This window comes from Sturnira hondurensis, unplaced genomic scaffold (genome assembly GCF_014824575.4).
Source record: "Sturnira hondurensis isolate 20B ecotype Veracruz unplaced genomic scaffold, ASM1482457v3 Scaffold0021214, whole genome shotgun sequence".
NCBI lineage: Eukaryota > Metazoa > Chordata > Mammalia > Chiroptera > Phyllostomidae > Sturnira > Sturnira hondurensis.
The window spans coordinates 8,545,440-8,689,618 of record NW_028093845.1 but is presented as its reverse complement, the minus strand read 5'-3'; the positions used below and the strand labels follow the sequence as shown (position 1 = coordinate 8,689,618).

At 38.2% G+C, this 144,179-nt stretch overlaps 1 protein-coding gene and 2 long non-coding RNA genes across 3 annotated transcripts in view; 2 read left to right on the top strand and 1 right to left on the bottom strand.

The window, feature by feature from the left end:
- Positions 1–37,174: 37,174 nt before the first annotated feature.
- On the bottom strand, positions 37,175–127,839 carry DKK2 (dickkopf Wnt signaling pathway inhibitor 2). Its single transcript, XM_037031931.1, has 4 exons — positions 126,927–127,839; positions 43,339–43,489; positions 41,761–41,916; positions 37,175–39,297 (listed from the first exon to the last, which is right to left on the bottom strand). The coding sequence occupies exons 1-4, from the start codon at positions 127,146–127,148 to the stop codon at positions 39,047–39,049; spliced, it is 780 nt and encodes a 259-aa protein (XP_036887826.1). The 5' UTR covers positions 127,149–127,839; the 3' UTR covers positions 37,175–39,046.
- LOC118977156 (uncharacterized) lies at positions 92,817–96,176 on the top strand. Its single transcript, XR_005064463.1, has 3 exons — positions 92,817–92,875; positions 93,955–94,069; positions 95,969–96,176. It is a non-coding gene; the product is annotated as an uncharacterized LOC118977156 (long non-coding RNA).
- A 3,247-nt stretch (positions 127,840–131,086) lies between the features above and the next one.
- The window catches only part of LOC118977160 (uncharacterized), a 14,746-nt gene continuing 1,653 nt past the window's right edge, over positions 131,087–144,179 (top strand). Inside the window, exons 1-2 of the long non-coding RNA XR_005064465.1 lie at positions 131,087–131,097; positions 135,781–135,784. This is a non-coding gene — a long non-coding RNA (uncharacterized LOC118977160). The remainder of the gene's footprint in view (positions 131,098–135,780; positions 135,785–144,179) is intronic.

The following is a 144,179-nucleotide window of genomic DNA, read 5'->3' as shown; positions in this document are numbered from 1 at the left end:
ATCTAAACCACCACGACTCATTCCATCTCCCTACTGCAGACACCTACCTGACTCAGCCTCACACAATGGCATTGAACTTAATTATTCAGAGAGAAGAAGGGAAGAAAAGAAAAGACAAAATAAGGGAGAATATAATAGGAATAAGAAAAGGAAGAGGAATACCTACATGTACCTTGGATTCTATTGAAATAAAATCTCAGAACAAACATTGAATGTCAATATGTGGAGTGATGCTACATATTTACAAGTCTTACAAGCTTGCTCAATTAAAATACGTGGATACAATTTTTTTTAATTTAGTTTAGTATAGAATTTAATCATAATATAGATTTTTATCTTAAATTTTTTTCTGTCAAATCAGCTGTGCTTAACACAAATGAGATACTCAAAAGAGGTTAATGTATGTTTATTTTTAAAGAAACATGAATTTGGCATTAAATTATCATCATAAAATATTAATAAATATCTGTTTATTTATTATATCTGTGATATATTTTAAGCTATGTATACCTTTAGCTAATAAAATGTACCTATAATTGAATGCTCTTTGTATATAATTTTATAAGGTTTTTATTCAATGTTATAAATTTACATACGTACATATAAACTTTAACCAAAACAATGTATTTTATCACTTCCACAACATGAGAAAATGTTTAATCTTCTTGAATTTTTCCAATCCATCTGAAATCTTTTCCATATTCCAAAGTCAAGGCAAAGTTCATATAACTGTTGAATGGTCAAAATGGCAGCAATAAACAGAAGTTCAGAAGTGTACGTACAGGGAATAAATCTGCCTTTTACTCCTCGCCTCCAACTCACAAGAGAAAATCACTATTACCAGTTTCTTGGGTCACGAACATTAAATATGCACAAAAATTGATAAAACATGTCAATGAATAGATTCGATTACTCAAATTTTGTGAACACAAACCCTGCCTATCTGTAACTCTTGGACCAGAAAAAAATATGTCCAGGAATCAGGCAATATCAGCATTAAAGGGCAAAAACTTGGGGCAGAAAACAACACTCAGGCATAGAAAAATGCCTCTTCTTAATCACGCTCTTCTAGTCTAGAAGTATAAGTCTAGAGAGTTTTAGCTAGCCTTCTGACTTGCAAGTGACATAGTTTAGCTGAGATAGGAATTTATTGGTGCAGTAAAACCAAGAGAAGTCCAAGGAACAAAGATGTAGCTGGGAACTCAAGAACAATAGAATGTGGAACTTGACCATTTCCAGGACATTTTTTGCTTTATTCTTCCACACTGTCCAGTGGAGTGGCTCTTGCTACAAGGCTGGTCACATGGCCCCCAGGAGCTCCCCAGGTTCACATTCCACAGAAAGTTATTTTCATGTCTCACACCTGCAGGACCAAATCTCTTCAACTTCATCTCCGTGGTCCCAAGAAAGACACATTTATTGTTTTGCCTAGCTAGCAAAATATGATCATCAGACACCCTTGTTTTACTGGAGAACTGCTGTTTTCCAAGTCTAGAATAATTCTTGTGGGAATGAGAACTTGTGGCCACACTTTCTCACAGCAGAGATAGGTATGCAATCCAGACTGTCTCATCTGTGTGCTACATTCCTCTAGAAACTGTGATTAGTCCTAGTAAATACACAACCTAATCAGTACAAGTTAGAATCAGTTGAGGAAGGATTGAAATGGATGATAGGTGAGAGCATTTCATGCTATCCCCAACTGGGAATGTGAGTAAAGAAGATTTTAAGCTTGTGAATGCTGGAACTCATCACAGCTGCCACTTGGAAAACGCCTGCTTGAAAATACTGTACAAACATCGGTTTTCAAATGTCTCCTATATAATGGATCTGGCTTGGATTGGAGTTCCAGGTCCCAATATGGCCAGGCAAAAGTAATATAAAAATCATTCAACCCTGGCCAGGCAGCTGAGTTGGCTGGAGAATTGTCCCACACACCAAAGGTTTGTTGCAGGTTCCATCACTTGCAGAGGGCACATGCCTAGGTTGTAGGGTCCATCCTTGCTCCGGAAATGTATGGCAGGCAAGTAATGGATGTTTCTCTCTCACATTCATGATTCTCTCTTTCCCTTCCTCTCTCTCTCTCTAAAATTAAAATATTTTAATTTTAATCTTTAGAGAGATTAAAGATCTCTCTAAAGATTAAAGATCTCTCTGGGTAAAGATTAAAAATAAAAAATATATAGACCAGTTCTAGTAATGATGCAATGGTTTGTTTTGTATTGAATTAGGCCTCCTACACATGATCACTATTAATGTTAGCCAAAGCACACAAAGCAACAGTGTGAAGGCACTGAAAAGCAACTGATTCGGGAGCACTTGAGGGTGGAAATTATTGAGAAAAGGGAAGCACACAGGTAAGCTCCACAATAGTGTCACTTATTCTCTGAGTGTAATTTCCACATTGTGGAACAAGGTTAAAGAACTCAGGCAGAACGAGGTCATTCCCCCAGCTGAAGACACAGAAGTTGAAGTTTGGTGCAAAGTGACTGAAACTTGAGAAACAACCTTGAGGAGAAGTGGAAAAAGCAGAGAAAGAGAATAAGAATTTTTACAGATATTCTTCATTTGTCTTTTACTGCTTTCTAAGATTAACATGTTCAAGGCAAAACTCAGGTAGAAAAAATCAACTGGGAGAATAAAGAATGGATAAGAATTCACCTGTGTAGTATTAGTAAAAAATATTGTAATTCAAGCCCCTCTCTCATTTATTAGTGTTATGAAGCTTCATATACACTGCATTTCAACTGGGACATCAGAAATGCTGTACCCGAGAAGTTAGGGGGCAAAACCTGGGAGTTAGAATCATGTTATAGGACAAAGCGCTATGTCCTAATGTTAGGGGCACAACGGGTACACACTGCTGAAATTTAAGGAAAGGAGGCCATTCTAAAAACTTTTTAAAAAATGAAAGCAGAGCATTCAAAAGAAAATAAGAATTTAAAAAGTTCATCAAAGTAATTAGGGGCATACTTAAAAAATTAAGTGGAAAACTTAAATAAAATATTCAAAGTACTAAAAGAAAAGAATAGCAAATCTAGAATTTTATAATTAGCTGTTATCTTTTTAGTTAGAGATCAATATAAAAATATTTCCAGGAACATTACCTTGCAAAGACCCACTTGAAAAAAGAAGAAAAAACCTCTGGTGAGAGCATTCTCCAGTAAAAAGAAAAATAAATCCAGCAGGTCTACTATGACATGTATGAGAAGTTGTGGTGAGCACTAACCACACACACACACACACACACACACACACACACATGATCTAAAGAAATAAGGAAGAAAGATAATCCATATAGCACAGAATAGTAATAAAAAGCAGATAGTACTTTCAAAAAAAGAAAGTCAATTTGTTCAGATGTAAGATATAGGACTAGAAAAGTTTCATAACTGACCAAGTAAAACATGAACTTACTCTTATAGGCTTTACCCAACTGTACATTATTTCTTTGCCAAAGCATTTGTCTCTACCTAACTTTCCATTTGTCTATTAGCAATGGTTAATTATCTTTGTCCTTCTGGTAAAATACAAGCTCTATGAGAAAAGAGGTCTTATCTGTTTTATTCATTAACTTTTCCCCAGTGTTGAAACAGAGCCGGACACAAAGTATTTATAAAATGTTTGTTGCATGACTCATCATGAAGCAATCAAAAATTAAATTTTGTCATGGCCATATGGAAACTTCAGTGTAGTCAAAACAACAAATATTATATTAAAGGTGTCATCTGATCACAAAACAATAAAATTAGAAATTACTACTTATAAGGAACTTTTAAAAAGCCTTTAATGACTGGAAGAAAACTAAATGTTGTACCATAAAAAAAATATTGAGTTAAAGAAAAAATCTTGAGTTAGAAATAAAATCTTCAGAGAAATTATAAAATAGTAAAACCAAACAAAACCAAAAATACTGCAGTTTAAATTTATTGTGTATAGCTAAACCAGAATTTGGAAAAAAAACCTTACAGCCTTAGGTACATTCATAATAAAAATATTGAAATAATGCTAATTTCATTTTGAAAAAGAGCAACAGAACAAAGCCAATGAAACAAGAAAAATGCAATAAATGTAATGATAAAATCATTTAAATGAAGAAGTAATGAAAGATGAATAATGTTGAAGTGAAAGGTTGATAAAAAAGTAAAAGTGTTGTCAAAGTTTATTAAGACAAAAAAGTAATACAGAAATGTATCAGAAAAAAGAAGTGTAATCTTTAGATACTACAGAGATTTAAAAAGACAGTATTAGAATACCTTGAACAATATATGCTCATAAATTTGATAGCCTATAGCAATTGCATGCAAACAAAGGCTGGGTCAGTGCATGGCTGGCACTTAGAAATCTGTGGCAGCCCTTAGGATTCTCAGAACGCTAAGATGCAGTTGGTATGTTTAATGTTCACAGTCCAGGATGGAAAACTTGAATTACTGAAAGAAATTGAAAAATCAATTAAAGATATACCATTTTTCTTCTTTCCTACCCCTGTTCTCTTACTAAAAAGGAGAGTAGTTCTACACGGTTTTATAGCTAAATACTGCCAAACTTTCAATATACAGAAATTTCTACCTCATGTATTTTGTTTTAAGAAATAAAAAGAAGGAACGTTCATGAATAAATTTTATGAGGCTAGCACAAGTTATTCTCAAATCAGCTAAGAACAATATAAACATATGTGACAGAGCATTTTTTTTTAAATCAAGAAGTAAATGTCTTAAGTAAATTTTGTTTAGTGTAAGAGTACAAAGTACAGTAGGGAACTAGGGACAGTTCAAAATTATGAACTATTATTTTAAAGCAACCTAATTTTTTACCTCATACTATTTGAATATTACAACAATGTATATAAAGCCCTTTATAAAATTAACTACCTATGCAACTGACCCCTAAACAACGCAGGGGTTAGAGGGACCAACCCCTGACTCAGTCAAAAGTCCATGTATAATTTTCGACTCTCCCAGATCTTAACTCCCAATATCCTAGTGTTGACCAGAAGCCCTACCAAGAACATAAACAAGTCATTAACATATTTTATGTTATAAATATTATATGCTGTATTTTTACAATAAATTAAGCTAGAAAAAGAAGAAACATCTCAAGAAAATCATTAGCAAGAAAAAAATGCATTCACAACACTGTCCTGGATTTATGAATACAGTAAGTTTATAAGTGTGTTCACAAGATGAATCATGTCACTACCTACATAGACGTAGTCTTATATGATACAAAACACGGTAGTATTATATATATTACTAACACTACATATAAAAAATAAAAAGATAATGTAAAGAAGAAATGTATATTTATTTACAGGTATAACGATTCACATGTTGATAGTGAAGAAGCAATGATATGATTGTTTCACAGTAGCCTAGTGCGGTCCCTGTGGTTGCTGCACAATTGCCTGGCCCAGGGGTCCCCGGCCTCCCTCCTCCCGGTGCCCACGGTGCCGCTGGCATTACCGCCTGAGCTCTGCCTCCTTTCTCCCCCTGCCCACCCAGTCCCTGGAAAAATTGTCTTCCAGAAACTGGTCCCCAGTGCCAAAAACGTTAGGTACCACTGGCCTAACCTATATGCTAGTGAGTAAATCATTATAAAAGTTCTATGGTATATAATACTGGTGCCAAAAACGTTAGGTACCACTGGCCTAACCTATATGCTAGTGAGTAAATCATTATAAAAGTTCTATGATATATAATACTACAGTCTTATTCATAATACAGTATTGGAAACATTAGTGTTTTTTTTTAAGCACTTACATGTCATGATAGACTGATACACAGTTCCTACAATTGAGAGAGAGAGAGAGAGAGAGAGAGAGAGAGAGCAAGCATACTGTGTACTAATGTAATTCTTTGAAGGCAAGTTATAAAACAGTAAGCAAACACATTATTAATTTTACACTAAAAATAACTCAGGCAGGCAAACTTGGTGTACCTTTGTGGAAATATGTCATAATTTCTGTCTGACTTCTTTGCTTATTTCTCTAAAAATGTTTCTGTAAAGTTCCAATCCTCTCTTCCACTGTTTGCTTTAGAGTCAGTGCCCATCCCACAGGGGAGTCCGTGTAGGGTAAGAAGTTAAAAGCACTCTGGAACAGTTGGAACACTTCTGCCGGGTTATCTACTGTCAGTCAGCCTGTTTTCTGGCTCTGCTTCTTCTGCGTCTTCATCCTCCTCACCCGGCACTGGTTCAGTAGCGCTGGTCTCCGTCAGGTTGTCTTCTGTCAGCTCCACTGCATGGTGTCTATTATTCGCCCTTGAATTTCTCCAAGACCTATACCTTGAAACCCTACACTCCCCAGCACTACTTTGTTGCCATATCCAAAATCTTTTTCATGATTCCCTGGATCATGCTGGGGGGTGTAGGGTTTCACGGTATAGGTCTTGGAGAAAGTAAACTGGATTAACTGTTATAAATCCTGGGAAGAAGGCACGCACAACATCCAGACAACAGAAAAAAACAATGGTTTTCTCCTGCAAGAATTTATTGTTTGGGGTAGGATGGCTTTTATGGCTTTTTCTATAACAACAATGGCATTTTCAGTGATGTAATCCTTCCAGACTTTCATGGTGTTCTCTGTATTAGGGTTCTATTCCATAGTAGTGATAATGCTTTTCACAGAGTATGGCATGTAATGAAACTTTGAGGTTCTTATCTAGATGCTGAATTAGGGACATTGTGTTTAGGGGCAAGTAGACCATATTGATGCCTTTGAACTCATGGGGTATTGAACTCATGGGGTTCTAAGCGGCTGGGACATTGTCTATCATTAAGAAAAAAACTTTAAAAGGCAGTCCCTTACTGAGAAGGTAATTCCTGACTCCAGAGACAAAGTATTGATGAACTCAATCCAGAAAAAACGTTCTCATTGTCCAGGCCTACTTGCTGGGCAGCCAAAGGCTGGCCGCTGGTGTTTATCTTTCCCCACTGAGGCTGGAGGGGTGAAGGGAGGTGGCAGCTTTATAGATAAAGCTTCCCTTTGTGGGGGAGACTTGATTAGAAACCTAACTGCATTTGCACGAAACAGTAGAGTTAGTCAACCCTTTCCTGCCTCACATCCCGGCCTTGCTTTCTTTCTTACTGACAGATGTCCTTTGTGGTACTTTTTCCAGAATAGGACACTTTCATCGGCATTAACACCTATTCAGGCAGGTATCTTTTCTCCTAAACAATTTTCTTAACGGCATCTGGGAGTTTGCGACCCCTTGGTCAGTGGGAGCTGCTTCTCCTGTTATCCTGACATTTTGAAAACCAAACCTTTTCCTAAAATTATCAGACCATCCTACACTGGCATGAACTTCTCCAGCTTTAGATCCTTCACCTCTCCTTTGCTTTGAGTTGTCATACAATGGCTCTCTTTTTCTTGAATCATAACAAAGTCTACAAATATACCTTTCTTATAGAAATCCTGTATCCACATAAAAGTTGAATTTGCAATACATTTTGCAAAAAAAAAAGTAGATTTTTATGCCTGCTGGCATAGCTGCAGCAATGACTTCATGAATTTCCTTTTTTTTCTGTCTTTCTTTTTTTTTTTTTTTTTTATAATGGTCCTTACACTGAATTCATTTCTCTTGACACAGTGGGCAACTGCAGCTGCAGACCTCTGTCTATAGTATATATTAAGTGAATTCAACTTTTCTTGTAACGCCGTGACTTTTTTTTCTTCTGCTTCTTGGGGCATCTCCATTATCACTAGTGGCACTTCATGCGGGTCCCACGGTGTTATTCAGAACTTACAGTATTGCACTAAGCACAATGAAAAACATGCAAGAACTGTGAGAGACCACTTTTTATGGTGGTACACAATTTGCTGAAGAGACAAACTGCTCACAAGGGGATAGTCAACATCACATGACAGTTTAAGCGGATGTTCGAGACACTTGAGCTCAACACAGTAACAACGGGAGGTGGCTACAAAATTATTACAGTTTTAGAGTTATGTGTGTTACTGTTATGCAGTTGTAATTCACTGTACCTTAAAACTGTTGACATTTCTACTGAGAATGTCACCATATGTCGTCTGTTTGTGTAAGTTTTGGTAAATTTTATCTTTTTATAATAGATTTGTGTCTATTTTATGGTAGCAAATGATAAAAAGGACTGGTATCTACATACATTTTATGCCTTTGTCATACCTTTTTAATTTTTTCAATATTTCTAAGCTACGTCACTCCTCTGAGTTTTGTAAATTGTCACTAATTTCAAAAAATCCCCCTTGTATTATTTTTTTAAAATCTGGGTATAAGTAGAATTGTGCAGTTCCAACGTAGGTTGTTCAAGGGTCAACTGTTTATGATTTTCAAATCTCAGAAAACAAGAACTACATCAGACTTTCCTATGAATAAAACCTGTATAACTTAAACCTACAGAAAGCATTCTTCTTAATGGAGGAAATTTAAATGAATTGAGATGCATAAGATCAAGAATAGGATATCAATGTTCATTATCACAATCACTTTTTAGAATAATATAGAAGTTTTTGCCAACTGCTATGCTCTGAAAGTTTTCATCTCTAAATTCCTCACTGAAATCCAAATACCAGAAGTAATTAATGATGATATCAGTAGGTGGGACTTTGGGAGGTGATTAGATCATGGTGACAAAGTTTTCCAGAAATGCCATTAATTCCTTCATGAAAGAGACCCCAGGGCTTCTGATCAAGATGGCCAAGTAGATAAACACTGTACTCACCTCCTCCCAGGACCACACTAAAATCACAACTGAATTACAGAGCAAGCGTCAGTGAGAAATACAGCCGAGCAGAAGTCCCACAACTAATGATATACAGAGAAGCCAGGCTGAACTGGAAGGAGGGTCATAGACAGAACTGGCTGGTCCCACACCCCCATATATGGTGGTTAAAAATTGGAAGGGGAATCTCAGCTGTGGAGGTCACCCCTTAAAAGTGAGGGTTCCCAGCCCCACACCAGGCTTCCCCCAACCCAGAGTTTTAGTGCTGGCAAGAGAAGTCCCCATAACTGTCTGTGAAAACCATCAGCGATTATGGCTGCATCAGAGACTGAGATGAAGAGCTGCTGGGTTCTGAGGGGTTCCTCAGAGTCTGCCAAGGGACTCACTTTCTCTGAGCTCCAGCACTGGGGCAACGGCTCAAAAGGTGCTGGGGACATACAGGGAAGAATGAATTCTCTGGCTTCAAGGGGAACACTAGAGGGGAAGCTTTCTCCCGGACAAGAGTGCTGGCAGAAGCCGTTGTTCTTTTTCTGAGCCCTCCCCCTGCAGGTGTAGGTGGGCACAATATCCGACTCTACATTATCCTGGCTAACAGTCTTCACTTCACTCTGGTGATTCCCTGAGACCACACCCCACGCAACTTTTGGGCCCAACCAAGCACTTACACTGGCTTTTCTATACAAATGGCCTGATTTGGCTCATGCTGTGAACTTTCCTAAAATCTCTCAAAGGCTCACAAACCCCAAACAAGCAGCATCTGGCCTAAGCATACCCAACATCTCTTGCTAAGCAGCCCCAAGGCCATTATTAGGGGCAGCCAGCTTCAGTTCATAGCTTAGTCTCTCCCTGGCGCTTCAAGCCCAGCACAAGTGGCAACTATCTGAAGATCGCTTTGTAGCTCATACCAATGGCCCCAGCCAGGGCACAGGCAGCAGCTGACCTTGGCCTACACCAGAACACCTCCCAAGATGCTTTGGATACAATATACCCAATGGCAGCTTCAGACCAAATCAAAGAATAACCTGTTATCGAATAGCAGTTGGGCTCCTAATGCCCTCCTCCACCCTCTAGGCAAAATTCCAGAGGCAAAGGTTTGGTGATGAAGGAAGCAGTCTTTATTTTAAAGCTTCACAATTTTGGAATAACAGCTTTCCACATGCATTAGTCACTTAAGCCTACCAATTAAAGCTAAACTCTTTAACACCTGAGTTCTCCTATCTTTCCCCTTGTTACTTTCTAATTATCTTGTTTGTAGGGTTAGTTTACAAACTAAAACAACATAAGATACAAAAGCTACATAATTTTGAAAGAACGGCAGGCTTCTGCCTCAGAGGTCATCCCCTCTAGATCACCCAAAGAATAACCCTGCCACCCTCTGCCAGGCCAGGCTGATCCTGAGTTGTGCCTGGAGTTCCTTCTCATCCAAAATACCATCTGTTGGGAAATGCAGGCAGCTGCAGCACAATCATCCAGGCATCCGCCAGGAGGAGAGAGCCAGCAAGCCAGAAGAGAGCCAACCGAGCCAGCTGGCTAGCCCTCTTTTTATTTTCCAGCACTCTGGAGACATTCCGCTTCTCGGCCAGTCCTCTCCTCAACTGTTTACCATTGCCTCAAGCAAACTCCTCCCATGGCCACTTCCTACTTCTCCCCAGTGACCTGAGGAGATCTCTCTGTATCACTACCACCTCCACAAACACAGCCAAAGGGCAGACTCAACAGGTACAAGAGACCTGCTAGAATGAATCCTGTTTTTCAGAGTCACACCCTGCTTAACATCTCGACATTGTAGTTGAGGCCAGGCCTCACTACCAACCTGCCTGAGGGTCAATCCCTCCTACAGAAGTGTTAACAGCAATCAAGGCTCAAATACTATGAGAGGGCATAACCCACGCAAGGGACACACCTGGTACTCCTAGCTCAGGTGACTAAGAAGATTTCGCCACTCAGCCCCACAGGGCACCTACTGCATGAGGCAGTTCTACAGAGAGCAGGAGATGTAGCAGCTCTACTCATGTACCTAACACATAAAAACAAACACAGGGAGGCAGCCGAAAGAAGACAAAGAAACATCCCAAATGAGAAAACAGAACAAAACTTCAGAGAAGGAACTCAACAAGAAGGAGACATGCAATCTACCAGATGCAAAGTTCAAAACACTGGTTATAAGGATGTTCAACGATCTCAGTGACAACTTTGACAAAGAGATAGGAAACATTAAAATGAAGATTAAAAAAAACGTAAAAAGGAACCAATCAGAAATGAAGAGTACAATAACAAAAATAAAAAGCCAGGATGGAATCAACAGTGGATTAGATAAAACAGTGGACTGAATCAGTGATGGAGAAGATAAAGTTAGTAGAAGAGCTTCCCAGATAAGTAACAGGGAAAGGAGTTCATCACTACAAAACCGGTATTACAAGTAACGTTAAAGGGATTTTTTTAAAAATATTTTATTTATTTATCTTTAGAGGGGAAGGGAAGGAGAGAGGAAGGAAACATCAATGTATGGTTGCTTCTGGTGCATCCCCTGCAGGGAACTGACCCCTGCTGGAAACTGGCCTGCAACCCAAGCATGTGCCCTGACTGGGAATCGAACCGCGATTGTCTGGTTTGCAGGCCCGCGCTCAATCCACTGAGCTACACCAGCCAGGGCACGTTAAAGGGATTTTTAGAAAGAAAAAAATTTAATTATGAATAATAAAATGGCAATAACTACATATCTATCAACAATTACTTTACTTAATTGATTTATTTATTTAATCACCTGAGAATATCTTCATTGTTTTTAGAGAGGGAGGAAGGGAGAGAGAGAGATCCATCGATTAATTGTCTCCTGTATGTGCTCCTACCAGGGATGACACCCATAACATAGGCATGTGCCCTGACCAGAAATTGAACCCACGGCCTTTTGGTGTATAGGATGACACTCCAACCACCTGAGCAACCCTGTCCAGTCTATCAACACTTACTTTAAATGCTCCAGAGAAATGACATAGGATAGGACGGGTGAATGAATTAAAAAAACAGGAAAGACCCTTACCTATGCCATCTATAAGAGACTCATTTCAGATCAAAAGACACACACAGGGTGAAATTTAAAAAGGATGAAAAGAAAGGCATTTTATTAAAATAAAAAATTTTAAAGTTGTGTAGAAATACTTTGACCAGACAAAATAGAGTTTACAACAAAGGTTCTAAAAAGAGACAAGGGGAGACCCAGCAACTCCAATTCTGGGTACTTAACAGAAGAAACCCAAAACACAAATTTGAAAAGATATAAGTGTTTATATGTTTGCTGCAGTATTATTTGCAATATCCAAGATATGGAAGCAACCTAAATGTCCATCAATAGACATTGAAGTGACCCATATAGAGAATGGAATATGACACAGCCCTGAAAAGGCATACAATCTTGCCTCCTGCAAAACATGGATATACCTTAGAGGGTATTGTACTGAGTGAAATGAGTCAGATAAAGACAAATGCCATATGACTTCACTTATATGTAGGATCTCAAAAACAGAAACAAACTCATAGCTGAAGAGAACATTTTAATGGTCACCAGGTTGGGATGGGGGCCTTGAGGGACTGGGTAAAACAGGGAAAAGGGTTAAGATACACACATTGGTAGTTACAGGATGTAAAGTACAGCATAGGGAATATACTCAATAATATTGTAATAACTATGTATGATGTCAGATGGGCACTAGATTTATCAGTGATCATCTTGTAAGTTGTATAAATGTCTAGTCATCATGTTGTACACCTGAAACTAATATAATATTGTATGTCAATTAAAATAAAAAATAAACATTATTTTGAAGTAAAATAAAAATAGATCCCAAAGAGTTTCCTTGCCCCCTTGTATCATGTGAAGATATACAGAGAATTCTGCAACACAGCAGACGGCTCTTACCTGGTCCTGATCTCCTACTTCCAGCCTCCAGTTCCATAAGCAATAAATGTCTGTTATTCACAACCCAGCCAGTCTGTAGTAATTTGTTAGAGCAACTCAAATGACTAAGACACTGACCATTTAGGAAACAGACAAAAAGGGTATAACAACTATAAAAGAAGAGGAAAAAATCTACATAAACAACTCAACAAAAATAATTTTTAATAATAGTAACAGAGTTTATCCGGATAAAATTTAAATAACATATTGATGACACTATCAGCAATAAACACCTAGAATATAAGTAAAAATGCAATTCTATACCTGGCTGGTGTAGCTCAGCGGATTGAGCGCAGGCCTGCGAACCAGAGGACTGGGGTTTGATTCCCAGTCAGGGCACATGCCTGGGTTGCAGGACAGTTCCCAGCAGGGAATGCACAAGAGGCAACCAAATATTGATATTTCTCTCCTTCTCTTCTTCCTTTCCCCTATAAAGATAAATAAGTAAAATCTTTTTAAAAAATGCAATTATATTTTAAGAGAAATAAATTATAAAGTATCTTTTTCATAAAATAATAAAATTATAAGATATCTTTAATACAATACACAAACTACCTCACAGAAAAACATTAAAAATTTGTTAAAGGAGAAAAATAAAAGATGCGTAATATAAGACGTGCGTAATATTACATGCGTAATATTAGGGAAATACAAATCAAAACCACAGTGAGATACCTCTTCACATACATTAAGAAAATATAAAATAACAAGTGTTGGAGAGGATGTGGAAAAATTAGAACTCTCAGACATTGCTAGTGGGAATGTAAAATGATATAGCCACAGTGGAGAGCAATTTGGAGATTTCTTAGAGAGTTAAACATAGAATTACCATATGACTCAGCAGTTCTTCGAGGCACAAAATAAAAGAATTGAAAGCAGATACTCAAATATTTGTATAAAGATATTCATAGCAGCAGTATGCACAGCAGCTAAAATATGGGGGGAAAGGTCCACCCACAAATAAGAGGATAGACAAAATGTAATTTATGTATACAGTGGAATATTATTCATCTATAAAAAACATGGTATTGCTCTACTGCAACATGCATGATTTATAAAAACATTATGCTAAGTGAAAGAGAGCAGACATAAAATTCACATTTGTCTGAGAATATCCAATAACTGATTTCATGACAGACTTTGAAGCTACAGGAATCACGGCAGCGTGGTAGTGGCAGGTGAGTCACGTAAAACGCAAGATCAGAATGAAGAGCTCAGAAACAGGCCCGCACAGCCCTGACCAGCTGGCTCAGTTGGCCAGGCATCCTCCTGCAGAATGAAAGGCCACCAGTTCCATTCCCGGTCAGGACACATGCCCTGAATCGTGGATTTGGTCCCCAGACACCTGGTTTCTTTCACACGCCAGGTCTCTGTTCCTCTCTTTCTCTCTCTCTCTCTAAAAATACAGAAGTTAAATTTTAAAAAAAGGAATAAATCCCTACCTATGACCAATTGTTTTCAACAAAGGCGCAATGAAAATGTAATGGAGGCTACAGGTTATTCAATTCCATTTGTATGACGTTCTGGAAGAGACAGATCTAGAGGAACAAGAAACAGACCAGTGATTTCCCGAAGCCGGGTCTCACATTGACTCACGTGTCACAAACCATAGAACTCTCCCTAGAGGGTGAGTTACACTGCTTGTAAATGCTACCCTAAGGTATCTGACAAAATGACAATAAAGCCACAATAATAAAAATGTTATGAAACTATCATAAAAACAGAGAAGTAGACCAGTACAACACCATTGAGAGTCTAGAAAGATATGTATTATATATGGGAGAAAGTTGATAAATTGTTACCACAAAACAGCTGGTAAAACTGTCCACCTTATGGGAAAAAAATGCAGCTCAATGTTCATTATACTACACCATATGCAAAAGTGGATTTCATGTGAATTATAACCTAAATGTGAAAGGTAATGTCACACACAGGCTAATAGAAGAAAATACTACATTATATACTTGTGATCCTCTCTGAGAAGTCTTGTTGAAAAATACCTCAAAAAAGAAAACGTTGAAAATTTAACCACATGAAATTATTTGGGAATGCTATGTGGGAAATCTGAATGGCCAACAAGTTTATTAAAGAAATGGCATAACTCATGAACAACGGGCAAAATGCAAATCAATAAACACATTTAAAAGGTACATATTAACATATAATTCATGAGAATGTGGCAAGTCAGTTATCCCCTCTGTTACCAGTGGCAGTTACCAGTGAAATTAAGTACTGATATACCTTTACACCAAGTGATTATACGTGCTTCACAGTCTGGATGGAAGGGATATTTGATCGGATACCCTGCAGTAGGGTTTGCCATAGTGGGGAGTTGCCTAATCTATGCCTCCGCACCGAAATAAAATACAAGTAGAACGCAGTGTAGGAAATACTCTGTAATACAGTTCACCAGTGAGGGGCAACAAGTTAAATGTACAAAAGTTACTTAAGATTGTTCACCTTTAAAAAGGAAATAATAAAAATACATATACAATAGAGTTACTGTGAATATAAATGAATTGATACAGTGTCTTAGCCCTTTAGGGCTGCTATAGCAAAATAGGACAGACTGGATGGCTTGTAAACATTACTTTCTCACCGTTTCGGAGGCTGGAAGTCCAAGATCAGGTTGCTAACGCGGTCAGGTTCTGATGAGGGCGTCCTTTTGGGTTTTATACTGCCACTTGTCCTATCCTCAAGAGATCACAGAGAGACGAAACGTACTCTTTCCCTACTGTTGTGAGGGCTCTAACCCCACTCATGGGGGCTCCACCCTCGTGACTTCGTCTAGTCCCAGTCTCCTCCCAAAGGCCCCACCTCCTTATACCATCACTCTGGGGATGGATAGGAAGGTGATTAAAGCTAACGTGAATTTTGGAGGAACATAAGCGTTCAGTCTGTAACATATAGTATGAGTGGAGACATTAAGACAGTGTCTGACAAAATTATAAATACCCAATAAATATTATTACCACTATTTTATTGTTGCAAATAATAATATGCAAGGTAATTTTTAAAAGTATTAAGTGAGAGTGAGAGACGCATAATTCCCATTGCTATTTAACTGGCTGGGTCTGTGATTCGAGACAGAGCATTTCAGGAGCTGATTTTCCCCTTTTTTTTACTTTCTCTACCAACATCTCAATAAAACTTAAAGATCTGGAATGCCTTATGTCGCTTTAGTAGCAAACCCTGAAGCTGTTTGTGATAAGATCTCACTATACCATCCTTCTGCGTTTTCCCCGGGAGTCTTCCTGCTCCCTGTTCAGACGGGAACTGTAAGCATGCACCATTGCCCTCTGCTGGAAGAAGGCTTAGTGTCCTGTGCAGGGCGGAGTCTCATTTTCCTGAGCTCTGAGTTACACTGCACGTGTTCTGGTTAGCTCATGAAATACTGTTGGTGTTACTTTATAGAGAATTTGGGTGCTGGATTACATATTGACATCTTTTGTCTTTTATTTTAATTCAAAAAATGTTGAAGTATTTCAATGGAATCTGTTCATGGGCTTAGTCCAGTTTCTGTCTGTTTCAGTTGTCTGTGCATATTCCCAGTGAGTTTAACTTTGTTTGATGATTGCTTGGTACGTTGATTTTTTTCTTTGGTTTAGTAGAAAGGTTAATCTCCACATGAGATTGCTCTTTCAAAATAGTAGTAGTGCATTGATTCCAATTTTGAAATCTGAATTTTTATGCATCCCATCACATGTGGATTAATTTATTAGAGTAGTATGCTCTAAATTTATCCTTTTAAAAAACCTGTTTCTGACAATGAGACTTGTCTAGGGAGCGCGATTGGTTTCTTAAACAAAAAATAGAAAGTGAATTTCATGGAATGACATCTTCATTACTCTCTACAACTACCAAAATCTGAAAATTTTTTTGGTTTATGTCAGCTACTCAGCTGTGGAAGCCAAATTCTCTCTTAATCTGGTCACTATGATATCTAGTAACAGTTAATAAGCTATTTGAAAGATAAAGAAGTTTGATTTTTAAAATAATAAATATAATTAATCTCATTACGTTTATTTTCTTTTTCACTGAACATTTTAAAGTTTTTTTCTTGACTAACTTTAAGATTTTAACTCTCTAAAAATGGTTAGATATGAAAGTTTTCTTAAAGTTTGTTAGCCTGTTAATCTATTTTGTTGTATCTTTAAGAACCACGTGACATGAGATTTTCTAGTGTCTGCATTGTATTAAAGGCAAGCACCCCTCTCCCACATTACTGAAATGTCCTGTACTAAACACATTCCTCACTACATTCATTTTAGTTCTATTAAAAATTAATAGTAATTACATAAACAGTTCTGAACTTCCAGCCTTGTTGAGGAGTCAGAAGACGAGCAATGATCTGTAGTTGGGAAGGTTTCTTCTCCACTTAGTCTTCTGCTCTGTCTGAGACTCCAAAGTGCCCAGGAGGAGTATCTTACCAAATAAAGGCAAATGCAGAAAAGACAAGAAGGGCCTGTAAAGGGAAGCAAATGGTGGTAAATGAGAATATCTATGTGAAAGAATATAGCACGGGCAGAGAAGGATCCTCTCCTAGGGTGAGATATGAGGGAATGGGCAGGGTAATGAGCTGGAAAACACAAAACGTCTGGCTCTGGTTTGGAAAAGAAGCAGCCAAGGCAGCCTTCAAATCTATCGGAAGTTACCCCCCTGTGGCCATTTACATGCAAAAGAGGGGTGATTTGGGGAAACCCATATTAAATGCCACTACAGGAAAACATTTCAAGTTTGCCATTTACCTGTTTGAGTGTTCTGAGCCTGCACTCAGTTTCTCTGAATTTTATTGACTAAGTGCCAGGGCTTAATGACTATACTAGAATTGCCAGAAATTGAATTTGTAAAGCTTTAAAGAGGTGCAGTAGAATTTGTATTTGATAGGATCTTTTTGTTGATTCGGTGAGCTTTTTTGCCAACCGGCTCGATACTGCTTTTGTTTTGGAGGCCAGGACATTGAGGGCAGCACCTGAACGCAAATGTTTCAGGCAGGCACATTAGGTTCTCTATTTAATCACTGAAGAGGCTGTAGCACTGATGAAGGTATCCATCTCTGCAGAGAAAGTATTTTGTGGTCAACTATTTTCTCAGTCTCCTTTGGCAAGAAGCTCTGAGGCTAGAGAACAGATTTTTTGGGAAGGAGAAACCAAGATCTTATTAGAAATCAGGCAAATGGATTAAGGAGGAAAATGGCCGCATAGAATTAAATTTTACAGAGAATATCTTCAAGTATACAGAGTATATTAACAATGATATCCCTAATATTAAAATTTACTAGTTCATGGCCCACCTTCTATTGGATATTTAATTTGCTTTGCTTCCCAAATCCACAAGCTAAATACAAAGTTTTTATATTTTCTAATCGTAACTGAAACCCAGTCTAAACAATTTTGTACTTTATTTTGGGGCAGCATGTTTCCAAAAGTGTTATAATTAAGACTAGGGTCATTCTTTCTCTCCTATGCCATGAATTTATTTGTCAAGATGATTTGTCATCCATCCTCCGGCTTCTTGGCATTTCCACCCATTTCTTTCCACTACGGGTCTTCACTGTGAAGTCGCAGTCGAAGTCACCGGCTCTAGGTGACAATGCAACACCTAAATCTCCATCCACTTTTTCCAGGTACAGATTAGGTGGGAATGTAAAACCACAGGTGTCTCTAGCACTTACAAAAAGCCTCTAGCATTCAGGGGTTGATGCCCGTGGTGTCTGTCAAGCTAGAAATTGTGTTTCCCAGAATCTGCTCCCATGTATGGGTCCAGGTTAGAATTCAAACAAAACCTAGGAAGGAGAGATGAAACATGTCTTTTTTGCAGAGAGACGTCTGCAAGGACAGGCTCAGAGATGCCTGTCAGGTACGGTTTATCTTCTTCGTCCTCTGCCTCAGGACTACCACTAGGCACTTGACCATGACCCCACAGAGGAGGTAGCTACTCAGACAGAACAGCTTCCCATAAACCTCACCACAAGATCCCAGTGCGTGGACTCACTTTAGCAGCAGATATACTTGGCTTTTATAGTAACTGGCTGGCAGCTCCCTCTTTTATCCTCAAAATCTATTTTCAGACCTTCATTTCCCAACTTCTCTTATAATTAAAAAGTATATAATTACTACAAAACATTTTCCATAACACTCATTATGTGTCTGCTATCACCACGGAGCCCAAACCCATAAAATGGGAACTTCCCTATCTTGATTTTTTGAAAAACTGGTCCATGCACTCGTAACTCTTTTTCTCATCCTCTCTTCCCTTTCTCCAGCATTTCAGATTAGTCTTTGTGGTGGCTCCTGTGTAATAAATGTCTGTAATGATTAATTCCATGATACTAAAACACAGCAACATCTTTTGTAACATTTATGCCTATTGAAATTTTCTTTACAAAAGGTTTAAAGTCAAAACTTTTCTATTCATTGAGTATGATGATCATTTGACTGACTAGTGTAAACAAATTTTTAATAGAGAAAATAGTGACCAAGACAGACATGGTCATGATATTTAAAATGTAGTTATTCATTACTGGCAAATAGTAAAAAAATGCAGTATAAAAACTGTTTTGATGGGGAAGGCACAGAGGAACAGTAGCATCCCAGACCGGTGGAAAGAAGGGTCAATAATATTGCCTAGAAGTAATGAGATCTATCTTGAAATACATATTTTAAGATATGTATATATATCTCCCACCCCGGGAAAAGGAACAGACTAATCGGCAGCCCGAGACAAGAGGGAAATGGTGAATTCCTTAGGGGAACTGAATGTGATTAGTGCAGCGAGAATACTGAGTGGCAATAAGGAACAAAGCAGAAGACTGGAAAGTTAAAAAAGGACTTTTAAGCTGCATTATTCTAAGAGTAATAAGGGCTGTTTATAGGACATTAGTCAAGGTAATCATAGAATTGTACTTTGTTGTAAAAATATCTCCATCTGCAGCATAAACATATGAATTAGAAGAAAGGATGGATTAACTGGGGATGAGAACTTTTGAAGACAAAGCAATCAGTCAGGGAACTGCATGAATAATGCTGTGGCTGGTGGCCCCCAAGTGATAGATAATCAGAATAAAGATTATCTTTATGATTAACTGTATGTAGGGGAAAGTGGAAATGAATGATGATTTCCAGATTTCTTGCTTTGGCAAATAGAGGGATGGTGGTGGTGAACTACCTTTAATTCTTCAGTAAATTCTCTGGGCATTAGTTTCAAAATAGAAAGAATCCAATGGCCTATTTTAAAGACTATGGTCACTGGACTCCCAGCACACCTTTTGCAACATGATTGTGCTGCTTTTTCCATAAACTGATAGAATTACTTCCCTCCCCCTTGGATCTTGACTGACCTTGTGACTTTCTCTGGCCAACAGAATGTGGCAAAAGTGACTGTGCCAGTTCTGTGGTCAGGTTACAAAGGTTTTGCATGCTCTTGCTCTGTCTCTTGAAAGCCTGCCACTGCCACATGAACGAACCCGGGCCAGCCTGCTGGAGGATGAGACAACACAAAGAGGAGATGCCAGACATCCCAGCTGATATTATCTGAGGCCAGCCTATACTCAGCCAACCTTCCAAAATGTGGGACTGGCAAGATTCACAGAGCTCCTCTGCAGCCAACCACAGATGTGTGCGTAGGCTCAGTGGAGACCAAAGAAAACTTCCAAACTACCTAAAGATGTATGAGTGATAATTAATGTTTATAGTTTTGGGTGATGGATCCATCAACTGGTTTCATTTCCCTTATTTTGGCCCCTAGAATAAAGTCATCAAAACGTAAATTAGATCGTGACATTCTCCTCAAAATATAGCAATGGTTCAGATTTCAATCACAGTGAAGAGCTACGGTCCTCACAAAAAGCCTGTCATGGTCTGCCCACTGTCTTCCTCGGCTTCCATCTATGACTACCTCCTTCAATCACTTTTCTGCAGTGGCCCTGGACTCCTGGCACTGTGCACACTCCCTGCTCTCTGGCATTTGCACGTGCTGTGTCCTCTTCCCAGAAGGCTCTTTCTCTCGCTATCCATGTGGTTTACTCCTCCAGCTCCTTCAGCCCTTGACTCAACTGTTAGTTTCTCCCTGAGGTTCCCCTATTTGAAATAGCAGCCCCACTCTCGCCCAGCCTCTCTATCTACCTGCCATGGCTTGTTTTTCTCCCTATGGCTTAACAGGACCTAGCATACAATGTATTTTATTCATGTGCTTTTCAAGTTATTAATTTATATTCTTATTGTAAACTACATGGCATTAGAGATTGTTGTCTACTTAACTCACTCTTCTATCCCAGATCTTTAAGTAGAACTTGGTTTATAGTAACTTTCAATTTAAAAGTTGTTCAATGGATGAATACGTTGAGCAACTTTATAATAACTATGCCTTGATTTTCAGTTGTGCAAATCAATAAATGCCTTATTTTGACATTCATTTGGTTTAATTTGAATTTCTGCCACTGGCTTCTGCATGAGCCCTGGACTAAATTAGGATTTCAAGTAAATGAAATCCAAAGCAGAAAAATAAGATTGAATATCCCTGGAGAGTCTACTGAATATGAAGAAATGAGAATCTAGGTCCCTGAAAATTATCTAATTTTCCAGGCAGAAAGATAACAGAGTAGGAGCCTGGGTAGCAGATTTGTATTATGAGAGTCTAGAGAAGAGAATGTTTCAAGACAGAGGACATGAAAAAGAATATTATATTTTATAAAGAAGTCAAATAAAGTATAAGTTGGAGGACATTACCAAATTTTTATCATACATTGTCTTGCTTAAATTGTGAATATTGTTTAAGGGCTCCTTCTCCTCTGTGTTACAGAATTAATTTTGTCTTGTTTCTGGTTGACCATATTTTTTCTTTCACACTAGGACTGAACTCCTCCAAGGAGCTTCTGGACTTTGCATCATTTTCTTGTAGATAACCCATTTGGATAAAATTTTACAAATATAGAGACTAGAAATACTTCACCATAACCTAACTTGCATATTTTTTGTAGAGTTTCAGAGCTTTTTTCATAAATAAGAATCATTCACCTTAGCCACTCATTTAGGAAGAGTTTCTTCCTTTAGTAATTTTAGAAACCATAGGGACCATGTAAGGCCTCTATTAGATGAATACCATGAATTAAAAGAAGGGAAAACCAGCACAAAATAAACACTTTATAATAGAAAGTGTTAGTGTTTAAAGATTAGCAGCTGGGATTTCTATATCAGGCAATCAGAGCTAACCTCCTGTGTATTAATGCACTAATGCATTCTAAAGATTTTTTAAAGTGTTTGTGTAGGGTTGTGCATGTTCTCTCATTCTGTCTGGGAGCCTTCAGGTGCAAAATTTCCAATAAAGATGACCTCTGCTCATTCTTCACCATCCCCCAAAGAATGGTTCTGCTGAATAAAATTTTCCAGATTATTCATCATTTTTCCTTGAGGACTCTGATATGAAGGCTGCACATGAAATCATTCTATCTTTTAAATGATAAATTTTATGTTCCTTTATGTTCCCTAAAGATAGCATTAAGCTCTGAGAAGGACTCCTTCAGAGACTGAGTCCACTGCATTCCAAGGTCAGACTTGTGACGTGGCCACTACTTTTGCAGAGGTGACCACCAGAGTTCCTCCCACTCATTCAGAGATGAAGCCTGTCAGTAGAAAGGAATGAGTGTGTCCCCGTGGTCCATTTCCACTCTGAATCTTTTTTGACAGAACAAAAACTGCCAGTTGGGCCAAAGTTGAGGTCCTTTAGTTATTTGCTGGGAACGTGAGTTCTCTGGGAATAGTGCCAAGACCACCAGACTCATTGAACTCACAACTTTTTACCATCACATCATCAGAATGAACTCAAGTCCCCCTGGTCAGTATTGGATTTCAACCAGTGTGAGTCAAGTGAAAGGTTACTAACTTTAAAGCAACTTTGATTTTTTCCCTCTCCCTCTGACCACTCCCCATTGTCCTGGTAATTAACCTGTGTTTAATACTTATTCAGACAAGTTTTTATGTCACCATATACTACATTACAGGCTACTGTCTGACAAATGTCTAGTTATCTCTATATAGTTATAATTATTTAAATTGAAAAAAAATTTAAACCTTATTTAAAAGGAATTAGTTTATAGAAAAAGTTTACAAATAAGAATAAAAAATAATTTTAAAATCTGACTCTATGTTGCGTTAATGTAAGGAAATATTTCTACTCTTACTTTGGGTCTTGTCTTTCTAAAATATTAAACCTTGAATGGACATAGCAGCTTTCCTGCCTTGTCTAATTAGAATAATAACAAAAAAATAATTATGTAGGACCAGGCAGTAAAATCAAGTTCAATTCAATGTATTACACCCTTGCCTACATGAATAATAACATATCTCAAAATTATTTTTGCAGTAGATGTCAAATTTTTCTTTAGTATCCTGTAACTACCAGCTTCTCCTTTGAAATGTATTTGTTTCCATAAAATGAGAATGGGAAATGGCCCCTCTTTATAGGCATGAGTTTTGATAACAATTTTTATCATTACAGTCAATAAATACTTACTGAGAACCTGTTTTGAGCTGCAAATACAGAAAAAAACAAATTATGTTTTTATTTTAACATGGTATTTTCTCCCTAGTGGGGCTGAGCTAGCCGCTGCTGGTGGATTGAAGTTCACAGAGGTATGTGGGGCCGTGGGGGTGGGGGTGGGGACAGATGAGGGGGTGGTGGTGTTCTGAAGCTTTCAGATTTTCAGGTCTGACTTTGTTCAAAATTTTCAAATTTTAACCGTATTAAAGTAGTTACCCAAAATGACTAATTCAACTCACAGCAACAATAATTTATTAATTTTAAAAAAGAAAATCGAATATATATTTTTGCTGGTGTTTAGAGAGGTTCAAAATGTTTTTTTTTGTTTTTTGTAGGGTTTTTTTTGTTGTTGTTTTTGTTTTTGTTCACTTGCTTATTTGCTTGTTTTGTAGGTCAGGGAATCTATTTGAGATTTTCCAGACAAAGGGTCATTTCTTCGACCTTTGATTCTCTGTTTTGAGGTAAGAAAATTGCCTCCATAACATTATCAAACATGAATCATCTTTTTGTTGTTAGACATAGTTACGTAGCAAAGTCAACCCACCTCAGAACCACTGTGAAAATATCTGGAAGGGTGCGGTCTCGGGGCTGAAGAAGCCTTGACCCGTCCTCCTCTGGGCAGACCTCCATCCTGCTCCCACAGTGCTCCCTTCCCTGGAGAAACAGGCTGAGTGCTTTCTAAATGCAACACTTCACAGGGAGCCAGGACTTCTGGCTTCTTTCCCCAGCTGCACCCTCAGATCAGGGAGTGACCTTCTCCGATCATATGGAGATGGTTACCCATGTGCGGGGAAGAAGTAGGACGCATGTTTAATGTTAGCTCTGAGCATCTTGCCTGAAAGGTGTTGCATGCTCTTTCAGAGAGGAAGGTTAGCACATGATGTCATTGCTTCTACCATATGCTCAGATGGAGAGAGAGAGAGTTAGAGAGAGAGAATACAACCAAAGCAATACTGTTTTCGTGGAGGATGTGATCAGGGATTTAAGGAGGGGTGCACAGATAAGTAGGTGGAAGATTGTTTCATGTCACTCTGACCAGTGGAATCTGAAAGGTATTTCCAGCAAGGTGTGATGTGCACTGGAAATGTTTGATGAAAGAACATGGGGAAATGATCAGGGATCTGGAAATATGGACTTGATTTGAACCCTTGGATGAAAATCCTCATTTCTGGGTTGTTTCCATGACTTGTAATATTACAGTGATGACATTTGCATTTTCCAGCCCAGGATTAGCTAGAGAGGAAGTAAGGGCTCAGTTCAGTCGCTTTACTGAGCACATAAACCGTGACATCTCCAGGAAGATAATTCTAATTAAAGGATAGTAAACCCTCTCAACATGGCTAGCAGAATTATACACAATTGTGACATTTGCCTGAACAGAAAGAGGAAATTTTTTTCTGTCGTTATTTGCATCCTGGTTTGGGGTTGAAAAAAACTCGTAATTTTCAAATGGTGATGTCAGATCCATTTCCACAACAGATTAGACAATACCACAAACAAAGATTTATGACTCCATAAGAGGAATTTTCTGTTTTCAAACATTTATCTTTAACTATGAGCTACCGGCGGGGGTGGGAGAAGTCACCTGTTGTACATGAAAGATACGGTACTTTGCTGTCAATGGTGAACATTGCGCAGACGCAGACGCTGTTGCTTCTCTTTTACCTGCTCCCACTCAGACCTTCGCTTCCCTGCCACGTTGGGCGATGTGCCCTGAGTGCACAGACAGCTCATCTGTGCAAAAAGATGATAAAATGTCCTCACTGGTAATAAAAGTATGGTACAATGCCTTGTATTTCTATCAAGGTAATTTCTGTATTCAAGAATTTTTTGCATCTATTTTCAATAGCTGAGGACAAATTGAAACAAAGTCATTATTTCACATTTCTTCTCTTGTAGAAAGATGAAATTTGACTAAAATACCAACATCTCTTCTAACTTTAAAACTATTCTCTTAAACAGTTTTTAACTCACTAAAAATTACAAATTTTCTTATAATATCATGGCATTGCACTTAGTAATCACAGAACGAATTACTTTAAAAAAACTATTGTTTCTATTTCATCATTTTATGATGATTTCGTGTTTACCTTCTGTGTTTGTTTGTTTCTTTAAATACATTTTGTTCCAAAAAAGAACTTAAGGGGACTTGTGATGTGTACACAGTGGAGTAAAATGAAATAAAATGTGATAAAAGTAAGGGGAGGAGAAAATAAGGGTGAAATTAAAGTGCGGATAGCATTAAGACTTACATAAAGTTCATTCTGTTTCCCAAAGATGAGTCTCACATTTGGATCTCATGTTTCCAAAAGCCAAAATGAAATGGGGAAAGAGTACCTACGAGAAGATTTTTAGTTTCTCTAAAGCAGCAATTCTCAAAATGTCATCTTGAGAATTCCCTAGGGTCCCTGAGACCCTTTAAGGGGCCGCAAAGTGAAACCATTTTCATAATAAGACAAAAACATGATTTGCCTTTTCAATCTCATTCTCTCATAACCACACTGGTGCAGTTTCACAGAGGGTTGTGATGGTGCCGGCTAGAGGAATGTGTGCTTGCATACAATGTGGGGCAAAATAAGTTTACTGTTGCGAGTACATGAAACACAGAGTTTATTCCTGTATTACTATTCAGTAATTACTGCATTATTTTCCATATGAACAACTGTAAACCTACTTTTGCCTCATCCTGTATGCTCACATTTTAAAACTTTTTGCTTCAATTCCTAACGTAGTAACTATTCATAGATATAGCTCACACAAACAACAGCACGTTGAGGGTCCTTGATCATTTTTAAGAGTGCAAAAGTGCCCTGACAATGGCTGTTCTAAAATAGGAACAGTTCTGTTTGCTTTCTCTTTCCTTGTAGTACGACCTGAAATTTTTCTTTCACACAAGTTTCATGTTAGTTATTCTATTAGACTATGGGCAAGTGAACAACTTTCAGGTTATTTATGATATATTATAATCATCAGGAGAGCAGTAGATATTATTGTTCTCTTATTTGGAGGCTTTTGGCTAAAGCTCCTTTGAGGAATTGATAAAGAACCCTTTCAAGGAAACAGCATAAGCAGACAGAATTTTTCAAAAAAATTTGTAATGTTCATGAATATATCAAAGTCTGTTTGTTAACACTATAGGCTTCTAAGAACTCATGAACCAGATGCAGAAAGAAATCCAGATATCCTGGTCCTTTATAATGGACTCAGTTGCTTTAATAAACAGTTTTAAGGTAAATTTGTGAATTAAGATAAAAAGAAATTTAAGCAATGGTGGTTCTTATTTCTTCTCTCTGTTTCTTGTCGTCTCTGTTTCTCCCCACATCACTGATGAAGGGAACGTATAGTTATACCATAACTCATTCCACACCAAAAAGAAATATTGTTTTTGGTTATGTTGGTGTATGGAAGGTTTTGCAGCCTTAACTTCTCTTCCTTGGATCATAAAAACAACCACCTCGGTTACACAGCATAAATCCATTTCCTTGGAATATTCTGATGATCTAATCCCAAAAATAAAAACTCTAAAGTCTCATCCATCTTAAAAACTTGGCTACATGCAGCTAGGTGAGCGGATGTGGGACTGTAGAGGCATTCATGAAGACTGTTTAGTTCAAAATAAAGCTTCTGAATTCACTCAAATGAATTGAGTGCCTCCCATAATACAGATCAGGGCATGTTAGGAGCTCTTTCACTCAGTACAGTATGACATTTGGCTATATAATTTATAAGGCATAACTTACAGGACATTATTTGTAGGACATAAATAAATAGACATTATATATGTGGGCAGTAGAGCTAACACAATCAAGCAGAATGGTTAAAAAGAATGTTCCTACATTTAGAAAACTTGGTGGATGATAACATTTACTGGCTGTATGGTTTGAGCAAATATTTTAATGTGGTCTATTGAACTGCCATGAGAACATTACCTGATGCATAGGGTTACTGTGAGAATTAAATTTAGTACTGCATATACAGTATAGAGAAAGGTGTGTGTTATATAACAAGTGCTCACTAAATGTTATTAAAACCAAGTGCTATTGGATGTGATACAATGAGAAATACAATATAAATTAGGAGGGAAAAAAGATCACCCAGGGTCAGAAGGGTCTAAAAGAGAGTTCATGAAGGAGGTAAGACTTCAGCTGTGGGGCTACGAAGTGGAGTGGGGAATTATAAAGTTCTCGGTGCACCATAAATTTACAATCTAACGGAGGAGAGAGGATCAGCCCCAATATGTATGAGCACAAGTGTCAGAAACATGGAGAGAATGCTCAGGTCCCTAGAGAAAGACAGAGAAGTGCTAAAACACAGGCAAGTGAAAAGGATAAAGAGTGGGTGTGAGTTATTAAAATGATCGGAATGGAGCTAAGTATATTGCACTACTTACGGGACCAGACTGTTCCATTCATCTCTCCCAAATTAAATCTCACTTTTCTCTTAGGAGTCTTTTGTGGTAAATGGTTCCAAAGGGAGGATTTGTCTTTTGTTTTATTTATTTCTGAGGAAAACACACCTTATGCACACAGAAAGTACACACACATGCACACTCACATCCCCAAACTGAAGCACCAGAAAACTCTATCTTCATGTGCCTTTTATGACACTTAGTGTTTTTTGTCTCTTCATTGAAAGAACTTTAAAAAATAAAAGATTAGGAAAGAAATTTTGAGAAAGGCTCACAAGTACATATTAATGGAGAGAGATTTCTACGGGAAAATTTCAAGGATGTTCTAACGTGATGGCTTTGCGATTCCTTGTTGATTTTTTTAATGATCATAATGATATATCCTGGCTTTGTTGTATGCTTTCTCTGATTAAGAACCCCATTACTCTAATTAAAATAACACCATCTGGTTTTAATACTGCACAATAACTCTCCTACCCCTTAATCCCAGGGCTGAAGCAGCATTCATAGTCTGGACCATGCAGAGGTCATATGGTATTTGTTCACATGCTGCTACAATTTATGAATTTGCAATTTATGGTGGAAGAGGCTGAGAAGTAATGGTGCTAGAGATAAAAATAAAATAGGTGGAGGATCCAGAAAAAACAATACTAGAAGTCTGTGCACACATGCTAACTCCTCTTCTTAAATACAGGCCTTCTAAGTCCAGAGAGAAGACTGTTTTGAAGTGATAGTCTTGATGGACCTCTATCAATTAAGGAAGCCAGCCTTGAGAAGTTCAGATGGGGGCATGTATATGGAAACTATGCTAGGCAAATGGCCTGAAGAAAAGATGAGTTTGAGGAGAACAAACTTGGTGGGTTCAAGGAACAGATAGAAAATAAGCTTAGCTGGGTTGGAGCAACAGAGCGGGAGAGAGACAGGAGACAAGGTTGAAGGTGAGCAGAGGCCATGTCAAGGGCAACTGATACTCAGAAACCTCAGGTCGTGCTGGGAACTGAAAAGAGTGGAAAACCCCAGCCGTCCTTGGCTCTAGTCAAATGATAGGCAGAAAGGCAGGCCCAGAATTTTCCTGTAGTTTTGAGTGCTTTATTTGTTTTTTTTTTTTAATCAGAGAATCTAGAAACCCAGATTTTTATTTAAGAACTTTCAATTTTCTAATTATTAATAAATAATATAAATTTTCCAAAAAGCACTATACAAGCCAGCACTCTATTGAAAACAGTAAACAGAGTTTTAGCTAAGATGGAGGCATAGGTAGAAACGCTTCACTTCCTTGCACAACCAAAAGAAGAATAACCAATTTAAAAATAATAAACAATGAGAACTACCAAAAAATCAAACTACATGGAACTCTGACAACCAAGTCATTAAAGAAATATTCATTCAGACCAACAGGAGGGACGGAGACAGGCAGCTGCAGAGAGAATGCACAGCTAGACCACACCGGCAACTCGGCTGACTGACCAGGAAACTAAAGACTCAAAACACCCACTAAATTGTAGGGGGAGTTCTTTGTGGGGAGTTTGAAGGCAGGAGATACTCTAAGTCTCATAGGACAGTTTGCTGGGATCCTAGAATGTTCACAAACCCACCCACCTGGGAATCAGCACCTGAAAGGTAATCCATTCATAATCCATTTGTGGGCAGTGAGGGAAGTGACAGAAAGTGGGGTTAGAGCAGAGCAAGCAGCATTGTGCCCTCTCTCACCCCTCCCACAAAGAGGGTCCCAATGCAGCAATGTAAGTTGCCCTGCCCTGGTGAATGCCTAAGACTCTTCTGTACATCATCTGTATATCCCAAAGTCTAGTCTCCATCCATCACCATGTATCTGCCTCTCTTTACCCTTCTAATCCTCCTCCCTATGTTCATTACAACATTATTGATAAGAGCCAAGACGTGGAAACAGACTAAGTGTTCTTCACTGATGATTAGATAAAGATGTGGCACACGCATGTAGTGGAATACTACCGAACCATGAAAAGATGAAATATTGCTACTTACAACATGGATGGATCTTGAGAGTATTGTGCTAAGTGAAATAAATCAGACAGAAAAAAATGCAAGAGCCATAGGATTTAACAGTCTTTTCTTATTCAACTCTGACTCTTCAGGTTGTGGCTTTTCTTCAAGGACAGAAATACTCCCAAAGAGTGCCTTTCATAATCTGATGAAAATTATTCCTCAAACCCAGAGTTTCTGAGAAAACAAAATTTGAACTTACAATCAGCCTAACTTTTTTTCTGTAAGGAGCCACACGTAATGGATGGGTGGATGGATGGATGGTTGGATGAATTGGTGGATGCATAGATGTCATCAGTGAAGCACTGATTATAACATTAAAAAGTACCATTTTTCTAGAACCTGATAAATTCTGTATGCCTCAGAAGACAACTAAACAAGAAATATAGTAATATTTTAAAAGAATATATAAAGTACTTGACAGATAAGTAAAGCATGGGTATAAAAAATCAAAGCATATTTCTCATAGTTTGGGCAAATCTCCACTTCTACTCCTTCTGGTCCCCAACTTAGTGACATTGGCCAGTCATTTTGTTCAGTCTATGTTTCGATTTCTCTGGCAGAATGATTGGACAGGTTTTTAAATGTACATAGTTGAAGAAAGATTTACACATTTCCATCATGTCCAGTAATTCTGTATATTATCTAAATAGATACTGATATTTGCTAAGGGGCACTGAACAGACTGCAAGTTCAAAGGAATCTAAACTGACTTTTCAAAAAATAGTATTTTGCAAAGAAATGATGATTAATTTTCTCCTTTGAGCTATGTCATCACAGCAGAATGTGAGATGGGGTGGGATGGAAATTTAATTGCTATTTTAGTACGTTAGTCATAGCAAAACTAATTCCAGCCATATACTCCTCAAATCCTGCTTTGAAAACTCTGTGCCTGCTTTTTGGTCTTGTAAAATTTTGAGCTTTTAAATTACATTTCAATCGTCCACATATCAAATGATACAGTGTTTATTTGTAAGCTTTGTAAACTGTAGAACGTTAAATACCCCAAAGCTGTTTCTGTTAACATTGTCTACTCAGGGGGCAAGTTTGTCTCCTCAAAAGAAATCAGCGGGGAGGAATAATATATTTGTAAGCCCTAATTCCAGCACTAAATATTATGATTTCAGGGAAAATAAGGACACTGCTTTAGAAAGCACTTGGAGTGAAGATATGGTTATGAAAAACAGCCTTGAGCCTCAGCCCTGGTACTAAGGAACTCCGTGACAGTAAGCAGGCCAGTCTTTCCCATAATCCTCAAAGGGGTGGTTCTTTCCAACGGAGCCCACGTAAGCTAACATACGGATGAGTGGAAACTCTGGCCTTGGAGACTCAGGGTCTCAAATCCTGACACCACCCCTCTTGGCTGTTGAGGCGTTGGGGGACTGACGAATGACGTGAGACACAGAGACACCCCTAAGCCAGCCCATGGTCCATAGTAAACATTCCAAGACCAGTTACAAGCATGTTGTAAGGGACAGTGTAGCGATACACTTGATGGTATTCTGAGGCAAAGTAAAAGTGCTGTATAAATAGTAACAGCTATTATCGTTACTCTGATGTCTGCATCCCGTGAGAGTGTCCTTATGAACCATCTCATTTGCCATTTAATGATGAGGTAAGATCTGGATTCTCAGTAAGATGACCTGAAAGAGTCGGAGAATATTGGACTTGCACAGTGTTTGGACAGTCCCTAAATCACTGGTTTTTCTGTGAAGCCCCCACTCCGAACAGCCAGTTTACACCCAATCAATCCTTCCCTTGAAGTGCTCCCTTTGACTTATTTCGAGGCTACCAAAACCAACGTTTTTCAAAAAAACCTTCATGTAGCCGCTGCTCCCCAAACATTTTCTTGAATTGCCTCTGCCTGTCCCTTTCTTCCAGATGGTCAATCTCTTCAGCCTTTTCCACTCTTAACACTGAGTAGGTTTTTCCTGAAATGTTTTTCTCTGTTAAATAACAGATAGTTATTCTCTTCTGTAACCTTACAGCAGAGTTTTAAGCAATGTTATACTCATTCGAGAAAAAAAAATCCTGCTGTTAAGTTGTCTCTAACTCCTTTATTGTAAGGAAAGTTTGCATAGCATCCCTATATTTCTCCACAGCTGACATTGATTTTTAACAGCCCCAAACCCAAACCAAAGCCCAGAGTGGACTGGAGAGTTTACTCCCCACAGAGAATTTGAGGTCCCTCGAAACATGTGAAATAGTTTTGCTGTGTATTCCTCTCAGGCATTGTAAAAGGTAGCATCATTATATTTAGATCTTGGGAATTTATAAGACATGGACCTCTGTCAAATAGGTTGAATGTCGTTACTTTAAATTTCCATACACAATGCCCAGTTTTAATGTTATCTAAATAAGCTTTCAATCATACAATTGGGCACAAAATAAATGGCTATTGGAACAGAGAAGAACATAGCTGTAAGGAGCGATGGGCCAGGTAGGAAAATACATGGAAAATTAAATGATCTTCATTTCAAAGTCTCCTTGAAAAGCTTAAGTGGGACTTAGAATATTTTACATGCACTGGCTGATCTGATGTTCTCCATCTGTTACTAGGCCCTGGAGGCTGACCGGCCATTAAACACAGAATGATGACTGGTGTAGCAGGTGCAGTGAAGTGGGAAGGTGTGGAGCAAATAAAACAAGTCCATGGCATCTATAAGAATTGTTGACCCCTAGGAAATTTTAAAAGGTTGTGCACTGTGGTATTCATGACGTATGTGTGAGAGGTATGATGGCAAGTGCATTTCTCGTGAAACTACTTCAATTACTTGCATGTTGTTATTTCTTCAGAATTCCCAGGTCCTACACTATACAGTTACTTAAAACTGAAAGAGAACTATGACTTGCTTTGACAAATTGCCCTTTAATGCAATCCATTGGCCCAATATCAATGGGAGTGTTGCCTGAGCTACACCCTTTGTAAAAATAATTATCTAAACCTACTGCTGTGAGTCAGCTATTCTCCTCCCATGAGTTTTTCTTGACACCCCTTGACATCTGTATCAAATTGAAGTGTCTTATTAGCACCTTTTAGGATTTCCAGCGTTCCACCTGAGGCATCTTTTTCTTATACACTCACTTGAATCTCTGCTCCATCCCTGTGCCCTGGTCCTTGTTTGTCTCCTTTTCTAGACCTCCTGCACTTCCTCCTCCTTCCATTTGTCTGCAACTGCTTCTCTCCGTGCATCCAACATATTTTCTCTTTTTGTTGATGCAATCCCTCTTCACAGAGTTTTTTTTTTTCTTTTTCTTGAGCCCTCAAGCTGGATGATGAGAAACTTAGCAAGGGGTGATTTTCTGAAGAATTGCCAGGATTCTGTTGAAGATGATTCTTTCTTTAGGTATCCAATTCAAGGCCACCATACAAGAAAAAAATTCTAAGTCTTTTTTAATGAATAATTTCTCTGTCTTTGTTTCTGATCTTCATGCTAGGCTAAAGAGATCCAACTCTTTTTCTCCGATTCTTCATCCAGTCCAATAGCAAATCCAGTTGACTCTATCTCATACAGTCATGAAATGCAATGATTGCTCAAGACTTTCACTTTATCTTGATAATCTAAGCCCCCTGCAGTTCATTCCTGGTGCACTAGATAGAATCTTCTCCACACAGTAGCCAGGTTGATCCTTTCAAAACATGTTAGCTCATGCTACTCCCATGCTCAAAAGCTCTTACCAGGTCCAAATCTCTTTCAAAATACACTGGCCAATAACATTCTACACAATCTGACCCAAATCCTTCTCTGACTTCATCTCCTACCTCTCTCCTTTTCCATCCGAGTCCACTTTTCTCATTTTTCCCATTGTCGATTGCTTGCCTTTCTCTTCTTCTTCCTATGCTACTGTTTCTCCAGACCTTTCTATTGTCAACCCCTCACTTCACTCTGGTTTCCTTTCATGTTTTTTTTTCCTCCAAGAGATCTTTCCTGACTATAGAATTGAAAATAGCACTACTCATTTCTTCTGTTCCTTTACCATGTTGCAATTTTCTTTGAAGGGCTCCTCTCTGTCTTTTATAGTATTTATCAATTATTTGGTTATTTTTATGCCTCCTAGCTATTTCTCTAAAAAGTAACTGGAATGGAAAAACAATGAGAAAATGAACTGTATGGGTTTGGTTCTTTGCTTCTACCCACTGTACCTACAGCTTCCTTCCTTAAAAGGTGCTTTTGGTGTGCATGTCCCTGAGTGAAAGAAAGGTGGGAGTTTCTTCTGTGCACTGGATACCCCTTGCTAAAATAAATTTTGTAAGTATCAATAGTAATTTTATTTCAGGAATCCACTGATGTGTTTCTAGAACAAAAGCAAGGATGAGGGAGTCGTTTCACAGCATGAAGCAGTGGAAGCTGTCACTGAGGCACACCTCTAAAAATAGTTCATCTTGAAAAATACTGTGAAGGTCACATCACCAAACCAAACCTATTCTCAGGTAATCACTGATGATGCTTTTGATAGGCTACGTCCATGAGAAAGAAGCTTCAGTTAGGCTAATACTATGATGAACTTTTGAATTTGACCAGTTTTACATGAAGGCAGCAATTCCTCAAATCCTGTACACTCTCTAAAAATCAGTGGAACGCAGGTAGAGTGAGATTCTCCCCCCACTCTACCATATGGTAAAATATAGTGCTATAGCTAAAACCTTGGTGGGACATTTTTCTCCGGTAAGTTTAAGTAGATAGGTCATGGGTTCCAGACAGCTTATTGGGATTGATTGAAATTTTTAGCAATGCACAAACTAGTATTTTCTCCATCTATCTTCCTTCACTCAGGTGTCAAGTATCTCTGCTTCGGTTTTTGACAACACCACATCCTAGCACATTTTTTGAAATATCTGCTCTAAGAGTTAGAGATTGGCTTGTTTTCTAAATGTGGTGAAATCTTTGGCTTACTCTTGTGTATGCTAAAAATTCATTGGGCATTTTTAAAATGAAGTTTGCCATCCCAGCAGGACCCTGTTGAGGTCATAGCAGCTGAAGAAGTCTGACTTCTTCCAGATCCCAGGAACCCCTCTGGTGGACACAGAGCCAAATGTGGAATGAGGGCAGACAACTCTGACCATTAATTTGAGGATTTTGAATTTCAGTTTCTTTGGCTTCCTTATTCTAAAGAGAAAGATAGCAAATAAAGACTTTAACTTTATTTGACTTCAACTTATTTTGACTTTAATATGTAAGTGAATTTAAAATTTTATACTCGACTTTTTTTCTCAGGATTTTTAAACTAAATTTTGGGGGGTGACATTGGTTAGTAAAAGTATATAGGTTTCAGGTGTGCAATTCTATGGTACATCATCTGCATATTGTATTGTGTGTTCACTACCCTAAGGTAAGTCTCCTTCCATTGCCATTTGTCTCCCCTTCTACCTTCTTCTGTTCCTCCCCACGTCCCTTTCCCCCTGGTGATCACCGTACTGTTGTCTGTGTCTCCGAGTTTTGTTTTGTTCTGATTTTTCTCTTTAATCTTCTAGGGATTTTTAATGGAAGATAACATATTTAAAAGTGAGGCATCTCTGTATTGTTGAAATGTTATGATTGAAGTGCTTTTATACATTTCATTATCTGATGCTCAAGGTGCCCTTTAATCTCATTGCAAAACATCTGATAGACTGTGATAATATGATAAACATAATTTAGGATGGTAAAGAGAAAGAAGAGTTATTTTCCAGTTCTGAGTATTGTGTGGTCTTGGAGTAAATTGAATTGATTAACTATTTTCATCCACTTTGCTGTTTTGGAAGGATAAAATCTGCATTGCCCACCACTGGTCCTGAGAGGGTCCGTATAGAAAGAGTGACTGGCCTTGGGCGAATGACCTCATTAGGGACTGTCCTAGTAGATGGCTGATCAGATTTGGGGTAAAACCCATATCTTCACCATAGACAAGTGGTTATTACATACAATGGGTTAAAATATAAAGATCTGGGGAATGATATCAATAGGGGGCATTTCTAATTCTTAATGTTAGTTTAATACATAATGTATAGTTATCTTTGTCTCACTTATCCCCTGCTTACTTCTCTCACGTGGTATGAATTATTTAATTTTAGAGAATTTCAAATGAAATTCTTTAATGAGAAAAACATAGTTCCATCTTTTCTCTATGCTTCTTCTCTGGCACTAACCACCAGAAGAAAGGGTGTCTTCCTGTTCTGCCCATCTAGGTTGTACATTTTATGGGGGCAGCTCCCACAGGTAGAATGTATGTTGTCTGGTCTTGCGTGAGAATGGGCACAGAATCTGTCTCTTTCTAGTGTCCTTTTCCCCACAGACACAAGCCACATTCTCCGTTATTAGTTGCATCTGGATAATCTGTCAGCATCTGCCTTGCTGTCTTAACCTTTTTCTCCAATGGCCTGAATTTGGGGAAGGAAAAAGTATAATGGATTGTTTCCTCAAATCCTAAGGCTACAACAGGCATTTCATTTATTGGCTAAAAAAGAGTCAGGACAATTTGTCACATCTCAGAATATCTCACTGAACTCAATGGAAAAGAAAAAGAAAAAAATAACACCCACATGATTTAATAGTATAAAAATACACTGCAGCTAGAAAACACAAATGTTCTGAATCTGAGGAAATGGATAACTATTGATGTTTACGCTTAAGTGACTAATTAGAAATGTGGATTATTTCAGCAGTGCTCAAGGTACCTTTAACTGACCTCTAGCTACGGGGCTGTTTCAGCTTCCTTAAGCTGCCGTCACTATACTTAACCCTTTCCACTATGTTACAGAGTGTTTATTTTTCCACACTTCCAGCCATTAACATCGCCAATATAACATGGGCTCTCGCAACCATGCCCAGTCTCATGGCCGGTGAATACCATCTGTCAAACACTCCCGACATCTCGGTGTTCAGGAAGCATTCTTCTTTGTACCATAAGGGAATGAACCAGTACCCTAAGCATGCTGGCATTTCCATTTTGAAAAAATTTAACCTGGAGAGATTATAAGAAATGTGGTAGGTGGCTTCAAGGGATTTGAAGAAGTTTGTAGAGAATCCTTGCTCCGAGATGTTCCAGAAGGCAAAATAAGAATAAATGAGTGGAAAAAATAAACTGGAATACTCGTATAAAAATGACTTTCTAACAATTACAGCTGTAATGCTATGAAAGAAGCTGCCTTCAGTAACGGTAAACCGCCTCGGTCATCTTACAATGATGCCATAAAAGGATTTCTACTCAGACTGCAAAATCAGATCCAGTCCAGTCGAACTTGGAGAATCTATGATTCTGTGAACGTTTTTTCCCATAAGCAAAATACAAGAAAATCTGAATTCCATTTTTCAAAGAGAAAAATTTAATATATTTTATCTTATTATACATTTCCCCTAAATTACAAAGTCAATTGCTGCAAATATATTCTGCTACAAAGCTTTCTGTAAGAAATATCTCTATAAGAAAATACATCTCATTAACATTTCCTGTAAATAAATTACTTCAAATAATAATTTTTGAAGGGATGTCTGTAAGGGAAATAATGCAGAAACCAGATTTGAAATGTAATTGTTACATAGGAAACGTTTGACTAAAATGTTCCATTTTCATGTTGCCAAGCTTATAGAATCCTGTTTGTACAGACTTTGGTTCTTGAATAGATACATTGAAATTTTTCTGTTTTTTTTTTCAGACATGTGAGGAAAATGCAAATCTTAATTATCATAGTAAATGTGTCTGGGAAGCTGAGATTCTTAATAGACATGCAGTTTTGGGTTCAATTTCTACTGGAGGAACTTGAATTTGAGACTGAAAATGAGGGTTAAGTAAAAGAAAATCAAGATTTTTAGTCTATAAAAGAAAAGGTCAAAAATAACAACTATAACTTTTCTCCTTATGCTCTAGACATAATATTTAGAAATGAGTAAAGTAAAAAAAGGCGATAAAATGGTTTCAAAGAATGAAGAACCTGTGGTTTTTATAGGTTAGCAATATGTAGATTTTATAGGTTATTCCATTTATATATTTTTATCTCAATGGATGCAGAAAACAGAAACTATATCTTTGGCAAAACAATAATAAAAATATAAAAGGCTGTTGTAGAGAATGGTTGGTGCAGAAAAATCAGACGTTGCCACCAGCCAGTTGGACACTGAAGGAAGGCAATGGAAATTTACTATGTACTATCTGTCTTGGGAGTCCCTTTTGTAGGAACTCCTCATATTATTTTAGGACCTCAAAGGTATAAAATATTTCTTTTGGGGTCAAGTATTGACCTCACACTGTGCTCCTCTGTGTGGCAAATACTTGAGATAGCAAATCCCATAGAAAACTTCCATTCAGGTTGTGTAGCATTGGGACTCAAATATGAAAGGTCGTTTTGTGCTTCAGACATACCTATTAGTTGCCCAGACCTGGATACTTGACAAAGTTTTGCCCATTTCCCTGCTGGCTTCAGTGCAGGACTGACACACCTCCAGTATGCATGCTCAGCTTCACCCTGCTGTACCACAGAGTGCGTGAAGAGCAAGGGTGTTTACCAGTACAATGCTATGGAACATGGGGCGTGTCAAAGCTTTAGGAAGTAATGATCACTCTATTAGCTTTTTTAGCATGTATTTTGGATATCTTAAAAAGATTTGCAATATGTGCAATCTCTACTCTGTGCTTTTCACGACTAATGGGGAGACGTGGGAAAATAAAATATATTCACGGTAGGAATCAGACAGGATCTAAACAGATGCAATGCTATTCTTTGAGAGTCTGAATGAACTACTTTTGTCTTGTTATACTGGTTTTTAGTTAGTGTAGGTGGAAGTAAATGTTGGAAAATAAGCAGTTTGAGGAAAAACAAGTTTTTTTTTCCTTTTCTAAAGGCCTTGATAAAAGACCTGCAAATATTTTAAAATTATTTGGAAAATATCAACTGCTTTTTATCTTGTCTACCAAGGCCTTCAATTGAACAATGGTAGTGTTCCAAATTTAAAGGTGATTCCATGTTGTGACTTAACTCTGCTCAGTTTTTCATTTCCTATTTAACAATTCTTTCATGTTTTACACCGTATTGTATACAAAGATATAATGGGAGTATTTTGTTAAACTATAACTTCGAACAGAAATATGGCGTTTAGGTTATTTTGTAGACAATCACCAACATAATAAAAACAATCCTCCAGCACAACCTAAAATCTTGGGAAGTCACATGGCATTTGTCAGTAACTTTCACTGTGCTTTTTTTTCAGTAATTGCATTTTCACAAGTGTGTACATTATTTACATAAACAAGCTGCAAAATGGAAACACACTAGTTGTACTGTCACCCTTTCCAATCAGCTCCGTTCTTTTTTCTCTTACTCTGTGACCTATATTTTTATCACAAGCCTTACTTTAGCCATTCTTCCAAGATCCAAATCCTATTTTCCCACCATGCCATGATGCATTAAATGCACAGATTCGCAGTCTGCTCCTAACGCATTTCCTCTGAAGAGATCATATTTTCTGACACACGTGGAGTCTGGCTTTGGAGGAGTAGGTGGCATCTTTCCACACTTTACAAGACAGGCCCTTCGCGCAGTCACATCGCTGGAAGATTTCCAAGCCGTGAGATCCCTTCTTGCGCTGCTTGGTGCAGACTTCCCCCTGATGGAGCACTGGCTTGCAGATTTTGGTCCAGAAGTGACGAGCACAGCAAAACCCTTCAATGCAGTCTGATGATCGTAGGCAGGGGTCTCCTTCATGCCCTGCAGGGATGATGACCCAAACACATCGCCATGACAATTCAGAAAAGAAGCACCAACAATATTTTTAGTTATGCTGTTTTCCATAATGTCTTGGATTCACATCAACTGGCTCTCCCTCTGATCACACAAATTCATTACTGTTTATTTTTATATTTGTCTGGATATCAAGTTTAATAAATAGCTTGACTGTACTTCCTCTTTTTTTGTCATGATCTGCTTCTAGATATTTTCTTGATCACCATTATTATTTTTTTACTAGATGAGTAAAAAATAAGTAAATAAAATGAATTTCTTCCAAATTAATTATTTGGGGACATTTTTTGAGAATTGTACACAGACTCCGTTTCAAGTAGGAAGCCGAAATCCCCGAGGACTCCCTAAGATCACATAGCAGAGTCTAGCCAGGAAAACAGAAATTGATTCTTCAAAATAAAAGGTATTTAATGCAGTGAACTAATCACACAGGTACTGGCAAGACTGAAAAGTACCAGAAGATGCTAACGCAAAACAGCAGGAAGCCACTACCACGTTCAGGCTAAAGGATCCAGAATGAGAACTGAACAGATCCATCTGGCAGGACTAAAACCCCAAGGAGATACAGTCCAGCCGAAATCAGCAGTGCAGGCAGGGAGAACACACTGGCTTTTGCCTTCCTCTCCCTGTTGGCGTCCCACACAGCCATAGCCCCATGGCCACAAGCTATCTGACGGGGAGCCGAAGAAATGCAGTGTATAAAATGTGATGATAACAGAGAAAGGGCGGAGAGCCCCAGGGTCAACAAACAACCCATCATAAAAAACATGTGGTAGCACAAATGTGTGTATTTAATTCAGAAAAAGGATTAGGTCAGCAAAGAGCACCCACACATCACAGCTGGGTTGATGTGTAACCTGTATAAAGAAGAAGTCAGCAAACTTCTCTCTAACATCCAAATTGGAAATGTTTTTGGCTTTTTAGATGGTGTGTTTTAGGATCTAAATTCTGCTATTGTATTGCAAAAAGAGCCATAGATAATGCCAAATGAATGAGCATGTCTGTGCTATAATAAAAGATTATTTTTTTAAAAAAAAAACCAGGCCACAGGACAGATTTGACCTGCAGACCATGGTATGAGAATCCTGCTCAAAAGGATCCTCTGTCACACCAAATGTAACTAGTCCCACAGTGTGACATAGATACGAGTCACTAGCCATCGGCATGAGGTTTCTTCTTACTTGCCATCATACAATGACACATATAATTATATAAAATAATTTGTAAATTTGAAAGTGTACAGTGACATAGACATCTGTTACAATAAAGGGAGATGCTCATGCACTAACGAATTTGATAGAGTAGGAATGGGAGATAAGGGTAAAGGACTAGGCCATTAGGGAGTAGAGACAAAGGATAATGGAAGAAGAATTGTCAATCACTAGCCCTATCGCCATGACCATTAGTATCCCAGGTTGGACTAACAGGTCAGGTGTCCTACGTGATAACTTCACTGCAGAACACAAAAATGTGGGGAAATAATTGTGTTCAAGCAAGCCAGGGAAATACAGTATTTTTGAAAGTTAACCAGTTTTCTTCATCACTGGACATCTCAGAGCCTTCAATGTACCAATACTTATTATAAAGTTTTTAAAATGACAATATACATGGATAAAGCTAAAGGGGGTTAGGATCTCAGGTGGGAGGTGGGGAATGGGTGGGGTAGGGGGGAGTGGTGCGGGAAAAATGGAAACAACTGTACTAGAGCAACAATAACAATGGCAAGATAGATAATTACAAAACTCTTGAACATAGGGCACTTTTATTCATAAAATGTCTAGAAAGAACAGTGTTCCACAAAATACACTTGCAAAAAGCTTCCTTTAAAAATGGATGTGTCTAATGCTGTCAGAAGTATAAGGTTCATACTTTTACATTTTATTATTAGGGATTGGGCTTCTCAAAGGTTTTGAAACAAGAAAGATGATTTCTGGCCATCATAATCTCACCAGAAAATGATTACTTTTGGTAAATTGTTTTCTGAATAGTATGTTATCTGGGTTGTTTGGTGAAATAAAATTTGTAAATATGCAAAGGTGAGAAAAACTAAAAAAACACAGTAATTTAATCATGTGAAAGTAAATATTTTCCCATTTACTTTTCAGAATGTTTTGTCTTTTGATATGTGACAGAGGTGCTTGTGTAAAAAAAATGTCATCTAAATTCCACATGTGAGACAGGACTGTCTAAGAAAAGGTCGTGGCTCGTCAGGGTGCCAGAACTCTCATAGCACATATTTTCCAATAATTTAGAAACTCCAGAAAGCTCTAAGCATCCTCAAAATCAAGAATTAATAGATTGAATTAGAAATTTGCCCTTAAAAATTATCTTCCTTGCATCTTCCTGAAACCGACGGAATTAATGATCTATATTTTATATACTTCTTTATAAAACAAGAAAAAGTAAATATAAACCTGCAGTTATTCCTACCTTTTATATGTGACATCTTAGTGTGTGGTCTTCCTAGATTCTGCCATCCCAAGTCGTGGTTTGAGTAATGACCATGGTTTCGATCTCTGTGCCGAGTGCCATCCAGAGCTGGGATGTGAGGGGTTAAGATGCTCTCAGTGACTGGGATGCAGATGCCTGGAGATGGTCAGGTAAACTGTTAGTCTTCCTCAATTCTATACCGTGTGGTTCTTTCTTATCCAAGTATTCTATCTATCTATCCATTCATTCACCTATCCCATCTATCTGTCTACCATCTATCATCTATCAATTCATTTGCCCATTCACTCATTTACAAAGTTATTGAAACTAAGTGTTGAAAATTTGGCCCCGAGCCCTGCTTCCTTGATTGGCACCTTTTCTCTCTCAATGCTAAGTGATCTTGGGTAAAAATCAGAATAAAAATAGAATTCAGTTTACTAAGTTATCATGAATGCATGTGAAGTGTTTAGAATAGTGACACAGTAAAGTATGAAATCAATATTAGCTATTCATACTTTTAAAAGGTCTGACCATACATCCAACTTTGGAACTCAGGTCCCTTTGTTTAATCAACAATACAATTCTAATCTGCACTGTAAGCATCTTGAAAGCTATGAGGTCCACTTCCTTTCACCTTTTGTCCAAGGTTATTTTCGGTAGGACTATGCGCAGAGGAAAGGAACAAATGAAGGAACATAAGCCCGATTATGTTGTTTGCATGAAGTGTATGTCTCTCATCACCTTCTGCAATTATTTAGTGGCTTTACCGCATTTCTGTGGTTCTTCATTTTATTATTAATGCTGAATTTGTGCCGATAAATTCATTGAGATTGGGTGAAGCCATGCTTATGGAATATCTGGGGAATAGATTCCTGTGTCTCCTTTTGGAAGAATCCATCACTCCATCACCATCTGAGTGTACCACCAGGTAAGGCCTTCAAAAGAAGACATCTTGAGTATAAGAATCAAGGTATGAAGCTGGTATGAAATTGGAAGACGGACTCAAAACTGTATTGATAAATCCCAGCAGGTTCTTTTCTTTAGTACTTTTGCATGTATTTGTTTATGTGTTTAGGAGAATAGAACATCTAGCTATTTCCACAAAACTCTTCAACAGGGCAAATCTTAGCTCAGCATACAATATTAAATACAAAGGTTATCAGAGTTTAGGAAAATTAAGATTTTAGAAGTAATCTAAGTAATTTTATCTAAACCATGTTTCAATTCTTGCCTAATTAAAAATATTCTTTATGCCCTGGCTGGTGTAGCTTAGTGGATTGAGGGCCAGTCAGTGAACCAAAGGGTTGCGGGTTCGATTCCCAGTCCAGGGCACATGCCTGGGTTGCAGGCCAGGTCCCCAGTAGGGGACACATGAGAGGCAACCACACATGGATGTTTCTCTCCCTCTCTTTCCCCATCCCTTCCTCTCTGTCTAAAAATAAATAAATAAAATTAGTTTCTTAAAAAGACTATAAAAAGTCCTGATATTTACATATCCGGAGTCTAAGGAAAAGGTAGCCTAAGTGGCCAGATCTCCTAGGTGAAAAGAAGCCCACCAGGACTGAGCGCGGTCTTTACCATTATTGCAGCGGGTACCAGGACAACACATGCCATCTCTATGGCAGCGCTTCTTTTTCCTGCGGCACACCATGCAGGCCGACGATCCTTGGTGGGGACTGTGGCAGTATCTCCCAACTTCACATTCCTTGTCACTGCTGCAAGGGTAGGCCTGTCATGAAGTGGAACGACAACACCAAAAGCAAAGTAGATTAGGCCTTGTAACACTTATGAAAAGTTACTGTTGCAAATTATGATGAAAAATAAGTCACAATATGTACCATTGTAATGATGTTCTAAGCATAGATCCTACATAGTGACACATACTTGATGGAGAACCTTAGAAACATTGATTGTTGATGGTCAGAAAAGTAAAGTTGACACTGTTCATATACTTTCATTGACACAACTTCAGAGTTAATGTTTAGACCTTCCACTGATTAGGAGAGCCCTTAAAAGTGACTTTGGGAGCTTAGAAGCAGTATAATTACAGTAGCCAGGAGCAGAACCACTTCCAAGGCAGTGACGAACAGGCCAGCAGTGCTCTGAGGGGTCAGAGAGAGGCTAAGCTCCAATCCCATCCTCATGCTCTCAGGACACTACAGAGCAGGCAGGCTCCTTGCACATAAGAATCACCCCATTGGCTACTGCATCTTCCATCTATGCAGACAGGACTTCTAGCCCTACATTTCTCTACCAAGTTATGCATTTAGAAGGCTACTTAAGCAGTGTCATAGCATCTCCAAAAATAAAAACAGATTCTACAGTTATATACTCCTTGCCTCTTGGAAGTTTTTAGACCACTTAAAACATCCCTGTTTTCAGAGTGTGAGAGCTCATAAACCGAAATGTCACACAACACATCAAACTTACTCATATTTTGAGGCATGTTGACAGGGAGGTTTCTTTCTTTCTTTTTTTTTTTTGGTAGTTCTTTTTTCCCCCTGACATTAAATAGTTATCTTTTTTAATTGAAAAATAGGAAAAAGCTATGTAATTTTTAAAATAAGCATACATGATATAAATGTAAACTATGGGATAACATTTTTGTGACTCAGATAAGGAGTGCGAATCAAGTGCTTTACTTATGACATGGGGTTTGACGGCCTGACTCTGCATGCCCTGCTCCGTCCTCGTCCCCTTCTCTCTCTTTCTCTGACTCTCTTTCATTCTCTGTTTCTACCGTCGCCTTTCTCCCCTGCCTTTCTCCTGCTTTTGTGTATACACTGTGTGCCTCCATTCAGCCCCCACATGGTATTCATTTAGACTGGACCATCTTCAGTAAGAGGAAATACAGATGAAGGTGATGTGTGAGTCTGAAAACTTTACATATGGTTCCATGAAAAAAATACTTTTAGCATCATTAGAATTTACTATTTACACTCAAAAGAAAATAAAAACTAGAAAGATCACTAACTTTAAACTGAAGGTGCTTTGGAAGGACTGCACAGTGGCAATATTTGATGCCTGCGTTGTTATCACTGGATCCAGGTAAAGCTGTACGATGAATTGGATTATTAGGGTCCCATTCTGGAACTCTATTGTTAGGCTTAAGGGAGAATCTGAATGAAGTTGATTCAGAATAATAGGCCATTTTTCAAGACTCTAAAACCAATGAAAACAAAACAAATGCCACTTCCTGACTTGCCACACTCTTTCCCTCAAGCATTTTACTCCCTTTATATTTAAACCCATTCATTTTAATTGAAATACAATTCACAAGGATCTGATTAATTTACGTTTATTTCACCAAATTGTTTTGCAAGAAACATTTGATGTCTTACAAGTTTTTTTTCCTTCCTCAAAAATAGGACATGTTCTTCCAACAGAAATAAACACATGCCACCTAAAACATCATGTGCAGTTTACACTTCAAACGACAAATCTTCAAGAGCATCTGAATATGAAATAATACTTGGTTTCATTCCTGAAAAAACAGTTTATATTGTAGAAACCAAGTTGTTTGCTAAAAGCAGTTATTTATCCAGAAAACTGTGGAAAGCACATTATTATCTTCTCACTCTTACTGGATAAGAAATGAAAAATATTGAAATTGCAAATATTCAATACAGATGATACTATAAAATAATGTGCATAGTCGTCCTTTATTTGAATGGGATCACCGTAAAATTCTCACAATTTGTTTTAGAGCTAAGCTCATTTTTTCTGAGAAAATATATTGGAGGGTAAGTAGCTTTGTTACATTTCAATATATCTTTTAATAGACTTGAAATAGAAATGACACAGGCAGAAAAATTATGCAAACTTTCTTTTTTAAAGGAAGGTTACTGTTAATGTGAACTTATACTTAGAATTGAATCCAAGAACGTAATATTGAGAGGCATTCTTTGACAATTAAAAAATAAATTTTAATAATTGAAATGCCAGGCTAAGTTACATAGCTTCTAGTCTGCTTATAAAATAGTTCTGTTTCCAAAAATTAGCTTTTATGCATGAGTACAATCAGGAAAGGATGCCACAAATTAATTGAAGCAAGTTTTAGGGAAAGCAGGTGATATTTGGAGGCATTCTGACCTTCTGAAACCAAAGTCCCTTAGCACAAATCTCTCTACTCAGCCATAAGGTTTCCCTTGCCTTAGCCATTAGCAAGGAAATAAAGAACATGAGAAAATAGATCTGACCCATTAATTAATAGCAATGCTCATGTTTTCAGCCTAATGATTTATTTTTCAGTAGAGAGTTTTAAACAAGACATTTTCAACTCAAGTATAGGCACTCCGTATCTTGCTATTGAGGATTTTTTTCCTACATTAACCCCTTTAATACCTCTAAAAATAGTGACATAGACTAGGAAAGAGATGGAGGGAGGGAGGGAAGGGAGAGGGAGGGAGGGAGGGAGGGAGGGAGGGAGGGAGGGAGGGAGGGAAAAAGAAGCACTTGGTGAAAGTCAATGTGGAAGATTCTAAGCAGTGGTGACTGTGGCCATTTACAGACCACGTAAGGGAATTAAATACATTAATAAAGGTGCCAGTCAGAAACTTTGTCATAAAAGGAAAATTAAAAAACCTTATTTTCCTTTTACTTCGGCTCCAAAACTCTGTTCCTGTTCTCATTCGATGATGGGTTTGTGACTAACAAAGAGTAAATTTGAGTAGTTTAAGTTTCCATTTAACAACAAAATATAATAATATGCTTCCTTGGTACTTATTTTATAAATGAGTAAAAAGACTGATTTATTTTACCTGCTATGGAAATTGTTCACAATGAAGTTTTATGACTCCTCATTTACTTGACCTTGGGGAAACAGTCTGAGGAACAGTGACCATCTGTGTCACTCTAATTCAAGTGATAGAGTTAGAGAGAGACTTGAGCCACTTGTCCTGTATGAAACACTCCAAAATTGCCCTGGCCAGTGTACCTCGGTGGGTCGGAGCATCGTTTATAAGTCTGAACTGCGGGTTGGGTCCCCTGTCGGGGCATGTGCAAGGGGCAACCAATCAACGTTTCTCTCTCACACTGACGTTTCTCCCCCACTCTCCTTCCCTTACTTCCCCTCTCTCAAAAAATAAAATGAAAAGTCAATAAGCATGTCCTCAGGTGAGGATGCATACATAAGTAAATACATGAACTAAAACAAAATGCAACAGGAATCTGGCTTTGTGAGCATCCAAGAATAATCACCATCATGAAGAATCGTTCATGACTTAGCTTGGGTCACAATTAGGAGATGAATTCATTTGAGAAACCTAAGAATAGCAGATGACGATGGGCCATAAATTAAGGATGTCTGAGAGCTGTCCAGAATCAGGTCAAAACACAAAGTTTTGCCCAACCCTCCTTCGAGGGCAAAAAAAAAAAGTTTTCCCTAAATAGCAGTGCTAGTTATTATTACAACCATGGCATGAACGAAAGAAAAAATGTAAATACACTGACACACTGGACACAGCTTGAATAAAGTCAATCAGAAATGAGCATTTTTTTCCTTAGTAGAAAAGATTTTTTCATTCCATTTACTCTGTGCTACTTTGAAATAATTTTTTTTAAATTTTAGCAGTGAAGTGAAGAGAGGCCAAATGACTTCCACTAGTGAAGTCACAGGTCTGTGCTCAGTAGCGGGGAGTTCAGGGATTTGGGGTCTGTCATGACTCAGCACTCAGTAGTGACGGTGTAGTGCGCCCATGGAAAAGGTGCCTGAATGCTGACCTGGGCCCTGGGCTCAGAGACTAAAAAGTAAACTTGGCCACTTCTCTCCCCAGAAGCCTCCAAACATCAACAGCATGTCCTGCTGTGGCCGTTGTCACGACAGAGCACTGGCGGAAGCCACTGACAGGACTTCGGACAACAGCTTCTCATTCCATTTCTTGACAACCGTTTATGTCCAGTTAAACTGAAGGCAATCAGAGTTATAAGCAAATGCCCATGATGCAAATAATAATAATTACATGATATTCTGGTGAACAAAAGAAAATGAAATGTTACTACATCTTATTTGACCTTACTGAGCCTTGTTTTTCAATTATTCTCAAAACTTCAGAGAGAAAAGTCCTATTGATTTGAGACTTAGATTTAGGATTGAACTTATTCTTATTTCTCAAATACTGTCCATTCCTTAGAATGTTCAAATGCAACAATGAAGTAATCTGACCTGTAAAAGTAATAAAATAAGAAAAAGTGTTTCAGGTATCTCAACAGTACTGACTATCTAATAGACATTTGGCCATGACTAAACTTTAGTTTAATTCCCAAGTTTTCAAAATAATGGCATTGTTCCTGTTTAATAGAGGGGAGCAGAAAGGAAGAGGGAAACATCACCAATTGTTCGTGTGGGAGGGCCACCCATCCGGATTTTTGCAAGACCGTCCTAGTTTTGTTGTTGTTTTAATCTGGACAATCTTTTGTCCCCCCAAGCACTGTTTGTAACAACCTCAGAAGTTTTCTGGAGTCAGAAAAACATCAACAGCTGGGCAGGCAGAAAAAAGCCTGCAGGGGCTAGGGGAGATGGCGACCCAGCTTCGGGAATAAGAAACATTTGGAGCGAGGGAAGGTAGCAGTAAGGAGCTGGGGTCTCAAAGGAACAGCAGAAAGTTGGCGGTTACATGTGGGAAACCAGATCAGGCTGCCTATCTCTAGGATTTTAGAGAAAGGATGAATTTTCCTCATCAGACGCTTCATATGACAGATCTCTTTTTCAATGAGCACACAAGATATGCTCCCCTGGAAGGTGGTCATTTCAGATTCAAACCCTGCAGCTGCAACTGCAGGAGGTCCAGCAGCATCACCTGTCTGGCTCCTGTGTGCTGAACACTGCAAGCCACAGGCGGTACAATCTGCTCTTTTCCATTGTCCACGATTCCACAATTGTCTCTAGGGGATAAGGGTGTACTATTTTTAGAATTTTGGAACTTGAGGCCAGGAGGATTGAGCTATATTAAATTCCAGTGTAAAAGTTAAGGTATTTCATGATGTTCTGGATGTACGCCATAGCTTCATTAAGGCAGCTGCTTGGTAGTCATTCAATTTCAATAATTATTTAATTGGTATTTATTTATTGAACACCAACTACAATACAGACACAACTGGTTCAATGCTTATACATGTTTTGCCTGCATAACTCCTAAAATAATTTTGAAAAACAATTATTTTTCACACATTTGACATGTAAAGTTTTCAGCGTAAGTTTACCTCTGTTTCATTATTATCATGTATACCATTATGTATTTTGTAAAATGAAGTTCACTGTAATTTGATATCATTCAGCTGATCAATACATACTGATCCTAAAATAATTTACAACATATTTATTGCTAGATTTAAAAAATTAAATTGTCTTAAAAACATTTAGTTAAGTTTTAAAATGTAAAAATCATCACAACTAATTTGAATATTCTGTATCCAGAACTTTCCAACTAAAGCCCAGCTTTGCTTTTAAAGAATTAATGACAAAACAAAGAGGGAACGTGCCTTTGTGCATTTGAGATGCCCTAATCAACCATTAAAAATATCTTTGTTAAACCAATATTCCAAACTCTACTTTAGTTTGCCATCCAAAAAAGTTTTTTTGTACCTCTGGCTAATGTCAGAAGTGCAAAGATTTGGAATGCATAATGGTTCCCCACCCCACCCCCCAATAAAATGGCAAAACTCATTGTAAAAACAAGCATATTCCAGACAATTTTAAGAAAAAGAACAATGGAGGTTGAGGATCTGGAAATTGATTCCTTTAAAATAATTCATGCTATGCACACTGGAGTACTGTACCTAAACTTGTCTGGAATATGGTTGTGTGTAAGTGCCCCTTACTCATTTAAGGCGAAGGTTGTTAGACCTTTGTTTTTTGATATCAAGTTCAGAGCTGAGAGAATTTCTACTAATACTTCCTGGGTTATAAATTATAATGACGGATTTCTGCCAGTGGTCCATTAACTTCCCCAATGTATTCAGAAAACCTCACTTAAACAATCATTCTGTGCAATAAAGTCAAGGGCCTCTCGAACTTCTCTGTCCTCCGTGTGTCATTAAGCAAAATGGAGATTCCAGAGAATTCTCCACTCGGAACTCGGACCATGTTCTCACTGTAAACCGCACATCAGCACTACTGACCACGAGGTAGATGGGGACCCCCTTCCCCCGTGGCCTCAGTCCCTGGAGAACTCTGAAACAGGAAGTTTACCTGGCTAAGAGTTTTGCCTGTTTTTGACCCATTGCCCCCTCATTTGGAATCTATAGGGCAAAACAATTCTATCCCATGCTCAAAATGTGGCACCTCAGGAGTGCTTTTGCTGCAGTGATCGGAAACCATTATATTTCTTATATAATTATAAAGCCCTTTATAAATTCTGTGACTGGTTGAGTATAATTGTCCTAACCAAAACAGAGAAACCACATCACTTCAAGTTTTCTTCCAAATCCAGAACCGAAGGTTCATAATATAAAACTTTCACTGTACCTTAGAAATTTCCCTGACCTCATGACCTTCAGAAAGGTAATGTGGCAGGAAAAATTTTGTAGTTACACTGCCATTTAAATTATGCCCCCACATTGAACTCGCTGTTACAAGTATTTAACTAAGTTTGTTTCCTCCTTGATAAGCTGGATATATTGCTACCTTCAGCAACATTTTCCTACTTACCTAATCACAAAAATCTCATAGATTTGTTTAAAAACTATTTTTACACAGTCTTCCCATAGAGACTCTACTCCTGTAGGAGTAGGTATGGTTTGGGTACCTGTATTTTAATAAAAACTGTCGTGCTGACCATATTATCAGGTAAGATAGGGAAATACTGCTTATAGAGTTGTTGCAAAGACTAAGGGTTCTTCTTATATTGAGGTCTGTCCAGAAAAAGTCAAGCCACTGTTAATATAACAAGAACAGTTTACACAACTTCAATGTAACCTGGCGGCCAAGGAGAGTGGACTGGAATGAGCAAGTGTGAACAATGATGACTTCCCTGTACTAGTCAGTGGGGGCGGTAGACACCACTGCATGAGCATGTGTACTGTGTGGCTGTCACATTCAAAATGAGTGAGTGAGTATAGCAATGAATCTGCATCAAATTTTGCTTTACGTTTGAACATTCCTCTGCAGAAACTATTCAGATGATTCAGAAGGCCACAGTTATGAGTGACTAGTGATTGGCAGCTTCATCATGACAACATACCCACACCTGTATCACATCTTGTAGAGTTTTTTGGTGAAACATGAAATCATCTGTATGACTCAGACCCCCTACAGCCCAGATTTGTGACTTCTGGCTTTTCCCAAAACTAAAATCGCCTTTGAAAGGGAAGAGATTTCAGACTGTGGGTGAGATTCAGAAAAATATAATGGGGCAGCTGATGGCAATTGGGGAGAACTGTGTGAGGTCCCAAGGTGCCTACTTTGAAGAGGACTGAGGCATCACTGTCCTATGTACAATGTTTCTTGTATCTTGTGTCTTCTTCAATAAATGTCTCTATTTTTCATAGGGCATGGCTGGACACTTTCTGGACAGATCTCATATATCATACAGACAAGGTCTGTTCTACGTGGGACATGGACTCAGTGTTGTCCCCCATGTGGACACCAGTCTAAGTGAGGGGTTGGTTCCCTGACAACAACATTGAGTCTAAGTAAGATATTCACTGACAACAACAAATACAATATTTTCAGGCAGGTTCATCCTCACTCATTACTTAACCACTGTGCTTGAGAATTGCTAAAACTATATGAAAAAGTAAAATAACATGTAACAAACACACCAGTGAGCTTTGGGAGAAATACAGTGTAGACTCAGAGCCGTCAACCCACCCATATGGCTACATTGTTTCATAACCTCATGCGACGTGCACCTGCGTCTTGTTAGCAGTGCAAAGGTTTGCAGGTTTGGGGTGTTTTTGTTTATTTCTGGTTGTGTGTTTTTGTATCCTGTGGCTCTTTACAAAACGAGTACTCTCTCTTCTGGTATCAATTATGATATATAGATGATGTGTTTTTATTATTTTTTATTTTTTTATATATCATCAAATTTCCCTTTCCAATGAAAATCACATTTAAAGTTCAAATATGAATGTCTAGGGAGGTATGAAAAGTTAACATACTTTAAAATTGCTGTTTAGGAAAGGTCTTCTTTACAATGATAGAATAGGTCAATGTTTGTAAATATTTTACTCTGAGTCATTTCCGCTTATAATATCATGGGCTTAGAAATGAGAATATGAAAGCATATGCAGTGTGTACGTGTGAGTTATCTAAGGAACTCTATTGAATAAATGTGGAAGAGAATTAAGTGAAATTTCTTTTTCCTTGCTAATTTATGCTTTATGCTTCAGTCATATTAGAAAGGCTTGGAAAAACTCTGTTTTCGTAGAGATAGGGCTGCATACGAGAGTATCAAGAATTCAGACTGAAGATTCTTAGTGTTACCTTTTTAGCAGAATCAGACTAAAGCAATCCATACAAACAATCCATTGTTCCAACAATTATTTATTTGAGCTAATGTTTATTATCTTAGCTCATTTCATTTAGTACGGAACAAGCAAACTTTATATTTCTCTAATCTTTCTCAATTCTCTTTCATTTCTTCTAGGAATTAGGTTAGACTTCTGTTAAAAGGCCACTCATTGCATTCTATTCCGCTATTCTCATTTTGAGGAAACAGTTAATGGAAACTGATAAAATTGAAAAGATTGCTTCCTTTTTTGATCAAGAAGATGAAAAATAAGCATAGCAAAATATAATTCTCAGTATTTCTTTGCAGAGACAAGGCTCCTAATTTCTGATTAAGTACTCCCTGAAGCCCTGTACAAATATTGCTTGAAAGTACAAAACTGTTACCACTCAAAGTTAGAGTCAGAATCAGGAAGACGGACAGCATTTCATCCCTCCAGGTGTGCCGGGGAGGGAGGCAACTGTTTGAGAAGAAGCGTGGCCCAGCATGACTACCTAGATCGTTGGAGGAAGAGGTTCACTTAATAGTGATAACACAAAGATCAAATCAACTAAGAAACCTTCTGATGAAAAAAATCGGATGAAGAGGTGGTTCACAGTTCTAACACAGAACTCTGAGTCAGTCGTCTACTTCTGCCTCTGCCATTTTGAGAAGAATAAACAGTAAGTCTGAGAAGAGTCTTGGACTGGAGTCATTACGTATTACATACTCCTGATATACGGAGCGACTAAGATGCCAGTTATATGTGCAACAACATGAAGGACTTGAACTCCCGAGCTTTGGATGAGCAGGTCTGTCTGTTACTAAGAGAAAGGAGGGTGTTATCCCACCTCAACAGTTTTTTTGACATCCTTATTTTTCTCATTTCTCAGCTTGCTTTCTTCTCTGGGCATCTCAAGCCAATATTTTATCCCCTGTAACAGTTAAATGCTGTGTATTTTGTGCCTGTGTTTCATTTTTATTTATTTGGTATGTTCAGTTGGTAAGGCACACCCCACATACGTGTCCATGCAAGGAGTATGCTAAGTAGACTTATACTATCATTTCTGGGTTCCAAAGATTAGGACTAACTACAATTGAGAAAGTATGAACCAGTCTCAGAGTTTCTAACATATGACAAGCTTAAAGCATCCAGGTGGAATGGTTGCCTGACTTCCTGACAGAGGAAATTACAATAGCCAGGCTACTCATTTATTTCAGACATTCAAAAGATGATTGAGTTCAAAAGCGCCAGCTTGTATTTTTACTTTTGATGTCTAATAATAGCAATCATACAACCACATGTTGTTTATGAAAATAAAATCATTTTCCAAAAAATAATTAATATCTCAATGCACACATGGTCTTTTCAGCCTCCTACCCATGACCCAATTTAAATCCTTATTGTGTGGGAGAAGGGAAGGAAGGTCAGCACACACAAGGACAGAGACAATTTATGTCTAGTGAAGCATGTCACTCATTGGCTTATAACCACTTCTATCAAAAAAATTCTATTTAAATGTTTGCTAGAGGATTGAAAAGGGAGGAAATTCTGAGTTGGATGACAGAATCTTTTGTTTCATGTGACCCTGGTATTCAAATCTCAGTCTCAGAAATGTGGTACATCTTGTAATGACATACTCAGTGTGTTAGTAACTACAAAGAATACACATCGAAGACCTTGGCCCCTGACACCATCCACATCCCAGTGCATCTGCTTTGTTGGGCGACCAGCACATTTATAATAATGCAATAGGGTCCAGGTGACTTGTTACTAGATGAGAAAAAAAGTGAAATCATGTCTCTGTGCTTAAGGCGCCTCTTCCATTCCATTGCTCCTTCCAGCCTGTGCATAGAGTCTGCTCCTCTGTATGCCTGTTGCTTCTGTTCTTGGCCCTTGTTCATTACTAATGATCTCCAAAGGCTCTGGAATTGGAGTCTTGCTAACACCCCTGGGTCTGGCCTAACATCCCAGCAGGCGGCAGCAAATGTGGGGCTGTAAAATGTGAGATGAGGGAGGGGGAGTGGGAAAGAGAAGTGGGGAGCAGCTAAGGCAGTAAGGACCCCTCCAAGTTCTGTTGGAGGTATGTCCCAGCACACATGACTATTTAGGGTAAGGAAATCTAGGGGAACCAACTGAACAAAAATCATTAGCCATATAGTTAATAGAGGTTTTAGACAACGTTGTTGGGGCCAATCTGTAATTTTATACATTTTTCAATTTTTTCCCTTCATATCTAGTAGTAAAGTGTTTCTAGGATTCTGTTTGGAATCTTATTTGAATTCTGCCCTATTTGTTTTTGTTGTAATCAGAGAAGACAGCTATGTTATAATAAAGATACACAGAAAGCATTTTCCTTGTTAGCACGGCATGTAATCCTTACGTGCCCCCAGCACCTGAATTAGACACTGCAGCTCCACTCTGTCATGACCACGTATGTGCAAACACTTTTCTCTGCCAAGAACACCTTTTCTCCATACAATTCATCGTTAGCATAATTGCAACTCATCACTCAGAGGTTATACCAAGTGACTTTACTTTGGGGAAAATTTCCAGGATGGCTCTTCACTCCCGCCTGATGGGAAGACCCCTGGTAACCTGTGCCCCGCTGACACCGCATGCACATCTGCACGGTGATATGGGTCACGCTCTGTTGAATTCTTTGCTTTCATTAAACTCTGTGATTACAGAATCATCTTTCATCTGTGTCCACAATGTCACATAATGACTGGAATAATTTAACATTTCACATTTTGTCCAGTAAATGAATTAGTGAATGTGATTTTGTTGAAACAGTGGTTGGAAATTTATTACCATTGAATTGACACACACAAAAAGCACACATAAGTACCATCACAAGTTGGTAAGAAGAAAGAATTTGAAAATTAAGAGGTGATCTTATAAATATTTTGAAATAGATTTTAAGCAATAAAACCTGCACAAACCATTTACAACCAGCCTCTATACACCTAAGGGCATCATACGTGTTTAAGGAAAGAGGGGGTTGGGTGATGAGTAATTTTCCAGCCATCCGCTTGACCGCCAATGTTTCATGGTGAGTTCAGATTCACAGCTTCGAGTGCTATCCTCAGTTCTTTTACACCACATTCTTGTGACTGATATTTTTTACATATAAATTATCCAATGCAGCAATTTTCAAGGAGTATGCCACCACACGATGGTGGGTCCCAGGAACTTTTAAAATAAGCAATATCCGACTATGTAGTCAGGGGCACTGATGTCTTCTCCCTCAGATGGTCAAGTGAAACAGGTGACAAGAGCCAACACAACAAGACCTGTCCAGTGTACACGAATAAAATTAGACCTCTTTTTTTGTCAGATAGGCCAAAAGTAACATATGTTCAATGTGCCAGAGATTTTTAGTAATTAGCGGAGGTGTGCCATGAGATGAAAAGGGTTGAAGATTGCTGATCTAAAGTGGAGAGTAAGCTCTTTGGTTTCTAAGTGGCATCGGTGGTCTCTGCCAGAGCAGTGAGACTGCCCCGGTCGGCATCCACAGCAGTGATTCCGTGTTGCACCTCTTTCCTAATTGTTCCCCCCACCCCCCGCACTGCTTCAGGCTTTTGGTGGGTGGGAACTATAACACTGGGTCCTTCCGGGGATCGATGTGACACTCCTTCCAAAATGCTTCTTTCTAACTCTTCTTCACCTCTGCCTCTCAATATTTTTCCCACTGGCAGATCATATCCAATAGGGTTCCTAGTTAACCTCCACCACCATGAGGTGTTTTTGCAAAGAAAGGAGAAATGAGCAACACGTGATGGCTTCCTGTATCATCTCAGAGATACATAGGTAGAATAATAAAGGGATTCAATGTCCGGATATACCTCAGTCACAGCAACATAACAACCAGGACATAAAGAACTAAAGCACCTTTTCCCCAATGCTTGTCCCATGGAATGCCACCACTAACATAGTTATTTGGTGTCTAACACAATGATCATCCTCAACAAATTGAGTTAACAAGCTTCTTCCCAGGCAGGTTAGCAAACACTCACACAAAATGTGGACGAATGCCTCTTAGTTTTGAGCCAGTTCCTTTTAAATCGTGTCCGTGGCTATTGTGCACACCTATTCAATTCCTGTCATTAATCTCACACACTGAAATTTAGAGACACATACGTGTTTCAGACCCTACTCCAAACTTTAAGATCTTAGAGAAATTTGCAAAGGACTTCATTCAGCTCAGTCTAAGTTTGTATTTGGTATTTATGAAAGGATGGTATAAGCCTATTGCATGGGCAAAGAGGCAAGAAATAGGAACTCCACCTCACAGGTTAAATTTTTTAAGCTACATGTTTAGTACATGTTTTGAGTCTAGGCAGGAATGCCACTTCATGTTTGAGAAGGTCATGTCTCTGTAAGTCTTCTGGGCAGTTTAGCCGCAGAGTCTAGAGAATAGAGTGATTGGATTTCCTTATAGGAAGAGGAAAGGAATAGCCCGACCTGGGCACAGCAGGTATCAGACAGGATGGATTGCAGCCCAACTGTAACATTTCCTGGGTTTAAATGTGATCAGCAGAGCTGTATGCACACAAGCAAGTCAAGCTGTCTCCACGTTAGCCCTAGATGAAGTGAGTTTTATTAGAAAACCCAGCCCCGGCCAGGCTCTTTTGCGAGGGGAGATCAAAAACATCAGGATCTGGTCCTGTGCTGCTTTTCATCTCCCGTGCTTGAGCACACTCTAATTCACACAGACCTGACTCTCCTGGGGTTTTGAGCAGGATGGTTTGGAAAAGCCATGAATGAGCTCTTGAAATAAGGCTGCTCATTCCATAGACTCAAGAATTGGAGCCAAACTTTTATAGATGGTATATTGAAAGCTGTTTACAACTTAGAAACGATGGTTCCAAGACATATTACAATGCCTTTCTTATATAGAAATATTGATAAATAACAACATATTTGCTAACAAGTTTAGTCTTGCTTTCTGCAAACCTTCCAAAAATAAATCACAGGTCTCTGAAACACAGTTTTGTAGAAGGAATCAGAGTATTAATCAACCAGTTACTGGCTATGTAATAATAATCACCATTAATATTTAACAGAAACTATGTTAAAGTCATTTGTCTTCACAGTAGTGAGCATCTTAAGTACTGACAAATTAAGTCTCTGTCACCACTGCCAACATGTGTTTGGAGAGCTGTAGGGAGAACTTTGTAACATCCAGCATTCTGTGCTGGTAACCTCTGCCGGGGAATCTTTCCATTGTTTATCTAAAGTTTGGATGTACAGAGATGGGGTTATAATACACACCCATGTCCCGCTGTCTGGCTGCTTCACTGCTGAGTCTTCAACTAATATCTAATCAAAGGGAAAATGTGTTTCCAGTGACAGAGTGGTATGGTTTTCATTGAGGACAGACTGCCGGAAATAATACAAAAACTGTCTGGGAATTTGGGTGCATAACCTGGGTGTGGTAAGGACGAGCTTTCCACATTTCTCACTAGAGTTCAGCAACTCTCCTCACAACCTCAGTACAGCCGTGGATCCTTGAATTCACCATCTCACCAGCCAAAAATTCTGCTCCAGCGAACAGATGTCACAGTTGTTAGAACTTCTCTACAAACTAGACTCATTTCCCCGAGACCCTGAAAACAACAGGCTCCTGGAAACAACAGCTATTTTGCAGATGTACTTTTTACAACATGATATTACACTTCGCCTAGGTGCTTAATCAATGTTTTGCTTTATGGACCAACCATGACCAACCACTGATGTTTATTACAAATCTCAAAATTTAATTGTAATCATTTTTCCCAAGCAATTTCCAAATTTGTAAGCATTCAAGGATTTTACTTACTGGATATTTAATGATATTCAGCTATTATTGTTAACTCCTACTTTTGATAATAGTATGGCAATTATATTTTTAAAGTTCATGTCTCTTAAACAACTGAAATATTTGTGGGTGAAATAATAATGTGTAGGATTTATTTGAAATGCTCTTCAGAAAGTGGGGCTGAGTTGGGGAATGGGGCAGAAACGGCATTAGCCGCGAGTTAAAAACTGTTGAAGAGACAGGCTGGCCGCGGGGGCGTTAACCCAGATTGTGGGTTAACGCTCTCCCTTTGTGCATGTTTGAAATCTTAAAGGAGGGTTAAAGAATTCCTGCATCATAGGCAGAGCTCTAAAACTAATCTTTTAGGGGCAGCCAGGTCCAGGCACAATCTAAAATTGTTTGGTTCTCCACACAGAGCACAGGCAACGTCCTGGCAACAGGAAATAAAAGTCTCTCCTGATCCCATTCCCACCTGGAAGAGGCGGGAAAGGTGAGCTCAGACAGGGTTAGGCCGGGTTTACAAGACCTCTGATAGTGTGAGTAAACGTCTGCGCTTGTACACACTGGATTATTTACATTCTGCTACACGGAGGTAGCCAGGAGTTCATTGAACTTATGAATCAGTGCCCCAGCCTCTGATCTCCAAGTCTCTTAGGTGAAAATTACCCCAGGAGCCCAGAGAAAAACCACCTGTTCTGAGCCATTGCCATCCATTGAGTATTTACTAAAGGGCTAGTAATGTGGGCATCTTAGGGTTGGTGAAGATGAATAAGACAAGATCCCTCCAGAGACATAGGGCAAAAATTAGGGCAAAAATAAGCCGTTGCTTTTGTGAGTATTCACAACCCAGGTGGTGATGACACGACCAGCCCATCTCTTCGGGGAGCGCACAGGAGCTCCGTTACCAGGGGAGAGAGAATTGATATTAGACTGGGTGGAAAATCTCCAAGTGCACAGAGTCTCTGGGTTTTCCTGGGTGGGGCATGAACTGACAAGGGTGCAGGTCTGACCTGGGGGTGTGGAATTGTATCTCTGGAGACTAACCAGTCAGCTGCAGCTGGCATTCCCCTCATCCGACCCCAACTTCACCCCAGGACAGCCGTTTGAAAGATACAGTAGAGATAACATGTTTCCTTTAGAATGCCACATTGTTTCACAGCACTTGCTAAGTGTTTAATGGAAATGACAGAGCTCTTTCTTTTTTGCAAGAAAAAATAGAAGTAGCTAAGGCTACTTATTCTCTGAATAGCCTGCTCCTAATCTCACACCTGTACAGCACCTTCAGGTTGTCAAAGAGCCTTCCCACACATTCACTCATCCAATTAGGGAGGCTATTTAGGCAGGCTTTTAAAAAAAATTATCAATGTCAAATTCCCATGACATAAAACTAACCATTTTAAAGTGAATAATAATTCAGTGGCATTTAGTACCTTTACAGTGGTGCGCCACCACCACCACCTCGATCTAGTCCAAAACTTTTCCTCACTCCAAAACGTGTGGGCATTGTTAACTTCAGCTTCACAGGTGAGGACGTCTGCTCAGCAGCTCTGAGGTGCCCTAGGGTCAGTGTGCGCTGGAGCCACAAGGCAGGTTTTTTGTCCCTGAGTTCTTTACCAGACCAGTCATTCTCAAATGCCAGTCTGTGTCTGAGTCACCTGGAGGACAAGTGAAAACAGATTGCAGGGCTCTCGCCATAGAGTTTCTGATTCAGTTAAGTCTGGAGCAAGGCCTGAGATTCTGCGTGTCTGGTAAGTTCTCAAGTCATGCTGATGTTGCTGGTCCGGAGACGGCACTTTGAGAGCCACCGTGCTGTGATGAGCTGATCATTACCCTACTTTCTAATTACAAGTTTTGCTCATGCAGTCAGGGATATTATACCTATTTACACCGAGCAGGCTTGTAGGAGGTGTCTGCTTTTTCCACCCTACAGGTTTATTGGCTCAATCAACATCAAAATACAAATGGGGGTGAAAGCACTTTGGCAGCTTCATTACTGCCGTGTACATCAATATCTTACCGATGCAGGCCGGTCCTTTTACTTCACTATCTGAGCTTGTCGTCTCTTCCAGCATGTCTGAGGAAACTGCCAAACTGTGTAACTTTTATTCCCAATCACCAGAACAATCATGTGTGTAAGCCTGACACACAGTGCCTGGCATAAAGCAGTCATGAAATGTTGAATTAATCGGTTTACTTAACAACCAAAGGTCAGAGGGTTTCTGTTAGTATTCCTTAAGGCACTTCTAAATATACAGCTATGAAGCAACCTATATGATGGGCATTATGCACAGAGCTCTATTACGTAGGGTAGTCCTCACCCAAGGTGGAGGTCACACCAGCACCCCAATCTGAGGGCACTAAAGACCTTAGCAGCACTGCTTAGGGCACCCCCTCCTCTCTGCGTCTCTGCGCGAGTGGATGCCAGTGTTTCAGCATCAACCCCAAACCACTTTCTTTGCCCCCGTCCATGTGTGTAGATGTGTATGGATGGCAACTTGTAATACAGCCAACACAAATTCCAACATCTGCCCGCCAGATCCGCGTGCACCACCCTGGTCACTTAGCTTGAGGTTGGGTGAGGAGGAGCATTGCAGGAGAGCAAAAGGTAGAGCTGACAATGCCTTATTTCTCTAGTGCTGGGATCCTTTAATCTCTCTTGCTTTGATGTCTGGGATTTCCTTCCTTACTCAGTGACACCAGGGCTGAAGGCAACACCAGGAAACCATTTACCACTAACGAGCGTGTGTTACAAACACCTGCAGCACCCGAGGAGCCAGGTGACTCGAATCACTCCCCCATTTCCAGATCTCTGCTCTGTGGGTGGGAAGCTGCTCTGACTCTTTTCTTACTTTGGGTACCAGATGACAGCTCTGTTGACTTCCATGTATTTTCTGTCCATTCATCAAATAAAGGCACAATCATGAAATGTAAAAAACCCTTTATAGCTCTGATACGTATAAAATCAGCTGCTTTTTAAAAACACATAGAACCTCTGCACAGATGGTCTTTGCATTCGCAACAAAAGAGAAATATTGTGGTCCGAGAGGCTGAGGACTGGAAGGCTGATTCTGGGTTCCAGTTCTGACATTTTCATCAATTGGTGTGTATTTTACTCCATCAATTTAACATCCGTGGGCTTAGGGTTTTTCATCTACAGAATGAAGAAATCACCTTTAAAAAGTTTTTGTTTCTTGTTTTTAGCAAGCTATTTATTGCAGCTAATAAAAATATCACCAATTCCCCGGGGACTATTTGTCATTATGCTGCTTTGCTTTGCATCGCAGAAATAATATCAATATATTACTTCCTTTTATTGTTTGTTTCCATCTAGTAGAACAAACAAGACACCTAAGCAGAATATTTGATACATGGGAACAGTATCAACATTGTTAGCAGAGCCTGGCATTGCGAACAGTTCTAATCAAGCTAACATTTATTGAGTTTTTACCATGTCCCCCGCTCTGTATGAAGTGCTTATAAGCAACGATGTGTGCAAGGCTCAGTATAAAACTATGAAACTTCAACCATTCAATTTCACATGGGAATGTCAAAAAGGTCCCAGTAGATATGCTGGGACCACTGACTGTGTTTTGTGAAAACCCACATAGGAAGGTTTCAAAAAAATTACAAAGGCTATTCTACTTCTCTTTCACTGCAGTCTTCCCCACCTCAGTCTGGTAGGTCTGTAATGGTAGGTCTGTAATGGCAGCTGCCAGGCCAAAAACCTTGCAGCCAACCCGGCTTCCTTTCTTTTGCTCCTCACTCCCTAACTTCAGATCCAGTCAGCTCTATCTTCAACGTGTTTATGGAAACCAACCTCCTCTCACCATCTGCGTTCCTCTGCTCTGCTCAGCTGCATGCCTTCCATCTTTGCCCCTCCATCCCAGCATCCTCCTAACCCATTTTATTCTCAACACAGCAGCCCTTGTAAGCCCGTCAGTTGCTCACTAAAAACTGCCCACTGACCATGTATATCACCCAGCATGAAAGCCTGAGCCCCTTCTGTTTGATAGGAGCTGACCCAACACTTCTTCCCTACCCCTCACCGCTTGCTCGCCCCTCTCCAGCTATGCTGGTCTCCTTGCTGTTATTTCTACACACAAGGCATCCTCAAACTGAGGGCCCAACACCGGCTCTTCTCTGCCTGGGAGCCTCTTCCCCAAGAGACACGTGGCCCACTTCCCTCTTCTCCCTCAGGTCTTGGCAGAAATATGCCACCTTACAACTGAGGCCTCCCTGACACCGCCCTCTACTGCCCCCTTGCCTACCTTATCCCTTTATTGTTCTCTGTGTATAACATTTCTCACTGTCTGACATGCTATCTATTTTATTTACATTTATTGTCTATCCCCTCCCTGAAATATGAGCACCATGAGGGCAGATAATTTTTGTTTTGTTTCGTTTATGACTGTATCTCCAACATCAAGAACTGTTATCTGGCATATAATAGGTGAATAAATGAATGAATTATAAGCATAATTAAAGCCATATTTTATAAACATGGCTTTGCATATCTAGCCTTGAAGAGGTCCTTCTATTCCTTGCCTCTCTCCACAAACTCTTCCACCTCCAATTACTGTTCCTTTCTTTTGTAAAAGTTTGCCTCACTACTGGAATAAATTGTTTTCTAAATTTGACTAGCGAGAGTTTAGTTAGAGCTGATGCATTTACTTCTCCTCAGCAATTTTTCCCTAACAAAATTCTCTTATTAAAAATAAAATCTCTAACTATGCTCATTCTCTCTTTCATTGGAAAGCTTCTAGAAGAGTAGTTTCTACCTGTAGTGTCCCCTTCTGGCGACTCATGACTCATTAACTCAACATCTGCCCTCAGACCTGATACTAGCAATGTGCAGACACTCATCAGAACTCCTGGTCATCCTTAACCTTCTCAGAGCTCAGTTCAAAGGGCTGCGCTTGATCGCATCCTTCCCTACCCTTCCACCAGAAAATGGTCCTCCAGGAAGGACAACCATTTTCTCCTTCACTTCTTCCTGTTCTCCACGTTGTCTTACATGGGTTCTCTTCTTTCTCTCATTTTTCTAACACAGTTATTATAAACACCTCTGGCCAAAGTTTATTCTTATTTTTGTAGAGTTTTTTGCTTCAGAATTTCACCCACTTCTGTGATTTTGACAATCTTGCAAAGATAGTTATTTTAAACAATAATGACTAAAGCTTGTCCCTTGAAACTCCAAACATTTCCCACTCACTGGACCTCTTTTGGCTTCTTAAAGGTTGCGTATTTATATCTATATACACTAAAAGTCCCTCCAAACCACCTTTCCTCATGACCTTTTTGTTTTTCTTTAAATAGCCTCCAAAAGGTGGAACTGGAATAGTTCAAAAAGTGACCCACAAAACTGTGTGACCAGGGGAGTAGGGGATAAGATTATCTGAAAACTTTTCCTGAAAATATGTTTCTTAAGAAAAAATTATTGCCCCGGCTGGTGTAGCTCAGTGGATTGAGTGTGGGCCTGTGAACTAGAGGATCGTGGTTCGATTCCCAGTCAGGGCACATGCCTGGGTTGCAGGCCAGTTCCCAGCAGGGGACCCATGAGAGGCAACCATACATTGATATTTCTCTCCTCTCCTTCCCTTCCTCTCTAAAAGATAAATAAATAAAATATTTTTAAAAAAGAAAAAAGTTATTGATATGTCTTACCATTTGGGAAAACTTTTTCATCAGGTGGGAAATAATACAGTCAAGTATTCACTTACTTTTTTTCTGAATGGCATTAAACAAAATGCATGTTCAGAAATAACTGCATGTTTGTTGTGGCACTGACTAAATAAGAAAACTAAATCTTAGATTTTTTACATGAGTTTATCAGTTATTCAACTCCACATGAATCTCTTACTGGGCATCTGTGACAAGTGGCCCATCCAGCCTGGACTGCAGTGCAGAGTCATGACCTCTAGGGACTGTTCATTCCATTTTGGAAACAAACTTCTAAGCGGTTCTTCCCCACATCAAGTAAAAGTCGAATTCCCTTCTCATTCCTATCAGTTTTTTGATTCTGCCTATTAAATCTACTCAGAATAAATGTTATACTTTCGTTAGGTCAGTAGTTTTATTTAATAGAAAGTTTCTTTTAAGTTGATCTCTGCTTAGCTTTGGTAGATTTCCTTTTTTTTTTTAAAGGACCTATTTCTCTTTGGATAGTCTGATATAACCTAGTATAAAGTAGGTACAGCATGAACATTTTTAACTATAGGGGTTGGACATTTAATAAACTTTCCAATTTAAGAGATTAAGGTGAAGAACTGTCACCACAACTCTCCATAAACAAGTTTTGTAAATACTTAGGTCCTATGGCCTTCAAAACGAACAGTAATATTGATGCCAAAATTCTTTGTTTCTGTTAAGGTTATGATTTGAGATGAGCACTACTTCAATGTTGATATGTATTCAGTGAGTCCATGAAGTAAAAACAAACCTCAAAAATAAAAAATACCCTCAAATTTTTCAAGTATAATGAAAACATGTTTAATTCAAAGAACACAAACAAAAAATTAAAAGTTATTAGTCCACCACTCCTCTAGGGGAAGGCTGGAGCCTGTTCCAATCTTCAAACATCTAACCATAAATTTGCAAAAGATTTCACTGAACTGGTCATTAGAGTGCCACTTTTGTTAGGATTTGCAGAGACTCCAAAAATTTTCACTTTTTCAAAATTTAATTTTTAGCTTTCATCTGAGCCACATGTTGGTCAATTTGCTTATAAAACTCAATTTTCAGTTTAGTTTTTAGGGACAACATTATCTTTTAATATCTCTGATATATTCCTTTCCATCTTTTGCAAGTTGCATCTAATTTCCTGCATTAGCTTGGTTATTTCTTGGTATTCCTCCTAAGTAACCACTTTTATTTTGTGGTATTTCCATTTGTGTTTCAACTCCCTGTTTAAATTTTTCTGTAGTCAACCAGCTATTAGGCTTAAGAACACCAGATATTAGTATAAGGTTTGAGATGTTGTTACCAGGGCAACCAGCACTGAGCACCGGAAGGGGGGGGGAATGTCCCCATCACTGTGTTCACTATTCTAAGTGGGGTTCCAGCTGCACCTTTCTCTATGGAAATAAGACGAACAAAACACATTTGTAGCCCAAATTTAAAGAGGTGGCTAGTATACCCTTCTGGGTATGAGCTCTGTTTGTACCTACCCGATGGCTCTGGTCTACATAAAAAGAACAAAATAACGAATGTTTAATCAAAGAAGAATGTGCAACAAATAAGGCTCTAACCATCACCACTTGCAGGATCAATTACATTTTGATGATGTTCAAAGTTAGAGATGAATTGTCTCATTCAGTAGATGAAAAGAGAAAACTTCAGATCTCCCCTCCTTCTTTGCCTTTCTTCAGAAGCTTAGGGGCTACTGAGGTGCCCCCCCACCCCCCATATCCATAGGAGGCAATTCCTCACACAAAAAGAGGAACATTCAAATGATAACATGGCCCGGTGAAGTGTTAGGTAAGAGATCCCGGGTGTTCACTGCAAAAAGGGAAATACTTTTGCCTCCTTCTGACATTCCAGAATTGCAGAATTGTAAGACAAAGAATTTATAAAAAATGTAGCACAATGTATCACATTCAGATAAAGATATTAAATATCTTAGACTTCAGTTTATACTCATTTACTTTATGATTCTGGGCAATTTACCTTAAGCTTTGGCATCCAGTTTTCTTACGGTGCCAGAGTCCTGCTGTGTGGCATGGTGAGGAAAACCCAAGTCATGGGCAGAATATGAGTACTATCTCCTGAAAATTATCAGCCAAGCCTCAATGTCCGCAAATACGCCGTGAATAGAATAATGACTATGATTTTATTTACTACACCACTCACTGGGTATTCAAATGACATACCCTGCTATTTAAAGTACATGGTCGATGTAATGAAAGTATTATTATTCTCATTTATTTACATAAAAACTTTAAAATAGAAAATGACCTGTATAATGGAAAGTTATGTCGTCTCCGACATGTAGCTGAGGGCACCACGGTGGCCACTAGAGTTTCACAAACAAAAGATTTAGAATATAAGTTATTACCTAAAAGTCCTGGGATTGTACATACAAATTTTAAAGTTTTAAGTTGTTGTTTTGCTTGCTGATTCATTTTGCCTGATGTAATATTGTCACCAATTCCTTATATTTTCCACTTGCACCATCTAAAAGTCTATTTATTCGTAGCATAATAAGAGAGGAAGAAGAAATTACTGTTGTAATTGCATTTTAATTAAGACACAATACATTCTTTAACATACCACTCTACTATTTTAAATGACAGCCTAAATCAGATGTGAGAAATGCTCATTTTTTTCTCAATTTTATTGAGAATTTATTGGCATACATCACTGTATAAGTTCAAGGCATACAGCATGACAGTTTAATTTAGACATATTGTGAAATGATTGCAATAGGTTTGGCTAACACCCATCTGCTCATACAGACACAATAAAAAGAAGAGAAAGCAGAAAAAATTCTTCTTGTGATTGGAACTATTAGTACCTTTTTATGTTAGCACTGGAAGAGTGTACCTTCTGACCACCTTCTTCGGATTCTCTCCCACCCCCATCCTTCACCTCGAGTAACCTCGAGCCTGATATCTTTCTCTCTCTGAGTCTGAACTCTTTGTTTACTTGTTGTTTTGACACCACATATAAATGAGATCATACAGCATTTGTCTTTCTGACTTATTTCACTTAGCACATGCCCTCCAGGTCCATCCATGCTGTCACAAATGGTAGATCTGCTCAATTTTTATGGCTGAATAACATTCCATTTTATACATAAATGTTATAACTCCCTTCCTGACTCATCCGTCAATGGACGTTAGGCTGTTTCCATGTCCTTGTGATTATAAATATGGCTGCCATGAGCAGAGATCTTTTTGATGAAGTGTTTTTGTTCCCTTTGGATATGTACCCAGAACTAATATATACCCCGAAGTGAAATTACCGGGTCACATGATTGTTCTATTTTGAATTTTTTGAGGAGTCTCCATACTGTTTTCTGTAGTGACCGCACCAATTTATAATCCCACCCTCAGTGCCCAGGAGCTCCCTTTCTTCCATGTCCATGTCAGCATTTCTTCTCTCTTGGCTTTTTAGACCACGGCCTTTCTCACAGGTGTGAGGTAACGTCTCACCGTAGTTTTAACTTGCATTTCTATTGACGAGTTATGTTCAGCATTTTTTTGTGCGCCCATTGGCCTTTAATGTATCTTCTTTGGAGAAATGTCTACTTAGGCCCTTTACACATTTTTAATTGTGTTATTTGTGTTTGGGGTTTTTTTGTTACTATTGAGCTTTGAGTTTTTATGTTTTCGATATTAACCTCTAAATATTTTTCCTCATTTCATCAGGTTTTTTTTTCACTCTGTTCATAGTTTCTTTTGCTGTGCAGAAGTTTTTTTATTTTGATGTAGTTCTCCTTGTTAACTTTTATTTTATTTCTTGTGCTTTAGGGGTTATATCCAAAAATTCATTACAAAAACCCATGTCAAACGTCAAAGAGTTTTGTTACTGTTTTCTTCTAGAAGTTTCATGGTTTCAGGTCTTACATTTAAACCTTTAATTAATTTTAAGTTGATTTTTGAGCATCATAAGTTATAGATCCAGTTGTTTTTTTTTTTTTCTTTTTACGTGCCTGTCGTCTTATCCCAGCCCCATTTATTGGAGAGCCTGTCTTTTCTCCATTGGCTATTCTTGACTCCCCTGTCACATATTAGTGGACCATATATGCTTGAGTTTATTTCTGGGCTCTTGATTCTGTTCCATCTATCTATTTGTCCCTTTTGATAACTACACCTTTATAGTGCAACTTGAAATCAGGAAGTGTTACATCTCCTGCCTCGTTCTTCTTTCTCGGTAGCTTTTTGGCTAGTTGGGGTTTTTGTGGTTAGGACTGCTTTTTTTCTAATTCTGTAAAAAATACCATGAGAATCTTGATAGGGATTGCATGAAATCTATAGATGGCTTTTTGAAGTATTGACATTTTAGCAATATTTAGTTTTCCAAACCATGAACACAGGCTGTCTTTCCATTTTTTTGAATCTAAGAAATGCCCATTTTATGTGACAGAGATAAGTAGGTCTTTGGCAGTTTGCAGTACATAGAAATCACCATCTGTATTGAAGAAGGCCATGCTTCTAAAGACTGGAATGGAAACATTTCAGAATGTTGTGGAGGGGTGTCCCCATTGTGGAATATGACCTCATAGTTTTATAATTAATAACACTGCTTTGCTTCAATTGGACGATCTTGAGAAATGGCACAGTGAGTCCATTTTGCATGTGTTCTCACTGGAAATTTATCATTCATAAATCAAGTAACAATCAACACAACATAGCATGCTAGGTTTTAATGTTAATTATTATTTTTAAAAACAGCAACTAACTGAAAATGTAATGGGTGCTATTTTCTCTTTTCATGTTATAGTTACAACTGTTCAAAAACTAAAGGCTTAGTGGCTTTTTTACCCCTTTGTCTTACCCTTAGAGGTGAGAAAAACTAGGTTTGCAGTTGTCATACAAATAAATAATACAATAATGAATAAATAAGAAATAAAAATAAACTCTGCGTTTGCACACTCACAACTGCATTTTCCTACCTGTCCTTCTAAAGTCAGTAAGGTAAAATATTTCCAGAGCCAAAACTCTCTGAAAGTAGATATAAGGGGAACACATTTTAAAAATCAACTCGTTGCTTGTTCCCATTTTTTAGAATCGAGCATGACCTTCAGAGGTCATGACCTGGAGAGGTTTTACGTGGCTGGGAAAGAAAGCACCACGTCACAATGTGTCTGTTTGGAAACTGTTTTCCCTCTCCCGGAATCACACCCAACACACACCAACATGTCACCCATGAATTTGCCACAATGCATCTCATTACACCGGACCGTACATAGGGAGTGGCAAAGTATTACTTTTTTCTAGGAAAGGTCAACAAATATCTGATGTACTATGGAAATCTTTGGTAGAATTGCAGCTAAACTGAGATATGCCAACTGGCTTTATTTGCCATAATCAGAAATACAAAGAAAACAAATGAAAAGCATTTCTTGGTGTGAGCTATTGCTATTAACCACAGAGTACTGATAGATAAGTCAAGCAAAGACTATGTCCACTCTGGAGCGCCATCTTCCATGCGGTCCTGTGGCACCCCATTCCCTAAAACAAAACGCCAGCCCCAGCTTCCAACTGAACTCCTTTTTCTTTGTTGCAACATTTATCACAATCTACTGTAATGGCTTACAACTTTCCCTAAGGGCAAGTAAGATGTTTAGCTCATCTCTGTATGCAAGTTCACAGTGCAGTTTCTGGTGCCTAGAAGAGAATCAATGAACTATTATCAAATATTAGAAATTCTGAACTCAGAAGATAATTGAATTTAACATGTGAAAGAATGTGGTCTGTATTTGTTAAGATGATAGCCTACCAGCATTTTTAAAGATAACAAGAACTCTTCAGAAAATTTAGCTGACCACTGCTATTGAATTAAAAAACTAAAAATTCATTCTGAATTGTCTACATTATAAAACTTTTCTTTTTGCATGTTTATGACCTAGGAGAGAAATTATTTATAACATGATAATATATATCAAAAGTCATATTAGATATGTATTATATATAGATTATATTACAGGGCCCTTGCAATGGACTTACTATCTCTTATCTTTGTTGAAAGAATCTCATTTTAAAAAACAAAGGATCAGCCCTGACTAGTGTGGCTCAGTGGATTGAGTGTCAGACTGAGAACCAAAGGGTCATTGGTTCGATTCCCAGTCAGGGCATATGCCTGGGTTGCGAGCCATGTCCCCAGTAGAGGGAGCACGAGAGGCAACCACACATTGATGTTTCTCTCTCTGTTTCTCCCTCCCTTCCTCTGTCTCTAAAAATAAATAAAGTATTTTTTAAAAGGAGTAAACATTATAAAAAGTAAAAGAAAAAGAAGAATCAGTGAAAAGCAGGTATGAACATGAGATTTATGAGAACACACCTGGATTACAAACTACCTATAATTTACAAGAATCACACTTATATTCCAGAAACAAAGGTGATATTGTCACTCTCAATCTCTCATTTATATTATACATTCGCCCAAATAATACATATAAACTTTTAAAAAATGTCCTACTGAATTGAGTGCATACGTAGCATCATTTACTTCTGTAAAAATTCTAATCAACCATGAAAAAAAAATCATGCACTTGAACACATCTGCTTCTAATTTTTGGTACCCAGTTCAACTGATTGCTCTCCTGCCTCACAGATTCAGTTCACCTCACATTTTCTCCATTTCTCAAATACAACAAAATGAGCAGAAATGTCGTTATTAAGAATGTAAGAGATGAAAAAATGACATTAAATACAGACATATGTTTACATTTCTTATAGTTGATATCACACAGGCAATATTTTGAAATGCCAAAAATATATGCCTAATTACTGTATTTGACTTACTACATGGACAAGATATCTAAAATAAGATTTTATTTGCCTATGTGGGAAAATATTCTAAACATACAGAAATGTTTTCCTGGTGGATTAGGAATGAAATATCCCAAGTCTTCACATCACAAAAAATTATGACATTAAGCTGTTTTCATGAGGGCCTGATTGCCTCACAGAAGTTTCTGTTCTTCATTCATCTTCTTTCTCATGGTCTCTAGGAAATTGGCCTTCCATGCAGTTAAGGTATGATTGGCTTGCAGTACTCAAGAAGTCAACTCTTTCCCTTTCATGTAAATCTCCTCATTTATCTGGTAAGCCTATTTGACTTTATATGCTTATTTTTCCAAATGTTTCTTAAAAGGATACAAAGATTAAATGGGATCTAGGTACCCAATTTATAAAATCCCCCTAAATAACTTCATGTTTAGAACAGAATGATCTGATTTTAATGGGAATTACAAAAACTGAATATGGATTATGATTATAAAAGATAAAATACAAATTTAAAATATGAGTAAATCAATGACAATATGGTTTATAAAAGGAAAGGATATTGAAAAGTTATGGTTGGCAGAAATTTATTCTTTCTTCTCTTAATCACTGATTTACTTATTCACTCATTCAACAAATACTATTTGCCACTTTCTACCATAGAGTGTGTAGATGTATATTCAATTAAGCTCATATACAATGAAGCTCAGATAGTCTTTAAAATGTGATTTCTGAGTTTTCTCAACATGTCATCAATTTATTAAGCAACTTGATCTCTGGCAATGAAAATTGAACCTAGGTCAGTGAAAACTTAGACCAAAAGGGGAAAACTAGTAAAAAGAAGAACTTGGATGTCTAGACATCTATCATAACTTTATTTTATCTCATTAAATAAATGGTCAATTACTCTTAAGACATACTGCCTAAAGATTCAGGGTTTCATATTAACATTGATATTGTTATAAAATGTGTAAACTTTTCTCATGCCATCTCACCTCTTCTATCTCTGGAAAATCGAGAGTTGGCTAGATTCCTGTGTGTTCTAAAATAGTAGTCCTATACTCATTAAATCTTTTAGGGAGGAAAAAAAGGTGTTTGACTCTGTTGAAAAGTTGGTACGTGTTGTGAATTGTTTCTTTTGCAATGTATTTAGAGTTGAAAAATATTTAGAATTTAAATATACTAGGTATATTTTAACATGTTACTTTTCCAAAATTTCAATCTTTACAAATTTTAAGACCTTGACATTTTTACAAGAAAATGGTTCTAGAATTACAACAGAATCAAATAACCATATAACAATAAATGTTAAAATGTTTTAATCTTATTAAAAATTTCACACACTTACATTTGCAACCATCAAAATTTTAGTATAAAAAAATTTTAAATCTGGTAATAATTAACAGCCATAAGCTTTCTTTGTAAGCATGGGTTTTCTCTGTCCTATGCTTCTGACATTAACAATTTAGTTATAATTTGTAAATTAATAAATGCTTTATGCAAAATTTTATGTATTTAAACTGAGTTTCATAACTAAAATTGATTTTCACATAATCTTGTCCTTCTATCATTTACCACAAAATTCAGACAAATACAAAGAAACCAGCTGTTAATTATATAGCACATTAATTAAAAGACTATGATGAATCTGGTTCCATCACTTAAGAACTGCAGGACTATAAGCAAGTAACTCTACTTCTCTGTGCGTCTGTAAAATCTTACCTCATGGAGTTTTTCTAAAACTGATGTGAGGTGACATATCTAAAGCACTTAGAATAGTGTCTGGCTACTGCTATCACGATTCTTGTCATTAGGGCAATACTTGAGAAATTAAATGCATAGATAATCTCTAAGTCTTGGTCAAACTATCTTTTTGTTGTTGTTGTCCTCATCAGTGAACTGGTTCTTAACCAGAGGTCTCTGACCTTGGTTGGGAAAACATGACAGCTTTTCTTCAGGGACCTCTAACTACATACCCCTCAATTGTGAATGCACAGTACGGGTCCCAGTGGTATGGGCAGTATCTGTGCCCGTCAACAATAGAAATCACAGATACACAGAAAGAGTTACTTCTGAGTTTCAAAATACTGTTTCCACTCATCACCATTATAAAATGACGATAGCTGTTGAACCTAGACCTAGATCTTTTTATTCAACATATAATAAAGACATATTTTAAAATATCACAAATTAGTTTGTCACCTTTTTTATTTATTTGTCTTAAGAGGATAAGGGAAGGAGAGAGGGAGAGAAATATCAATGTGTGGTTGCCTCTCAGGCATCCCCTGCTGGGAACTGGCCTGCAACCCAGGCATGTGCCCTGACTGGGAATCGAACCTTGATCCTTTAGTTCGCAGGCCCGCGCTCATTCCACTGAACTACCCCAGCCAGGGCAGTTTGTCACATTTTAATGTAAATGTTTTTTCAGTTATATTATTTTTAAATATTAATGTTTTCTATGTTTTATTTTAGACAGAGAGGAAGAGAGGGAGAAAGAGATGAGGAGAAACATAAACATGCAAGAGAGACATAGATTGCAGGCCAGCCCAGGCATATGCCCTGGAAGGGAATCGAACCAGCAACCTTTGGGTTCACAGGTTGGTGCTCAATCCACTGAGCCATGCCAGCCAAAGCTCAGCTATACTATTTTATTTAAACATTATTTTGAGAAGGGTCTCTAAGTTTTACCAGACTGTCAAAGGGACCTTGTGTACTTGACCTACTGATCAAGTACATGAATGGATAGAGTGAGCTTTATTTACTCTCTTTTTTATAATTCTAGATGAGTATACCAATACACAACAAAAGACTAAAGAGTGAACAACTAAATGAAAAAAAGACAACTATCACAAGTACCAGAGTTTTCAAAATTGCTTTATTTTGAAATTTAAATTAAGCACGTGAATTGAATTGCTAGCAAAGGCAAGATCAGAAGTTGGAGACTAATAAGCAATTTAGTGTTCGTGATGGTTGCGTTTATGTGTCCACTTTGGTAGACTACTGTGCCTAGTCATTTCATTTAATCAAACACTGCTCTATCTAGGGGTTTCTATGCCAGTGTTTGTAGATGTGGCTAACATCTTCAATCGGTTGATTTTCAGTGAAGAGATAATCCTTGACAATGTGAGTGGGCCTCATCTAATCAGTTGAAAAGCCCGGAGAGCAAAACCTGAGATTTCTAGATAAATTCTGCCTGAGAAGGCAGTGTCAGCTCTCTCCGAGTTTCCATTTTGTGGGCTTCGGACTTACTCGCACACAAGCATGTGAGCCAATTCCTTTTAAAATACACAGATGGGGGTAGGTAGGTAAAGAATAGACACAGACACAGACATCTATACAGTCTCTTTCTCTCCCATTGGTTCTGTTTCTTCAGGAAAGCCTGACCGATCTTGCCACTCAACCTACTTGATTTCAAACCGAATGAAGGTAAGAGAAGAATATTTCTTTTTTTCCATATTTGTGTACTCCTACATCCTTTTTAAAACTGTATCTACATCTTATAAATTTTGTTTTTTGACACTTAAATACCACCTAAGAAGCAGTTTTGAAGACAAAAATAGAAATGTACTTTTATCTTATTTTGTTAATGTTCAGATAATTAATATTTCTTCTTTCTTAGAATAGTTAATATCAGCCATTATGTTAAAACTATGGCAACATATATTTTTATGAGCCTAGTGACTTATTTTTAAAAGCTTGAGAGGAATAAGCTTTCCAAGAGTGAAAAGCTAAGAGTTATGCAGGCCTTTCCAATTAAAAAGCAATAAAAACTATTTGAAACATCCCACCAAAGACGAGATTTAATACAGGTAATCTACTTCACTTGCTTTCAATTTTTTACACAATTTTTTCTATTTTCTTCCAAACAATATGAATACCACTGAGAAGTTCCTGGTTGTATTTGACATCCAGTGGGAAATCCCAATAATACATATAGTAATTTAAGATTTAAAATTAATTTGGGAAAATTTCAAGGATTTTAAGCACATACTTTCAAATAAACTTGGGTTTGAATGTTTTGGGTAAATTAGGAATAATCAATTTATATTGCAAGATTTTTGAAATTACAATATAGTGACCAAGTGATAATTTCACATATTAATATGCCCCAAAACAGTAGCTGATATACCAACTCTAGTAAAAAGTTGACTTTCATGACATACTTTTCTTTCACTGAAAAATAATAGCAAACATTTCCAAACTTGGAACCAGACTCTGAGTTTAAACAAAAGCAGGCAATTCATTCATTGTTTTCATATACCTTCCACACAGGGGAATTTTTGTAGGAATATGCATTATAGGTCAAAATTTATGTAACATCCCTGTCAACTTTACTCACCAAAGCTGCAACTGAATACCACCCTAATCAATTTCCTGGGCTTTTCTCATTACTGGCCAACTCTCCGCCCCTTCTAAATTTTCAACCACTGTAATTTCCCAAATATGCATGCGTGTTTTTTATTTAAATCTCATCTGTTAGGAAGTAAACTAAATGTCTTGACCATTGTTCTCAAACAGTCGTGTTTGAAAGAGCGTATTGTAAGCCTGGGGTCCTTACTTCCTTTAAACAATATGCATCTTAATGAAGAGCCTGAAACTCATAACTCTCTGGAGGCTGTCTCAGAACTACAGGCTTTTCAGCCACAGGCCTCTGGTTAATAATAGACTACAAGTATTAAGTAAGCTCACAATAAAAAAGACTGCCTTCCAAGAATTATTTTCATTATTATAGTCCATTTATGCATTACAGAAGTGCAAACATTTTTATTTTTTTAAACTTTAATGGAGGAAAAATTTATTAAAATCATTTCAGTCACAGAGACAAGAATTGATGCCAATTCCACCAAGTTCCTTGGTGGAACCACTCCTTCATTCACACATTCATTCAACTAATAAATATAGAGGACTTATTATAGTCAGGCACCGGGGGAGGCACTGGCTTCACAATAGTGGAAGAAGGCAGGCACAATGTGTACTCTTACCGAGTTTGTTGTTTGCTAGAGCTTAATAACTAAATAGGATAAGCTTAGAGAATACACTGAATAAATGTGGCACAGTGCTATGGAAGCACATAGCAGAAGGGAAGGGTCAGAGAAAGTTTTTCCAAAGAACTGATATTTGAGCTGAGATCTGAAGGATGCCTAGGAGTTAACTAGTTGAAGGGAAAGCCATGCTGAGGAAAAGTTCCAGAAAGTGGAAATGGTTTGCGTTAAGTCCCTGTGGCAACAAAACAGCACGGTGAAAAAGAAGTCCAGCAGGATGAGAGCAAGGTGGCAACAGAGTGAGATGAGGCTGACTCAGCCATGATGTAGATATCTGCTGTTATTGTACAAGAAATAGGAAGTCACAGAAGGATTTAAGGAGGATAATGGCATTATCCTAGGGCATATAACGTTTTTTCCCACTGATGGTTTTGTTAAATACCTACAATACAATGCCTGTCACTTAGTAGAGTTGATAAATACTTGTAGAAAGAAAGAAAGCAAGAGGAAGAAAGGAAAGAAGGAAGGAAAGAAGGAAGGAAGGAAGGAAGGAAAGAATCAAAGAAAACCCTGGAGAATGAGACATGCCAGAGATGCAAAATTGGCAGATATTGAAGCTGGTGGGAGTAGGGAAACTCTGTGCTCACCTCCTCCTATGATCACATTAAAATTACAACTAAACCGTAGGAAACTGTCACTGAGAACCACCTGAAGACTATCTACAACTAGGGGTACAAATAAGAAGCCACACCTATCAGAACGGCTGTTCTCAACCTGCCAACAATAACTGTTGGTGAGCATGTAGAAAAGGGGGAACCCTCATGCTCTGTTGGTGGGATTGTAAATTGGCACAGATGCTCTGGAAAACAGTAAATACAGGAGTGCATGTTAAAAAGATATATGCACTCCTATATTTACTACATAATGGTAAATTATTTACAATAGTCAACATGTAGAAGGAATCAAAGTGTCTTTCAATAGATGAACGGAAAAAGAAGAGGTGGTCCATAGACACAATAAAATATTACTCAGCCTTAAGAAGAATGAAACCTTGTCATTTACAACAACATGGATGGACCTAGAGGGTATTACGTTAGCTGAACTAAGTTTGACAAAGACAAACACCATGCATTTCACTTATATGTGGAATCTAAAAAAAAAAATGAACAAACAAGACAGAAACAAACTTACGGACACAGAAAAAAAACTGATGGTTTCCAAATGGGAAAGAGGTTGGGGAGTAAGTGATAAAAGTGGAAGGGATTAAGAAGTACAAACTGCCAATTTTAAAAATAGTTACAGGGATGGAAAGTACAGCATAGGGAATACAGTCAATAATATTGTCAGAACTATGTATGGTGTCAGGTGGGTACTAGACCAGGCAAAATAGACTTTACAACAAGGTCCCTAACAAGTGACAAGGTCCCAGCATCTCCACTTCTGGATATTTATCTGAAGAAGCCCAAAACACTAATTTGAAAAAAAACATGTGTTCATATGTTCATTACGGCATTATTTACAATAGCCAAGATATGAAAGCAACCTAAGTGTCTATCAATAGATGAATGGGTATAGAAGTGGTGCACATATACCATGGAATGTGTATCTGGAAGGAGTGGACTCAGCCAGAAAAAAGAGTGAAATCTTGCCATCTGCAACAACATGGAAGGACCTAGAGAGTACTGTACTTGGTGAAATGAAACAGAAAAACACAAATGCCCTATGATTTCATTTATACATGAAATCTAAAACACAAAATAAATGAACAACAACAACAACAGAAGCAGCCCTGGCTGGTGTGGCTCAGAGGATTGAGCACTGGCTTGCAAACCCAAGGGTCACTGGCTCCATTTCCAGTCAGGGCACATGCCTGGGCTGCAGGTCAGGTCCACTGTAGGGGACACGTGGGAGGCAACCACACATTGATGTTTCTCTCCCTCTCTTTCTCCTTCTCTTCCCCTCTAGCACCCATTCACTACTGTGGCTCCTCACTATTTTTCCAGAGCTTGCCTTCTTTTAGGTGTTTTCATTTTTATAGATGAGGATATTAAATCTAGAATAGTTAAGCAACTTGCTTAAGGTGATACAACCAATTCTCATGTCACCCTCTCCAGCATTTTAGTGCTGTGTTTGTGCATGCACGCACACACACACACACATCTTTTTTTTCTCTCCACTTAGGAGGTCTTGATTATTATTAATATTTGAAGTAAAAGTCTAAATAATGGGACCATGCTTCAACTTCTTAAAATTAATCCACATGTTACATTTACTTTTAGTTAAAGTTGCTGTAGAGCATGGTGTGCCCAACAGACAGCAGAAATACGCTCTGCAGAAAACAGATTGCACAGTAAGGTCACTGAGTCTCCATTTTCCACGCGGCTTTCCGGGCAGCTCGGCTTTGAATGTGCTGCGAGTTTCCTGAGCGGCTGTCACACACGGGTTTACAGAATGCCCACAAGGTGTCTCTGGGTGTAGCTTCTCGGGTTCAGAGGAAAGGAGTTGAAACTCCTGACTCTCCCACTGAGGAGAAGTTAAAAAGCCACTCCCTCCAGATACACATTCGCATCCTTCCTCCCTTTGCCATTTGTCCACTTTGGATTTCCCAGAAGCACAACTGGTCAACTCAGAGATATTCCCAGTACCAAAAAAGTACTGAAGAGGAAATTTTAGCATTTGACCCCAAATAAATCTTAGTTGAGTGGTAGGTTGCTGGAGGATAAGGTGATTTATAATTTTTTTTATTATTTAAGGTAGGAGTCATTTACCCCAAGAAGTAGTTTCGTGATTTTTGGTTAGAACCGAAGCCTGGCTTTCTTATCTGCCTTTCCTCAAACTCTTAAGCTCCACATTGGGAAGTCTCTTCCCTTTGTTTTCTCAAATAGCCCAGGGTCATCCCAGGTGCCCCACTTCTCCTCCTCCAGGACGATTTTCCTGGGCTCCCTCACCCTCCCAACCTATCCTCAGTTATGCTAATGCTGTCCTTGTCTTCATCTACCCCTTTCCACACCCCCCAGCCCACCCTACGCAGGACTGCAGCCATTGCTAACTCCAGAGTAATGGAAAAACATAGGACACTGGGAATCAATTACATAACTTGTGTCACAAGCTTGTGTGTATGTGTGTGTGTGTTGTTTAAATGGTGGTGTGGGGAGGGGAAAAGGATACATTTTTAAAAAAAAAGGAAGAATGTATTTTCCCTTCTGTTAAACTTTCACCTTCTATTTCTGTTCCCTGGCAGTAAAGCCTCTGAAAAACTTACGATATTTACTTCCAATGCTTGCTTCCAGCGTGCAAAATATAAAAGGGGTCAGATATATGGTGACTAAAGATTTGACTTTGGGTGGTAGGCCCACAATGCAATATACAGAATTATTATTATAACAGTATTATAGGATCGTATACTTGAAACTATATAATTTTATTAACCAATGTCATCCTAACAAAATTAATGAGAAAAAAAAGAATATAGGTAGGAAAAGAGTGCTTGCCATAGAGCAGGTACTTAAGAGTATCTATTATCATGATCAGCATCCTCCTCCTCCTCGTGAGTGTGTAATATCACATGACCATCTTCTCTTCCTCACGGCACCCCGAGAGTATCTCAATTATCAGTCCCTCCTGCTACTCCCTCTCAAATGATTGACCCAACAAGGACTCACTGCTTTTGCTCAAAATGCAGTCCTTTTTCTATTGCTCTGGTCTAGCTCGCAAACTGCTGTGTCTGCACAGGGCCTATTGCATCCACAGGATGTGGGGACTGCGGCAACACTGGCATCACTGACCGTTGGAAACACCTTCAGTCCAGAGAACGTGCTTCCAAAACTGCAGGTAAATTCCTGGTGTCTTTGTGGCTGCCTTGTACCTGAAGAGGAGCAAACTAACTGGCAGCTGCGATCTACAGTGTTTCTCGGCAAGTCTTGCTCTTAAATGTGACTGACCCCTTCTTTAAGGAGGACCAGAAAGATAAAGTTTCCAAAATGTTAATGCAAGTATTGGAAACAGAAAAAAAAGAATGAAACAACTGTTGTTGTGTTTCAAGCTTTCAAAATACCAAATTAGGTTCTGTTTTGCTTTGCTTTGCTGACAGGAGTAAACATTTGTTTGGGTGGCCATCTTAGAATCTGTTTTAGCACTGACTTCTGTCACAAACACTATCCTACACAAACATTCTGTGCAAACATTTTATTGCCTTACGTTTTCTCTGGGTAAACATATAGAGAATGCGATTTTCCAAATGTACTCTGTCATTTGCATTACTTTGGGGATTTGGTTAGCCTGAGATATACAACATCCCTGAGTTAGGATAATAAATCCAGCCACTGGCTTTCTAAGTAATACTGAGCTAATCCGTCTAGACATGTCATTTTTTTCCATTGTAGACGTATCTCTCCTAAAATAAAACCATGTTATGTTCCTCGCCATGCTTTCTATCGTGTTAAAGCAACAATAGCTCCATATTCAATTCAATGTATTTCAAAAATAATTACTAAGCAACTTGTATCTATACTTTGCTTAGTGTTGGAGGAAGAAAGGCCTAGAAGATGAACGGCACATCAATGAGACAAAGCAGAGCAACCCCTGTCCTCACGGCCATCAACTCCAAAGACACAGACACGGCTACACGTGATGTAGGCAAAACCATGTAGATGTTAAGCAATGTTTTAAAGTCTTCGGCAAAGTAACGCCATAACAAGATCTCTAAATCCAGAGCATGAACGGTGCTGTTATTACTTATTTCTATTGTTTTCCATCTATTTTTAGTGTTCTTCGACCCATTCTTTGCATTCTTATCTGAAAGTAATATTCTTGATACGTTTAATGAGGAGACCCCCTTTCTTTGTTCCTAGATGCGTTGGCTGAGGATCAACAAAAGCCATTGAGGGACTTAATCTCCTAAACTTGGCACCACATCAGTCTGGAAGTAGTTTACATGTAGAGACTTTGGGAGTAAACACTCATTAGAGGTTCTGTTGGCTCCTTTGGTCACCCACATTTTGCAGTGGGTGGCCCAGTTGGTATTCTCGTTATTTTATTTTCTGCTCCTGAAAATAGTCCAGATGTAGCAACCTGACGCTCCTTTTTTGGTACCCTACATCCATTGTAATGGCGCATCCATTTATTTGTGATGTTAGTTAATAGGTCCAGAGAAGTAAGGGCCTCAGCTAGCGATGTTATAACAATTTTTTATTTTTGCTAATACAGTATGCCTTTTTCAGTACAACTTTTTGAAATGCAGTCTGATCACTTCAAGGATAATTCACTAGCAATGTCCCACACATGAGACCTCAGAGAATTGTCATCTCCCTCCCGCTTTCTTCTCTCTCTCCCTCCCTCCTTCCACCTCTCTGTTTCATCACCCTGTCTCCTCTCCATCCCTATAGTTACTGAAATGAACAAACTAGTTCACAGAATCAAAATGTATCAAAGTTATTAACAAATTACGGAGCAAAACTTTTGTTTTTTCACTTGCAACTAAATAGATTTTCATTACCTGGAGCTTCTTGATTAGTACTTGGATTGGAGAAGCAGTCTGTATAATGTCACCTTCGAGGGTTAGCAATAAAAAGTTTCCAGAAAAAACTCAACTAGTGTTCTTTAACTATTAAGTGCAAAACAAAGTACTGTTAAAAATACAGGAGGATAAATGCTTTTTCTTCTTATGGAGCTTGAACTCTTGCTCTATAGCCAATATAAACAGGTTAGCTTTTCCTCATGATTATTATGGAAAGCATTTGCAAAATTCTTGTAATAATATCTATCAGATGGGATATTTATTAATGTATGGATTGAAATCATAACATACATAAAGTTCATAGGACAGTTGATAGCTTTTTCTTATAGGTACCAATATATGAGAAGCTATTGAACTCATTTCATACGAATTAACATCAATTTTCAATAGGGAAAAATCAAAGTTTTTAATTTTAGAAATAATAAACTTAAGGTTATTTTGTTAATTTCCCCATGGATGACAGGAAATGAAGAGATGTGGTGTTGGAGGATAAGGAAGTATGACCATCTAATAGATATTGGGCAGTATATTGCATATTTGATTCCATTATCTCATTTAAAATCAAAATGTCTATGCAAGTACATGTGTTTTTGTCTATTGGGAAAAAAAAAAAATCCTAAAACACAAGCCAACAAAATGTAAATAAAGAGCCCAGATTTGAAGGCAAGTTCACGTGGCTCAAAAATTCATTGTTCCCATTCCTTGAGTTCTGATCAAACTACTTAACATAATTTTTCCAAAGACAGGAAGAGCGTAGGAAGCATCCTGTCATCTTGTGCAAAGCCATATAGTATCTTGAATTTTAACTGCTGCTAAGATTTAATGACTGTGGAAAAAACAACCAGCAAGGTATCCTCCTGTGTATCGTAAATAGGCCACGCCACGGTAAATTATCCGCTCCTGACTTATCCTAGGAGAATCCCCAAATCACTGTTGCACAGTGTGGCTGACCAAAACCATGAGGATCACCACGTGTTCAGGATCTGCTCCGCTAAGTGTGTAGCACACTCAGCAGATGCTGGGCTATTTTCGGCCTCACTACCGACTTACTCACTACACTCATACACATATGTAGTTTCTGTCTTTTCTCACATGCTACAGTATCCAGGAATTTGTTTGTTCTTCAGACTTTTGCAGTTAATCACAGAAGACTTTTATAAATGGTGAACTGGATTCATAGGGGACAATTCATAAAACCAGTCACTTCAATTTACTATCATAAGTCTTACATTAATTCTCCATAAAACTACACACGACATTTCATTTTGGTGTATGCATTATGGTTCCTTTCACACCAATCTGTATTACAAAAAGCATCTTTCTATAAAGGAAGCTATAAGAGCTCTGAAATAAAAGCTTAATTTTAACAAGATGACATAACATAGATGTTGGTGTGTAGCTGTAGCTATACATATTTGTTTTGTTTAACTATCAATGTGATTTGAAACTTGAAGCAGTCTGAAGCACTAGTATTATTAATTTTAACTTAGACTATATGGGTATATACCTATAATATTTACACATGCATATATTTACATATACAGAAATATATAGATATATATTGTGTGTGCATAGGTACACACATATGTATATGTATGTGTCCATATGTTATCAAAAATAAGTTTAAATATTTAGGCTCAAACCTTTAAAATTTAAACTTTTTAACTTTTCTGCATATTATATAATGACTATCATATCATGTTTTATGTCTGCTTAAACATGAAGGAAAGCCAATAGAAGACATGTAATTTGACTTTTACTCAGCATTACACTAGATGCATCATCCAAGAAGTATTACAAGTAATAATTCCCTGAGTTGGGGGGGTGGTTTTGACACAAGTAATATGGCCATTCTATTCTGGCTGATTTGCTATGACTACATGCAAAACTCTTTGTAAAGTTCACAGAAAATTCATTTACTCACAAATGAACTTGTTAAACAGATTCTATGTGCAAAGTCAAATAAAAGTACTTTGGTACTTTGCTGGTACTGTTGCTGTTTTCAACACTGCTACCTACCAATAATAAGAAGGAGCTCTGAAATACTGCAGGAGGTACTTGGAGAATGCATGTATATGAGGGGTAGTCCAAGCCAATATGAAGGCTATTATCCAATGATATTGGATTAGCACTCTAACAACTCTTCATTAACATATATATGGTCTCATCTTATTCTCGAGACAATAATATTAAGTAAATATTATTATTATCTCCCCATTCAAAGAGGGCAAGTGACATGGGCAAGGTCTCAGTACAGGTCAGGACTCCAACTCTTGAGCATGCTGGTAAAGGAAAGGGTTCTGCTCCTAACTTTGCCAGCCCAGTTTTAAAAACTATTCAGAGTGTTGACTGACTGCTATTACCAAAAGGGCCAGCCTATATGGGAAAAGTGGATAGAACCAGAGTAAAGCAAAATTGTGCCCTGCGGACTTATGAAGGAGTGGTCTGATTTTTTTTTAAATAGAGAATTGAACAAATAATAAAATTACCATGATTTTATGTTGACACATTATGCAAAAAAGTATTTCTAACCTTTAATTGGGAACTGTACTTTCTCCCCACGCTGAACTTTTCTTTGGGCAATTATCTTCACTGCCCTTTGCCTCCTCCATGGTTTTTGACTATTCGAAATCTTGCTTCCCCTTTAAGGCTTGCTACAAAGCCCATCCTTGTGACATTTCTCAATGATCATTTCCAAGGGGAGGACTTTCCCTCTTCATTGTTTTTGTTTAAACTTTTATTTATTATACTTTCTCTTCATATGACACACAATATATTTGTGTTTATGAATATTCTTATCTCTTCATCTAAGTTGTAAACTCTTGGAGATCAAAACATATGCAATATTTTTTCTTTGGGATTATAGCAGCAATTAAGACAATGTCGGTATACTCATAAATATTGGGCGAATTAATAAAATATTGTCAATAAATTGAATCCCAATAGCACTCTAATGACACATTTTGTAATTCTAATAGTATCATCAAAATAACTAATATTTTAGTTAATGGAAGACGTTGTGAAGTGAAAGCAGTGGTTTAAAGAAATCCACAGTTGGTTAATTTTTTTTGCCATTTCTTTTTTTTTAATTTTAATTGTTGTTCAAGTACCCAGCACTCTTCAGAGTTGGTTACTTCTAAGTCCCTGGTGTCGCCATGCACTCCATAGGAATTTCAGGCTATGCATTAATAGATTATCTTTTAATATTTTTAGAAAGTTACACATTTTGATGCAGATTGGCAATATTTGTGTGCAATAGCAAATTCCCACAGGATATGTCTCTCTATAAACTAAAAAGTGTTCCAGAGACATCCACATACTCACACCATCCATGAACCCCTGTCAGAAAAGTCTACAGTCTCTCTAACTTGAAGCAGCTGGCGCATGCTAAATATGGAGAGCCCATGCTCCAAGAATCATTAGTACCATCATTAAGAGTCAGAATCCTTGATTTAAATGTTCCTCATTATTCTCTCTTTAGGGGGATTTATATCACATAACTGTTAGGTCCACCCTATTGTTCCCAGAGTGTCATGCATAAATGTCAACGAGAGCATATTTCATTCATATTCTAAAATTAAATCCTTTATCCCATAATGAGCCATAATCATGACCACATACAACTATGACTTACCATAACTAAAATAAATGGCATGGGATATATTGTTGGCTTATGTTTGAAATAGCAAAGGCAGATTTTTGAATTAAATAATTGCTTGCTAACAACTATTTGGGGCATAATTACTACGTATTTTGCTTTCCATGTATCTCCATGAGTTGGACAGCAAATTGTTACAATGCCCCATTAGTAAAAGCTAAGAATCGCTGTGTGTGTGTGTGTGTGTGTAATATATACAAAACATGCTCTGAGAATATGATCAATCTTAGTACAGAAGAATAAATTGGATCATGAAAGCTTTCCTAATGATAAAATGTTTAAATTATCTTTATTGACAACTTTTATGTACTGTCACAGTATGTCAATGATCTCATATGAAGAGCATAGTGATTCTATAATTCAATAGACTGTAAAATACATTTGTTTTTTACAGTCTTTGCAACAACCATGTTCCTTTCCTTGGTAACCTGGTGTTTTGTTTAAGAGCTCAGCCTCCTCCATTTACAAACTCAGGTTGGTCAGTTGGGGCATTGTACTGTCTCCTCCCTCCCTTGGCCGAAGGAAGGAATGCAGGATCTCAACTAGTACTCACAAGTCTCTCTGGGAATTTGCATCTTGAGTAGAGAGGCCAAAGGATGAAATTTGATCAGCACCCTTTCGTTCTGTTGAGGTACACTTACAATACCGTAGGTCTTTTCTGTAGCCCTGGAGCTCAATGGGTTCATATTCTCTTGAGAACAAGTTCATTCTTTCATTTAAACTTTTTCTTTTCTTTTTTATTATTGTTCAGTTGTAGCCATTCCCCTCTTTCCCCAGGTTGCTCTCCCCTGCACTGTCCAACCCGTGCTCCCAAAGACAACCCCTACCCCCTTGTCCTTGTCAATGGGTCCTTTGTACATGTTCCCTTTCTTTCCCCTATTATTCCCCTCCCAACCCTCTAGTCACTGTGAGTTTATTCTTTATTTTCATGTCTCTGGTTCTTTTTAAAATTTTTAGCTTCTCATATCCCTATAGTAAATATAAAAATATATTTTGTATAAGTCACTTAAGAGTTTATTTCTATTGCTTACACCTAAAAAAACTTCTGATATGATGTTACCCTCTTCCTGCAGATGAAGAGATGGAGGTGTAGAGAGGAGAAGGAGCTAGGCCACAATCCTACAGCATTTAGGAACACAGGTGAACTCAGACCTGCTTGATTCCAAGCTCTGCTTTTAATCTCCAAGGAACGATGCTTCTGTTTTCGGTTTTAGACAAGTTTGCATGACAGGAAGACTAGATGGCCACATAGTCATATTAGATCAGACCAACAATATAACATGGATACAAGAGAAAGCACCACTTGCTTTGGTTCAGCTAATCAGATAGTATTTTTTATGCACCCAAAGGATTCCTTGCACTAAATAAAGAATACAAACCATAACCAGTTTTGCAGTGATTCTAAAGTTTCCTGTCATTCCCTTTTGAGTGTTTAATGTTACACAGCTGTGCTTCACTCCAGAATTAACATGGGTTCAAGCACAGTCCCTACCTGTGCTTCAAAAATATTTTTATTTCACACCCATTTAGCAAGGGAGGATATATGAAGTCTAACGCAACAAGTGGTAACATGTGTGTAAACATCACTTGAAAACTCCCATGAAGATTTACATTGTAAATCGAAGTTAAATGCAGGAGGGTCAAATTATGCGTACATTGAAAATAAGAATGGGAAGCAACACTGTGATGTCTTTAACCCCAAGGTCAAGGGCATAGTCCCTATTGTGGCTTGGGTGCAGATCATATCTCTGAGTCTCTGTTTTCCTCCTTCCCCGGTGTTATTAAAGGAAAACAAGACTATTGAATGGTCTACATGCACTCCAACTAAAGGTCAAGGACAGGATGTGGTGAGACCATGGCTGAGGAAGGGGCTGGACGCTGCAGAATAGAGCCTGCCCGATTTATTCCACCAAACCACGGGCTCTCCCTTCCTCAAAGTGACCTTACAAGCCACTCCTAGGAAAATGTTTTTATAAAAGTGGTGTGAGATACGGTCTTTACCAGGTCTGTTAGAAAGTGGTTACCCTCGGGGCTGAGGGAGAAGTAGGAGATTATCTAAAAGACTGGTTGGGAGGGAAAAGAAACGCCGAAGACCACCAACATTGCAAGGAATGTTTTAAAATTAGTATCTAGCAAAATCAGCAACCTTTCCCCCTAACTTTTGTTGAAGATGCCTTAGGGTTATAAAGACAAGAAAATCATAGCTTGATGTTTGAAGCTACACTTACTAGTTTTGTGACTTTGAAAGAGTGGTTTCTCTGTGCTTCAGTTTCCCTGCCTATAAAATGCGGATATCTCAAAAACATTGCTATCTCCCAGAGTTATGGGGAGAATTGTATTGGACAATATATCTAAAACTTGCCTGGCATAGGATAGCTGCCTAACAATATTAACACTTCCTTCTATTCAAGAAATAGCTTTGAGGATTATTCCTCTAGACCATGCTATATAAGTTGTTTAGGAAATAGCATTAGAAGCGAGTGCCACTTACCTAATAGTGCCCACTGAACATATCCCACAAAAGAAGTCTGTTTCTTTTCTCTCTACAAATAGAGTGGCAATTTTACTCCTCAAGAATAAAATGGATTAGTCACTGATTTTATTTTTAATGGTGGTGGTATTAGTTAGGGTCTCCCCAGTCAGAAACTGGTGGCATAGTTAAGCCATGCTTTTCAAGAGTATAAAGGGGCTATTTGTAGTAGTGTGGGCAAGGCTTAGAGCTGGGATGTCCAACAGTGGAAGCCATAGAATAATTCAGAATTTTTTAATAACCTCATTTAAAAAGTGAAAAGAAACAGGTAGAATTAATCTTAATAATATATTTAGTTTAACCAAATATAACCAAAATATTATTTTAATATGTAATGTTTTAAGTTATTAATAAAATGTTTTTCTTTTTTCATATTAAGTCTTTGAAATGGCATATGTATTTTACATTGATAACCCATCTCAGTTCAAATAATAACTTCTCAAATAAAATATAGTCCTACAATAAAGTTTTGTTTAATGGAAATAAGTTTTATACTATTGCTGTTTTAAATTTTAATCAAATGAAATCAAACATTTAATTTACTTGTTACACTGTTTTGACAGTCACACCGTGAAGCACTCAATAGTCGCATGGAGCTGTTGGTTACCATCTTGGAAGGTGCAGGTTTAGAGAAATAGAAGAAATGGTGGAGTTACCTGAGGTGGGCAGGGAAGAGAACCATTATCTCTTTTAAGTCTGAAGAAGAAACTGTCGTTAAACCCGAATAGTGTTGGTGTATAAAGAAAGTAAGCCTTCCTGCACCTTTGGTTGAGAGACATGGCCAACCTCGACGGCCCAATACAGAGGACAAAAAGTATAAACATGTGGAACCACACTCCTCCAGGGGCATGATGGTAACCGGATTTTCCAAAAATGACAACCCTGATTTGGAACATTTGCTCAGTGTCATGGTGTAAGTTCACCATCGTGGCTGGTTGCAAGCTAGAAACATGATGCCACTGAAAGCAGAGTTGGGGAAACGTGCAGAGTTGAACACAGCCCTGCCTCTCTTCCTACCATTCAATCTCCCGTCTTTCTGGTGGCCAAACTCCACTGGCAACCAGAGGCAGGGGTGTTTCTGATGCATTTCCTGCAGGTCAGCCTCCTAGGGCACAGAACAGGTTGGAGAAGGATCAGAAAGCGCAAGAGGAAAATGTACAAAGGTGAACTGAAAGGTAAAACCTGGAACTGTCTTCTAGAGTGCAACTCCCTTGCAGTACACGCTTACCTTGCTAGGTGAGTGTTCTAGAAATCCACCTGTATCAGTGTAACAGCTGGCGTTGTCATGAGAGGCTGCGTCTGGCTTCAGTGAGACTTTTTTGAAGACTGAACGTGCTTGCCCATTTCATAATGAAGGATTCACAAGAGCACCTACCCAAACTGGGCTGAGTGTTCAGCAGTTTTTGACCGAAAACACCATGAGCTCCATGTCTCACTCTTCCCCCATCTTGCCCTGAGCTGCTTTCTTTTTGTTCCCCTGATGCAAAAAAGTCCTTAAAGGAAATGTTTTGCCAACGTGGAAGAAGTGAAACAAAACATGGCAAAAGCACTGAAAGACATCAAAATAGATACATTCAAAAACCGTTTTGAGCAGTGGAAAAAAGTCTCAATGGGTGCAGTGCATCAAATGGAGAGTACTCTGACAGTGATTGAAGTTTGAACATGTAAAAATAAACACAAACTTTTTAATAAATAAATTGGGGTTTTTTTGCATCCCGCCCCTCTGTACTCAATGTTCAAAAAAAGAAGGCCTAGCTACCTTTTTATCTCTCCCTTCCATATATTTAGAAGAAAATGGTGATCAGAAGGAAGCTGAAAGCAGTAGCATAGACTTTGAGGGTAGGATGCAAAATAGAACAAGCATCAGATTATTTCCTTTTTGGCTTAAAATTTTTGTTCTGTGTCAGTACAGGATTAAGGAAGAATGCCCTTCCCATATGAATCAATGGCAGACACCACTTGGGGAAGATAGTTAATATAGCCTCACAAATTATGCGAGCACATTTCTTTTCTTTGCAACAGAATAAGAAAATTCCTTTGAAAAATAATTTTGCAAACAATTATTGAAACGTTACCTTTTGTATAAAATAATGAATTTATATTAACAGCATAATTACTTAGGATACATTATTGCCAAGATGGATGTGCTGCATGGTTAAAGTGTGGTTCAGAGTTCATTATTTTAACCCCCGTTTCAGGAATCACCAAGTTTGTACACCTGCATTCTTCTGCAGCTGTCTTCACCCTTCTGTCCAGCAATCCTTCAAGGCCCCCCTTTCAGTTTTGTTCACAGCATGTAAACCCCAGGTTTTCATCATGCTGACGCCTGGGCCTGGGCCTGCCGTATGGTCCTCTGCCCTCTGTTTCCTTCCACATTATCTCACCCAGCTCCCTTCCATGATTCTTCCTAACACAGTTTTTCTGTCATCCCACGGCTCTCGAGCCTTCAGGGTTCTCTTTCTACCACCAACACAGATCCTAACTCTTGGCCTGGCTCTTCAAAACACTACCTACCTTGAATTTAACCTACCTTTCTACAGTCTCATATGAGCACATCTGTGCAGCCAGATCAAGTTATTGTAATTTCCAGAATGCTGGCTGCCTTTGTCACAGTACTTTTGTTTCACACGGACTCCTTTTTTCACCAGGTCTCCTCCACACATACACACACACGTGGATACATGTATCCACATCAGAATACTGTTTTCCCCACCTGTGTGGTTCCAGATCCCACCCATTATTGAGGTTGGTCACTGGGGCTCAAGCTTTCTGAAGCCCCAGCGAGCCTTCAGCCCCTGCATCCTCAGCTCCAGACACTGCACTTCAGTGACCGTTCACCCCAGCACGCATGTGCCACTCGGGGGCTCTCCCAGTTGTTCCTGCGGCCGACCTCACATGGCTTTTTCTTATTTCCATCTTAACACTAAACTCTGAATGATCCCTTAAATCTAGAAAGGTGACCCGATGTTGAATCCAAGTCACTTGCTCAGTGTGTCCTCAGAGGTCTGAGATCAGCAGCAGGCCATGAAAGATTAATAATTTTGCAAGTACATACTTGTAATAAGATTATCTACGCTCGAGCACAGTTATCCTATCATCGGCAATTACATATGTGGTGCTACTCTTCCCTGAGTCTTGGAATCACCTTATTATTAAATGAATGATTTGCATTAGGAAATAGGAGAAATGCGAAAGGTTTGGTTTGGTTGAGTGCCAACCTGCGATGAAGTGCCAAATATTTCGCATATTTTTGTACTGGCAAAAAGCTCTCCAACACGTGAAATGCTGCTTTGCTCTCCTGAGTCCAGTGTCTCTCGTGTGGTCCCCAGAATTACTGGAGAAACATCCCTTCCCACCTGCCGCCCTTCCCCAGCCCCTCCTGGCCATTAGAGCTTTTCCCATGAGTTGGCTTCTGAACTCAGGCTCTTATTGACAGTCTGGAAGAGCAATCATCAGTCTGTACTCCATGAGATGTTAATAGATGCTGGTGTAGAGGGGAATGTATATTAAAATAAATCTGGGATATGCTGGCTAAAACAGAGATGTTCTTATTGCAGAATTCAGAGCATTCACTAGGCTAATGTGAAACGTGAATAATTAAAAAGAGAATACAATAGGTAGTGTTTCACACATATATTTGAATTAAAAAATCTCCCCCCTGCTGTAATACACGCTGCCCCTAGACCATGAGAACTTACATTATAGGATTGTTGTGAAGGTCAACTAGGAAATGCTTAGTGCTTAGCAGGAGATGAAAAAATGCTTTGGGCTCATTGTTGTCATTGTTGCTATGGAGATGTCTAAGTAAGGTCCCACTGGGTGCTCCTGCGCCCTCTGAGAAAGAAACAGGGCTGTGTATGGATTAAATGGGGACCTTTTTTGGAGCTAAGAAGACCCCGTATGAGTATTTCAGAAAACTACTCCGGGCCTCTCTTGGGGTTCCTTTGAATGAGTTCAAGTGCAGAGAAGTTTATTTTTTTCCATTCTTCCAAAAGCTGGCTAACCAGGACTCAATTAAATAGTGTGGGGTAATGAATGGTTCAAAGCACAGCTCTGGAGTCTTGCTTAAATTTTGGTTCTTTTGGTGACCATATATCCTTGGGGAAATTGTTTAAGTAAGCTATGCCCATATATCTGCATAATTTGAAAAATAATATTTATCTCTCTGGGTTGTCAGTAATTCAAGAGATTATATATATGAAGTACTTAGCCCGTGATAAAGTGCTCAATAAATGGAAGCTCTGCATTATCCCAGGATTAGGTTCATTTCTCTAGTCTGTTTGAACTCTGAAATACTAGCTAACTTTACCCATGTGGCCATTGCCACAGTATCCATGAAGACCAAGTTCCTTCACAATTCGCTTGAGTAAATAGGTTGGCCACTTGGATTGCTGACTGATTGGGTTGCTGGGTTAGGCCCATGAGGCTTAATGTGTAACTCCTTGCTGTTAGAACGTGGACAGGGAAGTCATACCAGCTCCCAGTGACCACTGTTCTGGGCAGTCCAAACAGGCCAACTAGATCACAAGGTCAAAAAGTTACCTCTAAAGCAACTCTGGTGTTCCTTTATTTTTAAAAAATCATGAATAGTTTCTAATCTAATGCATGAAGATTTAGTTCCTAGTTAAAATTAAAAGTATTCCCACATTCATTGCTCTGATTGGGAAGGTTGTAAATAATACTGAAGTTATCCACAATCCAGTGGTCGGAAGCTGTGGGAAAAATAATTTTAATTTTAGATGTTTCACACACCACTGCTAATGTTATCTATCCTGTTTGGGCAGGGAGAAAACTGGCAAGAGTTGTGAGATGGGGAATTTATGTGAGTTAATGGAAATGTTGTGGCTGACCAACAAAGGAACTTACCCAGCCAAAATCCAAACAAAAAATATTAACTTGGAAGAGGGAAAATGCCTACAGCATAATAATATCGTGCACTGAAATCTTATCTAGTGGTTGAAGTAATTCGGTTTGAAGAACTTTAAGAGCATTTTGTGGTTTATAGTAACTGCCAACAGACGCTGTATGTAGCCACTTCTGCATTATTTAGTTCACATACCGTCCTCCCCCTCACCAAAGGGCCATTTAGCTTTCCTTCTCTCTGGGCTGTTACCAACCTGTTTAAGACCTCTTAGGACAAAAGCCATGCACGGCTTGCTATTTCCAAAAATCGAAGGGGCTACAACACACGTGAAGACTTATTCACATTCACTTAAGATAATTTTTCAGTCTACTTACACAAGTTTGGTCCAGGATTTAGATGCATATATGCCTGTTTCTTCCAGAAAGAAGCCTTGCAAAACAATCACACGCACACACACACACAAGATCCTCATTACAACTTCACGATTAAAGTTGATAATAACTGAATTAAACAATTCAAAGGATTGCTTATATGGAGCTATTGCAGAAAAAAATCAAAGGTTAGAGACCAATTCTCCTTTTCTCCTTTAGATTTCAACACCATGGCTTTCTTTGCATTAAATAATAGGAGAATGAGCCCCAAAGAGTAAATAGACCTTGCTAAGGAACTTAGTAAATTAGCCCTTTATTGTCGATAACTGGCCCCATCTGGCCCCCAGCTGCTCTCCTTTGAAGTTCTGCGACTCTTCCAAGGACTGTCCTGCTCACCTGACCCTAGAGCACATAGTACAAGGGCTCTTGTCTGACCAGCACCTGGCACAGGCAGCGAACTCAGCTCAAACAGCTTCACGGAGACAGATGGACTTACTTCCTTGTTCATTTGGCTGGTAAAATATGCTATTATTCTACCACTAAGAACTTCTCAAGGCTGGCATATTATTTTATAATAATAGTGTTCATCAGTTATAGATAATATTATTGATACTGTTAGTAGTATTAATTATATTTCACACTAGAACTATTATCTAAAATACTAATTTCTTAAAATTCAATTTTTCCTTTTTCATGTGTCTATAATTTTATAACAGGAAGTGTTTTATTAAGAGTAATAATAGTCCTAATGTCATTTTCTAGGACAGTATCTAAGAATTAATATCAGAAATTAAATATGCAGTATTGTTAATCTTTTCATTTCATTTTTTAGTGATAGGCATTGTTGGAAATATGTTGATTTTCCTACTTACAGTACTTTATATAAGAATCTACAAATTAAACTGTATATCAGAAATTTTGCCAATGTCCCATTTATTAATTTTTCAGTTTAAAGTCTCAGTTTCTAAATACAGAGAAAGAATTTATTGTGCTCTTGCTTATTCCCTATTTGCTGAAGCAATAATTGAGAAATAAAATCCCTGATATTAATTTTTATAATCCTACAAATGTAAGAAGAAAAACAAATCATTGTCACACACAGAATGAGGTCACTAAGGAGGGGACTCTATGTAACTTTAAGTACCCCTCTTCATTAGAAATCCATAAGAAATTTTACTTCCTTATATTTACTTAATCAGCCATATGAAAATCTGTCCCAAACTCTATTTTTGAGACGCTGAGGGAGATCTTATGGGGGAAAATAGTTCTGAAGAATTAAAAATTAAAAACATCTAAAAAAACAAACAAAAAATGGAAATTTCCAAATTACTTTGGAAATCTACCTTTCATTTGTGAAAATCAAATAGAATTATACAGAAACTTGGTTAGATTTGTCACTGTGGATCTCCAGAACCACAGAATCTCTAAATGATGTGTTCAGCTACAGATCTAACCTCATCTACAAAATTTGTAAATGAGATTTTAAAAATACGATTCAATTTACAGAGATGTAGAAATATAACTCAAGAATAAAGTATAAACTTAGAGATTTCTTGTTCCAAGTGTTCTGAGCAGGATCCCCTTCTACTTCTAGGAAGGATAACTGACACTTCTCAGAGACAGCAGAATGTAAGTTTAATATGCTACAAACAGGGGAAAAAAAGCATCCCTGAATGAAGAAAGAACTTTTTTGAGCTCACAATTCTAAGGTAAACTATGAAATCATGTGGATATTGAAGCTGGCAAATTTTGGAGGCCACAACTACCCTCATACTCCAAGACATCAAAGCAAAGGCAACGTCTGGTGATTAACCTCACACACAAAATTATTGGGTCATGGGATGGAGACAGGTTTTCATGGTTCTCTCGGTGACCTGTTTGCTAGTCTAATAACTAGCAGAACAAGGAAAAGCAGCTGCACAAGACTGGCTCTCTCCTTCCTAAGGCAGTTGTGACAGGAATACAACCACAGGTTTTTTCTCTACAGAGTGTCTGTCTGACATCTAGTTCAGCCTTTTTGTGTAGGCCAAGGTTAACTCTGCGAACCTTATTTTAATTTGACTAATAATAAATGACACATGATTCTGAAAGCAAATCATTGAGAACTATTATGTATTAAATATTCCACATAAGTTGGCACACAATTACATTCAGAACACCTCTAAGAGTTCTATAACAAAAACACAGCCATTTATTTTTATAAAATGTCTGCCTTTTCCAAAAATTTACCTTATGCAAAACTCAAACTTGAATCTCTGTAATGCCTACCCATTAGCCCTAATGCTCTCTTTCTTTTCCAGAGAATTACTATTCTCATCACACTAACTATACAATGCAAGAGCTCTTTCTATATCAGCATGTAGCCCAGGGCCTGACACATACCAGGCTCTTAATAAATGTTTGTTAAATAAATGTCTGAATGAATGTATGAGCAATTACTTTATATCAACACAAAATACTGCTAGACATTTTTTCGGCGTTAAAAAGTTTCAGTCATTTTATTTGTTCATCCTGTGAAATAGTTTTCAGATATTTTTAGCAGCAAAGTGTTGCATATGTTGGTGGGGATATATGATCACATTATACATGCAATGACAGTACACAAATAAATTAAATGTCTTCTGAAATATTAGAATTCACCAAGAGTAACAATAGATTATTTGAAGCCAATCCACTAGCCACACACCCGGGAGATAGGAGGGGGACCTCTCCCCAAAACACCTCCACTTATTTATTAAAAATGTGTAATTATTCTTACATGTTTAAACTTCAGTTCAAAATACTCTCCATTTGATGCAATTCACCTATCAAGATGTGTGTTCCACTGCTCAAAACAGTTTTTGAATGAATCGATTTTGACTCCTTTTAGTTTTTCGGCTGTATTTTTGTTTCACCTCTTCCATATCTACAAAACGTTTTCCTTTGAGGAATTTTTCATCAGGACAACAATGAAAAAAAGTCACTGGGGCTTCATTGGGTGAAGCACAAGGGTTATGCCGTTTTGGGTCAAAAATTGCTGAACGCTCAGCCCACTGTAGGCTGGTGCCCCCTAAATACCCCATCATGAAGTGGGCAAATGTATTGGCTGGTACACTGATACAGATGGGTTCCCAGAACACTCACCTAGTGAGGGAAATACTGTACTACAAGGGGCCCACCCTCCAGGAGATAATTCAGGTTTTGGGGGAGTTTCCTTCTGTATCTTTCTTAATTTCCTCAGCATTCAAAATGCTCGGTGCTTTACTGCACCAACTAAAACACTTCCTTGCAATTTTATTCAAAGAAGTTATTGGAGGACAGGAACACATGAAGTCTGAAAATCAAAATATCCATGATAAAGACCCTAGTAGCTTAAATACTAAATTTTCTTCTCAAAAATCTCTGAGACTCAGGTGTATTGAAATCAATACTCAGGTCTACATTTATGCATGTATGTGTAATTGATTACTCAGATGTTTTTTAATAGGAATTATACACTTTTTTTCTCATTGTAAGAAAATAGTTTTCTTTTTTATGATCTACCCAATTACAGCTGACTAAACGTACCTATTTGATGAAAATGGATTCCATGAGAGTGTAATCTCACCTAACTATTGTTTTCTTCTCAGGAAATAATGGAGAACATATGCAGATGCTTTTAATATCGGCTCCTGTTTCTAGAATTACAGTCTTCAAGCTGTCAAGACTATTCAAGAACATGGATGATCCAGAGCTTGTCTGGCATATTAGATGCTTTTTGAACATCTTTTTGAGCGTTTAAATAGGAGAAGCAGAAGAATGCCAAACATAGAAACTTTGCAATATCCAAGCAAAGGGACATTTATAAATGAGTCATATTTTCTAATCTATTTTCAATGTACTGGGCTTTTCTACTCCATTCTGTTTCAAACTCACCATGTGGTAGCCCTTTCTCTGGCCACAAAGCAATTACTTTTGCTTAAGTTTCTTCTGGAAGAAGAGGACATAAAGTGTATCCACAATCTTCTGTCAAATTGTTGCAATCATTTGGGCTATGCAAGAGCATAAGCGGCTATTTATATCCCTTGTTTACTTCAGTAAGTTCGATCATCAATGTTCCCTCCAAAAGCGATCTCCGTAATGGAGGCCAGCAAGCAGTTTACAATAAATTTCATTTAAGTCAGAAGTTCTAGTCAAAAAAAGGATAGTTATTTAACAAATTATAATATTTTAAATAAAAATCTTTACTAGATTCTCATATAAAGGTAATAGTTCTTTGAAGTAACAATACTTCCCAATATTGTAGGCCTAATAAATTTGTTGCCAAATTTTCTTAAGATAAGCCATATCTGAATAGCTATGGATAATCAGAAAAATTGCCCTATGTTCTGTTTAGAATGAAAAATCAGTTTATTTGTGCTAATTACGGACAGCATTAAATTATGCTTCACATTGAGTACTACCCATACATTACAAGCGTATGTCTGAGGCAGTATCCTAAGCAATTTTGTCACCTAAATTGATCATGTTACAGCGTGTAATTTGACAATTGATAAAAATAACTTCCTGAATACTATGTGCAAAAATTCTAGAGGAACAATTGCAACAGTAAAATGGGTTCACTGACATAAGCCAATAGGTGTGAAAAGGAACTCCGTAGAGTTACCACTTTACATTTCTTTAGGGAAGGCGAGGCAGGAATTGGCTTCAGAGAAAGCATACAAACTTTGAAATCAGGTGAAATCAGGAAGACCTGGATTATTATCCTGATCTCAGAGTTTGTTTGTGTTCTTAAGCAAATTACCTTGTCATCCTGATGATAATTCTGCACCTACCTTCTAGAGTTACTCTGAGATCCACAGCTGAGGTATAAGTGAGCACAGGCCTGGGTCATTGTACAGAGTAGGGTTTTAAGAATCAGGTGCAACCCTACTTTATAAAGAAAAATTTAAAATATAAATATGTGTGTATGTGCATATATGTTTGTGTATACATGAATATACCTAAACATTTATCTTTTTTCAAGGATACTTTTCTAATTCAACCTTTATTTCTTTAGTTAGAAAACATGTGGCTACGTAAATAATAGATAATTAAAAATTAAGTAAAATTATTGTACTTTTCTATCTGTCATTTTAATACTCTACAGATATGTGTTTAATGAAAAATTTTATTATAAACTAGAGTATTTTAAATTGTGCCCATAAAAAGGTCAATGTTTTGAAACCTTATCATTAAAAAAATTGAATAAATGTGATAAAATATGTAATGTGAAAATAAATGCACAAAGAACTGGTAAAAGCATACATAATTGGAGAAAAGGATATTATGTAGAGGGGTGATAAAATAGAATATAAACATTAGCAGACACAATATTTAAAACAATAGCTTTAATGGCGAATTTGTTTTTACTATGGATTTTTCTTTGCTAGTGCTTTAGACTGAAAAAAAAACCCACAGTTCATAGTTTTGAAATAATGTTAATGGCTAGGGAAAATTATAGTGATTCTGCTCTATTTATCAGCAATATAGCACTCATTTCAATTGGAATAAAGAATGTTATTTACAATATTTGGACAAAATTATTATGGGTTTTTTAATCCAAGCAAAACTTCCAACATCAATTTTGTAACACTGGACACTAAACTACTTTCAGCACCTGAAATATTATTGCTCAGAGTGATGGCTTTTACTCAAGGAGTAAAAGGGAGACTCAAACCTGCAAAATTTAATTTATTTGGTAACTTTTCAGTATGTTTGTGGTTGGTGTATGCTAATTTTTTAGTTTACTATTTTTCCTATTCTATATGCTAAAATACGGGGGCATACACAGGTTTCCTAAATGATGACCCCTTTGAAATAACAGTGTACCCATGTAAGCCAAAGGACAAAGGAAGAAAACAAACATCTCTGTTCATTATGTGTCAGACATGATGCCAGACCCTTTAAATGTCTTGTCTCATAGAGCCCTCATGCAATGAATTTTACGTTCAAATGAGGACACTGAAATTTGAATTCAGTCTCTTGTCCACAGGATACACCTAGGAAGTTTAGATTTTACTGTCATCAAAATCTGTGAGAGGTCAGGGAAGTAGTCACTCGGGGTTCTACTACCTGAACTGTACTAATTTCGACTGGTTCCAAGATCACAGATTTGAAGCTTCCTGGAAGGGAAGAGTCAGGTATGACTGGTCTAAAGATTGACCTCTTTTCACTTTCTTCTGTTTCCTGTGGACAGGCTCTTCCCTCTGCTAAAAAAAGGAAAAAACAAAACCAAAACACCTTACTGTCATCTCAGAAACATAAAGCCCCAATAAGACCAGGTGCTATAACTGTGCAGCGTCACAAGCCTGTACAACAGACAAAGCTAAGGAATGTCAAGAATTGTCAACAACCATCAGATGCTAGGACGTAGCAAGAAAGAGGCCTTCCCTATAGCCTCTTTCCAAGGGATCATGGTTCACAAACACCTCGATTCGGAATTCTCCCCTCCACATCTGTGAGGGAATCAATTTCTGTCTTTTTAAACCACCCAGTTGGTGGTGTTTTGTGATAGCAGCCCTAGAAAATTCACGGAGATCTTGGTAATCCTAAAGTCTTTCCTCTTCTAAGAATTTTCCAAATAACACAATTCAACTCTCATATATGTGGTGATGTTCCTACTTTCAGAACTAAATTAACAAAAATAGCTTTTCAATGCACCAGAAGTGGCACTTATATCAACTAGTGCTGATTATTGTAAGGATTAAATGATCTATTTAAAGCTCTCAGCCCCAAGCTTGGGAGGTATCTCCTGCTCAGTAAAGAGCAATGCATTCTTTCTTTTCTTTTCCTCTTATCCCAGATCGTTTGCAGGTGTTAAGGTCCCACAAGGCAGAGATCACCGTTTTCCACTTTTCAACACCACTTAGCTGCATTGTCTTGCTCTTAGTGGACAGACAGTATCTTATGTGTACAAAAGAATGAACTATTGTTTTTTAACCTATATAAAATTTTATATTTGTTTCCCATAAAGAAAAGCACACAACAATCATTGAAGACAATTTCTGGAATGATGAAGAAAAATAAGCAGTCTGAATTCACAACGGGGGGGAAAACCATTGTCCTGTAGAATGTGAAAACTTCATCCTTACATTATCACCTTTACTAGACTACTTCGGTCTCTTCACTGGTCACCTCACCATTGGTCTCTTCTGATATGAGATACACCCACCCAATCAAAGATGAGCAGGGAACGAAATGTTACCTGCCATGAAAATCTTAACCTGTACTTAATTTTTATACTTGGTGCATAATGACATTTTCATCTTCCTTTGAAGAAAGAAATCTTCAATTTCAAAGCCATGTTCAAGAAGAAAAAAAATCTGTCCTGAATTATATCATTGAACAAGTTACAATACTCTGTTTCTTCACAATGCCTGATTTCACAGTGTACAGATATGCAAATAAATTGTTCAAATATTTTAAGTGTATATTTTCGTATTCTGGAATTCTAAGTATTGTTGTTTGACTATATGGTTAGCAGACCTACTGGTTCTCCCTGCCTTTTACTTGCTTTTTCCATAAGCAGAAGCTGGATCTAATTTCCAAATGAAAGACCTCTTCACCAAAAATATATTTTTATGAAAGAATGACTTTACAGTGTTTGCCATTTGGGTTCTTTTATTTGGCTGTTTTATTCTCTTCAAAATGTGAATGGAAAATGTTTATCTGCTGCAGGGCTGCACATGCTTCTGCTTTGCTGGCTCAATGATTTTTACTGCCAAAAAGGAAAAATAAGAAAAAAAGGAAAAGAAAGAAAAAACCACTAGTCACTGAACAAATGTTGAGTCAAAAGCAACTTTGGTATGTCCTAAAAATGGTATAAAATTGAAAATTAGCCTTGTTGTAATATTCCGACTTCTGAAACTGGAGTTTTCGATTACTCCCTGTTTAAATAACTATCAAATAACAGTGATCAAAATTCCAGATCCTAGAATAACATAAATGTATTTGAGTTTGGCTGTGCCACCTAAACGTTGTGTGATCTTGAACAAATCATTTGACTTGTCTCAGCTCTTGCCTCCTTTTCAGTAAAATGGGGATAATACCCATTTTTTGACACTGGTATCTGAATTAAATCAGATGACATACATAAAATGCTTAGTAGAGTATCATATAAGTTATCACATCTCATACAGGACTAATAACATGTACTTCATGGCATCTACCACAGGATTTTGGGTGAATTAAAAATGAAATCCTTCATAGTGCAAGTCCACTAAAACCTCGTTACTTATGAGGCAGGGCTGTTTTCTTCTGAGTGCTGAGGGAGAATTTGTTCCTTTCTTCTCCCTCCCAAGGCATGTGGCGGTTGTTAACAATTTTTGGAGATCCTTGGCTTGCAGATCTTTGCCTTTCTCTTCATATTGTGTTCTCCACATGTGCCTGCTACTCTGAGGGAAACTTTGAACAGAAGCAGCACTTAGATGGCTCAGGCTTTGTCCTCTATACTCACATCAGACAAGGGATTTGCACAGGACTGCTACAAACCTCCACCAGACTGTCCTCTGGCTTCCCCATGCCCCAGCATAGTTTACCACCATTCCAGTCCTAACAGAAGTGCTCATGCTCTACATACACTCACAGGCACGCTTCACTGCTGACTGTGCCTTTGGCCGACCTGAAAGGCATTGGGATTCCACTTCAGTGAGCAATCCCACCAGCCTTCGCTGACATTGAGCCAAGGGCTCAGTGGTGTTGTCCTGAAGTTCTGCTTCGGTGAGATTCAAACATAGACATGTTTAGTTATAATCCCACAGAAGGCAGCTCCACTCCTTTGGTTCCTTAGCCAAGTACATACACCAAACACCCAAATCAGCTTTCTTCCCTGCCACAGGGTTACCGTGGCAACAGCACATCATCTGTAAGGTACGACTAGGTCCAGCATCATTGCATTACCCGGAACTTTGTTAAAATGCAAAATATTAGGTTCACCCAGGATCTGCGGATGAAGATTGGCATTGTAATCAGATACACAGGTAATTTGTATGCATGTTATGATTTGAGAAGCATTGCGGTAAGAAGTTGTATAATTCTTGTATTCCAAATGAATTATGACAGAAAAACTGATAGGATGGAATTCACATGCTCTATTTGTTTTACTTATTTCTCTTCCTGTGAGAGAGAGTCAAAAGTAGAATTTGTGAAGCAACATGGTTCAATGTGACATATTCATAACAGTATATGGATTGGGGGAGAGAACACAAGCATCCATAAAATAGAGTGCAAGAGGAAAAAACAATTTAAATTAAACCCACCTTTCCAAACTGTATAATCAGAGTAAGTGAGAGATTGAGAGTATTAGTATTCTACCAAGTTACTGAGTTCCAAAGTATTTCTTATATTGTAATATTGTGATGTCTAACTTTATTGTGACTGTAGTGATTAGAGATACACATGTTTCATCTTCTAACTATAGCATCTGGTACTCAGACATATCACAATTCCAGCAATATATTCCAGTAATAAGGAGAAAATGGATTGTATTGATAGGCCCATGCTAGAATTCACAATGATGACTTCCTAAGAAATGTCAAGGTTGATTTAGACCAAAACCCCAAATAAGAATTTAGTAACATCTATCCTACCATTAACCACAAGTCATCTGCTATTGCCAAAAAATACTTCCTGTAAAATGTTTAAATTTACATAATTGTATACTTCTATAATTCAACAAAATTACAGATGTCATACACAAAATAACTACCTAAAGGTCATACATGTTGCTGTAGGAAGAATAATGGTCCCCAATGATGTCCATATCCAATCTTCAAAACCTGGGACAAAATGGACTTTGCAGGTATTAAAAATCTTGGGGTGGGGAGATCATTCTGGAATATCTGGGCAAGGCCAATCAACTCACAAAGGTCTTTAAAACTGGAGAAACTTTCCAGGCTAGAGTCAGAAGAACTACAAGGCTTAGCGGTGTCACTAAAGAAGAAGGGTCAGAGAGATGCAATGTGAAAGGACCGCACTTGCTGTTGCTGGCTTCCACAACAGAGGCAGTGGGTCCCGTAAACCAAGGAGTGTGGGTCGTCTCTAGAAGCTGAAAAAGTCCAGGAAATGGATTCTTCCCCAGAGCTCCAGAAAGAAAATAAAAACTAAACTGAGAAAGTGATCCATACAGTATAGTTAATGAGCTAGAAAGAGAATGTTGGAAATAAAAATTAAAGTGCTGAAAGGTAATTGTTGGAAGGCTTGCATTAAAGTGACTTTTAAGAAAAAACAAGCAGTGTTTTTCTGTTATTAATGATCATTATTTGAATATATAGTTTTGACGATGTGGTGTTACAGCATGGTTCAGACGGAAGAATTTCAACAGCTCAATGATGATACCAAGGCAGTCCGTTTTTCTATATAATCTAATTAAACCCAAGGGCAAGAGTCCTCCTTGGTCTCTTTGGATGCTTAGCAGCACCTGCTTATGGGGAAAGAGCACCTTCAGCAAACAGTCTTTTGGTGACCGATGCTGTTTGTCTGGGTCGAATTTCTAGGGTCTGGTTGAAATCAACAGTGACTTCAAGATCAATTTAAGTGCACGGTATTTGTCAAGTGTTAAACACTAGGATTCATTTGATGGCTGAATTAAGTACAGGTGGTTTCCACTTTTTTTTACCCTTTGCTCACTCCTTTTTGCACACCCACACTGCACACCTCCAATTTGACTCAAGTAAAAGGAGTGAAAAGGCATGTGACAATCTCTGGCTTGTGTTCTGTTTTTGTATAAAACAAATCAGAAGAAAATAAAGGAAATATGTAACTTAAATAAGAACCTTTTGACAAACATAATGTTCTCAAATTTTGATTGCAAAATACAGCATTTAGAGCAAATTGAAATGAAATCTTAACCTTCTTTGGTTGTGAAATGCATTTTTTTGGAGGTGACAGTGAAGGGAAATAAGGAATGCTGATATGACAAACATGTCGAAGATTGATAGACTGTGAAAACTTTTCAAAGGGATAGCGTTTTAGATGTAACAAGAGGACATTCCTTAAAACAGAGCTTCATACTTTCAGAGCTAATAGATTAAATAAACGGGTGCATAAATCTTAAAAGACCAACTATTATAGTAACTTTCCTTTTTTAGGTTAATGATTGTTTCCACTGTAGAATGATCCTGAATTCTTTTTTTAAAGACGTTTGTGTTCATTTTTAAGTTTGTGCTTACACTGAAGTGCCTACATGAAAGTTGAAGATATCTCTTCTGTGTTGATGGATTGAAGAGTAACAAAGGCTCTCTTCTCTCTTCAAGTGGTAACAAGAATTTTAGGGTTTTTTCAGCATAGGTGTAAGGAAGGTGGCAATAGGAAACAGGTTGTTTTTTTCCAAAGGTATTATCTCCTTTTTCCAAGGTAGCCATTTTTCTCAACACTCCTGAAAATACAGTGACTCCATTTGAGACTTTATTAATATTTTAAAATAAATCTAGTTTTAAATGACACCACTACAAAACAAGAAATGTTTGAGAAAAATCAAATGCCGTATGTGTAGTAGTGCTACACCTCACCACAGGTGGCAATTTTCTAACCCATAGATGTCTTTACTCGAGCGTGTTCGTGGAGCTTAATGAGACTCCCAATCAACAGTTGTTGTCAACTTCAAGTGCAGTGGATATCCAGTTGACTGTGCACTGAAATCACCTGAAGAACTTTAAGAACTAATAATGCCTAGATTTTACCCAGAAGGTTTGATTTAATCAGTCTGAGGCACAGCTTGGGCATCTGGTGATTCTAGTGCTTAGGAGCTGGTTTGCTCGTGGATGGAGTCATGCTGAATGGCAAGAAGACATACAATGACACATTTCATATTGTTAACTTGAGGTAAATAGTGGGAGGCAATTGCATTTTATTATACAAGTTTGTTGACTCCTTGGGACACACCAATTCTCAGAATGCGAAATTATCCAGACTAGACCCCTAGTCTCATCTCCTGACCCTTACTCCCTTCTTGGCTGCACCTCATTATATTCAACTTCAATGTTCCCTAGTTATGTTTCAGCCTGTGATATAAACAGGGTCAAAAGAAAATAGCTATTTTCTAATCATCACCATTAAAACCTAAGTAGACTACATTAAAAGCAACATAGAATTATATTTCAGGGTTTAGAAGGACTTCAAAGCATTTGTAATTCAACATTAATTCATTCATTCAAGTAATATTTACTATATATTTGCTCTGTGTTTGTTATTGTGCTTCACTGAGTATACAATAGTGAAAAAGATGTGATATTTCAGTGTGGGTAGGAATGGGGAGTGCGAGGTAACACTGACCAAACATATTCAGAATAGCAACACTTATGAGAATAAATATAGGGTACTACTGAAACACTTTGGACACCTAGGAATCTTATTTTGTCTTAAGAAGCTCAATAAGGCCTGAAGGATAAGTAAGAGTTAGCCAAGTAAAATGGTAAACTGTGTAATGGGAAAAGGAAGACTGTGTATTAGGCAAAGATCAGCAGTCTTGTAAGTCAAGGACATCCAAGTCCTGTTAAAGCAATTAGACTTTATCTTAAAGGAGCCACCATCAGATCTGCGATTTTAAAAGTTTACCCTAGCCACAATGTAGAAGAGCAAGGAAAAGGGCCAAAGTTCCTTTAGTGTTTCATATATAAAACAATAACTTACACACATGTACACACATGCAAATTGAACCTTCTCTAGACTTCAAATTATTTAGTGTCTAATTAGGCTCGCATTTGTTTCCAAGTCAAATAAAATTACTTTAATGGTAGACTTGATACTTTACTATGCAGAAATTTTCAAAAGTAGGTAGAAATATGAAGACTAAATATAATCAAAATTGGATTATATAAAAGAAATGTCATTAATTACTCTAAAGTCAGGAATATTTGAATATGTGTAATATCTTTTCATAAACTGCCCAATAACAGAGAATTTTGTTTTTACAAATCTGGTAAGTAATTGAAAACAAATATCAAATCAAAGGTTATCAAAGTGGAATGAAGTATGTCTTCTCAACAACTGAAACGCTTTCCTATACTTACATTTTTAATATGAAGGAATTAAAGACAATCTTCTAAAAGATCAGTTGGAAAGGGTGGCTATCTACTGTCTTCAAATATACAAAAACTTCCCATTAATTTCAGAACTAGAAAACTGTAACTTGCCCTTCCTTGGCTAATGCTTATTTAGTAACGTTTTGAGGACTGATGGATTTAAAAATAAAATTAAAATAGTGGAATTTAAAAGTAATGTTGCAGCTGTGGAAGGGCCTGGGCTAATCTTCACTGGCAAGAATCAGAGCCACTGAGAGTCAGGAGACAGTGCGGGCCTAGAAAGAAGCACAGGAGAATCTAAGCGTGCTCGGTATTGATGAAGTATCACTGCACACAAAAAGCTGAAGAGGCCACGGAAGTGCTGGAAATCGCAAATGGGACAATAGAAGAGAGAAGATGCGTTCTTATTTGAAACGTATATACTAATTATTGCACAAGGCTGGTAGAAGTTTGCAGCTGGCAGGGGTACAGCAAATAAAAAATAAAATTTTATTTCAGAATACATTTATGAAATCAGGCTTCAACAAGGGACCTTGCAGCTGAGGGAAGGATAAAGGAACAGTAATTTTTCTCAAGTAAGGCACTTCAAACACGCAGCCCTCACTCTGACACAGCAATAGGAGGGATGTTCTTGAATCAGTATCAAAGTGGAGCAAGGCAATTTGTTGCGCAAAAAGCAATTTTTGACTCCTTGGCTAACAGATATTTTTCTTTAAATGAGTACTTATTAACTAGTTTCTAAATCTCTAATTCTGGGGGAATTCTTCTGGAATTACAGGGAATAAGAATTTGGCTGCAGGTGAAGGTTTCTCAATTTCTCAAATTTGTGCTTCAAAAGATTTTATTTGCCTCTAAGGATCCTAAAGCATTTTACGGTCTGTGAAATTCACCAACACTTTACCGATGTAACTAAGATGCTTTTTACACTAAAAACAAGAAAACCCTCTCCCCCCAAAACTGTTTTCCTTTGCTTAAGTGATTTTATTTACAAACAATAAGGCTGCCTTCCCACAAAATTAGGAAAGGAATAGTGAAACAATACCCATACTCACAGTGTGCTCTTTGAATTGAACTGCAGCCGTAATTCTTCGTTAAAAGCTATCAATTTAAAACTATAAAACATCCAACGGTTTCCTTCAAAATAATAGGTTAACCTTTTATGAATGCAGCGAAACATGAGAGTGGGTATCTGGGTGATACAGGAGCAAAGTTGCTACATCACAGACTATATGAATTTTTAGAGTTACGAGATATTTCCCAGTGGTTATAGCAACTAGACTCCCGTGAACAATATAATAATATACATATTCTCCTACACATTTGGTATTATTAACTTCTTAATTTTTGATCATCCAGTATGTGTACAATGAAAGGTCAGTGTCTTAATTTGCATTTTTTTACTATGAATACGTTTGAGGCTCTATTCAAATATTTATTGACTATTTCATTACTGTTCTGTCAAATGCATGTTCATGTGTTTTTCCCATTTTTATTAGAGTGTCTCCCTTTTAATTCCTCTTTAATTTACAGGAATTTGTTAAATATCCTAGACAATGATCTATAGTTACACAGGAGTTTGGATGGCTATATGTGCCCATGCAACACCGGGTTACTAAGCTACATTCTACTTCCTTTATAGTGTCATTTTATAGGCCCATATTATTACCTTTATCCAATTTATCATTTTTTGGTTAGTGTCTTGCTTTAAAAACCCTTCTTATCCAATGCTTTAAAGATATTTATTAGATTTTCTTCTAAATGTGTTTTCTTCTTATTTATAAGTACTGGTCCGTTTGGAATTAATTGGTGTATATAGTAAGGTAATGTTATAATATCAATTTTTCTACATGGATATTTATTTTTTCCAGCATCAGTTTTTATTTTTTATTTTTAAAATTCAATTATTTATTTATTTACATTTAGATACTTGGTTTTTTGAACTTTTTTTATTCTTGTTCAAGTACAGTTGTCTCTATTCAACAAAGCACACTGCAAGAATATATAACCAGAGACATTGAAATTAAGAACAAACTGACAGTAATCTAAGGAGAGTGGGGAGAGGGATAATGGGAGTGGCGGGGGTAAAATGGATCCAGCATGAGTTTTTAAATGGTTCCTCTTTCTCTATCTCTTTTTTTTAATCCTCACCTAAGGATATTTTTTATTGCTTTTAGAAACAGAACACGGGGGGGAGAAAGAGAGAGAAACATTAATGTGAGAGAGAAGCATTGATCTGTTGCCCCCCCAGACTTGCACTGTCCAGGGATCACATGCACCCCAACCAGAGATTGAACCCACAAACCAGGTATGTGCCCTGACTGGAATTGAACTTCTAACCTTACAGTAATGAGATGACACTCCAACCAACTGAATCACACTGGGAAGGGCCCTCTGTCTTTTAATGGCCTATGGCTCAATCTATACCTAGGCTCTCTAGTCTCTGTCATTGGTTAATTTGTCAATACCACAGTATCAACTAATACAGCTCTGTATTTTTCATCCCTCTTTAGACACAAACACTAAGTCCTGTAAATGGGATTAAAAAATAACCTGAGCTTCCGGCCAAGATGGAAGTGTTAGGTAGAAACACTTTGCCTCCACACACAATCGAAAGAAGGACAACAACAAATTTAAAAACATAAAACAACAAGAACTGCCAGAAAATCGAACTGTATGGAAGTCTAACAACCAACGAGTTAGAGAAGAAACACTCATTCAGACTGGTAGGAGGAGCAGAAGACAGATAGCTGGGATGGAGAGTGAAGAAACAATAATTCAAAAAAAGAAGCGCTCTTTCTAGGCTTTTCTAGGAGTCCTGGGCAGGTTAAAGTAGTATCCCTTTGCCCCCTTCCGGAAATGACCCATTCCGGAAATGATCCAGTAAGGGGTGGCTGGAGGACTGGGTGGTCCCAAATTCACATGTAAATAAACCTAGAGGAACAACAAGAGAGTGAGACAGACCTCGTAACCCAATGCTCCAATGAGGGGAGATAAAGCCTTAAAACCTCTGGCTATGAAATCTGTAGGGGTTGTGGCAGCAGGAGAAATTACCAACTTCACAGGGGAGTTTGTTGGAGAGACCCATAGGGTCCTAAAATGTACACAAAACTATCTACCTGGAAATCAGCACCAGAAGGGCCCAATTAGCTTGTGGGTAGAGGGAGAAGTGACTGAGAGCTGAGCAAGTAGCATTGTTCCCTCTCAGACCCCTCCCTCACACACAAGCAACCTGGGTTGCCCCAACCTGGCAAACACCTAAGGCTCTGCTCCTTGCAATGTAACAGGCTCACTGAGAAAAAAAAAAATATGGCCCAAATGAATGATCACAGCAAAGCTCCAGAAAAAGACAACTAAGTGATGAAGAGAGAGCCAACCCATCAGATGTAGAGTTCCACTGGTAATCAGAATGCTCACAGAAATGGTTGAGTATGGTCACTAAATAGAGAAAAAGTGAAGGCTATGAAAAGTGAAATAAAGGAAAACATACAGGGGACCAACAGAGATGAGAATCAAACCAGGATTCAAATCAAGTTTGAACCAGAAGGTCCAAACATTCAACCAGAACAGAATGAAGAAACAATAATTCAAAAAAATGAGCAGAGGTTTAAGAACCTCCGGGACAACTTTAAATGTTGCAACATCCAAATCATAGGACTGCCAGAAGGAGAAGAGGAAAAGCAGTATATTGAAAATTTACTTGAAAAAATAAGGAAAGAGAACTTCCCCAATCTGGCAAAGGAAATAGACTTCCAGGAAGTCCAGAAAGTTTAGAGTCCCAAACAACTTGGACCCAAAGAAACACACACCAAGGCATGTCAAAATTATATTACCCAAGATTGAAGATGAGAAAATCTTAAAAGCGGTAAGAGAAAAGGAGATAGTTACCTACAAAGGAGTTCCCATAAGACTATCAGCTAATTTCTCAAAAGAAACCTTACAGGCAAGAAGGGGCTAGAAAGAAGTATTCAAAGTCATGGAAAGGCAGGGAACTACATCCAAGATGACTCTATCCAGCAAAGCTATCATTTAGAATGGAAGGGCAGATAAAGTTCTTCTCGGATAAGGTCAAATTAAAGGAATTCATACCACCAAGCTCTTATTATATAGAATGCTAAAGGGACTTCTCTAAGAAAAAGAAGATAATCAAAAATATGAACACTAAAATAAGAACAAACTCCCAATTATCAACAACTGAACCTAAAAAAATAAAAAAAACACAAACAAACTAACCAAACTACTAGAACAAGAACAGAATCACAAAAATGGAGATCACATGAAGGGTTATTATCCGGGATGGGGGAAAAGTACGGGGAGTAAGAAGAGTAAGAAGCATAAATGGTAGGCACAAAATAAACAGGGGGGGTTAAGAATAGTGTAGGAGATGAAGAAGGCAACAAGCTTATACATAAGACCCTTGGCCTAAGGGGAGTGAAGTGCTGGTGGGAAGGGGGTGCAGGGTGGAGGGAAATAAAGAGGAGAAAAAAATGGGACAAGTGTAATAGTATAATCAATAAAATATATTTTGAAAAAAATATATAAATAAATAAAATTTAAAAGATCTATTTTGGGAAAAAATATAACCTGAAATTTAGGCAAAAGATGATACTTTTAATTGTTAAAATGAAATATCATGTTCTTTAAATGTCAATGTACCAGTGCGACAGATAAATCGTATTAGTTATATGAGTAATTTTAAAACAGAAAAATTTAATATGATAAAAATTGGGACTTTAATTAATGGTGTGATAACAATATAATGACACCTCTTATGTGATGGTGTTTTCCCAAGCCCTAAGTAAACAAATAAATAACAATAAATAAAGCTCACTTTTTCAGAGTCAGATTAGAGCAAGGTTATTTGAAAGTCTGAGTTAGAGGAGCTGTCACATCTCAGTGTAAGACCATTAGAGAATGTCACGGTCAATCAAAAAATTATTCTCCTTATCAGCTTAGCATCCGCCACTATCTATACGCACATCATGACAGAGAAAAAGTGAAAAATAGTTTGTAGGCATCAAGAAAACATAGGTAATAGCCACTTGATGGGTTCTGACGTTTTCTAGTCACTAAAGGAAATGATTGAGGAATCCAGCTTACTAGCAAAGAGCAGGATTTGCAAAGCATCTTTGTTTTCACGGTGTATGACACTTGTTTGATGTTTCCTGCCCTGGCAATGGCAGACTTGATGATAGAACTGGTTCCCAGCATCCTAAATTTTTTTAATGTTCTACATGTATATAGATAAACACCTCTTAAACTATAAAATAAATATGCTTCTCATATTTGTATGAAGTAATTTTCTTAGAAAGAAGGTCTGCTCTTCCCTGTCCATATCTTGTTCAGTATGATTTAAATTCCTAAGTCATTTTTCTGTGAGCTACTATTACCTCATACCTTTGTAGAGATGTCTGTTTTGGTTTATAAATATGTTTTAAAGATAGAGCTAAAGGGCTCTCCTGATGGAATGAATGTGAATATGAGGGAAGAGAAAAGTTATAGATAAGTTCAAGGTTTGGGGTTGAGCAATTAGGAAAAATGATTTATCATCAAGAAAGATATAGAAATCCATGGATAAGCAGATTTAGAAAAGGGAAAAGATCAGATTTTGATATGGTAAGCAAGAAATCTCTATCAGTGGAAATGTTAGGTATGCACTTGGATATTATTTTGAAGTTCAAGAAAGAGATTTTGCCTTGAGGTATAAATAAATAGGGAAATCATTGGCATATAGTGGTGTTTAAATCCACAAGACCATTAAATCACAAAGGGAATAACTACAAATGGTAAGGATTAAATATCATACTGACAGCAGACCAGGTTTTTTGCTTGAGAAAAAATAAAGTTAGTATGTCGTAATTTATTGTAAGAAATAAATTATGTTATTTGTTGGGCATTTCTATTTCCCTAAGTACTTAATTTTATAATCTGTTCTGTAATGTAGTGTAGATTCAGTATCAAACTCATCATTCTAGGGAATAAATTCTTCACTTTTTTGAAAATAAGAATATCTTTTCTATATTATATCATTCCTTTCCAATCAATGGCAATGGTCGAATATCTTAAAACAGTGGGATAAAATCACTTCTAGGTAAGAATGTTTTAGTTCCCTCTGGAGCCTAGTAATCATCCATTTGTCCAAAGGTAGAGCCAGTCAATTTTTAGGGAACAATTAAGTGAAGATGACTAGCTTTTAGTAAATGAGACACAATTTTCAAAGTCATGATATGAAAAAGCGAGACGCAGAGACAGGACAAGAACACAACCTAAAACTCTAAGTTTGACACCATCTACTTCTCTCACTATTTCCATTAATGTTTTTCCTAGCTGGCTATACTCATTATAAGTATTTGTTACAGGCAGCTGTTACTAAGATGGGAAAAAATGAAAACATTTTAAATATTGTTTTTTTAGAAAAAATAAAACTTAAAAACATCTGGACTTTGCACTGAGGAATATTTTTGATGAGACTGAAATGATTATGTAAAATATTATGTGGGAGAAACAGCAACTAAAGTTCTTCTTTGCTGCCTGCATTTGAAATCTCCTTTTACTTTCACAGTAGTTTTTGTCAAATGCTGTGAAAAGTTTAATAAACGTATCTAGTTTTCTCAGTTTTTAAATCCTTGAATGTTGCTTAACATGGGAATGTGGTTGCCCAGTACTTGCCAATGATGAGAAAAGCCACCCACTTTATGTTCAGTTCTTAGCCTTGTTTATTACAGCATTTTCCCCATCTGAGGGACTTTCCCACCCTTCTCAGAAATACCAAAGTTCAGAGAGGTGAAGGGAGGAGACATGGATGACAAAAGATAATATAAAAGAGGAAATCAAAACCAAAAAGTTGGCTCAGACGAGTAGGACAAACCGTGTACTCTTTGGGTCCGAGCTAACTATGAGTTAGAGGGTTACGTTATCGCCCTGGTCAGAGCTGTTGTTAAGCCAGTATATTTGTTGTTACTGGAAAAAATAGCATAGCCAAGTCACACTTCCCAGTGGAGGAAAGTGTGGTGTCAGAATTTCAAGAAGGTCCAAATCAGGACACCTGTGTGCCAGATAGGCCCAGCTGCGCATGTGGGCTGGACAGTACTGCAGGACACCATCTGGTCCACACACCAAGTGCCAGTTTCTTTGCTGAAGATGGGTTTGAAGAATGGGACTCTTTAGAGAAAGTTCACAGCTCAGCTGTGACACCCTTAGCTTTTCTCATTTTTTAAAATAAACGCTTTTTGGAAGAAGGGATTAAAAGCTTATGTCTGAAAGATGACAAGTAGGGTATATTGCTAGCTCCAGAAGAATTGCCTCAGAAGTTCTCCTTCAGATCGGCATTTGGCTTTTCATTCGGGTGACGGATGAAGTATGACTGTAACTCTCAGAAAATTCCAGGTGCTAAGCATGTGCACACTCCAAAAATGCTCTATGTTCCTGTCACCAGGTTTGGAATTATCAGACCAGCAAGGGAATATCTCTCTTCCTTAGTCTCTCTAAAACAGAACGAGACATTTGGCCCACACCTCGACTCCCTGATCATTAATGAAAATCTGGTCAGAGTAAACAGGATGAACAATCCGGAATCCATCGAACAATTAGTACTAATTGCTTTTTTCTTGCTGCACTAAAACTGACATTTAGAAGACCATAAACTCTCATTTTGTTTGTGATTTTGGGGGCTGAATACCCCATAACCATCTTTAAGTCCTTGTTTAGCAAGGTTTCCTTTGTGGAATGATCAGGTGCTTATAATGTTTCTTTTTTTCCTTCAATGGATATCTATGGTTACTCCCCTTGAAGATCATGGTAATTTTAGTATCTTCATCAGACAGGGGAAAACAAGGACTTCGATACTGTACCTAGAATGTATAGGCACGGCCATGCAGAGTTGCTAAACTCCTATAATGAAACACGATAAAATCCCAGTTATAGGGAAAACAATTTTGTTCAGTTTTGTTTTAGATCAGTAACAAAAAAACTTAAATTTTATAATATACCTATAGTTGCAATATCATCCTGAAAGTACAGTAACTCTAACAATGAACTCACAAATCACATTCAATAGATCCCAATTGATCAAGATTAGAACATTCATCTTAATTCACTTGAACTAAAAATTCATAATCTTAATGCAAGAATGTAGACTGATTTGAGAAATTATTCACATTTCAGATTAAATGTCATTTTTCTTTCATTAAACATCATTTCTCTTTCTCAGTGCATGTAAGGTCTGCTCCAGTAAAACATGCTTATCCATCTCTGTATAATGGAAAATATCTTGCACAAATAATAAAGTACATAAAAGAATACTCAGATAGGTTTGCTAAACTAATATCACATCACTGAGACTTCAGTGATGTGATATGTTTCCCATTCTTTTTTTTACTTAAAATAATTATTTTTATTCTTCCACTCTCCACCATCTGTCTTAAGCAACCTCCAATTTGTTCTCTGTATGTATAACTTTGTTGTCTGCTTGTATGTTTGTTTTTTATAAGATTCCACATATAAGAGAGATTATATGGTCATATGGCATTTGTCTTTTTGTCTGACTTATTCCACCTAGCATAATGCCATCAAAGTTTTTCCATGTTGTGGCAAATGGCAAGATGTCATTGTTGGTTATGATGAAATTATACACACATACACACACACACACACACACACACACACACACACACACATAATCTTGGCTATTGTAAATAATGCTGCAATGGACATGTAGGTGCATATATTTTTCCAAATAGTGTTTTTGTTTCCTTTGACTAAATACCCAGAAATGGAATTGCTGGGTCATGTGGTAGTTCTAGTCTTCATTTTTTGAGGAGACTCAATACTGTTTTCTATAGTGGCTGTACCAATTTTCATTCCCACCAATAATATCTAAAGGTTCCCTTTTCTCTACAGTCTCAGTAACACTTCTTATTTCTTGTCTCTTTTGTAATAGCCATTCTAACAGGTGTGAGGTTATATATCTCTGTGGGTTTGATTTACATTTTCCTGATATTAATAATGTTGACCATATTTAACATTATTTGCTTAATAATGTTGAGCAAATAATGTTGGCCATAGTTAAGATGGCCTGATGACCTGATGACTTTCTGAATTTCATTGACTTTCACAAATTAAAACAAAAATCAAGTGGTCTCCCGATCAACTCCAAGTCTGAAGGCGAGCCATTGCAGGACCACAGACACCAAATGCTGAGCTAGCTCCTAGTGCTTATGGCCACAGTGTAGCATCTTTCTTCTTGCTTGCCTGCTTCTTTCAAACATTTACTATGCTCTGCACATGATAGAAGCTCACAGCATATCGAGAAAATGGAGTGAGATAACACAGAGTTCTCGACAGAAGTACGTTCTGAAAAACTGTCAGTTGGCCCATCTTTTAGAAACAAGACACTCTCTATTGCTCAGTATCCAACCACACTAATGCTGGCTGTAGTACTGCTTGGAGTGGGCTGAAAATGGGTGGCAATACCAGGTTCAATATCAGACTGAATTGTCCATGCCTGGACAATGACTATGATTTGGCAGTTGGCCTCTTTATCCAGCTTGACTTTGTGTTTATCAAGTAGCTACCAGTTGTGCTCTTCCTTTCTTTTTCATACATCTTGTCTGCAGAATATCACTCCTTCAAATCCTTACATTAAATCTTACTATGATTGCTGGTGAATGAATGGAGCTTCATTGAGTTCGCAGTTCTTAAATGGATTTAAATTATTGTCTGTGGCTTTGGCTTTGGCCACTCTGCTTTGACTCTCTAAAGTTGGATTTGAGATACCCTAAGGTATCTGAAATTTGCCCTTGAAATTTCAGAACATTTTGGTCTCGACCATTAGAGCATTCTCCCCAGTTAGTCACTCACTTCTTGAAAAAACAGAATTACTGTTGACATTGGGCTCCACTTTTCTTTTGATTATTGATGTTTACTAAGAACCAGAATTATATTTTTGTCTTAATTTTTGTCTTAATTTGTTAAGTGCCAGGCCATTAAATATAATCATTCTGTTGTGTTGAAAGCTTGTGTTTTCTAACAAGAAATCAGAGCACACACTCCAATCCAATTTGTTCTTAGTCACTGGGACGACCAGGGCACAAGACCCGAGTGTTGGTCAGCCTGCTTCAACAGTGAGAACCGACAGAGACGGGAATTCAGCTACAATGTGCTGCAGCTAGTGGGGCCGAGATCCCTTGGAAGTGCAGTTTCAAGACTTTTCTTGTTAGAACGCTATTTCCTTCTGATGAGTGTTGGGAAGATAGCAGTAGGCAAATAGGCAAACAAGGAAATTTACAAGAATTTCCAAAGAGCTTTTTGGAAGCATTGTATTAATTTGAGCAATTGCAAAAACATGTTTACTGAGTTAAGCAGTTTAGCATTTTCTCTGAAATTTTAATTGGATATGTTTGCATTTTAAAAAATAACCTTTGACAGACTTCTTTTTTTTTTTGCCTCAGTCCATGAATTTATCTAATAAGTGGCAGTCAAAATGTGTCACCAGACTGATCTCTAGGGAATTATACTGTGTATGACTTGTTCCTGCCTCTTTTTTCAGGACAAGAGTGGGTTTTGGGTGGGGAACTTACTGCTGGCTTACACTCAGCAACTGCTTCCTGAACACTATGAATCTCTGAGAAATAGTAACCATATTACACTAATTTTGACCAGGCTCCTCCAATGGAGAAGACCTCATTACGAAATAATATTACATACATTTTAAATTTAAGACTATAAACCCAACTAAAGGTTTTTCACTGTAAAGTCCTCACCACCATTGAAAGGTTTATAATAGAAACCTCAATACTGATTTAATGACTGAGAAAATCTTCTTGAACATTTTGGAAATGTTTCCAAAAATACCCCATTTTTTTTACATCCTCATCTTCTGTGGGATATTTGGTTTACGGAAATAACACAGCCACTCAGAGCCAAGTATTTTGAAAGTGGAATGTGAATATGTGTAACATTGTTTACAGCCATAAAGTTATTGCCTAAAAAAATAAACATATTAACTGTTTCTAAAATTAGTTTCAAAAAGTTCTAAATGGTAGTATCAAACCAATGAGTTGTCTATGGTGACTAATATTGAAAAACAATGTTAAAGTGTGTTTGTTTAAAATAATCTGTGGCATCATTTTGAGTTGCATCTTTATCAAATTTCCTCCTTCAGTGTGTGCCAGCACACAGTGTACCCCTTTGCCCTGCCTGGAGCTCGTCTACCTCACAAGCACCTCCCCTCCACCAGTCAATCCTGGGGTCACCAGACTCCTACCCTCCTGCTAGTGCAGCTTTGTCATTTCTCACCATATTGCTAATCCCTTGTACATCTACCTCTTCCCACTAATGTTTCTCTAATGTGTTGTAAATGATGAAATTAGGAGTAGGTTCCCTCAGGGAAGAGGAGGGCTTTTACAAAGGAAAATTTTAAAAATATATATTTCTTCTAAAACATTGGGAAGAGAAAAGGCAAATGGCACTTCTTTACATCATCAGCATAATGACCACCATGAACAGACGTTCTCTTGACTATTTATGGAGACAGTCTTACTCTTCCAGGTCAACTTGACTTTCCGGCACGGGAACCAGTGTCTAATCCATGAAGAATGACAAAAATAAAAAGCTTAAGTGTTTTGTTAAGAAGGAAAAGTTTTTATGCCAGGTTGATTTCTAGCTTTGTTATATACATGTTTTGCTTACAGCAGAAAGCAGAATGTTCCCATTCTTACTATAATTAAAACTAAGATGATAAGCTAAGAGATGCAATGCAAGTGTCCATCCTTAGAAATTTTTGTAAAAAGGAAACCTTATCAAATTGCTAGCTCTGATATTGTATTGGAAATGGAGCATGAACTGGACAATTTCTAGGTGCCTCTGTTAACCTTAAAATTCTAACTGGATTTCACAAGAAGAGTACATTTGTTCTTATAGCCACATAAACCAAGGACCCAGCATATGTATCTATAAGCAAGTGCTTTATTTTTACTGTAATAATAGAATCTAATACACCTAAGAAGTAAGCAAACAATGAGCAAGTTCACTGACTTACCTAAAGAGTTTAATAACATAAGAATTCAAAAACATACCAGTAACAGGTCTCTAGCTGGTTTCTCTGGCCTCTGATCTATCTGAGGGGCAGCGAAGCATAGTGATTGGATAGACAGATGCAGTAAGACTGTCGGGTTTACATCCCAACTTTGCCACTTGCTAGCTGTGTAGCCCCAAGAATAAAGTGGAAAGAAACAAGACAATGGATGACATTGTGTAGCATGTTGAGAAATTTAGATTCCGTGCTCTAGAAATGTGCATAAAGTGGAGAAGAGCCTGATCAGACTTTTACTTTAGAAAGCGCCTGTCTGCTGTAGTGTGGATCATGGTTTGTAAAGTACAAAACTCTTAAAATAGTTTAATAGTCTCTCAGGACACAATAATGGTGTGTGTCAAAGCCATGACAACTAAGATGACAATAAAGCAGTTAAAGAGATGAAATTAATGATGGAATCCTATAGATTAGAGAAATACTGAAGACTCACTTGTCTGATTCCTGACAATTTGAAGTTACAGACAAAAGTCTTAATTTATTATAGGACGTTTTGGGGGATGTTTTTTTCTGGAACACACTTCCAGAAGAATAGAGCAGGCAAAAGAGCTCAGAAGTTTCATCAAGCTAAAGACAGATATCTGCATGTGTGAAATAATTCCAACAAAGGAAATAATATCAGCAAAGAAGAGAAAATGGAACAAAAAGAAAAAAGGGCTGAGGAGAGAATGAGAAGTGACCATATTCATGGGTAAAAGGTTATGGGGGAATCAGTGGGAAAATAAAAAAGGAATGAGCCCTACTGGAAAAGGAAAATATATAATATTACAGAAGCAAAGAGATATATAATGTATAAAAGATAGACAACAGGCTACAAAGTACAGAGGGTGTTTACTGGGAAAAAAGACTTTGAATTTCAAGAAACACGTTAGGAAAATGCCCCTTGAGCCAAATTTCCAAGGGTTAAGATGAAGTAGAACTAGAGTGAGCAAATGAAGACTGTTATTTGAATGTGAACTGCCCTTTCGATTGGTTTCCAATGACAGCTTTTCCCCCACCTCCACATTTGGAGGAAGTTAGTTTTTAGTTCATTATTAGACAGAAACATTTAGCGGCAAAGAGTTTGTTTCCAACACACTAAATTTATCACACACTTCGATGAGGTGACTTTCACTCTCAATTCAACACTGTTCATGTATTTCCAAATTACCTGGATCATAAGAAACAAAAAGTTCAAATTTAAAAAAAAAAAGACCGTGGAGAGAATGAAACGGGAATGATGATCCCGCATTTCTGAGTGCCCTAGTAGGACGGCTGACACTCAAAGAGGGCTGTAAACCTTCCAAATTCTCAGCAAGCTCTCTGGGCCCCAGGCACTGCGCACGGTGCCGAGAAGCTCGCCTTCGCAGAGGCTATCTTACTTCGGAGAATATCAGATTAATGCTGTTGGCAGCAGACTCCAAACGCTCTTCCATCGTTTTTGTTCCCGCGCTTAAATAACGAACACTGCAGTGGTTGTTAGGACCTCTGCTTACCGTGATCATATTTTTAATGTCTGGTGCGCCCTCGCTTCTGTGTAGTTTCACCAATTACTCAGTCATGCACTGTGCTGCTTACTTTTTACGAGACAACCATGACTTAACATCCCTCTTACTGTTAACTTGCAAGATGAGAAACGTGACAGTATGCCTGTGTGTGTGTGTGTTTTGTCTTGTTTTGTTTTACAATTCTTGGCCTTAGTGCAATTGTGTTCATTTGTTTCCTCGTGAACATGACACGCACTAGTTTAATTGGCCCTGCCCACCGGGGTGGGGGAGGGGGAAGCAGCCGCTTTCTGCTGGGCACTAGAGCACTTGACCTTGCTGATTTCTGTGATGGTAGTACCAATAAAGGGATTCGGCACAATAACTACGTGCACTTTCCTCCTCCTCCCTGTCATCCCGTGTCATTACTATTATGGCTGCCGTTGTTGTTGTTATCTCATTTTAGCAACTTGAAAATAGAAAGAACCAGAAGTAAGTGACTTGTATCAAAGGCATCACTGAGTGGGGAGCAGGAATGCAGAGCCTGGTAGGGAATTACTGTGGTAGAACTACTACAGACCATGTGAAAGGCAGCTAGGAGGGGGTGAAGGTAAGGAGAAAGCAATAGCAGGCTCTAAACCTAAACAACTTCCCCTTTCTAATCAGTGTGTGAGGAATGTCAGCTGCACCAACCTCAAGCCATTATAGAGAGGCCAGCTTGCAGCTGGCACGCACAGGGTGGCACAGATGTAGGGAGACAGGTATGAGGAGTGGGTGGTGGTTGCCATGAGAAGAGAATAGCATTTATCCAGCAACATTCTCTTCCACTTGGGCAATGCTATAATTTATCAGAAAGAGTAGAAGAAAGAAAGGAGGGCTGTGTATTTGCTTTGATGACCCGAAGAATTGCAGGCAGGGAGGCAGCCAGAAATGAAAACGATGTAGTGCTCTGGTGTCTGCCTTCGTACCCATGAGGTGCTGACATACTTTGGCTGCTCAGAGTGGAAGCAGTTGGCAGCAGCAACAGAGGGCTTGGATTTTGCTAGGGCTTTTAATGAACCTACAGTTATAACCATCTCATTAGAAAATAGAGCCCTGATTGGTGTGGCTCAGTGGATTGAGTGCCGGCCTGCGAACCAAAGGGTTGCAGGTTCAATTCCCAGTTAGGGCACATGCCTGGGTTGTGGGCCATATACCCAGTTGGGGGGGGGTGCGGTGAGAGGCAACCACACATTGATGCTTCTCTCCCTCTCTTTCTCCTTCCCTTTCCCTCTTTCTAAAAATAAATAAACAAATAATTTTTAAAAAAGAAAATATAAGAGGGAAGAATAAAATGAAGGTCCATGTTCCTCTGAAGTCCAGAATAACTTCAGCAAATTGTAGCAGCTACCCTGGTAGTTGAATATGTAGTTTCTGACATTATTTTGCATCGGTTTTATTTTGACTTCCTCTGCTTACTACTGTGTGATTTGCAAAAATTGCATAACCTCTCTGTGCCTCAGGAGAATTAGCCTTTTAGTATTCATATAACATTCCATCACTTATAAAACTAAGGATGATACGAGGCCTTGCTTCAAAGGCCTGCAGAAAGAACCAAGAGTTAATTTAAACACAGCACTCAGTGCAGCGGTTAGCACAGGGCAAATACTCACTGGAACCTCTTACTGTAATGTCAAGAGTGCTCTAACTGCTTCCAAGCCATTTGAAGAAAATAATAGTCTGAAAATCACTCTTTCCTTCCAGTCCCCAGAAGAGAAAACAGTCTCATTTCACATGATAAGGCATCATACGGAGAACTAACATCTTTTAGTAAATGTTTGGTTAAGTACACCACTTGAAGAAGTCACTCTCCTTAACTGTGATGCTTTGGTTTATTTGGGGACTTAATGTACTTACTCATTCATGGATTTAGTTTATTTTAGACAGGTTGGGCATTTAAAATGTTGTAGTATGATGAAATATGTAAATTTAAGATATTCTGTGTACCAAGTTTTAATACATAAATAGAATCAACCAATGGAATTAGACACTGTAATATATTAAAAAGGATATTTGATGCACTTTTGTCCTTTTGACTTGACTATGGAAGAGAGATAAATAACTTTTTTAATAAAATTATTACTTTTGTGTTTTGCTAGTTTTATTTCTAAATTTATTATCTGGACCATATTGATAAACTGATAAATTGATAAACTGAATAAGATCTCCAAAATATAATCTGTTATATAGGTTCAGCGGTTGTAGAATGTGTTAGAATAATAATTTTTTGTTTTCAGAGATACATAAGTGAATTACGTGAAGTCGCTCTGCCTCAACGGTTTCTCTGATTCAGCTTATGCTCACAAAGTCCAGAACTGAGGTGATGGGCTCTCCGTAAGGACTTCTGATTAGACGTGATATCTGTGGCCTTCATTCCTTGATCTGAACCCGAAGAAGTGGGCAGTGACCCAAAGTTGTTAGTGTGGGAAACCCACTGGGAAGTCACTATATAAATATTTGGATGGTGACTTTTCTTCCTGTGGACAGATGTTTCTATCAAAAAAAAAAAAAACTAGAACAAGAACAGAACCACAGAAACAGAGATGACATGGAGGGTTATCAGTGGGGGAGTGGGAGCAGGAGAGAGAGGGAAAAGGGAAAGAGAATAAGTAGCATAGATGGCAGGTAGAAAATAGAAAGAGGGATGGCAAAAAGAGTTCATATTGTACCTAAGCTGACCTCTTATTGGGGAGACTGGTTTATATTTGCCCTGAAAGCAATCCAACAATTAGAAAATACTATGTTACTCTTCTTTAGCTCCTAGCAAGAGTAGATGGAGGAGGAAGAGAAAATTAAATTCTGCTGGCCTTAAATAGTAATGCTAAATTTTTGTTTTTCATTCAATATTTGATTTTTCTATGTAACCTTAAAGCAATTCTATACAATGCAAAAGTTATCGATTAATTATTATGCATTTTGTTTCCTTTAGCATTTTACCTGGAAATTTAAAAAACATGGCCCAGTAAGAGGCACAGGCAGACACAAAGTCACCTAAATCTTTTCAATGGTCAGTTAAATAACTTACGAGCAGCTTTATCTGATTTTTGTAGATGAGGACAATAGAGGTATAATGAAGTACAATGCCTTTGAAAGGCCATCAGGGAGTCACAGACAGAAAAAAAATGTAATTTATTTTGATGTTACATCAATCCCAAGAAATGAACTCAGATGAGACTTTGTCTAAAATGTTAGATATACTGAGTATTATAAAAGGCCTCTACAACTTAACAGTATTTTAACATATATTTCAAATGACTGTGCAGGAAAAAAGAAAGTCTCAATATTCTCCTAGAACAGAATAGCTCTCTATCCTATTCCTTTCTCAACGTTAAAAACCTATAATACTTGAAACACCCTGGGCCAGAGTCTATTTCAGAGAGTAGCACCGCAGAAGAGTGTGGTAGGGTCAAAGTCACAGCTGGAGTGAGTTTAAGTAGCTTTGTCCGTCGCTCTCTCTAGACTAACACGAAAATAAAATGGTGGATGCTCATACCCAGATTAGCATTAAAATACTTTTCTTGCTTTTCATGAGGTGACCTCCTACTTGTATCCACTATCATCAATGCTGTATTATTTGCAGCAAAGGGAAAGAAATTTTAATGTGGGTTGTTTCAAAATCTTTTTCTTTTGGGAAATTTCATTTTAAAAATGATTTGCTTTCCCAATCTCTTTTCATGCCTATTGATGTCCTGAGGAGATGGCAAATATTTACTCTCCAGCAGGGAAAGTTGGGTTGGGGTTAAAAAGATCACGGATACTTTCATAAAGCGAGGAGATCACCTACAGAAAAAAGAGGATACAGTTTATTCCAGCAAGCAATTATGCGCGTGTTTGTGTGTGCAAATTGATACAGCATTTCTGTTGAAAAATGTGATAGACAAATATTAATGCATTCTAACCAACTCCCTCAAGCTTTGGTTTCAATGTATTTCAAGCATTCTTTTTTCACAATACAACTTCATCGAAATCAATGTCCTCCAAACATCCAAGTTACATTAGGAAGTTATGGAAGCTGAATTTATGCTAAACCAACTTCAGCTTCTTTTTAGAGACACATGTCAGGAAGCTTATCTACCTCTAAAATGTAATTATTTTCCATAATTTTTTCAAAACTTTAAAAAATATTTTAAAATTCTATAGCATTGCATTCAAATTAATTAATCTGCCTGCCTGAAAAGACAAAGCAAGGAGTAAGGACTAAAAAAAGCAATTACAAACATAAATCAAAAAAGACTTCTATTCCCCCCAAAATATCATTGAGTACCACAAAGGTAAAATGATTTTATAGAGTGATTTTTCTAAAACTAATCTTTCAGACAGCCGTAAAAGTTGATACCTCAACCCCAGAGGTGATGTCGAGCAAAAGTGTACTTAATCAGAATATATTTAATCATATGATTAGAAGATTTTGTCTAAAATTACCTTTGATTTAGAAAATTAGCAATTGTCTCTTTAGAGCTTGAAGTATATAAATATTGACAAACCTATGTGTCTGTAACAATCCTACAATCCAATTTATTTCGTGTATACATATATTCACTACCTCTTTAAACTCATTAGCAATAGGTACAAACAGAAAGTCAAATTAAAACACTAATGTGAATAATTTAGCAAAAACATTTTTGCTACTTTTGTACCAATCCCCAGAATATTACTATATTCAATTTTCTGTGTCAGTTTCTGTCATAACTCATAATTGTATCTTTGAAAGCAAAACTCGGAAGAACTGTAACACCTTTGGAAAACTGTTTTTTTTCTCTGAAAGACTTCTAACTCATTCCTGAAATTCAAAGGCACATTTTCAAGGAGTGACTCACAAATAATGCACCTTGCCTATAACAAGTAGGATTCCTATAAATAAGGGGAGGTGGAGGGGGGTGTAGGGAGTGTAAATGGGGTGGGAAGGAGACTTGACGCAGAGTGGTGAACACACAATACACTGTACAGATTATTTGTTGTAGAATTGCGCACCTGAAACTCGTATAATTTTGTTAACCAGCGTCACCCCAACAAATTAAAAAGAAAAAAGAATGTTTTCTCTGAATGAAATCAAGCTACGGTAAATCGAGAAAACCTTGAGTCCTATTTAATCTCATTTTCAGTTTTGCAGATTAATAAATTATTTTAAGTTTTGATAATTTCTTCTTCAATGAAAATAACATTTTTATTTAAATTTTCTATTCTGAAAGTAAATCAGAAAAAACTACGTAGACAATGTTCACTACAGAATAGAAAAGCAAGGAGTGGCTAATGTGCCTACTTGACATTGCATCCTACAGCTCCTTGTTTCTGCACCTCTGAATGCATGTATTTCAATATAATCAGTCCAAGATGGGGGAAAGCGGGGAAATTAAACTTATTATGTCTCAGGACAACACTATAAAATGCACCTAGTTTGATCAGTTGGCGTTTTACTTTCAGTCTTCTCAGTCATTCATATTTTTCTGTCACGATGAACAACAATTGTACTCAGCTACGTTTCAATTCCAGTTTCTCTCCATAAAAGGAAATGACAGCTTCCCTTTTGAAAAGCCTTTTCTGATTTTCATTCTATTACTGAAAATAAGAGTATTGAGAATTTCGGTGACTACATAACTAGTAAAAAAAAGAAGATAAAAAGGCCCATAAATATCCATAGGAGGCAGATTTTTCTATTTGTTTCTTCACAACAGTACGCATTTGAGATCACACACCAAACAAGAACATATAAGACATTCCTCACACTCCCCAGTTAGCATCCTGCAGGTCAACTCAGTGTTCTATTTTATATGTTACCATTTTCTCTGATGTGTTAATATTTTCTCACAAACCCAATAACAATTTTAAGGATCTAATATTGCAGTTTAATAAATACAAGAAAATACATTCTGTAGAATGACTAAGTTACAGAGGGCACATGAGAAATTCAACTAAAACTCAACTCACTTTTTAAAGAAACAAATACATATTCAGTTTAATAAAAACTTTCAAATTGAGTTGCAATCTGTTTAAGGAGCAAAAGTAGACATAGTAACATGACCAGGCATTTAATACATATTTATGTACAAACTATACTGTAAAAAAAGGTTCTGGGGTGCACCCTTCAGAACAGTCCAGGCAACCCCAGGGCTAGTGACAGTGCTGATGTAACTGACGATGCAACTGAGGAGCATCAGGTGTTGGGGCTCAGCCCTGACAGAAACGGAAAGTCCTCTACAGAAACTCCATGCCTCTGCATGGATTGGAATCAAAAGAAACCTCAAAAAACATTGGGTGCATCCCTCTGTCCTTGGGTGAACTAAATATTAAGCTCTTTTCAACAACTGATAAGACGGAATTGGAAGTCAGCTGCCTTAGAGACATGTCTGATGTGTCTAATTTGTATTGAGAGCATCCTTTCTTTGCAAACTATGCCCCGTCTCATGACGGACTTGTAACAGAATGTTGAATTTGTTTGGGTTGAAAATGTCAGGGTGTTTCTGAAGGAAGGGAAAGATAGTGGTCATGTACGTGTGGAGATATGTTGCACATGCGAGAATGTGCAAAGGATCTGTATGTGTGCATTATTTATGCATATGTGTAGTTTATTTCCCTCAAGACCTTAAAAAAATTCTGTGATTGCAGAGTTGTACTCCATTGAGAGGACAGCTGAAATGTTTGACATTTCAAAGCCCAGGAAGCCTTCTGGAACTGCAAAACCAGCAAAGCTGTCCCTTGAGAGGGCGGTAGGGGCCAAGCGCAGGCCAAGCGTTCCCTGGCTGCCCATCCAGGACTGGCCCAAGCTGTCAACCTTCACCCCGAGGCTTGCCCTGGGGTCAAGGTCAGTGGAGGATACTGGGAGTGCACAGAGCCTGGGCAGTTGGCTACTTTGATACAACAAGGAACCCAGGGAACTGTGGGGGCAATGAGCTGCCTTCCTTCACGGGTTGACAGCTCTGCTGTGCGAAGTGCCATTTGCTGTTTGGCAAATTGGCTTTCGGTTTTGGCTTCCTACTAAAGGAGCGGAAGGAGAAGCTGTCCTGGTTGCCAGTGCCCACACGGCCCCCTCTCCTGGCCACTGTGCGCCAACCACCGCTGGCGCAGTGTATGCACGCTCCTGTCTTTGTATACGTCTGTTTGTCTGTTTACATGCGACTGTCCATCCATCTGTCTGTCAGACAGGGACACAGAGACTCCAGCGGAAAGTTCCCTCTAGCAAAAATGCCTCCGGTTTTCCTTGCTACGTCGCTGGTCGACCGCGTCTAGGATGCTGTCATTGTCACTTCGTTATTTCTCTTCCTCCCGGGTGATTTATTTACAGTTCTACAGCAGTGAGAAACGCGCGCTTATTGAAGCTCTCTGTCTGTGACCTTACTCCTTTGAACAGAACATGTCGTTGGGAGGAAAGGCAAACCTGAAAAGGGGGTAAGCGCCTGTGCCCTTTAAATTGTAAAAATGTAATAATGATGAGGAGCCCGGAGCCCAGACTTAGCTGGGATTGGAATACCTCTCTGACATTTAAACAAGCTGTACACCTCTGGCAAAAGCCGATACTCCGTGCCTCAGTTTCTCCGTTTGCTGAATATAGTACCAGCGCCTTGCTCATAGAGTTGTTAAGATTAAATATATGTAACATTCTTAGAACACTGCCAATTGTTACGTGTTAAACATTAACAACATCCTCAGTACTGCCGCGTTAAATTTAGAGGCGGACCACCGGCACGCACTAGATCTCGGTACATGATCTCGGTACATGCCCATACCCCAAAGGAAAGGTGAGACAAAACTCTAACCCATCCGCTCCACGCCCTCCAGCGCCAGCAGCCACCCAGCCACCTCCTCCCTCGCAGACCTGCTCTGGGGATCCCCTTCCCCGCCGTGGTTCCGCGCCGCACCTGCGGGCGCTTTCGGAAGGTCGAGGGGCGCAAAGGGAAACAGCGCTCTCCAGAGCGCTCGTTCCTCCCTCTCCTGCCAGAAGAGGGTATTGGGGGTGTTTTCCTACCTGCCCCAGGTTTTTGCCCTTCTTACTGCCGCCGAAAGCCAGTCCTTGGTAAGTGCCCGCAGATCGATTGGCGGCCTGTAAAGGCGTCTCCCCGCCCAGAGAGGACTTGATGGAGTTGAGTTTGGCCCGCGAACTGCTGAGCTGTGAGCTCTCCACCATCAGCACCGCGGCCAGTAGGAGCAGGCAACGGGACGAGTCCTTGCCCCGCATCGACGCGGCCATCTCCCGGCGAGGGGTCCCCGGGGAGGCGCAAAGCCCGAGGGATGCTGATGCAAAGGGAGGGAAGACCCCAACACGGGGACACTCACTCGGGCCGCGGAGGCTCGCAGGCAGTTCTCCCAACCCGACTTGGCTGTGGGGCCCAGTACTGTGTGAACTCAGTCTCACGCCTCCAACCAGGAGCGAGCGCGCCCCAAGCAAGACCCACTTTCTCCACCGGGGAAGGAAGTTCTGTAGTAACTGGAAGCAATCAAAGGCGAGGCGCCTTCTCGCCAAGGAGGCGTGACCCGAGGTGCAAGAAGACAGCTCCACGGACAGAACCGCTTCTGCTGTTCCTTGCTCCGCACCTCCCTGAGCAGTCCAGTCCTCCTCTTAATTGCTCAGGAGGTCTACACTGGTTCCTTCGCTTTCTGCCTCCGCTGCTTTTCTTTCCTCTTTCCTTCCCTACCCTTTCTGTCTCAACCTTTGCAAGACTCAAATCCTCCTTTTCAGCGTCAGCGGGCGCTACAATGAGAGAGCAGGAACCGCCCCCAGACAGGACCCTGCAGCTCTGAGACAAGCACAGGTCCCCCCACGCGAACGCGAACAGTCGTCCGAAGCGTCGTTCCCGGGTTCACGCCCGGCAGCCAAACGCTGCCGGGACGCCGCGGTGCCCCGGAGCTGTACTGAGCTCCGCGCGGTCTCCCGCTCTGTGTCTGCTCTTTCACCGCTACCCCCTTTGCTTTTTATAGCTTCCATAGTGTTTTTTTTCCTCCGCCCCCAATTCAAGAGTGACAAAGAGTGGAAACGCTTCTCTCACCCGGCATGTTCCCGCCCTCGTCTTCTCCTTCCCCCTGCGGCTTCCCCTCCAGGTTCTCCCTCTCCCCGCCTCCCATCCTCCTTCACCCCGAAATGGGATTCACCCCCAGAGGAAGGTGAGGGCTCCTAATTCCTAACAGCAGCTCCAGAGGGTGGAAGGACCTGTGGAAACAGGAGTGAAAATGTGTAAGTGGAGAGGGGCTAACTACCACCGCGCCTGGGGACCGCCAGCACTCTTCCTTAGGTTCCCAGCGCGTCTTCAGTCCCAGACTCCGAGAGGAGCGAGGGAAAAGCCCTGCAGAAGACAGAGGAGAGTGCGCGTGTGGGCGTTAATACTGTGGTCTGTGTACGCTCAAGTTGGGTCTGTCTGTGCCTCCCACTGGACAAAGGAGGCTGGCGCTGTGTGGGCGCGCCTGCGGGGTGCCCAGCTGACCCGGAGGGGGGCTTCGTAACCCGGGAGAAGAAAACCAGAGAAGGGTTGGAAAAATGGTTCTAATTCTCTCTCCTGGAAGCGTTTAAGACTTTCTAGTCAAGATATTCTCCACCCTTCAGCCCTCCACCCTACCATACGTGCGACCTTTGTCCATATCTCTGAGGGGCTGGGAGGAATGGGGGTGCTCCCAAGGTTTGAACCTCACAGCTCCACCGGGCACTTTAGCCCGCCAGAGAGGAATGAACACGGGCGGGGGGTGGGGCGGCGTTCAGTGCCTCCTTCCTCTGCGTCCAGGCTCCCAGTCCCTAGGAATTACGTGGGAAACCTTTCCAGCCACTCCCCGAGCAGCTCCTCAGGTGAATTTTGTCGCTGCGGAGGTCCAACGAGGCTCCAAGAAGCGCTGGGGTGCGCGGGCGCGCGGGCGCTTGGGGGCGCCAGTAGCAGCGGCTGGGCGAGGCGCCGAAGAACTACAACAGGCAAGTTGTCCTGGCAACAGCCTTCAGATGCCAGCCAAGGCTTCCAAAGCAAAGGAGATTGTTAGAAAGCTGTGGCATTTCCCCTTCTCCGCTGGCCTTTAACGCCTGCGTGCAGAGAAAGCGAGGCAGTGCAGCCCAACTTGGCACTTAACTGCTAGGGAAGGAGGTTTTTCTCTCTAGCTGCACGCTGAAACTTTCGTACCTGGGTCCCTTAGCTTCCACACCTGATCCTGGCACACACCACGTACAGGAATGTGATTTCATCATGTGTCTAAGTGGGAACATTAGTGACTCTTTTTCTTTTCCCCCCAAAAGGGCCAAGTTCAAAGTGTGAATTTATGGCTGAGTTCTTCCCGACAGCACCAGCTTTGCGTATTTCTCTGTCCCAATCTGAGTCTGTCTGCCATGGAATTTTTCATACTCTGAAAGTTTGTTTGTTTGTTTTTTAATACACAGCCAAAGGAAGATTAAAACTTTAGATGCCCTCCAGCATATGTTCTTATCTTTGGATTGCCTTGTGCTTCCTTATGGTAAATTTTCACATTTAAAAATTTCTTCTTACTTTTTAAAAATATGCCCAGGAGTGGATTTTGGTTTTTTTTAAGGACAAGAGGAGAATTCCAGGCACTAGCGAAGGACAGGAAAACTGACCTCTACTCTATAAGAACTTGGGATTCAGAGCTCAGACTTTACAGAAGGGTAAATCTGTTGTCTGTATTCTGATTTGCCAATGGAAATGCATTAGAGCAATAGAGAAAATTAAGAGTCTAGTGGTTCAGATATTTTTCATTGGTACTTTAGAGCAAAATGAAAAGACAAAAGAGAGCTAGCCAATTATGTAGCAGGGAATCTCCCTGCATCCGTTTCTCCTGAGAACACAAAAGAAAATTTGAAGATACTTCACCTGTTTCTGTCAGTTCCATTTTTTCTTTACCTCCAACTAAAATAAGATTCCACCTAAGGCTTGCACTGTGTGCTGCTAAAACCGAGGAGTGATTCCAAGCTCAGCATATTTACCCTCAAGAAATTCCTCAGCTTGGAGTATCATGATAAAGACATTGCCTCAAAGGCTTATATAGTACCCCACAAAGCTCCAAAAGCAAACTTTTACAGTGACAGTAAAAAATTAAATTTCAGCCCTGGCTAGTGGGTCAGTGGTTGAGAGTCGGCTGGTGAATCCAAGGGGCGCTGGTCAATTCCCAGTCCAGGGCACACACCTGGGGTGTGGGCCAGGTCCCCAGTAGGCAACCGCACATTGATGTTTCTCTCTCTTTCTTTCTCCCTCCCACCCCCTCTCTAAAAAATAAATAAAATCTTTTTTAAAAAAATTAAAATTTACATGAACTTCACTTGCACAATATAAAATCACACTCTGGGATCAAATACTAAAACCTACATAACTACACCTAACGTAAAAACAAAAAAAGATAAAAAATAATTCCGCTCGTGGTCCAAATGCTGTGGGTAAAATTGTGTGACAGACAGAAAATTGTGTAAACCATATGCAGAGAAGTAGACAAGCATACTCACACAAATCAACTCACTGCAGATAAATATAATCTTTGGATTATTGTCATACCCCCACATGTGTTTCTTCCCTCGTTTTCATAGGTCTGAAGAAACAAGCTCCACTTTTTGTGCCTCCTTCAATAACATCAGTAGGTAAGTACAGAAAAGCAGTACTGTAGAGAGGTAAGAATAGTAGGGTCCTCTCATCCAGCAGAAAGCACCTCTGTAAAGAGTTTTCCCTTTGACCCTCTTTCCCTCATACTTAACTCCTACAGTTGCGGGGTCACTTTGGTTCCTGGAAAAACCACAACTGTCTCAGCAATTGTTTCTGCATCCTGGCTTCCTTCTTTATACTTAGCCCCAAGGTGAGCTAAATGTACACATCATCACCTTTTTCTTGTTTTCCAACCCATTGTCTTTCTCCTTGCATTAGTAACCACTTCTTTAAAAAGTCTGTTCAGCAGTTGTTCATGCACGAACTGCATATTTGTTAAGTTCAGGGCCTTGAAGATACAAAGTTGAGTCAGCCAGGGCCCCAGCCATGGAGAGGCTTACAGTCTATTGTCAAAGCCATGCCTCACTGGCATCTGCCCGTAGCCTCTCTCTGTGCTCACCCACTGCTGGGTTCTGCATCCCAGTCTCTCACAGGGTCGCTGGAACTTCTGATCTGGATTGCGTTTATGTGACTTGGGGAATAAAAAATTAGAGATGACCCCCAGAAAAGTTCCATGTAAAAGTACACGTAACTTTTTCTTATAAGTGTACGGGGAGAAAATGTCCAAAGAAATGACACCAATTGTGGCCATCTTAGGGTAGTAAGAGCAAAAGTGTGGTACTACGGCAAACTTGGCGAGACTAGTTTTCAGTAGTTCTTACAGGATCCCAGATCGTCTTGTTCACACAGGAGGGACATGAAAGCCCTTCTTCTTGTTGGATATTAAAGGGCTTGGAAAACACCACTATGTGGTTTTCCTCCACAGCAAACTAGGCTACCTGGTCCTTCAGTCTGGCAGTACACACACTTGAATTTTAGCGCATGAGAATTTTATGTTTCTTTGCCTCAAAAACAACAGTGCCATGTATTGATGTCAATTACATTTAAAATAATTTGCAATAAATGTAGGCATTGGTGTTGTGAACATTTTTGTGTGTGTTTCTTTTTTTAAGATTTTATTCACCTATTTTTTTGAGAGAAGGGAAAGGAGGGAGAAAGAGAGGGAAACTTTGATGTAAGAGAGAAACATTGACTGTTTGTCTCTCATACTCGCCCCAACCAGGGACCCGAACCCACAACCCTGACTGGAAATCGAATCAGTGACCCTTTGCCCTGTAGGACGATGCCCAGCCTATCGGGACACACTGGTCAGAGCACTTTTGATGTTTCTTGATGGGACTAATTTGCATACCACCTATAAAAATTGCATCTCCTATTTGATCCCTGCTGTAATTTCACCTGCTAATCTTCTTCTATCTTGATCTCTTGAATGACAGGAGCAGTTAATGAGAGAAGTCTTCCTCACCCACGTTTGAAGCATGAGATGTGCTTGGTACAAACATGCACCAGTGAAATGGTTCGGGGGATTTCACAGCAAACGAATCAGAAACATAACTGTTTAGCCAATGCTTATTTTTTGATCCTTGACATATCAATCACCTCCTCCCTACTTTATCTGCCACCCAAATAAAGAGAATTACTGAACAGATGCCCTCCCAAGACTTGAACCTAATCAAATAAAATAAAAACCTAATAAAATGTGTGCAAATAAGGTAGTCAGAGACTCAGGCAGACAAACTTCTATTGACACATGAGTTACCTTAGGTGGAAATGAAATTAGGAAAAATCTCTAAATGTTTAATATCAAATGTTATCCTTTATGATGCACAATTTCTGCAGCTTCTATGCACTGCATGTGGAGGGCACATACAGAGACGAAGAGCCCACCAGAGGACACTGACAAGGCCTCTGCCTCACTGGGGCAGGGCTCAACACTGATTCCTCTGAAGGAGCCACGATAAACCAGTTGGTAAAAGGCCACAAATAACACCAAGAAGGTAATAAATGATTTCATACACTGAAGCTTTGCTCAGGATACTAAAGCCTCTTGGACACCGGATGGTCACGTCACAAAGAACCAAGGAAGACCCTCTACAATAAGGGTGCTGTCTCAGTCCGCTCAGGCTGTTACAACAAAACACCACAGTCCGGTGGCTTAAACAACAAATATTTTATTGTCTCATGGTCTGGAGGCAAGAAATCCAAGATTAAGGTGTCAGTAGACTTGGCTTCTCCTGAGACCTCTCTCCTTGGCTTGTAGAAGGCCTCCTTCTCATTGTGTAGTCCCCCTGTCTCTGTCCAAATTTCTTCTTCTTTTTTTCAAAATTTTCACTCTATTCTTTTTAGAAAGAGAGAGATAGAGAGGGACCAGGAGGGAGGGAGAGAGAAACATCGACCAGTTGTCCCACCCATCCATTCACTTGTTGTTTCTTGAATGTGCCCTGATCGAGAGGATCGAACTCACAACCTCGACGTATCAGGGCAGTGCCCTAACTGACCGAGCTACTCATCCAGGGCCAGATTCCTCTTCTTAGAAGGTCACTAGTCTTACTGGATTAGGGCCTGTCCATTAAAGTTAATTACGGTTTTAAACACCTTATTTCCAAATGTGGTTATATTCTCAACTGCTGGTGGTTGATTAAGGTTTTAACATATGAATTGTTCAGGGAGAAAAAAAAAACTTCCTTTATAACAGATGGATTTATAAGCATCATGCATATTAAAACATTTGGGGAAAGAGTAACATTTCTGAAACTCTATCAGAGTTCCTAAACTTAATGTGACAGATGTGTCACACACTTAAACACATTATTTAAAATGTTCTGTTACCGTTTTACCTTTGGCCTGTGTTAATGATATTAACTTCCTGACCTTCCTTCTTTGTGCGAATTATGGCTAAACATGAACTCAGCCGACTGAGTCTGAATGTGATTGCCAAGGTTCCCCGGAGCCCTGAAAGAGAAAACAAAGACTATTAGCCATGTGCCAAGAAGATAAGGTCACAGCAGTTTTTAATGCAAGTGGGGAATGATAAAATACGGGGGTAGGTGATACAAAACTGAAATCTTGATGGAACAAAGAAAAAGGAAGTGGCCATCAGAAATAGGGTGATCCAGTGATCAGCAAGCTGCTGTTACTAACTTAATTTGTTGATTTGTTTAATTTGATTTGTTCAGTTTATTCAGTAAATTAATAGTCACTTGGAATCACAGCACCTTTGATTAATTCAAGACAGTGCTAAATATGCAGAAGCAGAGAGAATATCTCATTTCATTGAAACTGCTCATGGAATCATTTTTTAATGTACACGTACTCTGACCACTAAGTTTTTTAATTATCAAGAAAGATGAGTTAGAATAAACTTAAATTTAGTTTAATTTTTATCGTTGTTATTTTCCTTCTTTCTGAAATCCATTTAATGTCATTTTGGTTGTTTGTATTGAGGATATACGTGCAAATGTGTATATACCTAAGGACACGTAATATCTCCTAGAACATAGCAACTGTTCCCACGGTCTAGAATTAGCTTAGCCTTCTTCTCCAGTATCACTGTCGTATACTTTAATTAACAAGAAAATAAAATTCCTAAATATTTGGTCAACTTGCCTTTTTAGGTATTAAACTGTATTATACAAATATGAGCTTAGTATGCACTAGAATTATTCAAACTTTGCAAGCTGCCCTTTGGTTTAACACTGGAGCTGCTACTGGGGCCAAGGGTCATATAAATGGGCACCATTTCTAATATGAAAAGGCAAAATACATTTACAACCTTCTAAGCACTACTTTCAATTTCATGGAATTACCTGGTTTTCCTTCTACATGTTTCCATAATTCTAATAGTTCATCCGTTTAAAAAGCTCGCAAGTTCTGATCAAAAATTATGCTTATGATAACATTGTTTATTGTCTTTAGCCAAGCATAGATACAGCCTAAGACTCTGAAATGCATGTTAGTTTGTACACTGTCGCTCATTTGTTAAGCACTCTCTGTATGTAGCAGACACGATAATCTGATTGGCTTTCACAGTGGCCATTTAGCGGTCACATGCTTGTAAGGAAACCACTCTGAGTAACCCATCGGAGCAAGTCCATGTATATGGTGGATGGAAATTGCAACTTATCATGATACTATTGTTTGACTACAGGAGAGCTCCAGTTAACTGTTAGAAGTGTGCTTAAAAAAATCAATGACTTTACAGTTATTAATCTGGGAGATTGGGAGAGGTCCAAATTCCTGCAGCAGAGGGCAGTAATGCACATTTATCAATGGCAGGAAAGATGAAGAGCTAGAGACTAGTACAAAGTAACTTCTCTGGAGAAAAGCGTTTAGAGGCCTTTTCTGCATCAGTGTTAGTGAGTGGAAGAAATGAGACCAAAAAATGCAAACAAACACTGTCTAACCCTCCCCCCCCCCCCCGCCATGAACAGGCTGAAATAATTCTCAAACGTGGCTTGTCAAGATGTAAAACAAAAGAAACCAAAACAAAAAACAAACTGAAACAGATAGATTTCTTACCCAACTACACACAAGGAGCCACCTGACTTTGTCAAGGTCAGTGCAGAGATTGCTCATAGACCAATGAAGTCTGCTGAAAAAGCTCCAAACCGCTCAGGAACACAGGCAAATATACTATGTTGCAGATGGTCCAACGAATGTGCAGAATACACTAGAAATAATCACCTACTTAATCTTTCTACCACTTCATTCCCAAACTATCTGGCTACTAGAAAAAAAATGCAACAACATCCAAGGTGCTCAGCAGTATCCCCTCCTTCGGTTCTTGTGGCTGCCCACCACAGTAACATTGTTTGCAGCTTTTTGTCCTGGGTCTTTACAAAGCTACTTCAGCAAGCTCTTTCTCACCTCACCCTATCCTGACATTACTCTGTGTCCTATATTGTACTACTTGTAATAAATGACCAGTGTTATTTATTCAACAAAAGACTTGAGGTAAAAATTTGAAGGTAGAGTCTGGGAATGCATGATGGCATAGTTTTTAACTCCTGCTATACAAAACCAGAAAAAGACACTAATATAACACACACACACACACACACACACACACACACACCATCTATTGCAAAATTAAGCAACAAGGTGAATGAGCAAAATCACCAACAGTTATAAGGCTTACATAATATTAGTTTCTCTGGAAAGTGATGTTTAGCGGAAGCAATGAGGCTTGAGAATAAGAGAACACTGTAATCTCCATCTGCTCCTCAGTGGGAACAAACTGAAATCTAAGAAACAGGAGGGAATGTATTCTGCAGGTTCTAAATCAAGGAACAAAGCCTCTTAAAGAGAAGACTCTTCTAGAAATAGAATCCAAGTTGATCAGGCCAGAAACAATAGTGACAAAAGAAAAGTCTAGATAAAAAAATACCTGGCTGGTGTAGCTCAGTGGATTGAGCGTGGGCTGCAAACCAAAGGGTTGCAGGTTCAATTCCCAGTCAGGGCACTTGCCTGGGTTGCAAGCCAGATCTCCAGTGGGGGCCATGTGAGAGGCAGCCACACAATGATGTTTCTCTCTCTCTCTTTCTCCTTCCCTTCTGCTCTCTAAAAATAAATAAGTAAAATCTTTAAAAAATAGCAAAAGGAGGAAGTAGGTCCCAAAAATATGAGTTCTATTTCATAAAATAAAAATATATTTCATAAACACAACAGAAAAGGGAGTGATATAGAAAAACAACAGAAGAGCAATGTAGCTGAAACAGTTACACTGACCCACTCACTCTTCCACAGCAAAGAAAAACTTATTTGACTTAGAAACAGCAACCAAAAAGATTATGGCCCAATCCCGTACAAATTTAATATGTGAGCCAAAGAGAATAAGGACTATAACAGTGTCACTGCAAGCAAGCCAAAATGTAGTGTCCACAAACATATAAAACAGTAACCTATATTCCAAACCATGCTGAAAGAAATTAAGAATTGAAACTTTAAAAAAACATAATAAATCAGAATCAGAAAAACTCTAGTGACATGTTTCAAGAAAGAATAGATTTTAAAAGAAATGCAACAAAAAATTATTTCAGAAATTAATATTGAACTGGAAAGATCAAAAGAGTAACACATAATGCTTTAGGAGAAATATCAGGTGAAGAGGAGAAACACTAGGTAAATCAAAAAGAAATAAGAAAAATCAAAAAAGAGGTCAAGAAAATAATAAAAGTAGAAGATACAAAAGAATATGCAACATTCTTGTAATAGGTTTTCCCAAATAAGAAACTCAAACAACAGGGCAAAACAAAGGCTAAATAAAATAATTTAAGAAAATTTTCTTAAGTGACATGAATAAAAAACCTTCTACATATCATAAAGTTACACAGAAGGAATAGGGTACACCAGAATAGACAACACCACAACATATTCTAGTTAAACTATTAAATTTGAAAAAAATATCCTTTAGCTAGTAGGCAAAAAGATCATATCACTCTCAACAACCATGTTTTATGCCAGGAGACAATTAAGTAACATATCTAAGATATTTTTTTAAAAAAGAAAATGTGAACCAAAGGTTTTGAATACAGTGAAATTGACCTTCATGTACCAAAGTTCCAGACAAAAATATTCTGTGACTCTAAGAGGTTAGAGAATATTATTTATAAAACCTTCCCTAGAAATTAAGATTTAAACATCACAATGATTGAAATAAGGACAGTGAAATAAGCACAGGTGCTAAACATGCAATTACCAGTAGAACTAAGACTACATGATGGCCTTCAGTGAGACCAAGTAGTATACAATGGCTACAGGCAGCAACAAGGTGAGAGAAAGAGAGCAAAAAACCAACCTGAAAATACAGGTGTGACAAAAACTTCAGGTAGCAATAAATGAAATGCAACAGTCCTTTGAAACAATACACCATGACAAAGTGGGGTGTATTCAGAAATGTAAGTTCAGAAAATCCATCAATACGCTTGGTTAGTGTAATACAGCTAAAGAGAAAAATAAAATGATCATCTCCACTGATGCAGAAAAAGCATTTAGCAGCACTCAATCTGCACCATTCATGTTAAGAATTAACCACCAGAATGGAAATGTATGGAGATATACAAATAAATATATATAATATATAATATATAATATATAATATATAATATATAATATATAATATATAATATATAATATATAATATATCTATCTCCATACATATGGTATATCCATGAGGTATATATATATACCTCATCAGAGAAGTTAGCATCTTTACTTAATTAGGAACTTTACTTAATTCTATGCTTAGATTAGAAAATAAAAAACAAGATGAGGGTGACTACAATCTCTACTTCTATTGAGCACTATGCTATCAATCATTCAACTGAGCAACAAAAATCAATTATAGCTGTAAGAATTAGAAAAGTTAAAGTAAAACCATTCTATTTGAATATAAAGTAAATGTACATCAGGAAAATTCAAAAAACAAAATTTAGTCAAGGAACAGTTTTTAAACTTAATATCTGATAATCACCCTTTTGTATATAAGAAAAAATAATTTAGAAGTTACAATGGCAGAGAAGACTCCATGTCAATTGCCAAAGACTAATAATACAATTCTTAAGTATAAACATAAGATAAAATGTACAAAATCTATACAGAAACAACAAGTACCCCCAAAAGATTAAAAAAGCAAGATGAATGAAATGGACAGTTATACAGTATGAGAGAAGGAGATTCAACACTCCTAAGATGCCAGTTATATCTGAATTCATTAATGCATTTAATGTAATCACAGTAAAAAGCATGTTTCTTTTTCCCTGAAAGTAGGAAAGTTGGTATAAAAATGCATTGGATTAAATAAAAAATCTTTTGGGAGATACACTGAGACATTCAAGAAAACTGTGAAAAGGAAGAGTAACAGTTGAGGAGATGGAGTTGAGGCGCTGCTTTGTGATTGGCGTGAAACAGACACAGACCAACATGACGCAATAGGACACTCAGAAGGACGCCCAACTGCACGTGGACATTTAGTACATGATGGGAACAGCATCCCCAATCTGGGGGCTAAAATGTACATTGTTAAAGTGGTGGTTTAACTAGATAGTCATATGGAAAAAGTAAAAATGTGATCTCTTTCTCATACTCTAACAGATAAATTCCATGGATCAAAAATTTAAATGTAAAAAATAAATAAACCAATACAAGGGTAAAATAAAAACATGGGTGGATTGTCCCAAAACTGGATTTCTCCATAACCAGGGAAATGCACTTAGGATTTAAAATCCAGGATGATAAAGGGAAGATTGAAAATTTTTATTTCATAAAGGTAATTTTTTTCATGGCAAAAAAAATCCTTATAGACATAGCTAAAAAAATTAATGACAAAGAGGAAAAGATCATCTTATATCAGAGACAAATGATGAAAATCTTTATTGTGTGAAGAATTTTAAAATATAAAAGAAAATCTAACAACTTTATAAAGAAAAATGGTCTGGAGATATGGACAGAGAGCTTAGAGAAAAAATTAAATGATTTAAAATATGAAAAAGTTTGTGTGATAAGAGAAATGCATATTAAAATTATACCAATCTACCATTTCTTCTCCATCAGACTGCAAACATCCCAGTGTTTAACAACAGCTCTGCAGCAAGGCCGTGGGCACACAAGCACCTTGGTGCATTGCTGATGGGATTACAACATGGCATTACTCTGTGAGAGGGGACTTTGGCAAAACTATACGTTAATTTTCCCTTTGACTCAGTGAGTAATCCCACTGTTAGGAATCTATTCCAAAGATATACTAGTAAAAATAGAGCAAGACACAGAGGTATTTATTGTAGCACCATTTGTAATATCAAGGGTTTGAAAAGAACCTAAATTTTCATAAGCAAGACATTAGTTGAATAAACTCAGGGCAAACCCACAATGGAGTTCTAGGTGTCTGTGAAAAACACTGAGAGTCATATTTACACACTACTATGGAGTCATCTCCAAGATGGATCCTTAAGTGAAAAAAAATGCAAGATGGAAACCTGGGTATTAATGTTTAACCAAGAAAGGGTAGGCTTCAAATACATATCCATTACTGTATCTCTATCTAGATGTCTTTGCTTGTGGTTTTTAAAAAATAAAAACAAACCAGCATAAAAATAAAATAGAGAACAGGAATAGGGTAGAGGTGACCATGGATATAAACTACTCTTATTCCATAGAGTTGGCTAAGTAACCATATAAATATTTTGCATAACTATAATATAAAATGATGATTTGTTATGGAACTATTTTTAATAATCAGATTCTTGGTGGGAGGGCCATTATCATTATCCCGAGAGTGGTTGGGGCTTATATGGGATAGCCACTGTTGTGTAGTGGGAGAGTAGGACTTTTGATGTTGGAGAAAGGAGAAACGATTTCGGAACCAAGAGACTAAATAGAAATAAGCCATGCATACTGGAATTTTACTTTTCAGTATGACTGTTAACTTTCTACTAAAGGATCCAGTGCTCTTTCACAGAAAATGCGAACTTCGAGTCTGAACTAAGAAATATACAAAAGCAGCCTTGCTGTCTTAACAGACGGGACAGCAAGTAAATCATAAATGACTGCTGGGATCGTGTTCAGTGGATTTAGGACCCCACTAAAGAGTCTCTGCTGGGCAAATGTGAATCAATAAGGACAACAGCTGTGATTTCCTGAAACTCATAAAATAGATTTAGACCCATCGGTTCCTACAATGTTAAAAAAATCATAGGTCACCTCTGAATGATGCATGTAGCAGCCAACTTACTGTTTTGGAAAAATATAAAAGATAAAAATAAGCATTTATGTTGCTTTTTTTAGTCTCATCATACCCCAGGATAACCAAGCAACCTGTCAAGAAGTTTTCTTCACATAAGGGTTAATATATGAAAAATAAATGATAAAATTAAGATACCCCCATTTTTCAGTGCCTGAGGGGCTATGAAATAGGGCAATCATTATCAACGCTTGAGGATGTTACAGAAATTGAGACAGCTGATCATTATGTGCTGCTTGATGGAAGTTCACATCACCACCTATCAAGTTGTCTTGCCAAAAAATTGAATCTGAATCTCATTAAGCATCTAGATAAAAGTATGCATTTCAGTTATACTGGCAATGGAAGAACATGTTAAACAGCAGCATGGGGGTAAAATCAGTGAAATCCTGATCCTGTGCAAAACCGCATAATAATGACTCAGTTTTTATGAATGGTATGGATCATACATAGATCTGATTCAAGCAAACAAATTTAAAAAATTATACAATGAATATCTGATAAATTTAGAAGCTATTATTAATTTTTTAAGATTTTATTCATTTATTTTTAGAGGGGAAGGAAAGGAAAGAGGGAAAGAAATATCAACGCATGGTTGCCTCTTGTGTGTCTCCTGCTGGGAACTGGCCTGCAACCCAGGCATGTGCCCTGACTGGGAATCGAACCATGATTGTCTGCTTCACAGGCCTGTGCTCAATCCACTGAGCTACACCAGCCAGGTCAGAAGCTATTATTAATTTTTAAGATGCAGTCACAGTTACTGTGAAGGAGTTTTCTTAGACAGTCTTTATCTTTGAAAGATACATACTGGGGTATTTACAAGATGAGATGGCTTTATGCCTGGAATTTGCTTCAATATAATGGGCAGTGAGATGAGTGCAGTGAGATGTCATTGAAACTTGATTGGTCATAGTTGGTAATTGTTGAAGTTGGGTGATATGTACATGTGGATCCATTATACTCTTCTACCTTTATAGCTTTCAAAGTTTTCAAATATAAAAAAGTGACAATAGCAGTAACAACAACATTTTTTTACTCATCAAATACTTACTGACTACCTACTATGTGCCATTACATCCTCAATTTTTAAGGCAAAATCCCGAATGATGCAAACAGGTGGTCTTTAGGGCAAAGCAGCATCATGAATAGTAACTATAGCATTTTACATTCTTCTAATCTCTTCAGAAGAACTGAAAACATTAGAACGTTGGGTCTGTAAGTATCCTGAAGGTGTCACAGGGAGTTCACCTCTTCCAGCTTCCCTGGCAGTGACAAGTTGGCTTCAGAGCCACTAACGGTCCCCAGATGCTCTTCTACTTAGGGTGGGGTTTCGTTGGAATAAAATCATCAGAAGCTGAAAATGAATTTCATTCACCTGACTTAGTGAACATCACACCTTAGGTTAGCCTACCCTAAATATGCTCCAAACAACGCTGGCAACACAGTATACTGTAGAGTAACGGCTGTCTATTCTCATGAACCTGTGGCTGGATGGGGGCTGTGGCACTGCCTCCCAGCACCATGAGAGAGAATCTGACCACGTGTCACCAGCCTGGGAAGTGATCAACATGTGTAGCTTTCCCACCAGCATATAAACTCAGAAAATCCTAAGGCTAAGGATGATAAATCAGAGAACATGTTACTAGGAGATATACCTTAAACAAGCATATTTTGAACTTTTTCAAGGGGCATCTGATTTCAATGATACTATCCTTTTGTTTCACTAATAACTTCAGACAATGTATCCTAACTTTGGTTGGAGAAAAAACAGTGTACTTCCACTGGCTCAGATCCCAAGAAAATGCATTTTATACTGTGGAAGTGATCATGGTAATGCAGGTCCAGAAGCCAGAGGAGAATATAAGAGGATATCCCAGAAATGTTTGTATAGAAAAGTAACTCCTTGATCTGGCTGGTGTGGCTCAATGGATTGAGTGCCGGCCTGCAAACCAAAGGGTCATTAGTTTGACTCCCAGTCAGGGCACATGTCTGGATTCAGGGTCAGATCCCCAGTAGAGGGCACATGAGAGGCAACCACGCATTGATATTTGTCTCCCTCTTTCCCTCCCTTCCTCTCTCTAAAAGTAAATAAATAAAATCCTTTAAAAAAAGATAATTCCTATACAAATGTCCAAAACAATGCTATTGGTGTTATGGTTCACCTTTGAGAGGTAGGTTTTATAACTGAATTGAATTTTTAAAGGGGAGGTTGACCTGTAAGTAGACACTTCCTGAAGTGGGTACCCAGATCCCCACCTCTTTTCCAAAGAACACTTTTCTCTATGAACTGCCTCTGATTTACAGTTCCCATAACAGCAGGCCAAGGTTTCTGGCCACAGCATTGCTACAACACCATTTGCCTCCCTGGCCACTGTAAATGAATTTGATGTCTTATCCGAACCAGTAAGACAATTGAGCTCTTTCCTTCTCTGTAAAACTTGGAATTAGCACCAAAAATAACAGTCTAAGTCTGTATGTGTTCTTGAGATAGGAAGATGCAAACTCAGAATCACTGGTAGTATTTTCTGTCTTGTGAACAGGAGGACTAGAAGTCAGTCTTTGCTGACAGAGACTGAGACTGGTACAGGTGAGCAGAAATAGGTAGACGCGAGTGATGGACAGGGAGGACTTATTATGTGGGGTAAAAAATGATAGACTGATAAAGGGAGGGATGGGTTTAGGGGTGGATAGATGGATGGATGAATAGGTAAATAAACAGATATACAGATAAGATATCGCAATAGAGATAACTGAATAATTGAACTGAATATTGAACATTCTAATGAAACTCAGATTTCTAATGTTTGTCGAAATCATGGAAGAGAATGAGGATTGAGGGAAACAGGTCAGTGAACACTACTTTGTATTAGATACACTTTAATATTATTAAATTTTATAGCTCATTTATATTTTTATTTATCTATATAAATATTAAGATATACTTATATCCAAGTATTACTTGAGCAGGTAGAAAAACAAAATTTAGAAATGTTAAAATGCAGGAAACACTGAGCGAGAACTCAAGATATAGACTTTAAAATAATTAGTAAGATCTAAAATTCTATTAATTAAAAAAGTCTATCATTTCTCAACTTTTCCAGTAAAAGTGACAAGAAATAGCAGTATGAGCTATTTTTGGAATGTAACATTTTATTTCCCTTCATAGACCTAGTGTCTTGTGTTTACTTTGGCTAATACTGAGTACATAACATGAATTCTCTAAGCATTTACATTTCTTGGAAGAAAGAAGCCGTAGATTCTGTCACTCAGTGGCAGAGGCATGGCTGGGAATAAATGCTCAGGACAGAAAATTCAAAATGTATGACTGTTATCAAGAGTAGGGACTCTCATTTCCTGTTTTTCGAATTTTCCCCTAAATACCTTAGCTCCATCCATAGGGTTTGATATTAACAAATGTTTATAAAATACATTATTCTGCATAAAACAGCAACTGACCATGGACAAACAATAACAACTGATCTCAAGTAAATTTTATCAGCTACCAGTTTACTTTACAATGATGCATTCGACCCTTTTCACTCACGGAAGATCCTGATCAGTAAGCGGCCCACAGTTGCCCAGTGACAACGCAAGCCCTGAAATGAACTAGTCGGGACTACACGCCAGCAGTTTCCAAACCATTCCACTCCACTAAGTTCTGCGCAGTTTTTTTTCTTGGACGCTAGAGGGAGATTGTTTGCAGTTTTCCACTTTTAAGGCATATTTTGCAATGAGGGTATGTCTTTTTCATCCTCATCCACTTTGTGACTACGTAGGGTTGCATATGGCAATACTTCATCCTGAGGTCCTATCAAGAAATCACATTTTTAAGAATATTTATTTAACATACATGAGATAGACACCAGTTTAGGAAATAGTCACATTTATTTATGAAATATGATTCTAAATTGAGGAAATGTAAAATAGGTCAAAATAACATTTCGCCAAAGTAGACCATCATTCACACCTTGTTAATTTAATCACCCAACTCATATTTACAAATCCAAACACATTTTTAAAGGTGTGA

What these genes read in the sequence shown, in the direction of transcription:
- DKK2 (XM_037031931.1), bottom strand. Translation starts at nt 127,148, where the DNA reads ATGGCCGCGTCGATGCGGGGCAAGGACTCGTCCCGTTGCCTGCTCCTA. An exon ending in AGGGCAAAAACCTGGGGCAG is followed by an intron (nt 43,490 to 126,926) that starts GTAGGAAAACAC and finishes ACTTCATGACAG; the next exon opens with GCCTACCCTTGCAGCAGTGA. An exon ending in TGGTACCCGCTGCAATAATG is followed by an intron (nt 41,917 to 43,338) that starts GTAAAGACCGCG and finishes GACCATCTCCAG; the next exon opens with GCATCTGCATCCCAGTCACT.